Here is a 144,179-nt window from a genome sequence, read left to right as displayed (position 1 = left end):
CTTAGCTGATTCAGCAATAAGGTTAGCATCTCTTTGTCAATTTACTTGCAAAATCCCTCTTTTTATAGAAATTTTAGTTACATGTTGCAGGAAGGTTACCATTACAATATTCATCGGTAAATAATTAATGGAATATTAAAGTAGCCTAGATTTGACTAGATGCCCACTGAATATATACAGGAGGCCAGAAAATTAGCCAGAGTATGGTTTGATTTTAATAATATAATGGGAACTACCATTTAATTTGAGCTATGTCTTTTTTTGCAAACATTTTTCATATTTTACAGGGTAGGTAATTTAATTGCTATGCTGAGGCAGCTATAACACAAAAACACCATAAAATGTCCTTCGTGTGTTAGTATAAATTATACTTAAACTAGGGGTTTCTTTTAAGCTATGAATTACCTGGTTTGTATTGAGCTCTTGGGTAATTACTGCATGCCCTTACTTAGCAGTGATTTGAGTCTTATTGAACACACATATAAATCAGGCTAGATGCTAGATGCTAAACATAACTCTGGCAGCCAGTATCCTAAGAGGGAACAGTAGGGGAAGAAACCTCTGGGTTTAAACATCAAGAACTGGGGAATGTAATCTTAGATTGTAAGCTCTTTGAGCAGGGACTGTCTTTCTTCTATGTTTGTGCAGCGCTGCGTACGCCTTGTAGCGCTATAGAAATGCTAAATAGTAGTAGTAGTAAGTTTTCTTTACCTCACTGTTCATCAAGCAAAAAAACATTCCTGGAAGAATTCTCATTATTACAGTATGCAGTGCACTCAGTGGTCTGGCCTGTGAATCTAAAGTTTCCCCATTCTTGTGATACATTCTTTCAAGGTAGTGCTGGTAAGAAAGGATGAAAGAATGTGATGTGCTTGAGAACAAGGAATTTCTTATTATCCAGGGAATAGAATCTGAGGTAATCCTTTGATTTTATCCCCTATTGAAAGACTATGTACAGGTTCCTACAGCCTATTTATTTCTATATTTTATGTCCTTTCTTATGTTTTAGTAAAAAACAAAAGCTCTGATAACACTGTATTATTTCACAAAAAGAGCACTGAATCTATTTTTTTAACTTTATTTTTATTCAATTTCCAAAATATAATCCAAGTAAAACAATTACTCATACAGAAAATCAGCCATCACTAAGATAATAAACCAAGATATCAGGACAATAATATAAATAAGGAAATACAATCAAACTGTGATAGTCAAGGCCAGTTCACTAATAAGGGTGGGAGGCAAGAGATAACAGGGAAAAAATTAGATATCTTGATCACAAAAAAATATTCCTTAGAAGAAAGATTCCATATTACTTGAGGTTCCTCTATCCTGGCCAGCGGAGCTTGAGCAGTAGTCACAATTGTATTACTTAAGAATTAAGGGGCCCTTTTACAAAGGCATGTTGAAAAATGGCCTGTGGTAGTGTAGATGCGTGTTTTGGGCATGTGTACACGCTTACGCGGCTTAGTAATAGGGCTGCCTTGTCAACTGAAATGGGTCAAAAAGGTATAAGTCCAAGAATGATATTTTACAATATATTTACAATATATTTTACAATATATTTACAGCGCACTTGTAAAAAATGCCTTTTTGAAAGGTTTGCCAAAAATAGACGTGTGGCAAATGAAAATTGCTATGCATCCATTTTTGATCTGAGACCTTACCGCCAGCCATTGACCTAGCGGTAAAGTCTCATGCGGTAACCGGGCGGTATTGACCTACACTCATTAAATGCCACTTGGCGCACGTCCAATACGCACATCTGAAAATAATTCTTTTTCAGACATGCGAATCGGATGCGTGCCAAAAATGAAATTACCACAAGAGCCATGTGGTAGCTGGGCGGTAACTCCATCTGTTGGATGTGTGTAGATGCTTACGCGGCTTAGTAATAGGGCTGCCTTGTCAATTGAGATGGGTCAAAAAAAAAGGTATAAGTGCAAGACTGATATCTTACAATATATTTGCAAGAAAACATCAAGAAAAACAGCCCTCCCAGGACCAAAACCCTGGGATGCATCAAAAGAAACTGCCACCTTTGTTTCTGTGTAGCAGCTTTAGCAACATCAGGAAAAAAATGGAGTTTCAAAGTAAAAAAAAAAAAAGTTGACAAATGATACTTGAAATATAATCTAAGTAACCAGTCTCTTATCATAGTCTAAAGTCAATGTTACCAAAAGGGTAGAAGGTATGGCTACCCCTTCTTTAGAAGATTCATGGAAAGCTGTTACATCCAAGCTATCTTGAGATATTGGGGAGAGAACCTCTATCCCCTCCCCAGTTTCTTTTTTTCTTAAAAGCAGGCAAATAGAAGATCCTAGAAATTGGTGGCAATGATTGTGAAGGTACTTTAAAAACTTCTAACATATACCGCTTAAACATCTCCTCAGTCAATATACCAGGGATTTTTGGAAAAATGCAAAAGGGGGCTTGCACTGGCATCAGCGTTTGTTTTTGACGCACACCAAGGTCCCCTTTTACTGCAATAGCAAAAGGTAGGCCTTGCTTTACTGCAGCAGTCTGGCGGTATTTCCCACAATAAAGAAACCCTATCTTCCTTGATGAGTGCACACTTTTAAATGTTTTCTGCTTTAGCAAGTCACTTTTTGTGTCAGCTAGCTGTTATTTCAAATTAAACAAATAATTGTAGAACTCTAGGCTTCCCAGCCCACTACTTTAGCCCTTTACAACTTTCACCCACAGTCACACCATGCCTCACATATCACTGTTGCACCCTTTAAAGTTTTTCTGGTCAAAGCTCAACACAGTTCTTTGCAACTATGTCCATTAAAACCTTTGCTAACTTCAACTCCATCAGCCAATTAACCCCAACATCATAAAATTAACAGTTTCCCTCACAAAACATTACTCATATATCCACACACATCTTCTCACCATTCAAGAGAGCCAGAGGGAAAATTAAGAGAACAGCTAGGTGACTTAAAATTGAGACAGAAAGTTATTCCCTAGTTTTGGAGATTTAAAATAATCAGATCCTATTTACTCTGCCCCATATACCTTCAGATCTTTGGAGTTTATTTTGTAGGGCTGAGACCTCTAGTACCTTGAATCAGGGATCTGGTGCTTATGGCTCAAAAAGTTTAAGGGGCTGAAAAATGGCCTGCAGTAGTATAGACACGTGTTTTGGGTGCTCAAAGAATTGTTTTTCAGTGCACCTGTAAAAAATGCCTTTTTAAATTTTTGTTGAAATTGGATGCACGGCAAAATAAAAATTGCCATGCGACCATTTTGAATTTGAGACCTTACCACCAGCCATTGACCTAGCGGTAGGGTCTCATGCGGTAACCGGGCAGTAATGGTCTATGCGTGTAAAATGCCGATTACTGCCCATGCGCCAGAAAATAAAAATATTTTCCAGTGTACATATTAGTCGTACGTAAAAAATGAAATTACTGCATGGGCCACGAGGTAGCTGGGCGGTAACTCAGAATTGTCACATGTTGGGCACGCGTAGGCGCTTACATGGCTTAGTAAAAGGGCCCCTGAATGACTGATTTCAAAATAATAGACAATTGCTTTCTAAGATCTGTGATAGATTCCCTTTGCAGCCCCGAATTTACCAAAAACAGAGTTCAACCTCAAACATTTTTAGTGATATATACATGTTACCTGCACTATACACTGTAGCAAATATTTGGTATTTACAAGAACATAAATAATCAGGTTGATCATTAAACAGGCGTTCACATAAAACATAAAGCATTCAAATTAGATTGCAACATAAAGGACTGTTAAAGAAATGCAGAGCAATCTAAGCCAAATTATTCAATAAAAAGGGAACTGGCAGCCAAAAAGGTGAATAAAATACAAAAATAAAACCTCTGCATGGTGTCTACACAGATCAGTTGGTGGCCACTGTGAAATATTAGTGTCCTAGGCAGGTTCATGAGCATTCTAAAGGTGAACTTAATCTATACTTGAGGTGACAAACTTCTCAACCACCTAGTCAAGGAATACTCTGACCTGAAAAAATCCTCTCAGCTCTGTTCAATGATAGTCCCTTCCTCAACTGAATGACCCCAAATGCAGTTCCCTTCTCCCAAACACTGAGGGGCCCTTTCACAAAGGCATTAAGAGCCTATACACATGCAGTGCACATCAAGTCAGCATTATCACCCGGTTAGCATGTTTACCTGGTGGTAATTCCGAGTTTGGCATTTTCAAAAAAGATGGATGTCTATCTTTTGTGTTCGAAAATACTATGGACGTCCTGTGATTTGGACGTCTTTGTGATTTGGACGTCCTTTGTTTTGATCCATTTTCAAACAAAAGATGTCCAAATGAAAGGAGGAGTGGCTTAATGGTTAGTGCAGCAGACTTCAATCCTGGGGAAGTGGGTTCAATTCCCAGTTCAACTATTACAGCTTTGTTTTGTTCCATTATTGCTGAAAGACGTCCATGTCTTAGGAACACTCAAGTCCTGCCTAGAACACACCCCTGGCACACCCCCTTGAGATTTTGACATCCTTCTGATGGACTTCAGAGAAAGATGTCCAAAAATAGGTTTTGATAATATTGATTTGGACGTTTCTGTGAGCTAAACGTCCAAATGCTGACTTATGTCACTTTTTGGATGTCTATCTCTTTTGAAAATAAGCCTGTAACAGGCTTATTTTCGAAAGGGATCGCCGGCGATCTTCCGACACAAATCGGGAGATCGCCGTCGATCTCCTGATCTCGGCCAAATCGGTATTATGGAAAGTCGATTTTGGCCGGCTTCAACTGCTGTTTCGTCGCTGCGCCGGCCAACCTTCAAGGGGGGCATGTTGGTAGGGTAGTGAAGGCAGGACGAGGGGCAGGGTGGGGGCGTGGGTACGAGATGGCTGGCTTCGCCTTATAATGGAAAAAAAGAGGCCGGCTCAAACAAGCATTTCGCTGATCGGACTTGGTCCATTTATTTTTAGGACCAAGTTTGGAAAAAGTGCCCCAACTGACCAGATGACCGCCAGAGGGAAGTGGGGATCACCTCCCCTTACTCCCCCAGTGGTCACCAACCCCCTCCCACCCACCCCACCCCCCCAAACTTTTTTTGCCATCCTGTATGCCAGCCTGAAATGTCATACCCAGCTCCATCACAGCAGTATGCAGGTCCCTGGAGCAGTTGTTAGTGGGTGCAGTGGACTTCAGGCAGGTGGACCCAGGCCCCCTTATCTGTTCCACTTGTGGTGGTTAATGTAGAGCCCTCCAACCCCCCCCCCCGAAACCCACTGTACCCACATGTAGGTGCCCGCCTTCACCCCTTAGGGCTATGGTAATGGTGTAGAGTTGTGGCAAGTGGGTTTTGGGGGGGGGGATTTGGGGGGCTCAGCACACAAGGTAAGAGTACTATGCATCTGGAAGCTATTTTTTTGAAGTTTTTTAAGTGCCCCCTAAAGTGCCCGGTTGGTGTCCTGGCAAGTGAGGGGGCCAGTGCACTACAAATGCTGGTGCCTCCCATGCCCAAATGCCTTGCATTTCACCGGGTTTCAGATGGCCGGGCCCGGTTTCCATTATGGCTGAAAACCGAAGCCGGCCATCTCATATAAACCCGGCGATCCACCGGCGATCCTGTTGTAAACCCGGTGAGCGATTTGGCCAGCGCCAAGTGTATTTTGAAAATACGCTTGGCTCCACCCGCTTATGGCGCCAGCCCCAAAGATGGCTGGCCATCAATTTGTCCGGCGCCGTTCGATTATGCCCCTCTAAGTGTCCCAGAAAGCAGGTATAAATCCTGATGTCAATCCATTTGGATATAAATATGCATTCTCTTTCTGAAACAGGAAATGCACATTTATCATGTGTGCCCTATTCTCACCCAACTCACACTCCCTTTGCAGATGTTTTTTATTTTTTTATTTTTTATTTTTAGCTGGTATATCCTGGCTTTCTAAAATCAGGATTTAGAAGTGTATGCCAGCTTATGCATGTCCAAAACACATATTATTGGTTTAAATGTCTGTTATTTCCTTAGCAAATATTAGTAAACAGCACAAAATATAAGTTCAACATTTATTTTCAGTACAACCATCAAAAGCATGTAACATTATTATGGTTTCAAACATTATGTAATTCTACTGCTACAAACAGTTGGAGAGGTGGATAGTTTGGGCACATAAATTCAAATGAGCAGTAAATATTTAACGTACTCTTTTGTATTCAATTGAATTAAAAATTAAATGGCGCATTGCCTGGGAAGGTTTCATCTGAATCACAGCCATTAATAGAACATTCACTGTTGTTTGTGCAGAGTATAATTCATTTTGACTTTCCCTTCCATTTGACTAGAGGACAAGCAAGTTTAAAATTGTTCGGTATACTACACCATGTAGAAAGGGTAATCTGTCTAATTAAGGCCAGAGAGGATGTTCAAAGTAAAATATTGAAGAGCTTCCATACCCTCTCTTTCACCCTCCCTATGTACAACAGCTTCTGAGATCTGAGATACCCCAGCCATTAGCTCAAGTGTTTACACTCTAAGATCAAATTCTACTTTATTAGAATGATTCAATTCACATTTCATGGCTCCTTTCTCCTCATTTACAGGCAGAAAGTTATTTATCAATTTTTGTATAATATGTTTTTCAGCTTGTTCTGATATTGGATGATATAAAACGTGCTCACAAGTTCAAAATGTGAAAGCATACAGGGGCTTTGTCAAGGGAGCAAATAAGATTTATATTGACATTTTACTTATTTATTTTGCACATGTTCCCTTCAGAAAGCTTTGATTAATTATTAATTATAACCAACAATAAAATACTATTTTGCTATGATGCACACCAAGAATAAAGATGCAGTAGAGAAGTGTAACTGACAGCTCAAAGCAAGGATGACCAAGGCCCGTACTTCAATTTCCCATCAAGTATTTGATAACATGCACCTGCTCATCACATGAATCAGACTGACTTTTTTTGCAACTATGGGAAGTCAAGATTATACACACAGTTGCTCTGTGTCAGAGGTTTTCAACCCAGTCCTTGGGACACACCCAACCAGGAATGGATCACCAGAGTTGGGCTCCTGGGCCAACTAACACATAGGGCCCCCTCCCATTTCCAGCCACAACTGCCAAGTACATAGTTTTACTATCCATCACACAAGGACTGCAATATATATGCAACTGTGCAAGTGTCTTAAATTTATACAAGTCGTATAGCATCAAGTTACTCTTAGTGTTATAGAGTATCGACACGAGCACTAATAAATGGTAAACATCAGGGTTTCAGCAGAGTTTATAAACAGATTTATCACATTCCTGTAAAACACAAACACTGGACTGTACAAGTAGGCGGCTGGTCCAAGAAAACAGCAGGGTAATCGATCTGCAAACTCCAAGATGGACACCAAACGAAGCAGATACGTATGTGGAAAACAATATTTAATTGATATGGATCAATAAAAAATTAACAAGACCGACACAGGCCGTGTTTCGCCCCACTGGGCTGCATCAGGGGCTACAAAACAAACAATCATGTAACAATTAGAACAAATATAAAAGCCCGCCTTGATAATGAGAAGGAACCCCCAGACCTTGGGGTGTCTGGGCCTGAGCCCAGTAAGCGTGTGTGGAGATCCATCCCTGCACCCAGCCAGTCAAGTTTTCATGATACTCACAATGAATATGCATTACATAGATTTGCATACAACGGAAGCAGTGCATACAAATTTATCTCATGCATATTCTTTGTGGATATCTTGAAAACTAGACTGACTTGGTGTGCGTACAGAGGACTGCATTGAGAACTCCTGTTCTAAGAGAATTTCTTTACAGATGCGGCTAACAGTACTCCATTTTTGCTATTATTCTCTATTTTCATGGCTGGACATTGAAGATGAAAATGTAAGACAAAATACCACAGAAAGGAGTCCTTTTACCAAGCTGTGGTAAGCACTAGTGTGTGCTTACTGCAGCTTAAAAAGGCTTATCAAGGGGCACGATCAGGCATCCTGTGGTAAGCTCTAGGTTAGCGCATGCACACCACACTCTAAAAATGTATTTTTATTTTTACCATGGAAGGGGGTGCCTGTGACAAAGAGTGGGCATTTCTGCCGTAATCAGCGCAGCCACACTGCCGCACACTAAGGGGATCTTTCACAGAGTGGCAGTAAGCCCAATGCAGACTTACTGCTCGCTTTTCTGGGACTACCTCTGGCCCAATGCGGCTGCCGGTGGTAGTCCCTCCCTGAGCGCGTGCCATTTTCAGGGGAAAAGAAAACCCCTGGAAATGGCTTGGGTGGCAATAACCCGCGGTAATCTGACATTGCTGTGCGATGCCCAGTTACCGCTAGGTTAGCGTGGGAGCCCTTACTGCCACCTCAATGGATGGCGGTAAGGGCTCCCTGCTGCATGGCCATGCGGTAAGAGTTATCTCTCCGCATGGCCTTCTTTGGAGGAATTTACCGGCTGCAGAAAAAAGGCCCTGGCACATGGAAAAAAATGTCCCCTGCCGCTACCGCGTGGCCCTTTTTCCCACAGCTTAATAAAAGGACCCCTAACTGATTAGCACATGACCCCTTACTGCCTATAAATAGGTGGTGGTAAAGACCCACACCTGAATCTTTTTTAACGTCCATGCGCTAATATGAGGCCACAGGTGGAACAACCAGGCAGATTCAGGAGTCAAAGAAACCAATGTTTTATTCATAACCTGACACAGGATCAGTCAGAATTAAAACATCAATCTGGAAAATCCTTATCAACGACAACAATACTGAACACACAAAGAATTTTCTACACAACTTGTGAAAAAGCAGTGGTGGTTTGCCAGCATCGCAAATCAAAGACCTTGGTGTATGGCCATAAACACAAATATTTGAAAATCAGTCATTTTAATGCTGTGCTAAAAATGGCCTTACTGTGCGAGAAAGACCTGTGTAAGGGTGTGAACACTTTTTAGCACTACTTTGCAAAAGGGCCCCAAAGTAAGTAGTCAAAAACAAACTGACATCAACATAGTACATTTAGAAGAATAGTTATTCAATAGGCCCTTTAACTAAGCTTAAAATGGCCTATTGCAGGATGTGTTCAGGTGTCCTGCAGTAACTTCCAAATCTGTGTGCATTAACCGTTCACTAAAAAACAATTTTTAAGGAGGGACCATGTCAGGGGGCAGAGAGTAGATATTCCTTTGCTAATCAGTGCAGCTACATTACTGTGTGATAACTGGTTAGCACAGGGATATAGTGTAAGCCCTTACTGCTTACAAAATGGGTGGCGGTAAGTGCTCAAGTAGTTCATTGTTTAATGGCTGCACACTGAGGACAACATTAATGCATGGCCATTAATACAAAAACATACAAAAAGGTCATTCTTACAGCTATGGTAAAAATGGTCTTAGTGCGTGGGAAAAACCAGTGTAAGGGCACACTAGGGCAACTATGGAGGAGTGGCCTAGTGGTTAGGGTGGTGGACTTTGGTCCTGAGGAACTGAGTTCGATTCACACTTCAGGCGCAGGCAGCTCCTTGTGACTCTGGGCAAGTCACTTAACCCTCCATTGCCCCAGGTACAAATAAGTAACTGTATACAATATGTAAGCTGCATTGAGCCTGCCATGAGTAGGAAAGTGTGGGGTACAAATGTAAAAAAAAAAAATCCAGCTTATTTTCAAAAGAGAAAGACGCCCATATTTCCACCCAAATCAGGAGATGGGTGTCTATTTCCCGTGGGCGAACAAATCGGCATAATCAAAACCTGATTTTTGGCGTCCTCAACTGCAGTCCATCACAGAGACGAACAAACATCACAGGGGCGTGTCGGAGGCGTGGTGAAGGCATGACTGGGGCATGGTTATCGCCTGAGGAGAGATGGGCGTGTTTAGCTGATAATCGAAACAAGAAGGGCGTTTTTGACGAGAATTTGGTCCGCTTTATTTGGACCCTTTTTTTTTCAGGTCCAAGTCCCAAAAAAGTGCCCCACCTGACCAGATGACCACCGGAGGGAATCAGCGATCACCTCCCCTGACTCCCCCAGTGGTCACTAACCCCCTCCCACAAAAAAAAACTAACTTTACAAACTTTTTTCCCCAGCCTGTATGCCAGCCTCAAATGTCGTACCCACCTTAATGACAGGAGAATGTGTTCTATCCTCTGACAGCCTTTCCCTGGTTCTGATGTGGGTCTCGGGTGAGTGTGACACCTTTTCTGTTAAGGGCACTGCAGAGTCACATCAGCAATGCATTGTGGTGGGTGTAGGGTATTGGGCTCCATGATTCCACTAGCTTGTGTTAAATGCTCACAATGTTGGTAGTTGGTAGGCTCTACTCCCATGGTGCTTTCCCTCTGCTTACTGGGTCAGAGTGTGCCCTGTTTGGTTTCCGGTAGTTCATGAGGTAGTGGCCATTTTTGTAAGCCAGTTTTAGATCCCGTTCATGTGTTAGCCACGTTACAGCACTTAGTTTTTACCTTGAATGGTGCTGAAAGAGGGCATTGTACACCATTCTGCCAGCTCGGACCTACTGCTAATCTCAGTATCAGGGAGACTCGTTGCCAGTGGGGCACAACCTCTGTTCTGCAGTTAACTGTGAGTAAACGTGCTCTTTCAAATAAAGGACATTTGCAGCGAGATTAGTCTTCAGGTGTGAACTGCTGTGCCAAGGTTATACAGCAGCAACAAGTCCTGTCCCTGGAGCACTTTTAGTGGGTACTGCAGTGCACTACAGGCAGGCAAACCCAGGCCTATCCCCCCCTACCTGTACCGCTTGTGGTGGTAAATGGGAGGCCTCTAAAACCCACTGTACCCACATGTAGTTGCCCCCTTCACCCCTAAGACCTATGGTAGTGTTGTACATTTGTCCCTCCCATGACCAAATGGCGTTTCTGAGCTGGGCATTTTTAGTTTCCATTATCGCTAAAAAAAAACCCCGCCCATCTCGGAAAGGACCAAATCCATGGCATTTGGTCCGTCCAAACAGTATTTTCGAAACGAAAGATGGACGCCCATCTTTTTCGATAATACGGTCTGTCCTGCCTCTTCACATACCCATTTTCGGACATAGACGCCCATGGAGATGGGCGTTCACGTTCGATTATGCCCCTCCAAGTATCACAGCTTAGTAAAAGGACCCCTTAGTGCGTTAAAGAAATAATTCACATTAGCATGGCCAAATAATACACATTAGCATGGCAAAATCATATATTATATGCCCTTAATGCATGCTATTTTTACCACAAAGCAAGCAATATGAGAAATGCATGCTAATCACCTCATTATTATGCAAATCAAATAACTCAGCTTGATTTTAAGTTTGAAAGCTGTGTTATTCGTGGAAAAATAATGCCAGCTTTGAGCTGTTAATATCTTTCTTCCATGGGAGCATCAGGCTGCTAATACATAACCTGATGTGCCCTGAAAATCTCTTAAAGGGGCCATGACAAATAAAATAATGCCACCCTCAACACCCATCAAGTAAAGCCCTGACACCCCCCACCCCAAGCAGTGCTGGGGTTGTGGCTATTGGGGACTTCCTGCTCTGCAGTGTCAAGGGAGAATAAAGATAAGGAAGTATATGCAGTGTCAGGGAGATGGGGTATCAGGGCATCGGTGGTGTGGGGGATGTTGAGAAGGTGGGAAAAGGTGAAAATTGGTGTTAGGGCTTTTATTTCAATCTTTTCAATTTAAGGCCCCGATGCTCAAACAGCGCCAGAAAATGCCAGATCAAAGTGGCAAAGAAACTCCTAGTGCTCAACGCTAATGAGATGCAAATTTAGGCACGCTCATAGCATTGAGCATTAGGGACCTCTGCAGGAGAATTATGTCTGGGCATTAAGCACAGTTCTTGAGTGCATGCCCAGAATGCCAGAGGGGGAGGAGGGAAGGAGGAGGAGGAAGAAGTGCATCCTGGTAAGGAGAAGTGCATCATGTTAAGGAAGAGGATGGGAGGAGGAAAGGGAGAAGATAGAAGGGAAGTCAGCGGCTGGCGAAGAAAACACAGTCCCCCCCCCCCCCCCCCCCGAAAAAAACCTCTTGTGCCTTTTCTCTGGTCTGGCTGAAAATGCAGGTATGGTGCACTCTCCTGGCCTACTGTTCTCCCTGTTCAAGTCCAGGAAGTTTGTCATCCTCCAACTAAGGCCCGGTTCCTACCCTTCCCAGTCTTCCTATTCCTCCCCGTGGCTCAGCACTACCCTAACGCCAGCTCTGAGCCGGAGTAGGGTTGGCTGAGGGAGGAGTGTCCTTGTTTGGCGCGTTGCCTCCTGAGCATTGGGGAAGAATATGGAATGACTTCCTTAGCATACATTTGAATGCTCGCTGCACTCAGCCAGCTCATTGTTTCATGCGCTTGTCGGCTCTGAGCCCTCGGCGTCAGCAAATGTGGGTGCTAGTTCAGCGCTAATGGCCTCTGGCACCCGCATTTGCTTCTGAGCATCAGGGACTAAGTCTTTAAGGCCTCAATATTCAAAACTCCAGCACTATTCCGAATAGTGCTGTAAAAATACTGCCAGAACAATGCAGAACAACACCCTAATGCTCAATGCTAAATGAGACGCAAATATAGGTGCACTCATGGTGTTGAGCATTAGGAAGTTTGGCGGGAGGATTGTGCTTTGGTGCAGGAGGATTGTGCTTGGCGCATGAGAAGAATTCCATGGTAAGCCCGGCTCCTGTGTGCATGCGCCTGTAAAACCCGAATGTGAAGCACACATTGGCGTCTGTTTTTCTGTGACCTAAATATAAGCATTTAATTTTTTTTTTAGCTTGGATGCTTATATATAGATACAGGAAACAGACGCCAATGTGTGCTTTCGCTTGGGTCTGCTGTTTCTCACGACCAGCGCTTAAGGGCTTGCACGGGCTTCCTTTTGCTTCTAAAAGCAGATTTTGCAGAAAGATTCATGAGAGAAGCATGAGAATCATAAGAAATCTTCTCTTCCAACAACCCACCGCCTGCTCCAACCTAGCATCTTTTGTAGTGGTAAGGCAGTTTTGTTTTGGGCACTTTTTTTTCTGAACATTGGGGATGAATACAAAATGACCTCATTAATATGAGCTTGACTACTTGTGTTGTTCATCTGAGCGCTCATTTGTTCTCACAGTCAGGGCCTCTGAACATTCTGCACAAGTAAATGTGGGAGCTAGTATGATGGTAATGGCCTCTAGTGTCCATATTTACTTTTCAGTATCGACAGAGCTTACAATCTAATTAGGACAGACAAACAGGACAAACAAGAGAAAAGGGAATATTAAAGTGAGGATGATAAAATAAGGGTTCTGAACAAGTGAATAAGGGTTAGGAGTTAAAAGCATTTTATTTTTATACATTTTTGTTTCAGGACAATTTTGTTAATTAAGAGATGCTACAGCTGTTGCCCAAACAAAAAAAGAAAAACCCACTCATGGCAAAGCACCCCAATTCTACTGATCACAACCTGAATTTCCAATGACAATCTGAACACCCAAAGAGCATCATTCGACCCACCCATGACACCCTACAATCCCCCTAACACCAGCATTAGGCAATATATAACCCCCCAACACACACACACACAGACACACCAAAGAGGCAATCAGCTCTCCCTTAGAGTACTGGAAGCAGGAAGTTTTGAAACACAGCTTAAAGCCACGGATTTAAGAATATTTGGAGCATGTGAGAGCACCCCAAACCTGAGGTTTCATGGCAGTTTTCAAAGTTTTTCAAACTGCACAAAGTGGGCTGTTCTCATCCAGCGTGGAAGTAATGCAACAAAATATTTTTCTACACATTGAAATTTATGTTGCAGGTCTTCCAGTGTATCATGTGAGGATTGTCCTAAAATCTCCTTTTTTTTTTTTTAACTGGATAACTTGGCAACTCTGCTGTTCTGAGCATTCAAATTTAACTGAGCTCTTCTATCAGCTTTTTTTTTTTTTTTTTTTAATTTAGGCAACTGAATCAGTCTGTCGGTACCTTTCCTTTGGTTAGTTCATTCTATCACAGCCTTAAACACTAGACTAGAACAAGACACGGACTAGAATTGTTCAAGGTATTTATTAATGTCACTGTACCTGTAAGAAGTGCATACAACACAAAAAGGCAAACAAGGATTACTGAAAGCTTGACAAGATTTTCGTGGGAAATAAGACAAAAATCAGAAACCACATGGAGGTCTGGGGAAGAACAATAGAGAGTAGAGGATGACACAAATGACGATCAGCCGTGGGGATGAAGCCAGCAAATCTGTATTAGAAGCACCAGTAAAAACAGACTCAACATAGCTATTTAAACATGGTGACTGCTTACAGGGGGCTGCTTGTCAAATATTTCGTGACAGTGCCTCCGACGCATTCATTTCAGTAGCCTGCGTACTGACATAAGAAACACTCTATTTTTCTAGTTTGTTTTATGGGCTTTACTTAGCCTTTTTATAGTCTTTTATATATAGTTCATATACATTTTATTTGATCAGAATTGGTGTGCTTTAGTAGGTGGCTAGCAATTCATTGCTTTGGCATGTTTTTTTTTTTGTTACATTTGTATCCCGCGCTTTCCCACTCATGGCAGGCTCAATGCGGCGGGCAATGGAGGGTTAAGTGACTTGCCCAGAGTCACAAGGAGCTGCCTGTGCCGGGAGTCGAACTCAGTTCCTCAGTTCCCCAGGACCAAAGTCCAAGCCATAACTGTTTTTATACTTTTAACCAGCCATATTTTATTGGTTTTATACCTTTGTCTAACTGGTTTTATATATTTATCTGTTTTACTTCACCAGTTTTACACTTTCTTACTGTGATTATTCTTTTAACTGTTGATGGTTACGTTCAATACAATACAAAAAACATTTTTGTACACATTTGTCCATGTGCTGGGATGCTATTCTGTACATAAAATTGTAACAATGCTGATATTTTTGCACAGAATAGCAGATGCTTGGTGATACAATTTTTCTCTTCTCTGATCTGTGCACAGATATAGCTGCTGTCCCATTCTTTCTTTTTTTAATGCATGGTCTTCCTAGAGGCCTTTAAAAAAGTTGGCAGATCTCATATGCTTGCAGGAAAAAGAACAGGTATAACATCCTCACAGAAGAATGTGTTAGCCCTCCCACACCACCTCAGACTTGGTGTTAAAGTTACAGCGTACTTCTCTGCATTGGGACAGAATAGCTAATAGCCTCATTACCATTCATTTTAATATGCTTTGCACTGGTGTCTATCACAGGTCTTTGTGCAGGCTTAGCTTCTGTGCAAAACCCTTCTCTGCATCATACACCCACAACATTGTGTGCAGATGTTGTAGTAACCCCATGCTAACATTTGCACAAGCTTTCTGCATTGGTCCTATAGAGTGTAATAAGTTACACCTCAGGGAATGTGATTAGTTGTTTCTGTGTTATCTGCCACATTAGCATTTAATGCATAGTAACAGCTCCTATGTTCACTAAAAATTATAGAATAAGTTGGAATTTTTGAGCCGGAGTGGCCTAGTGGTTAGGGTGGTGGACTTTGGTCCTGGGGAACTGAGGAACTGAGTTCAATTCCCAGCACAGGCAGCTCCTTGTGACTCTGGGCAAATCACTTAACCCTCCATTGCCTGCTGCATTGAGCCTGCCAGGAGTGGGAAAGCATGGGGTACAAATGTAACAAAAATAAATAAATAATGCAGCAGAAATTCTGATGAAGAGATGGAGACAGGGCAGGGAGTGGTTGCAGACAGCATCTTGTATTTAACATGGGGGGGGGGGGGGCATTGCCTGCATTACAGAATGGCTGATAGTGTGGAAGGCAGCTAGCTGTACTTCTGGAGGTGTAGTAACTGTACAGTGTTATCTGCTACTTTAGCAATTACTGTGCAACCTCAAGCTGCATTCTTTGGCAACTTCCCACTTCCTGATCATAATGTGCTGTTTAGATTTCTAAGCCATCAGTTAGCACAAGGTAAAAATTAATTAGATATACTGAACCCCTAATGCAGCTTTGTAAATAGGCCCCTTAGTAGCATTTCTTATTTATGTATGTAGGATTTAGGCCATACTAGAGAATTACACAGGGATGGAGGCATGTGGTAAAATGTGGTAAATCCACAGTAACAAAATTTTTGAAGAATTGCTATGGATGCGGAAACAACACTTTATACCACCCTCTTGAATGGTAAAAAGCCTTATTCCTGAGGTAAAACAAAACACACAGTTACCAATGATTACCCCTCCTGCAGGTCCGGCACCTCACTCTCTTCCCTTTACTCCCACCCCAGTCCTGCAGGCCTGGCTTCTCTGCATCTTCCTCCCCCCTCTCCCACTGTGGTGCCTCTACCCCTACATTATTGAGCCGCTCAACAGCGACCCACAGGCCTGCTCTGGGTCTTTCCTCTGCCAGATCCCACCTTCTAATGCAACTTCCTGTTTTACAAATGTAGGATCTGGCAGAGGGAAGGCCCAGCCCGGAGCAGGCCTGTGGAAATCACTGTTTATGAAGGAGGAGGGGGAGGAGCGACACGGGAGGGGGAGAGGTTGCTGATCCTTGTTCTGTATTATTGTTTTTGATTTATAAACAACAGTTGTACAGAATAGTGTTCCTTTTTATACTTTAATAAAAAGATTTAAATATAAAATCATAACTGTTTGAGGCTTGTTCAGAAGGGGTCAGATTGAGCTTGCAGGGATGGGGACAGAGCTTGTTGGGGCGGGGCAGGAACAGGGACAAACTATGTCCCTGTGTCATTCTCTAGCTCATACCTTTTAATGATAGTTCTAGGTGAGTGACATTCAGGTTCAGCAATTATTTCCCCTGTCTATGGAGGGCTACAGTTTAAGGAGCCCTTTTAGTAAGCTGTGTTAAGCAGCTAACATGACTTTTACCATGCTGTAGACAGTAGTATGGCCTACACTATTGTCTATCACATTAAAATCAGCAGTGCACGGTAAAAATGCTGTGTTAGCTGCCTAATATGGGAGTGGATGGAGTTGGGCATAACATGGGCAGGCAGTCAAGTGGCTGTCTGTGACAGCTAGCACACTGGCCCTTATCATTCACTAGCTGTCATGACTGCCAATGGCACGGCTGCACTTATTGTTACCTCCACATTACCGAGCCCCTCCGATCTCTCCCCACATTTCAAAGACCCTCTGATCCCCTGTCCAAAGTCAACTCCACAAAGAGTCTCTACCACATAAGATTAAAGCCTTGCCTCTAAGCCTGAACATCTCTCCACCCCAATCCCTTCCCTGAAATTTACTTAGGGAGGCTCCATGGTGGACTCATGTTGCTCAGGTAGCAGCGCCAGGTTCCAAAATGGCTGCTAAGATCCCTAGCAGTTACCTTTATGTACTACTGTAGCACTCCAAGTTGACCACTAAGGGTCTTGGTGGCCAGATAAGTGACAGCTTGATGCACAACCTTGGATAATCAATGCCAATGTCCAGATATGGCCCAGCTTTGAATATCTGGGCATAAGGCCAGCAGTGGCCATTTTACATAGGTAGTTGGGTTAAAAATTGAGATATCCAGGTCAGGGTGTACTCAATTCCCTCAGCATCTACCAAATGTGGCACCTTTGTAAAATGTGTAGAAGGACATCAGCAAATGCATGCATATTCTCTGGCATGTAATGTCCAGCAACAGCAGTTTTACCAAGCTGCATGTAGAAGAAAATGGTGGCATCATTCAACAGCATCCATGTATATATACCAGCATTTTTTTCTACTTCTATATATAAATGCTGGCAGTTACAGTACAGTTGGCCAAATTCACAAACTTATATATAGATATGGTAGCAATTAACAAGCAAGGGTGCTAAAGGTTATTTCTCTTTTTACAGAAATAAAAAATGAGGAATTAAAGACAATTCTCTTCTTAATCTCTCGATTAAAGCCCTGGCAGGTGCTAAAGCTAACAAAAATTGTTGTATACATATTTCATTGTCAATTGGGAAATACAGGTATACCTTTTTGGTAGGCTTTAACCAACCTCCACACCATGGAAATGTATGCATCCTAGGGATCTATAGGTGTAAATAGCTGCTTTCTGAAAATACTATTTGCATGGATTGGCTATTTACAATGGTGATGCAACTAAAATGGCCTCCATGGTTTTACCAACTCTGTTTACATAAACTTATATGCATATATAACCATTATACTAATTGGCATGATCCATTTTCATTTACACTAAAAGCTTGCATTTTGACTTGAGCAAATATTGTGATCATACACTATATTTCGTCTGCCTTGCATTAGCATTTTGGGCACATTAGTACTAATGAATATTTCATCAGAAATATCAAACTTTTTACATTCAAGGTCATTACAGAATTACAATACATAATTGTTAGCAAAAAAATTCAAGAACAATATATTCTTTTTCAACTATACTGCAAAATAATCAGCTAGCAAAGAGTCAAAATAAACTGGGTCAGCAAAACAACCACATTTATTATTAGGTTTCTCTTAAATTCTTCATATAAAAATGCCAATGTTAGAAGAAAATACATACCTTTACTTTAAAATGTGAAATTTAATTTACAAGAGGGGAATGGGTTATTTTTAACAAAACATTTACCTGGGTAAATATCTATGACTTGAATCAATTGACTATCTAGAAATTGTTCTCCTTAGATTGGCTAAAAATTTGCATCAGCTTCCATAGCCTATTTTTAGTCAGCTTACAAAAGAGGCATACCTAGTGATCTTTTTAAAAACTTTACTGGGTCAGTATTGAAAAGCACTTTATGCAATTGGTGTGAGCACTGACTGTGCCCTACCATAATGCCCTACTGCCCTGTAATAAAATGGCCCCTAAGTTTGGTTTCTTAAGGGCCCTTTTACTAAAGAGTAGTAGGGCTACTGCCGCATTAGCGCATGGCATATTGGGCCTACCACTTGGCTACCGCAAGAGCCCGCATTAGTCCCAGCCTCTGCCACTCACCAACTCCGGAGGTAGAAAATGCATTTTTTATTTTCTAGCATTGGGGGCTTACCTTGCTGTAATTGGGCAGCCATGAGTGCTGCCTGGTTTCTACTGGGTGAGCACGGAAGCCCTTACTGCTTCCTAAATGGGTGGTGGCAAGAGCTGCCCCAGGAAATTACCACACGGCAAGTAGCTCCCTTACTGCATGGCCATTTCGCTTTAAATAAAAGCCTTTTTACCTGATGTGGTAAAAGCGGGCCTCAGTGTATTGCAAATCCATGCATCTGTTTACAGACCAGCATAGGAGCCTAACCTGCTTATAATTGAAAGAGAAAAACGCCTATATTGCGACCCAAATCGGGAGATGGACGTCTTTCTCCCGTGGGTGCCCAAATCGGTATAATCAAAAGCTGATTTTGGGCGTTTCCAACTGCAATTCATCACGGAAACGGGTAAAGTTGACGGGGGCATGTTGGAGGTGTGGTGAAGGCAGAACTGGGGCGTGGTTATCGGCCAAGGAGAGATGGGCTTCTTTATCTGATAATCAAAAAAAGGCGTTTTTACAGCGATTTTGGGTTACTCTTTTTTGACCCTTTTTTTTCATGAACAGGTCCCAAAAAAGTGCCCCAACTCACCAGATGACCACTGGAGGGAATCGGGGATGACCTCCCCGGACTCCCCCAGTGGTCACTAACCCCCTTCCATCAAAAAGACCTCACTTTAAAAACTTTTTTTCCAGCCTGTATGCCAGCCTCAAATGCCATACCCACCTCCATGACAGCAGAATGTGTTCTATCCTGTGACAGCCTTTCCCTGGTTCTAATGTGGCTCTCGGGTGAGTGTGACACCTTTTCTGTTATGCGCACTGCAGAGTCACATCAGCAATGCATTGTGGTGGGTGCAGGGTATTGGGCTCCGTGATTCCACTAGCTTGTGGCAAATGCTCACGATGTTGGTAGTTGGTAGGCTCTACTCCCATGGTGCTTTTCCCCCTGCTTACTGGGTCAGAGTGTGCCCTGTTTTGTTTCCGGTAGTCCATGAGGTAGTGGCCATTTTGTAAGCCAGTTTTAGATCCCTTTCACGTGTTAGCCACGTTACAGAACTTAGTTCCTACCTTGAATGTGGCTGAAAGAGGGCATTGTACAGCATCCTGCCAGCTCTGACCTACTGCTCATCTCAGTACCAGGGAGACTCGTTGCCAGTGGGGCACAACCTCTGATCTGCAGTTAACTGTGAGTAAGCGTGCTTATTCCAATAAAGGACGTTTTCGGAGAGATTAGTCTTCAGGTGTCAACTGGTGTGCCAATGTTATATAGCAGCAACAAGTCCTAGAGGCCTGCATGTATGCAGGTCCCTGGAGCACTTTTAGTGGGTACCGCAGTGCACTTCAGCCAGGTGGACCCAGGCCCATCCCCCCTACCTGTAACACTTGTGCTGGTAAATGGGAGGCCTTCAAAACCCACTGTACCCACATGTAGGTGCCCCCTTCACCCCTAAGAGCTATGGTAGTGTTGTACATTTGTGGGTTGTGGGTTTTGGGGGAGGGGGTTGGGTACTCAGCACCCGTGGTAAGGGAGCTATGCATGTGGGAGCATTGTCTGAAGTCCACCACACTGACCTCTAGGTTTCCCAGTTGGTGTCCTGGCATGTCAGGGGGGCGAGTGTACTACGAATCATGGCCCCTCCCATGACCAAATGGCTCAGATTATGACATTTTTGAGCTGGGTGTTTTTAGTTTCCATTATTGCTAAAAAAAACAAATGCCCAGCTGAAAAATGTCCATTTTTTTGAAAATACGGTCTGTCCCGCCTCTTCACGTACCCGTTTTCAGACATAGACGCCCATGGAGATAGGCGTTCACGTTCGATTATGCCCCTCCACGTATTCTGATGAAAATTCAACCAAATTTAGGAGCATTGAAATAATGCAGGTGATTCTATAAACTGGTGCCTAAACATACAAGCCACATATGTTCCTCAAAGGTGCCAGTAATTGGTAGTTACACATAAATCAGCGACATAGTGCTGAAAATCATTGCAAAGCTCATAACTTTTTTTAATCTCTTACCTTAAATCCATCCCACTGCCATCAACTTTTTAGGCTCTTAAATTTAGGAGTTAAGCAAAATTTTGAGCATAAATGTAGGCACTCTGATAAGCCTCTTTAGGAACCTAAGGGATCCTTTTACTAAGGTGCAGGAAGGCTAACGCACAGGTAGCACATGCCAAATTGGCATTACTGCTGGGTTAGTGCTTGTACCCAGCAATAATTCTGAGTTTAGCACATGCCAAATCCCGTGGTAGAAAATAATTTTCTATTTTCTACCATGTGGGGCATCCCGGCAGTAATCAGCAGTTGGCACGTGTTGCATGGTTACCGCGTGAGTAGCGTGTGAGCCCCCACCTCTAGGTTAGTGGATCTGTGTGGCTATTTTATAATGCCTTAAGTTTTAATTTTATAATTTTTTTCATTCTTTAATTTATTTATTTTCTTCAGGACCTTATTGGTGATTCTTGGTGGTTTTCGAATCTCATACCACTGTGATTTGCTCACCTACTTCACCATTGGTCCTTTATTATTTTCTTAGAAATTCTTAATTAATTTATAACTAAATATTGTAATACTCATCTGCAATATGTGCAACTTTACTCAATTGTCGGCTCGATGGGTCATTCTTCTGATATGACTCACATTTCGCTATATGCTGTCTCAAGGGGAAAAAATGCTAAAACAAATATGATATTAAAATGCTATTCTTAAATTTGTCTCATTTTCACTTACTTTGATGAAAAAATATATAACAAAATATAATTTTTTACTGTTTATTTAACCCAACCCATCTTGCTGTCTCCATAACTTTTCGCAGTCAAGAAGGTGGTAGCATTATTTCTTTATCTACTTATAGTAACATAGTAAATGATGGCAGATAAAGACCAGACTGGTACATCCAGCTTGCCCAATAGTCACACTCATTATTAAGTCATGATTAAACGAACAATGAATATGATATATAATAGCTGATCATTGTCTCTCCTTGGCATTTCTGGGTTATAGACCATTGAAGTCTGCCTGGCCTTGTCCTATAAAGTCACCTGATTGCGAGTCCACCAATTACAGATCCCCAATTCAAGCTAATTTCATCCATTCTATTTCTTCATTCAGACCAGTAGGAATTGCTGAGTTCAATATTGATCTTTGTAATTTAAGATCTTTTCATAGTATCCACCCTCCCATCCTTCAAAGACTTGATCTATCACCTTCCATTTTAAGTACTAGATAGTGTGTTAATTCTCCAACCAATGTTGCAGTAAAGGTACCTGTGTATTTCCTGTATCAATCCTTGATTTGTGCTTGTTCAGTCTTAACCTCACTGGCCTACTACTTCGAGCTACATAAATTAATTTACAAGGACAGTTTATAAGATATACTACATTTGAACTATTACATGTTGTGACCATTTTTTCTCTAATCGCTTGTTTAGTCTGATTATCAGTCCAAATCAATCCTGTTATGGCGTAAGAACACCATTTACACTGTTCACATTGATTGTGTGATCCTAGAATATCCTCCCTAACACCCTCCTCATACCTTTGCCTTGATAATAATTCCCCTGACAATTTCCCCCACTTATATGCTATCACTGGAAATACATCAAAAATTGGATATAGTTGCAACATTTTGTTATAAACTGCTTATTCCTGCCAATTAGTTAAGATGGTGTAGCCACTAGAGGTCACAACTGTCATTTTGAGACCAGAGCCATGACGAGCAAGAGCAAGTGAGTATCATTCTTGCTCTTACAACTCCCTAGACCACTAGAAAATGTAGGCCTGTGGGGCCTAAAGGGATGTGGGAGGGTGGGGGCCTGGTCGATGGCTTGTTATCTTCAGAGGGAAGAGGGATTGGGATCGGGGAAAGAAGGGCAGACCCAGGGGACCAATATTCAAGCGAGGGCCACATAATTGTCTTAGGTGAGCCCTGGCTGAATATTGACCGAGACCCGCATAAATTGTACTTGCTGTACACTGCCTTGGGTGAATCTCTTCATAAGGGCAGTTGATAAATCCCAATAAATAAATACATAAGCTCTGGCAGCTAACATATGCTGACATAGACCTAGATATTCAGTGCTGGTTCCCAAACATGGCCCAACATTGAATATCTGGGCCTAATTCTTTAATTCTGCCCTCAGCTGTCGGCATTGAAAAAAGAAAAAGCTGACCATCTAGAGCTGAATATTGACAAGATATTTTCTATTGAAAAAAAAAACCAAAAACAAAACACAACCTGTTGCAAAGTATGCAAGTAAAAATACCAGTGAGGAATGCAGCCTCAGCAGCAGTCAAGATAGCAGCATGAGTACTGGGGGTGGGGGTGGGGTACCTGCTAAACTAATTCTTATTTTCTTCTACTTGTTTAATTTGAATATGCCCTCCAAACAAAAGGGAAAGGTTATGGTCTTTCCTTCCAAGACTTTGATGGGACTTAGTGCTTAGCAGGAGATTAACTCCTTTGTTGTCCACCTACCCAGTTGTAAGATTGAAGGGGTGAATTCCATTTCAAACCATTGTACACGTCTGGTACATTCTCCAGATGCCAAACCCCTTGAGATTTATTTAGATGTGGTATCAGGCTTGTCATCATCATCAGAGGAAGAGGACAGCACCCCTCATGTCTTGCAGCTAATAGAATCAGCTAGCAGCAATGTGTTCAGTGGGACAGGATTGTTGGAGATTGTTAGAGAAGAAGCACTACCTGAATTCTGGTCCACTGGGGATGTTCCTACCTACTTTTGACCTGTGGAAAGCAAACTTTATTTGTGAAAAATCTGTGGTGGTGACTATGAATGCCCTTTGGGTAATCTTGGTTAAGTAAGATGCAGTTGTTTCTAAGTCTTCATTTGATATTGCTAGTTTGGTTTCCAAAATAGACAGCATGACATGAAATCAGGATACCTTCTCCAGAGACTTTGTTGAGAGAGGTTAAAGAAACTCAGAAAGTTAATACTCTACATCATTCAGAATAAAACTATGCTTCATATGATTGAGCAGGTAGAGAATCAGTATAGGCATTAAATCTGAGCTTTCTGAATTTCCCTAGACCCCCCCCCCCCCCCGCCATGGGTTTCTCTTAGAGATACCCTTAAGTGTTGTTTTGTGATATACTTGGTATAAAAAGCCAGAAGTTGTGCCACCAGTTAAAAAGATGTATTACTTACTTGAAGCAAAGCCTGTGAATGCAGAAGCAGCCCAAGGGGAGAATATGACTAATTTTCCCATTGTATTGAATTTGACAGCTTATTTGGAGAACACTGGACATGAAGAACCTGCAAGAGCTACCTTGTTGATCTCTCTTGCCTTTAAGCAGGACTTGAATCATGTCATGCATCTATATTGTTGTAAATCTCAAGAATTGTTTATGGGGTAGAGAATCTGGATTTTTCCAGATGTTTTTGGAGTAATCCAAGAAAGTAGGATCTATGCATCAGGGGGCACCTGATTTCAGTCCTTCCTTTATGTTTCGTTATCCTTGTAAATGTTTGATACATTTTAACGGTATTAGATATTTGTCACCCCTGAGCAATTGAGATATTTTACTGATGCTAGGAAGATTACTGGCTCTGAAGAGGTATCTGTTCAGTGAATACGGTATATGTGTTTTGCCAGGTAGTTATGCTAATTGCATTTTTTTTGTCATTTCTTTTATATCTCCTCAGTATAGTTCACCATTCGTTTGGTTTTGTGGTCTAATTAAATTGCAGTCAGAAGATAGTTTGTTTCCTTGCTGTTATTCTTTATATGTTGCTGAACTGCAATTTTAGGTTTCTGTTAGTACAATTATTTCTTGTGGTATAAAATTTAAAGATGTATAAATAAAAAATGGAAAAATGCTTGTGGCTTTTTCTGCCTGCGTGGGCTACTTAAAATGGCCACCGTGAGGAAGAGTAACGCTTAGATTTTCCAGACTGGAAAAATGTTTTCAGGCACTGTTGCACTAGTTTTCAAATAGAAAGTATACCTGTACATAGGCATCTGTTCTGTATATTGGTGTGGGCAGTATATTAATGTAAAGTTAAAAATATAATCTATGCATGTCATTTTGAGCTCATGATTAAAATCATGCCCTGGAAATTCTGTGCCTAAGGGGTGCAGCTATCAATTTGGGGTTAACATTGAGATGTGTTATTTTACCACTAATTCATGCTGTTTTAAAACAGACCTCTTTTTTTGCAATGAGACCTAGTTGCTAATACCTGGGGTTCACAAAAAATTATATGTGACTAACAATATGCATGATACAGAACAGTGAACATTCTTCTAGCCATCTTGAGTGAGTATCATTGGCAGAATAAGGGGTCCTTTTACTAAGGTGCGCTGAAAAATGGGCTGTGCTAGTGTAGACGCCTGTTTTGGGAGCACACAGTACCCTTCTCCACCACCGCCAACTCCAGGCTCCGCCCTTTCTGCCTCGCCTCACCCTATGCTTGGAATAAACTCCCTGAGCCCATACGCCAAGCCCCCCCCCTGCCCATCTTCAAATCCTTACTCAAAGCCCACCTCTTCAATGTCGCCTTCGGCACCTAACCATTATACCCCCATTCAGGAAATCTAGACTGCCCCAACTTGACATTTCATCCTTTAGATTGTAAGCTTCTTTGAGCAGGGACGGTCCTTCTTTGTTAAATTGTACAGCGCTGCGTAACCCTAGTAGCACTTTAGAAATGTTAAGTAGTAGTAGTATTTCAGAGACAACTCCCCTCCCTTCTCTCCAGCAAGCAGAGAGCTAATCATGCATGTCCTGTTAGGGGAGATGTGGGGATTACAGACATACACACTCTTTTTTCAGCCCATAAAATAAACGTTAAAAAGGGGACATGCTGGAAATAAAATTCACAGTGTGGTGGGAGACCCAGAGAGGAGGGGGGCAGGGATGCAAGGGGAGATGTTGGACAGGAAAGTTGAAGAAAACAGGAGATGGGTTAACTTGTTCCTATCTAGTCCATTATACGGACTTTAGTTCACCCAAAACAATAGCAAATGCTAAAGCAATAGGAAAAAATTATTTACAAGAAATGTGTGGTCCATCTGTAAAAAGTCTAAAGTTGTTCCAATTGGATAGGCATTAGGAGATGGCATGGGAATTTTGAGGGATGCTCATCTTGGCATTGGTGGGAATGAGTGCAAGTATGTTGATGGGTTAGGGGAATGAGTGAGGGTGTGACATGGATAAGAGAAAAGGGGCAAAAAAAGGGGATGAGGTTTGGGGGAAGTTTGAGATATAATGTGAATGACCTGGAAGACAGAAGAGAAAAGTGGAGAGTGCCGGAGACAGAGTAGCAACAGCAGGCAGGAAAGAGTGGGATTCTTTCCTGCCCCCACAGCCACAGAGGCCACTACACCACCAGGGTGGGCGGCAAGGTAGTAGTTTGCAGGAGAGGGTGGCGGCATTGCTGTGGCGGTGGGGGTGAGGATAAGCATGGCAATCTTTGGTGCCCCCCGAATGTTGGCATCCCCCTGTCCTGCATACCCAGCTTACTGCGTTCCGTCAGCCCTGAATAGACCTGCTACATGCCTAACTTAGGCGTGGGTATTTACACCAAGTTTTACTTGGCATAAATGGACACACCTAAAGTTAAGCACAGGCATGGCAGCTAGGCATATTCTATAAACCGTACCTAAATCTAGGCACAGTTTACAGAATATGCCTAGGTGGAAATATTTTCGGTTCCAATTTTTCAGACACCACATATAGAATCTAGTCCTATATGTGGTACAATAATGGTAAGAACCATTTCTATGCAGCCCTTCCAAAAATTCTGTGAATGTCCCCACACTTAACAAAAAGGATTTAAGTTTCAAGTTTATTTCAAAATTTACTATCCCGCCCATCAAAAAGCATGTATAGGCGGCTAAATGTGCCAAGATATATCAGATAATTCCCAAATTGCTCAAAACATTAGTTTTTATTATGAACATGCAACACTAAACTATGTTTAGTGGCAAGAGTCATTTGCTAAAGATGAAAAGAAATCTTCAACTCATTTATAAAGCAAGCTTAACGCTCATAAAAAAAAAGAGTACTAATGGAATTTGACAAACCGATCATACCTTTAATAGCATCAAGCATGCCAAATTATTTTTCTCTCTTAGGCTCCAAGGAATCACCAACCTATGATCTAAACAAAAACCTCTGACCCCCCTCACTCTCAAATGTATATCAACTGAGGATTGTTAAGTCCAATGTGTATGCTTCCGAATCTACTGCTGTTTATTTAGAAAATAATTCTTGTTTTCCAGGTGAACTACTTCATGATATTGATTTCCAATCTTAAAGTTTCCTCTTTAATCTCATCAGCAGCTGTGCTTTTTTTTCTATTAGAAATATAAAGGTTTGTCTGAAATACAATCTACTGCCTGTACTGACATTTTTTCTTCTTTTTATTCATAACATTGAAGTTTCATAACAAAGCCAAGTCACAACAATTGCTACTTTTTTTTACATTGATCATTGGGGCTGAAAAAAAGTAGTTGATCTCCTATAAAAGAAGTATGTATTTTCCATACACTTTTTGTATACAGAATAAGTCATTATCCTCTGGAGTCTATATATTCCGACTTGAGTTGTGTAGGCAAATCTGATTATATTCTGGATTTGCGCACACAGTTTAACAAGCTAATCAGCACTGATAACTGAACTTAAGAAGCAATTATTGACACTAATTGGCATTAATTAGAATTTATATGCACAAATGTCTAAGGGGCCCTTTTACTAAGCCACGTGATAGGCGCCTGTGTGTGCCCAATGTGCGCCAGTTTTGACTTACCGCCCAGCTACCACGTGGTCTTTGCAGTTATTTCATTTTTGATGTACATCCGCTATGTGCACTGGAAAATATTTTATTTTCTGGCACACAGGCGGTAATCGAGCGGTAATTGGCATTTTATGTTACTGCCCAGTTACCACATGAGATCTTACTGCTAGGTCGATGGTTGGCGGTAAGGTTTCAGACTCAAAATAGACACGCGGCAATTTTCATTTTGCTGCACGTCCATTTTCAGCAAAAATTTATAAAGGCATTTTTTTACAGGTGCACTGAATTCTACGCACACCCAAAACATGTGTCTACACTACCGCAGGCCATTTTTCAGCATGCCTTTGTAAAAGGCCCCTAAGTGTATTATATAAAGTGATGAGCATAAATTCAAAGACGTGGATCTGAAAAGGGGGCATAGCCATGGGCGGGTCATGGGCATTGCTAGAATTTACGCACACTGTTATAGAATATCCCCGATTTGCACATAATTTAGGCACCAATATTTACACCAAGTTTTCATTGGTATAGATGGCCACAACTAAATGTAGGTGTTGGGTGTATTCTATAAATTATGCCTAAATTTAGGTACAATTTATAGAATACACCTAGGCATATTTTTTGGCACCAATTTTTTAGGCATGATATATAGAATCTAGCCATATAGGGATCATTTTCAAAATAACAAAAATGTCCAAAAAACATAAGATGGTAGATGGACATTTTTCTCTCAAAAATGTCCAAGTTGTGATTTTTGACACTGATTTTAGACATTTTTCTCTACACTTTGTACAAATTTCAATGGACTGTGTTGGGGTTTGTTTTGTGTGGGACATGGGTGGCACCAAACGTTTTTCTGTAATAATGAAACAAAACAAAAATGCCTAGGGACAAAATTAAGATGTTTATAGTAGACCTGTTTCAATCATGAATAAGTGACCAAAAGGTGCCTTAACTGACCAAATGACCACTGGAGGGATTAAGGCATAACACCCCTTATGCCCCCAGTGGTCACAAAACTCCTTCCACTCCTAAGATATGAAAGTGACAGTACATACCAGGATCTTTGACAGCTTCAGATATGTTGGCCGTTCTTGGTAGAGCAGCAATCGGGTCCCAGGACTAACCTAGTGGCCAGTGCAGTGGACTGTGGAGAAGGGGACCAAGACCCATATCCCACTCTAGCTGGTACACGTGTGGTGGGTGTGGCCCCTCCAAAACCCATTAAATGCCTACTGTACCTACATATAGGTAACACGTGCAAGCTTGAGAGCTATTGTAGATGTATATAATGAGGTACAATAGGTTTGTCTCTGTTTCTGGAGTGCTCACCATACAATATAAGGGGGTTATAGTGAGATATGTACCTGGGACCTTTTATGTGAAGTTCACTGCAGTGCCCCCTAGACTGCCCCACTGCTCTGCTGGAATGTCTTTGTGGCCAGTCTACTAGTAATAATGGCCCCCAGACACTGGTTTTGGGGCATTTTTCTGTTGGATGTTTTTTTTTCCCCAAAATAAAAATGCATTGAGCACAAAACATCTAGAAAAAGACAATTTTTGAACCAAAAAGATAGTTTTCCAGGTTTGAAAATGGCTATGTTGGCACTTGAATTTTGGACATTTTTTTGGCAAAACATCCAAAATCAGACATATATTTTATTGAAAATGCCCCTTTGCATTTCGGGGGTCTTTTATTAAAAATTAGCTCAAGTTATCTGCAGCAGGACTCAGGAATACAATGGGCCCTGCTGCAGATAACTCGAGCTAATCTTTAGTAAAAGACTCTCTTATTTCATTCAGTTTCCTGAAAATGGTATTATGAATATTTACTGTTTTGGAAATAGAGTGCCTTTTATTTTGTTACTGCGACTGGATATGAGATATTGCCAGAAAGTGAAATTTCTCAGTTTCACAATGAGTTTCTGAATAGATCTCAGATTTGACAAATATTCACCTGAAAGTGTCAAAGTGTTGGCAGCCATGACTGTCCAACTCCTATGCATTCTCCTTCCCAAGTTAACATATATGAAAATTCTGGGGACATGCTTCACCCACATTATCATGATTAGCTTTAATTATAGAAATGCAAATTCTCTAAGTAAATCAGACTCTCTGGGGCAGCTATTGAACTACTGGAAGAGGTTGCCACACCCAAAAATCACTACAAGTAAACTGCATAGTGTATTTCAGATATATAAAGATATAATCATAAAGAATGTTTCCATGAAAGTAATGGTCAGTCTAGAATCAGACCAATCTCCTGGTCACTGCACACAGCACAGCATACTATGACCTATGGCAACAAAGCTCAAAAGCCCAAACCCCCAGAACATAAAAAAAGAAGTCAAGGCTTCTGGATAATATTGGATACTGGTGATGCCTGCCTTAAAGGTATCTCAGGAAAATTTTTAAATGAAAATATTAGAAATTACTAAGATCTCCCTGAGATCCTCTGTGATACTAACTTGCACTAACCAGCTTATAATCGAAAGACAAAAACGCCTATATTGCGACCTAAATCGGGAGATAGGCGTTTATCTCACAAAAACGAATAACGCGGTATAATCGAAAGCCGAACTTGGACGTTTTCAACTGCACTCCATCGCGGAAGCGTACAAAGTTGATGGGGCGTGTCGGAGGCGTGGTGAAGGCGGGACTGGGGCGTGGTTATCACCCGAACAGAGATGGGCGCCTTTCGCCGATAATGGAAAAAAAGTATGCGTTTGTAGCTAGAATTTAGGACACTTTTCCTGGACCCTGTTTTTTCACGAATAAGGCCCCCAAAAGTGCCCTAAATGACCAGATTACCCCCAGAGGGAATCGGGGATGACCTCCCCTGACTCCCCCAGTGGTCACTAACCCCCTCCCACCACAAAAAAATGATGTTTCACAACTTTTTATTTTCACCCTCAAATGTCATACCCACCTCCCTGGCAGCAGTATGCAGGTCCCTGGAGCAGTTGTTAGGGGGTGCAGTGGACTTCAGGCAGGTGGACCAGGCCCATCCCCCCTACCTGTTACAATTGTGCTGCTTAATGCTTAGTCGTCCAACCCCCCCAAACCCACTGTACCCACATGTAGGTGCCCCCCTTCACCCCTTAGGGCTATAGTAATGGTGTAGACTTGTGGGCAGTGGGTTTTGAGGGGATTTGGGGGGCTCAACACACAAGGGAAGGGTGCTATGCACCTGGGAGCTCTTTTACCTTTTTTTTTTTTTTTTTGTAAAAGTGCCCCCTAGAGTGCCCGGTTGGTGTCCTGGCATGTGAGGGGGACCAGTGCACTACGACTCCTGGCCCCTCCCATTAACAAATGCCTTGGATTTATTCGTTTTTGAGCTGGGCGCTTTCATTTTCCATTATCACTGAAAAACAAAAACGCCCAGCTCACAAATTGTCGAATAAAACATGGACGTCTATTTTTTTTCGAAAATACGGTTCGGTCCGCCCCTTCACGGACCCGTTCTCGGAGATAAACGCCCATGGAGATAGACATTTTCGTTCAATTATGCCCCTCCACGCCTCCCAATCTCAGAAACTTTAAAAATCCTTGGAGTCACTATTGATCGCCATCTAACACTCGAAACCCATGCAAACAACACAACCAAAAAGATGTTCTACTGCATGTGGAAACTGAAAAGAATAAGGGCATTCTTCCCAAGATCCGTCTTTCGCAACCTAGTGCAATCTCTCGTACTCAGCCATCTGGATTACTGCAATTCACTATATGCAGGTTGTAAAGAGCAAATACTGAGGAAACTTCAGACAGCCCAGAACACAGCAGCCAGACTTATCTTCGGAAAACCAAAATACGAAAGTGCAAGACCCTTACGAGAGAAGCTACACTGGCTCCCACTTAGGAAACGCATTACTTTTAAAGTATGTACATTAGTACACAAAATTATTCACGGTGAAGCTCCAGCCTACATGTCTGACTTAATAGACCTACCACCCAGAAACGCTAAAAGATCATCTCGAACTTTCCTTAACCTCCACTTCCCTAATTGCAAAGGCATAAAATACAAGGCACTGCACGCATCAACCTTTTCTTACATAAGCACGCAATTCTGGAATATACTACCACGCAACTTGAAAACGATCCACGAATTAACCAACTTCCACAAACTACTGAAGACTCATCTCTTTGACAAAATTTATTGTAAGGATCAATACACATGAAGTCCACACTCACTGTTTCAGAAATACACCAATACATTCTCTTCTGAACTCCCATCCCCCGTAATTCTACCACATTTATACCTTTACTCACAGAAAATGTAATACCGAATGCTCTTTTGCTAATGTTCTATTACCCTATCAATTTCCCGTTGTCTCTTTCCACTGTTCCATTGTTCTTTTCCTTGTCCTATTCCCTAACGATACTTAGACTTTGTCTTCGCTTAACTTCTCACAATGTAATCCATAACCGACTTGTAACAAATTGTATTTTCATCATTTACAATGTATTGTAAGCCACACTGAGCCCGCAAATAGGTGGGAAAATGTGGGATACAAATGCAATAAAATAAAAAAATAAAAATAAAATGATGAATGCTTCCAACCTACATGAGAAAATCCAACCTATAGGTGTTCATTAGAATTTTGCTCATGCCTTTTTCAGTTGTACTTCAAGGTGAGTTACATTAGGGTACAGTGGGTATTTTCCTATCTCTGAGGGACTCACAATCTAATTTTGGACCTGAAGCAATGGATGCTGTGGTGGGATTTGAACCTGGCTTCTGTGGTTCTTTGCCTGTTGCTCTATTAGGTTATGCTTCTGCTTTAACTGTACCTCCCTGTGATTACTTAGAAGTCAAAATTATTGTCTCATTTGATTAGATGGGCTGAATTAGGCTGAAGTGTTGGACAAATTCACTAGCTTGAAGTGGAACAATCTACAACCCATCTCAGTTAAATTTATCTGAGTCTCAAATCTGCCCTGCCAAGCTGTTGTTATTTTACTTTATTTTATTTCGGGTAATGGGGGAGATTGACATGCCTAGGAGCAACCAAATATGTGCCTGGGATGTTGCAGGCATCAAACAAGCAAATATAATCTACTGTAATCTACTGTTTTTTTGACTCGGTCAATTTAGCAGTGACCCAGTGGATATATGGACTAAATATCTTAAATAAATGGCACAATATGACACTACATGTTGGCATACATTTTCTAAAATAATATTGATTTTGAAGCGTAACAGGAAGAACAATATCACATGTGGTCAAGAGACAGATGGATAATTTAACACAATTCTTAATCAGTGGTACTGCACTATCAAAAGAGACATATTTGTCCAAATACTATTTAGGAGGCACAAAGTTATTGAGAGAATTACCTACAGAGTAACACAGGTTCTGTATAAACCCAAATTGCCTTGGTCAGTTTTGGACACAACTTCTAAGGTAGAGATAATAACAACAGGGATGAAAGGGTCCTGAAAAGACTTGCCATGCAATCCAAACTGTTTCCTTGCTATATGATTTGTTCATTATCTGACTGACAAAGAAGCAGACCAAAAATGTTTTGATCACAACCCTTATCGCCCCATGATACGGGAAGTGAAAGGGATTTTTAAAACCTGTGAGTAGCACTTAACAAAATACATTGATTCACATTACATTTAAGCTAGGATACAGAAGAATATGTTGTCTCCTAGAGAAAGATGGAGACTTGATGACTGTTTGGGAGATCTTATGGTTGGGTCATTAGTTGCAGACACAGAACAGACACACTGAAAACTTCAGCCCTGCAGGGAACACATGGTCCTGTGTACTGCCATTTAACATTTTGAAGGGATGTTATCTGTGCTAGCATCATAGATATGTTAGGCATACAGAATAGTAACATAACATAACATAGTAAATGATGGCAGTTAAAGACCTGTACGGCCAATCCAGTCTGCCCAACAAGATAAACTCCTTTTACATGGTATGCGATACTTTATATGTATACCCAAGTTTGATTTGTCCTTGTCGTTCTCAGGGCACAGACCGTATAAGTCTGCCCAGCACTGTTCTTGTACTAAAAGTTCTGAAGCTAATGTTGAAGCCCCTATGGCTGTCTGAATGCCCTCAATTGAGCTTTTGTTAATCAGGTGCTTCATAATATCTTGTGTGTCCAAAGCAGGGCTAATGTTAGGCATGATGGGGCTAAGGGTAGGTTCTAGGGAAGTGGCCCCAAAGCGTGCTTTTGCAAGCTGTAGATCTTTCAACTTCCTGAAGGTTTCAGGCTTCTTGTTACATGGAGGACCAGGGCAGTTGCTCTGGTTGCCCACCCCTAACACCTGCCCTGTTCCAAATGCATGTTTATTTATTTTTTTTTTTAAATTTAAGTGCATTTGATATACTGCCTTTCAATCATTATATTGAAGCGATTTACAGACAGGATGTTATCCTGGAAATAAAAGCAGATATAACCGAAAATGAAAATAATCACAACACAGATTAATAACACATTAGGGAGGGAATGGTGTAGAACAACAATAATAATATAATCAATTTACTATGATAATGGTACACAGTAGGTATTAAAGCCATTTTAGGATTAACGGGGCAATAGCTCCAGAAACAATACTGAAAGAGTAATAGTCTAACCTAAATTCAATGCTTTTTTTAAACAACCAGGTTTTAAGAACCTCCTTAAATTTTAAGTAAGAATGATCCTGTCGGATATCTACAGAGGGAGATTTTCAAAGCAATGGAGCAAGTAAACTCAGGGCCCTGTTTACTAAGCCGTGCTGTAGGTGCACTAGCATTTTTAGCACACGCTAACACTAGAGACACCCATATATTCCTAATTTTTAGCACACACTAAAAGCGCTAGCACACCTCAGTAAACAGGGCCCTCAGTGTTGTGAGAAGCATCTCTCTAAAGCTGCTTCTTTGAGGGGATCCTCAGTAGATTAGCTTCAGAAGAACACAAAGATTGTATAGATTGATAAAAAAAGAAGGGAAAGGGAAATGTGACTTGATTTACTGCCTTTCTGAGGTTTTTGCAACTACATTCAAAGCAGTTTACATATATTCAGGTACTTATTTTGTACCAGGGGCAATGGAGGGTTAAGTGACTTGCCCAGAGTCACAAGGAGCTGTAGTGGGAATTGAACTTAGTTCCCCAGGATCAAAGTCCACTGCATTAACCACTAGGCTACTCCTCCATGAAGTGGAGAATATGAAGAGGAACACCGGTATAGTAAGCTGCTTTGTTTTGTGCTCTGTTCTTTGAGCATTGGGAGGGAATAGGAAATGACCTCATTAACATCCATTTGACTATACTAGCATGTTATTTGCGCTAATGTTTGGCGCACTCATTGTCACCCATGCTAGAGCCTCTTAGCATTATGCTCTTACTAATTTTGGCGCTAGTCCGGTGCTAATTACCTCTAGCGCCCGCATTGGTTCTGAGCATCGGTCCATAAGGGCTTAAGGCCCTTTACTAAAAGAACCCCTTAAATAACTACTTTCTTGTAAAGCTTCTTAGCAACATACATTTGTAACATCATTACTAAGTTGTCAGTGACACATAACACTTCACCATTTTTCTTTTCTTGTTTCAGGAGAGACAACGCTCAAGAGCAATGACCTTCTAATATAGCAAATTGAGATCCAGCAACTAATTGCTAATTGTTACTGCAAATCTTGACCTGCTGTGTAGTGCAGGAAATCAAATCTCAGTCTCTTGAGAGTAACAAGATATAACTGGATGTAACAGGCAGTTCCTGACTCTGTGAAGAGACACTTATTCTCAGCTGAGAGCCTTTTAACGTGTTCAGAACAAATAGTGTCCGCTCCGATCGATTGCTTTATTTCACATTTAATATGTCATCATATTAAAGAGTTTGTGGTATAACCAGTTTAATTAATGAATCTTTTTGTATGCTTTATGTTTAAAGCTGTTAACAGTAAAAATGTCGTAAGCATGAAGGGCCCAATATTCAGACCACAGGAGTCTGTCAGCCAGGCTAAGTCCCGCGGTCAGTGTTGACCCCGGATATTCAATGTTGGGCTGTTTCCAGTGACCGGCATTGAATATCCATTTTATTTTTGGCCAGTGCATGCAGCGTGCGCCAAAATAATACTACCACCAGGCCAGCGCACCCTCCTGGCGGTAATTTCAGATTTGGTGTGTGCCCTTAATGCCTGAATGAATTATTTATTTATTTCCTCCTACACATGCTGGTTCTGGAGGTAATCAGCACTTGGAGCATGCCAACTGGTCACCACGCATGTAGCGCATGAGCCCTTACCGTTAGATCAATAGGTGGCATTAAGGGCTCAGGCCGGTTTAAGGCGCATGCTGGTTTCATTTTTACCATTTGTCCTGTCCCAATAAAAAAACATTTTTTGTAGATGTGGTAAAAACTGACCTGGCATGCGCCCAGTACATGCGCCTACACTACCGCAGACCATTTTTACCCCGACTTACTAAAAGGACCCCTTAACAAGTAAAGCCAATATTCAGTGCTGGCCGGTTAAGTTTGAACCAGCCTAAGATAGGCCCGGTATTCTCGCAGCCAAATATGACCACCAAACTTGTGCTGAAAATCGGTGGATAGCCAATTATATTGTGCAATATAACAGGCTATCCACTACCTGCAAATTTGCAGTGGGTCATGGTCAGCCATGTGCCGGTGAAAATCTAGGGATAGACTGTTATTTATTTATTTGTTTGTTTGTTTGTAACATTTGTATCCCACATTTTCCCAACCATTAGCAGGCTCAATGTGGCTTACATTATACCGTAAAGGTGATTGCCAAGTCCATTGCTTTATTTCACATTTAATATGCCATCATATTAAAGAGTTTGTGGTATAACCAGTTTAGTTAATGAATCTTTTTGTATGCTTTATGTTTAAAGTTGTTAAAAGTAAAAATGTCTTAAGCATGAAGGGCCCAATATTCAGTTGTGGTGCACTTAACTGTCTGACCCTTGCAGGTTGAATGCTTTTGAATATCGGTGGGGGGGGGGGGGGGGGGGGGGGGGGAGAAAATTGAATTAATCATTAAAGTGTATGTTTTTTTTTATCATGCAGACTTGCACGTAAAAAAATCCCATTTAACATAATAATCACTAAGGCCCTTTTACTAGAATTCTGGGGTTTAGCACATCTTAATGTGGGAGTTTCCAACAATGTAACCCCAAATTCAACACAGCATAATTTAAGGTATTTAAAAATGTATGTATTTCCGGTCACGCGCTGATGTTCGCATTAGGACATAGTACCGGTAAAAAGGTAATGTGGGAGACCTTACTACCTCCTATTTAGGAGGCAGTAAGTGTTCCTGCTTTAACTCCACATTAACCAGTTAACACATGGTAAAATGCAAATACATTAGCTGATTAACACTTCCATTCTCCAACTATGGCATGTCCCCTCCAAAAATATTTTGAGAAAATAGGTAATGCATAAGTTAGTGCATGCTAACAGGTAAAATACCACAAACACATTAAAGCATTTTATTTATTTATTTATTAGGATTTATTTACCACCTTTTTGAAGGAGCTCACTCAAGGCAGTGTACAGCATGAATAAGTCATACATAAGCAATAGACAATTAAAGCAGTAAAAATATTCAAATAACAATAGAAAGTATGGCATAGTATGCTACATTATACTGTCAACACAATATGCAATAAAATATTTTAATAGACAGTATAGGGTGTAAGCAAAGATGGACAGATAAGATACAGGAGTAAGAAAATAAGAGGTACTAATTTCAAGATAGCTGCATATGAGGTCAGAATGGTAGAGCGGATAAAACACGTTGTGCAAGTTAGTTACTTCTTCCATTAAAGGCCTGGTTGAACAGCCAAGCTTTCATGTGTTTCCTGAAGTAGAGATTTACCATATAAACTACGATGTGAGATCATTTTGTGGTAGGTCATTTTCTGTGTACTACCTGCACATTGAGGCTTAATATCCTTTAGTGAAAGGTCCCCTAATATAATGATCCCCCCCTGATTACTAAGCCGTTCTATCAGTTGCTGTTAGGCAAAGCTGACATAGCCCATTCAAAGTGAATGAGCTGTGTCGGCATTAGCGCATAGCAGCCGCTAGCATGGCTTACCAAACCGTGGGGGGGGGGGGGGGGGATATGAAGGATTTTGATTGCCAAAATAGTTCTAACATTTGGGGGCCCTTTTATTAAACTGTACTAGAAGGGGCCATGCGCTATGATTAGCATGTGGGTTTCCCTGTGCGCTGAGGCACCTTTAAGCACAGTTGTAAAATTACTGCATTTCCATTTGTTTTTTATTAATGGCCAGACACTAATTTCCAAATTTGCATGTACCACTAGCACGTGAGCCCTTATTGACACCTATTTAGTAGGTGGACAAAATGCCATTCAAGGTAACTGACTCAAGGGGTGGGAACGATGATGTTGCTGAATTTAAAGAGCCCACGTGCAACGTAATGATGTATACAATAAAACAAGTAAATAATAATAATAATAATAATAATAATAAATGGAAAAGTCATATTCAAAAAAATCATCTCCAAAAAATATATATAAAGTGAGCAAAAGATCACACATCACCAGTCTGATTTAGACCCTTAGGTGTTAGAGTGTCCAAAAAATGTATCCAACGTTTCATGCACATAATCACATCTATAATAATAATAATAATAAATGGAAAAGTCATATTCAAAAAAATCATCTCCAAAAAATATATATAAAGTGAGCAAAAGATCACACATCACCAGTCTGATTTAGACCCTTAGGTGTTAGAGTGTCCAAAAAATGTATCCAACGTTTCATGCACATAATCACATCTATATTGTCTCCTCGTGGTGACAGAAGGACTTGCTCTAAAGCTGCAAACCGTAAGTCTGCAAATGTATGTCCAATTAAGAGACAATGATCAATTAAAGGTGCAGCAAAATCTCTCCACTTCAGGCGGCTTTTATGTGTGACAGCTTCATAGCCGCGCTGAGCCTGCTAATGCAGTATAAGTAGTCGCTATTTTCTTTCTCTGTTTCATATTTCTTTCACTGATTGATTTTTGCTCACAGTGGTTGTGGGCTTAAATGCAGTTGTCATGAAGTTTTATGTTTACAGCCTTATATGAAACATTGGTTATATATGAAGTAGTTCATATATAAACTATTTTTGTTTTTGTAGAATTTTTAAACATATTTATATGTCAAATGCATTTTGGATATAAGTTTAAAATAAAGATTAAATATTATTGCAGAGGTTTTGGCCACTGGAGGCAAATGATTGATTTCTGCAGTAGGCTCAAGGGTTTGAAATAGTTTTGTGCTATAGGAGACCTAATAGCCTTACCACTGATGGATATCTGATGTCCCAGGGACTTTTTCCTTTCTTTTTTTAGGTTTGTGTCACAGAGTTTCCTGTTCCCTTGGGTATATAATAACTTTTGATTTTTGCTTTCCCCTTGTTCTACTTACTGTTACTACATCCTCCGGCAAAATGTTCCAGAGCTTAACTACTCGTTGAGTGAAAAAATATTTCCTCCTGTTTATTTTTAAGGTATTTCCATGTAATTTCCTAGAGTGTCCCCTAATCTTTGTACTTTAGGAATGAGTAAAAACTCGATTTACTTCTACTCATGCTACACCACTCAGGATTTTGTAGACCTCAATCATATCTCCCCTTATCCGTCTCTTTTCCAAGCTGAAGAGTCCTAACCTTTTTTTAGCCTTTTTTGGCTCAGTACATCTTACAGGTTCACTGAGATTTCTTTCAGTTCATCCACATCATCACCCTTGAAAACCAATTCTGGTACTGCCATATCTGTTACATCTTCCTCCGTAAAGACTGAAGTAAATAATTCATTCAGTTTCTCCTCTATGGCCTTGTCTTCTCTGAGTGACCCTTTTGCTCCTTCATGATCTAATGGTCCCACGGATTCCCTCACAGGCTTTCTGCTTCTGATGTACCTGAAAAGTTGTTGCTGTGAGTTTTAGCTTGTGCGGCAAGTTTCTCTTCATATTCTTTTTTAGCCTTCTTTATTAATTCTTTGCATCTGACTTGCAAGTGCTTATGTTGCTTCTTATTTCCTTCATTTGGGTTCTTTTTAAATTCTTTGAAGGACAATCTTTTGACTTTAATAGCCTCTTTCACTTCAACTTTTAACCATGCTGGCTGTCGTTTTCCCTTCTTTCCATCTTTGCAAATATGTGGAATGCATCTGGTCTGGGCTTCCAAGATGGTATTTTTGAATAACATCCATGCCTGGTTTAATGTCCTAACCTTTGCAGCCGAACCTTTTAGCTTCTTTTTAACCATTTCCTCATTTTATTATAGTCACCCTTTCAAAAATTAAATGCAGCTACAGTAGATTTCCTTTGTGGGTTCATCCCAGATAGTAACTCAAACTTGATCATGTTATGATCACTGTTTCCCAGGGGACCCAGCTATCAAAATAAACAACAAAAAATTCTGTGAGCTAGTTAACTTATGTTATCCACCCATACATTTACAACACAATGAAAAAACACCTCCTCAGCTGACATCTTGGCCAAATACTTTGAAAACAGATCACCAGCCTAAGAAAGGAACTTCAGAATGGAGTCTGCAACCTGGACACATTTGTTGATGAACTGCTCACATGACAACATAATTGCTGACAGAACTTGGTCATCCTTCAACCCACCAACCACTGAAACCGTAAACCAGCTAGTGCAAACATTTTCCAAATCATCCTGCCTGTTAGTCAGCTGCCCTAACTACCTAATACAAGCAGCCCACTTCATAGAACAATTAAGATCTTACCTGTCTCTTACACTATCCAAAGGCTTGTTTCCAATAGAAAAAGGCAATATTATTCTAACACCGATTATTTAAAAAAAATGAGAAAAAAAGGCAGAAATTAAACCTCAGATTACAGACCTGTGGCTTTCATACTCCCTCATGGCAAAAAATATGGATGACTAGTTGCCACTCAGATAATGGAATACTTAAACAAATATATCAAATTGCATGAATCCCAATCAGGATTCTGCCCTCTGTTTAGCACTGAAACAGTGCTAATCACCCTTCTATCAAAATTCTGGAACAAAATCAGCAAAGAAAATCCTTCTCTTACAGTAGGACATGTCAAGCGCAGGCCAGAGGGAAAACTTTGGAGTAGGTCACAGATAGCATATGTACAATGCTGCCACTGCTGGGAATCAACACAATACTACCTTTAAGGTAGAAAGGCGAGGGAGGGGGGAGGGTTGAGAAAGGAGGCAGATGACGAAGTGAGCTAAAAACCTGTGAGCAGAACTGAAGGAACCACTGATGGAAGCTGTGGCCAAAGTGGTGGGCTCTATCAGCCATGAGAGAAGTTTAGTGCTACTCACCACCAAGCTTGTGTCATCACTCAGGTGGGTGGAGGAGAGGGAGAGATGCTGGACAATGGGAAGGAGAGAGAGAGAGAATAAAGGGCCCAGGAAAGAAAGAGAGATAATAAACCTGGGGAAAGAGGAGAGGGAGGAGAGGGAGGGAAGGAAGGAAGAGAAAAGGCGAGAAGTTGGATCTGGGGGTGGAAGGGAGGGAGGGAGATTATCAGTCTTTTAGGGAAGGGAAGGGGGGTGGAGTTTGATATACTACCTTTCTGTGGTTACAATCAAATCAGTTTACATATTATATACAGGTACTTAGTTTGTACCTAGGGCAGTGAAGGGTTAAGTGACTTGCCCAGAGTCACAAGGAGCTGCAGTGGGAAATAAATAAATAAATAAAATACTTTTAATTGTGTGACTAATCATGATATAAAATGTTTTAATTGTACGATTAATCATGATTACAAATTTTAATCAAAATTCAGCCCTAGAGATGAGCTTTCATACACACCTGTCCTCATCAGCCGCAATCTTCTATAAATTTCCTTCCCCTTAACAGCAACCATCACCTAGTGAGTAAATTTCTAAACACTGTTGATGAGTCACTGGACTGAATTTCATTCTCTGACTGATGCTGCTCTTCAACATATGGGACATTAACATAGTCATTGCTTCCAAGAGCGCCAAGGCTTCTCTTCCTTATTTTTAATACTTCTATCTGTGCATTGCAGATATTCACTCAGACTACTTGAAAATTTGCTAATCTCCCAAGGGTTATGGATATTTACTTCATTTCTTCTTTGGCAATTAGTCTACACAGCACAGATGTTAATGCCACCTCCAGTTCTTTTTCATTAATTTGTGTTATTGCTGCTGATTGGGTGGCCCTGACTCTAAAAATGAAGGGAAGGCAAGGTTCATACAGTATATACCTACCCATGGTTGTGCTTATGAGGAATATAACATATATTTGTCCTTTACTGGAGCACCATCCCTTGAGAGCACTAGTATAATTGGCACAGGTTTATTAAATTATCTAATATAATAAAACGCACCGTGAACGTTCTGAAGACAACGTTCTGAAGTCACTCAAACACTCCCTGTAGGGTTCATGGATTCATGGTGTGAAGCCAGCCAGCCGTCTCTGCCCCGCCCTCGCGTCAAACGTCATGACGTCGAGGGCGGAAAAAAAAACAAACAAACGGATCGCACCCACGCAAGGTGCGTTTTATTATATTAGATTTACCTCCGTGGTGGCGGTTCCGGCAGCGCAGTGTCAGGGAAGGAGGTGGCGCTCCCGACGTCTCTAGCCTTCCCTTCGCTGTGTTCCGCCTTCTTCTGACATCAAGGATGAGGTCAGAAGAAGGCGGAACACAGCGAAGGGAAGGCTAGACGTCGGGAGCGCCGCCTCCTTCCCTGACGCTGCGCTGCCGGAACCGCCACGGAGGTAAATTAAAAAAAAAAAAAGGGGATGTTGGGGGGAGAGAAGAAGGTGGGCAGTAAAGTTGAACAATGGGAGCGGGAGGGCAGGGGAGAAACGACAGCATGGATGCGAAGGGGGAGCATGGATGCAAAGGGTGGGGGGAGAAGAGGGCGGGCCAGGCTGGGACATGGGAGAGAGAGGAGCATGGATGCGAGGGGGGGTCATGGAATGGAGAGAGGGGAATTGCTGGAAAAGGATGAATGGAGGGGCCAGGGGACAGAGGAGCATGGATGGGCATGGATTGGGAGGGCAGGGCTCAGGGAGAGAGGGGAATTGCTGGAAAGGGATTAATGGAGGGGGCAGGGGATAGAGGAGCATGGATGGGCATGGATTGGGAGGGCAGGGCTCAGGGAGAGAGGGGAATTGCTGGAAAGGGATTAATGGAGGGGGCAGGGGATAGAGGAGCATGGATGGGCATGGATTGGGAGGGCAGGGCTCAGGGAGAGAGGGGAATTGCTGGATAGGGATGAATGGAGGGGACAGATGGGCATGGATGGATATGGATTGCAGGGCAGGGCTCAGGGAGAGAGGGGAATTGCTGGATAGGGATGAATGGAGGGGGCAGGTGACAGAGGAGCATGGATGGGCATGGATTGGGAGGGCAGGGCTCAGGGAGAGAGGGGAATTGCTGGATAGGGATGAATGGAGGGGGCAGGTGACAGAGGAGCATGGATGGGCATGGATTGGGAGGGCAGGGCTCAGGGAGAGAGGGGAATTGCTGGAAAAGGATGAATGGAGGGGGCAGGGGACAGATGGGCATGGATTGGGAGGGCAGGGCTCACACTCTCTCTCTCATATACAATGTCTTTCTGACTCTCACTCTCACACACTCTGTCTCACACTGTATCACATTCACTCTCTATGTGCCACACAGTCACTCACACACTCGCTTGGTCTCATACACTCACTCTCACAGAGAATCTGTGTCTCACACACACTCTCTCTCTCGCACACACACACATACTCTCTCTCACACTGTGTCTCACATGCACACTTGCACACACTCTCATTCTCACACACACACACTCTCTCACAAACACACTCACACCCAGACTCACTCTCTCTCTCACACACACACACTCACACTTTCACTCTGACTCTCACACAGTCACTCTCACATACACTCTCCCAAACATACACACTCCGAGGAAAACCTTGCTAGCGCCTGTTTCATTTGTGTCAGAAATGGGCCTTTTTTACTAGTTTGTTATAAATTCAGTGTGTTTAATGCATACTCAAATTGACCAGATGCTACAGAGGCACCATTCCAAATGATCTAACCTTCCCACTCTACCTTGTTCCCTTTCTCCCTCCCCCCCCCCCCCAAGTCCAGAGACTAGGCAAGGACAATACATTCAAGATATTATTCTTTATATATGGATGATGGCTCATGGTTGTAGCATAATACACAATCCAGCAGATTTTCAAAGGGATTTAAGGAAGTAGGAGCCTCTCCTGCCTGCTTAAATCACTTCTGGCCACCTAAGTGGGGACATTCAGTAGCTTTTAACTGGAGAGTGCCACTGAATATCCCCACAGATTGCCCGACCAAAAAGTGGGCAGGTCAGGGGCAGTGCTGGGGGAGGCACTGGGGAGGAGCCAGAGGTTATGTGGGTGTCGGCAATATTCTGTGTCAACACCCACATAGCTAAGTGGCCTAATTTAGAACATATCAGGCTGGCACCCACATAACAAGTTTTACTTTTAAAACCCTCATGATCCCCCTCCCAGCCTAACAAATAGCCCCCTCCCTCCTACCCCCTTCCCTCCTTCCCATGTCATGATGCTCCAAACTCCTCCCCTCACCCTGAATGAGCCCCCCCCAACCTCCTGAGCCCACCTGTCTCCCTGGTGGTCCAATGGGGAGTCATTGGGGGCAGAAGCGCAGCCAATACTAAACTAAAAAAGACATACACACAGATCTACTCAATGTACTGTTAACCACAAAAAAGATCTGTAAACCAATAAACTGGAAAATTGATATGCAAGAAATGGAGGGAAAAAGACCTCAGAAAGCTTTTGAATTAGACAGACCACTGTCTGTTCTCTGTTGGTTCAAGTTTCAATCACTGGTCTAAAAAAATAGTCTGGAAAAAATTACACTATTTTACGCGAATGCTTAAGCTCATGTTCATGTGATAATTTCAAATGCTGCTCAAACCCAAATTCTGGTGAACCTTTTTGCAGAAAAAAACACTCATGTGCTGCATAAAGAAACTAAACATTCAGAAACATGCTTTAAAGGCACTTAGCTTCAATGTCCCACATTTGCTTATCAGCTTGAAAGGTGCTTAGCTTCAATGTCACTAAAGCATTTCCTTATCAACTTGAAAAACACTTAGCTTCAATGTCCCAATGAGGCCCATTTCACCAATGATTATGGCTTCCATAGGGGTTTACTAATTGCATGCCAAATCAGCTTCATTGAATTGTGCTCAGAATCTGCGTTCAACTACTGGTTTACAGATTTTTTTTGGCAGGAGAGCAGCCCCCTCACTCCTGCCCCTTGTAGCTCCACTTTAAAATGGCTGTCACAACCTCTCACACTTTGTATAGTATTGCGAAAAGTTGTGATGGCCATTTTGAAGTGAAGCTGCAAGGGGCAGGAATGAGGAGGCTACACTCCTGCCTTCAACAACCCCCCACTGGGCCACCAGAGAGACAGATAGGCCCGTTGCAGGTAGTGGGAGGATTCATTCATGGGGGAAGGGGAAGGGCTTGGAGCATGACAGCCTGGGGGGGAGGAGTAGGAGCTAGGGGGTTATTTGAGAGGCTGGGAGGGGGATTGGGAGGGTTTTAAAAAGTAGAAATAGTTATGCAGGTGCCAGCCTGATATTCAATCAGGTCATGCATAACTTTCTTATGCAGCCCTGCCTGAATATCATTCTTGACCTAGATAATTAGTGCCAGTACTCGTACATGGCCCAGCACTGAATATCCAGGGCTAGTCTAGCTTATGACAAAAAAAAAAAAAAACACTGACTGTAGCCGGCTGAATATATGGGAAAATTAATTTTTAATAAACACATTGAACTCAACAAAAATAAAAATAACTACTGTACTTTGATACACCTTACTTTCTAATTCTTACTACTTTCTTACTCATCTATAGGTTACAACTTTGCCTTACCCTTCACTACCAATTATAATGTTCTAGTACATATTGTGTTGTCATTGCAAGTAGTAAACCATCAGGTGAATTTTTGAAAGAGAAGGATGCCCATCTTCCCCCCAAAATGGCCGCTCAGCAAGTGCTTCACTTGCCACACAGCCCTTTCTTTAAAAAACGAAGGACCTGCCTTTTACCTACTGTGGTAAAAGAGGGTTTCAGCATGTATCAAGCACACGCACTGACGCCAGCGCAAGCCCTCTTTTGTCGCAGCCTCATAAAAGGACACCTTAATTTCTCTTACAATTTTCACTTAAGTGAGCCACTTGCCATTTTTTTGAGCTACAGTACAAACTTAGATTGTGAGCCCACTAGGGACAGAAAGAAAGTACCTGCATATAGTATATATAAACTGCTTTAGTTGTAACCACAGAAAGGAAGTATATAAAATCCATGACCCTTTACCCTTACGAGCTATGAGCCAGAAGTGTGCATCAACCATGTGAAAATCTATATGTTGCCCAGTTTGAAGAGAGATTTCTCAGAATACACCCATATAAAAAAGAGATCAGAATGTACAAACGTTATATAGATGACATCTTCTTGCTATGGAAAGGCAACACAGATAGCTTATCCTCTTTCATGACTTGGTTGAATACCAGGGATCCCAACTTACGTTTTCAAATGCACCATCACCATAGTGAGATTCCTTTTTTGGACATTTTGATACAAAAAACTACATATGGGTTCAAAACTACTATATACAGGAAACCTACAGATAAGAATAATTATTTACATTTCACTAGTTTTCACAATAGATCATTAAAAGAAAACTTACCATATTCACAGTTCTTGAGGTTGCGTAGGCTTTGTACAGATTTTGACGATTTTCAAGCTAAATCTGTAGACATGTCTAACAGGTTTAGCTCCAGAGGATATCCCCGTGCATGTGTAAATAATAGTCTAAAGAGGGCCATTGACAAGAATAGGAATGATCTCCTGATTGCCAAGCCAGATAAACTTAGCCCAGATTTGGTCTGCACATTAAAATATTCACATTTATCTGGAGGCATTAGAAACATCTTTAAAAAGCATTGGCATATTTTAGAGACACATACCTGCTTTACAAATCAAGTTCCAGTTATTGCACACTCTCGCAATCGTAACATTAGAGAGTTCTTGGTTCCCTCTACCCTTCCAGAGCCTAGGTCCACAAGAGGAGATTCCTTCGGCCATATACCATGTGGGAGATGTTCAGTGTGCAAACACTCACTTACTATTACTTCATTTCATAGTAAGCATAATAATAAAAATTACACTCTCAGACAATTTTCAGATTGCAATACTACTGGAGTTATTTATATCATAATATGTCCCTGTGACTTACTCTATGTAGGAAAAACTAAGAGAGCCATAAAAACAAGAATTATAGAACATAGGAGTTGCCTTACAAGGCAGATACATAGCGCCCCTCTGGTGACACATTGGGTTGAAAAAAATCATACAATTGAACATTTAAAAGTTTTTGTATTCAAAAAAATATTTATGTCTTGGAGAGGTGGCAATATAGATGAGAAACTGCTAAGGGAAGAACAGAGGACTATATATACATTAGGCACAGCTACACCGCATGGACTCAATATGGACATGGATTTCAGTCCTCTTTTATGATCATCCTTGTTATTTTGATTTTATTTTGATTTTTATTTCATTTATTGTTCCCAGACTCCTGTGGTTTCCTTTTTCATTTTTTATTTTTTGTTTTTCATATTCATTTTTATTTTCCATTTTTCATTATTATTATTATTTTTTCATTTTTTCATTTTTTTGTGTAGTGTCATCATTCAGTATTACTACCATTTTATTTATATTTTTTATAGCATATACATTATATACGAGGACCTATATATGTGTTCATACACTTTTTTTCCAATATAATTTGTTCATGTTGATTATCAGAATTACTATTCTTTATTTTTTATTTTTTATTTTGTATGTAGTTGGAACTACATATGGGATCACATATAGTTTTTTCATATAGTCTAATCCCGTGTTTTATCGTTGTCAGATTCCACCTACAGTTTATTGTGTGCCCTATTATTTTTACTAATCCTCTGAGCAGTGGGGTCTCTCATATCGATCATACTATTAAGTATCGACCCCATTACCTGCATGCGCTATATTCCCTTAGCAACGCTTTTTTTCATTCACTGGGGAAGTGATGTCATCTTCACTTCCGGTATAAATCTTTCCCTCGAGGGTGTTTTCATGTTTTGCCATACATCGCGTATCACAAAGCAGCATAGCGCTTTCTTGTGTACGGTAAGTATTTTCATCGGTTTCTCCTCAGTCTTGCTAGCTTTCATTATGTCTTCACTTAAACTAGTGCTGATTTTGTGCAGATATAGAGTGTAGCATTGTGCCTTACACAAACTAGCGTGTTTTCCAGTACTCAGCATTTATTTTGGCGCTTCCATGGCTCGATCACGTTGCAAAGCCGATAGCTATGCTGTCTGTTGCAGTAGCTTATAGCATGCCCCATACCCACTATTTTACTCATTTCTATTGGTATATATATTGTTTATCTGCAATCTGCCTTCTTTTAGATTTACACCGAGGGGAGTTACGTCATCATTCCTTTGGGTACAGCGCTATATTTTTAGATGTCAACATATATTTTTTGACTCTTATTTCACATCTTTTGTGTTGATAGTATCGTTTAATATGTCCTTCATGTGTTCTCATATGCACTAGCTCCTCTGCCAGTATGTTATGTGGGTCATTTTTCGACCGTACTTTTGCAAGGGTATATGCATCTGCCACATAGGCGGTTTCCCCTATGTCATGTTTTGGTTTTCTCCGTAGTTTAAGGTGTTCCTTTTTATATATGCTATAGATTTTTCCATTGTCATCTTGCTTTTTCATTTTTATTATGATTATGTTTGTCCTCCTCATATTTTATTATTACTTCAAGTGCTATTTTTTACAGTAATATCAGGTATTTTTTCTGAAGTTTCTTCTTTGTTTTATCATTTTCGGTTTTATTATTCATGATTTTTTCTTGAGATATTCACATATTCTTTGGGCATTGGCTGATCCATTTGGCAGCCGTGCCTTATTCTTCTTTTTTCCAAGTGTTTTCCGTTTTCATTTTTATTCTCGTACCCATGTGGTCTTCTTCATTATTCTCCATTACCCTATACATTTTTTTGGGATCCCTGTTCATATTTCTGTGTTCTACTTTTCTTTTAGTTCAATTTCATTCTGTTATATACGAATATATGGAGAGTATGTATTGATTTATTCTATCGTTTTACATATTTATTATAGATATCGTTGTTAGCAGCTTTAGTGCTATTTTTTTCATCTGATCTACAAGGTATTTTTTCTACAGATAATATTAGGTATGTTCTCTATATTTATACTATATTTTGTTGTGTATTTTATTACATTCCCTGTCCTCATTATCTCTATGTGGTATAATTTTATATCTTTATATAATTTAAATTCTTTATTGATTTAAAGTTATATATTTTTATTATGTATTTTTATCATATATATTTCGCATCTTTCATTCTGATGTTTTAATGGTTTAAATCTGTATAAGAAAGTTTATATGGATGTTCATGTTTTTATTTCTATTTATGTTTTTAATTATATTTGTATTTTGATGCATGTTTTTGTATATTATATTATTTTATAGACCCCTGACGCAGGCCTCACGGCCGAAACACGTCACGTGTCGGGTCAATTCTGCTACTGTTAATAAAGACCTTGTTCAGGAAGACACTCATTGTGAGAGGACTTTTTTGGATCCACTGTGTGTTTTGCCTTTCATCAATCATGTGAACCAGAACTGTGTTTCTACCATGTGAGCTAGAATTGTTTATCAACCAATGTGAGCCAGAACCTTGCATCAACTAATACGAGCTGGAGGTATGAAACTTGCAATCATGTAAGGTATTTATACAAGTGAGCTAAAAACACAAAACTTCTGGGAGATGTGGAGGGGCATAATCGAACGCAAACGCCTATCTCCATGGGCGTTTATCTCCGAGAATGGGTCCGTGAAGGGGTGGGCTGAACCGTATTTTCGAAAAAATGGACGTTTTTGAGCTGGGCGTTTGTATTTTTTAGCGATAATGGAAACTAAAAACGCCCAGCTCAAAAACATCCTAATCCGAGCCATTTGGTCGTGGGAGGGGCCACAATCCGTAGTACACTCGCCCCCCTGATATGCCAGGACACCAACTGGGCACCCTAGGTCAGTGCGGTGGACTTCAGAAAAAGCTCCCACATACATAGCTCCCCTACCACGGGTGCTGAGCTCCCAACCCCCTCCCCCAAAACCCACTACCCACAAATGTACAACACTACCATAGCTCTTAGGGGTGAAGGGGGCACCTACATGTGGGTACAGTGGGTTTTGGAGGCCTCCCTTTTACCAGCACAAGTGTTACAGGTGGGGGGGATGGGCCTGGGTCCACCTGGCAGAAGTGCACTGCGGTACCCACTAAAAGTGCCCCAGGGACCTGCATACATGCAGGCTTCTAGGACTTGTTACTGCTGTATAACATTGGCACACCAGTTGACACCTGAAGACTAATGTCTCCGAAAACGTTCTTTATTGGAATAACCGCGTTTACTCACAGTAACTGCACATCACAGGTTGTGCCCCACTGGCAACAAGTTTCCCTGGTACTGAGATTAGCAGTAGGTCAGAGCTGGCAGAATGCTGTACAATGCCCTCTTTCAGCCACATTCAAGGTAAGAACTAAGTTCTCTAACGTGGCTAACACAGGAAAGGGAACTAAAACTGGCTTACAAAAATGGCCACTATTGCATGGACTACAACAGGAAACACAACAGGGCACACTCTGACCCAGTAGGCAGGAGGAAAAGCACCATGGGAGAAGAGCCTACCAACTACCAACATCGTGAGACTGTAACACAAGCTAATGAAATCACGGAGCCCAATACCCTACACCCACCATAATGCAATGCTGATGTGACCCTGTAGTGCACCCGAGAGCCACATCTGACCCAGGGAAAGGCTGTGACAGGATCAAACACATTCTGCTGTCATGGAGGTGGGTACGGCATTTGAGGCTGGCATACAGGCTGGAAAAAAAGCTTTTAAAGTGGGGGAGGGGGGTTGGTGGGAGGGGGTTAGTGACCACTGGGGGAGTCCAGGGAGGTCATCCGCGATTCCCTCCAGTGGTCATCTGGGCAGTTGGGGCACTTTTTTGGGACTTGTTTGTGAAAAAAAAGGGTCCAAAAAAAGTGACCCAAAATCGCGGTCAAAACGCCTTTTTTTTTCGATTATCAGCTAAAGACGCCCGTCTCTCCTCAGCTGATAACCACGCCCCAGTCCCGCCTCCACCACGCCCCCATCAACTTTATTCGTTTCCGCGACGGAGTGCTGTTGGAAACGCTGAAAATCGGCTTTTGATTATACCGATTTGGGCGCCTTTGCGAGAAAAACGCCCATCTCCCAATTTGGGTCGAAATATAGGCGTTTTTCTTTTTCGATTATAAGCTGGATACTCACAACTTCATTGTATCCGAATTTTGGTTATAACGGTGTCATGATGAGGGAGTGGTGTACTTGCTCCTTACTTTGTCACCATTTATTACAAAATAGGTTTTTCAACAGGCTTATAAAGGCTATTTTTTTTTTTGTCATTCCCACCCAAGGTGACTCAAAATATCAGTTGCTTTGTGCCCTTGATATGGCCAAAACTATCTCACAATGGTGCAACTAAGGCTGATCCCTTCAATCACCCATTCCCTTGGCCCAAAGGGGAGTCAGTGGCCTCCCTAGTACTTATTGGCATGGTAGGGAAAAAGTCAATAAGAATGGAGGTGCAAGGTATCTGCTGTAAGCAAAGTGGATGCTTTGTCTGGCCCTCACCTCTCCCCCTGGACCCAGTTTCTCAGACATGAACAGGGCAGGGAAATTCTTGCCATTCGATTGGGAACCAATTTAGGCCTCTACCTAGCAGCAGCTACCACTCAACCTCTTCCTCACTCCAACTTGGCAAACTAATGTAGATGTGTCTCCGGATAATTGGCTGACTCAGTATGGAGAGTTTTCAACATGCCTTTTCTTCTCATGTAAGAATTCGGCATCTCCTTTATTGTTAGGTAGGAGTTTACTGAAGGGACATGCATATTTTCAATTCAGCTGGCCATTTTTTTTCTCAATATCTTGGCATTCTTTCAGTTTGTTTTACACATTCATTTTAATTAAAACAGGCCAATTTACATTTATCAACGTATGTTAATTTGTAGGGTAGCATGCTTTAAATTGATTTAACACCCACTAATTTTTTAAGGCATACTAACATACTGAAAGCTCACTAATGAATACACATCTCTATTATGGAGTAAGTAGAGGCAGAAGCAACTGCAGCTGATAGAGTGCTTTATAATTTGACCTTGAAACTGTGGGCTTAAACAAACATTAAACACAGTAAAATGGTGTGGAGCAAAATTCAATTGTGCTCTGTAGTGTGTCAGCACAATGTAATGCAATGAAAGGTCATTCTGTAAATGGCACAGTAAAAATCCACTGAATAACTGTTGAGGGAAGGGAAAAAATCTCATGCACAAAGAAGTTCAGTTTCTCAGTTTAAGAAAACATCAAATCAGAGCTTTATTTTCAAATAACTCCTTCCTTCTGCGGTAACTTTGAAAACAGAACCCAAATTCCAACTTTTTTTTTCTTTCAGAAGTGAATTTATACAGTAGAAAAAGTGTTGATGCTCTCCTGTATAGGCTCAATTTTCCCAAAACTTTAATCCTAGTTGCAGAATATTTAGAGATATTTTCACTGTTGCATTCTTATTATAACAAAAATAAAATCACATTATTTGGGTCTGTTCAGAGGATATTTAGTTCTGGCACATGGGGTTAAATCTTTATAAGAACTTAAGAACATAAGAGTTGTCTTACTTGGTCAGACCCAGGGCCGTGCCTAGGGTCTCTGGCGCCCCCCTGCAGACTATCAGTTGGCGCCCCCCCCCCCGTGAAAATGATCACGCCCCCCCCCCCCCCGGTGAAAATGATCGCTCACCACTTGCCACACTGACAGGAACTGTCAGCAATATTCTTAGAAACAAATTGCTATACATTGCAAAATAAGATAGCAGATGTAAATTCTCAAAGTGGACATATTCCAAACGCTAAAATGAAAATAAAATGATTTTTTTTTTACCTTTGTTGTCTAGTGACTTTCTTTTTCCGATCATGCTGGCCCAGTATCTGAGTCTGCTGCTATCTGTCCTCTTAACTCCATTTCCAGGGCTTCCTTTCCATTTATTTCTTTACTTTCCTCCTTTCTTCTTCATTTCTTGCTCTATATCCATTTCCAGCAATTTCTTCTCTCTCCCTGGGTCCTGCCCTCCCATCCATGTCCATTCTTGTCCCTCTCTGCCCTTCCCTCCTCCATCCATAGCCAGCAATCCTCCTCTCTCCCCTCCCCTCCATTTCCAGCAATTTGTCCTCTCCCTGGGCCCCCATGTCCATCCTTGTCCCTCTCTGCGCTTCCCTCCTCCTCCATCCATAGCCAGCAATCCGTCCTCTCCCTGGGCCCCCATGTCCATCCTTGTCCCTCTCTGCCCTTCCCTCCTCCATCCATAGCCAGCAATCCTCCTCTCTCCCCTCCCCTCCATTTCCAGCAATTTGTCCTCTCCCTGGGCCCCCATGTCCATCCTTGTCCCTCTCTGCGCTTCCCTCCTCCTCCATCCATAGCCAGCAATCCGTCCTCTCCCTGGGCCCCCATGTCCATCCTTGTCCCTCTCTGCCCTTCCCTCCTCCATCCATAGCCAGCAATCCTCCTCTCTCCCCTCCATTTCCAGCAAATTGTCCTCTCCCTGGGCCCCCATGTCCATCCTTGTCCCTCTCTGCGCTTCCCTCCTCCTCCATCCATAGGCAGCAATCCTCCTCCCCTCCATTTCCAGCAATTTGTCCTCTCCCTGGGCCCCCATGTCCATCCTTGTCCCTCTCTGCCCTTCCCTCCTCCATCCATAGCCAGCAATCCTCCTCTCTCCCCTCCCCTCCATTTCCAGCAATTTGTCCTCTCCCTGGGCCCCCATGTCCATCCTTGTCCCTCTCTGCCCTTCCCTGCTGCATCCATAGCTAGCAATCCTCCTCTCTCCCCTCCCCTTCCAGCAATTTGTCCTCTCCCTGGGCCCTGCTGCTGCCCTCCCATCCATGCCTCTCTGCCCTCCCATCCATGCCCTCCCATCCATGCCTGTCAGCAATTCTCTCCCCTGCTCTGCCCTCTCCCCTCCTGTCCAGTGATTTCTTCTCTCTCCCTGCCCTGCATCCATACATGGCCAACAATTCTCCTCTCCCCTGCCCTCCCCCCTACATGTGGCAGGCTGCAGCGTTTTTGCGAGGCAGCTCTGGCTCTCCCTCCTTCCTTCCTTGGTTCCCGCTCTGGCTCCCCGATCAGCAGCCCCCCCTCCCCCGCGTGTTTTAAACTTTACGCGATGTCAATCAATGAAGAACGCACACCAGACTCGTTTCCAGCTTCTCTCTTCACACAGTGTCCCGCCCTCGCGGGAACAGGAAATGCATCATCGCTGACGCTGAAGGCGGGACACTGTGTGAAGAGAGAAGCTGGAAACGAATCTGGTGTGCGTTCTTCATTGATTGACATCGCATAAAGGTTAAAACACGCGGGGGGGGGGGGGGCTGCTGATCGGGGAGCCAAAGCGGGAACTAAGGAAGGAAGGAGGGAGAGCCCGAGCTGCCTCGCAAAAGCGCTACGCTTGTGAGGGCAGCAGGGACATCCGAAGTCGACGATTGGGCTGGGGCGCCGGGGCGAGGGTAAGCACCGCGGCGGAGCCCTCCAGAGGTGGGCGCCCCCCCTGCGGCGCTTACCTCGCTTACCGCATCGGCACGGCCCTGGTCAGACCAAGGGTCCATCTAACCAAGTACCCTGTTTCCATCTGTGTTCAGTTCAGGTCACAAGTATCTGGCAGAGTCCCAATAAGTAGCAACATTCCAGGCTACTTAACCTAAGGGACAAGCAGAGGTTTTCTCCAGGTTTAACTTCATAACAGTTTATGGACATTTCCTCCAGGAATTTGTCCAAACTTTTTTTATTTTTAAAATCCAACTTCATTAATGCTTATTCAGCTACTTGCTCCAGAACTCATCCTAAAACTTTTCATATAACTGCTGTGTTAACTCCCATGCCCTCTTTATCTAGAAAGTACTAACACCTGTTTTCACTTTTGGTAACTTTACCAATTGTACCCACCCATTTCTCCACTCTTGCCATCTCCTGCAGTTGTGTGCCAGTTTTCCCTCACTACAGATTCATCTCTTTTACTTGTCTTTCTCTTTTATTTCTTCTTACAATTATCTTTCCATGCTTTGATGGGCAAATTAAACTTATCATACTCGTCCCCCTTCTGCAGTTCACTCATACAGTAGCCCTTTAAAGTAATGTTAGAGGGGGTTAAAGGAAAAGTAAAGGACATTTTTTATACTTACCTGGGGCTTCAGAGGTCCAGGAGTGGCTGCTGGAAGAGGGTGGCAGGCGGTGACAGGAAAATCTTGAAATTGCCCCATGTAAGCCACATTGAGCCTGCCATGAGTGGGAAAGTGCGGGGTACAAATGTAACAAAAAAATTAGTTTCCATTCCTCTCTTGCTTCAGAAGCAAGAGACGAGGTTAGTGATTGTTGTCTGCTCCTCATTCCTGGGAACTGGTTTCTGAAGAGTCGTCACGACTACTACCATCAGGCTCACCAGGGTCCAGTTTATTTACAACATCCCAGGCGTGAGGGCCGACTAACAGTATCACTCCCTTCATATTTTTACAAATTCTTTATAACCTACCAGAAGTTGAAAATAATTCTACAACAGAGGTTAATGTCTGTTTGTTCATTTGGGAACAAAATGTAAAGAAATGGAAGGAAACTTGGGGAAAATGGCTAAAAATACATACCAAGTTTAAAAAAGAAACGGGCCAGATCAGATTGGAGGTCCAAGGGAAATAAGCTTCTCTCCCCCCCAGGGCCGCCGAGAGACTCGGCCGAGGCAAGGCCGCCCCGCCTCCGCCCCCCCCTGCCGCTGCTGCCCCCCGTCGCTCCCCCCACCGCGGCAGTCCACGGTCTCACCTGCCTGCCTCCACGGCTCTGGGCCCCCGCATTCAAGGCAGCAGTCGCAGATTGCCTCTTTTCTGGCCTTCCCTCCCTGTGTCATGCCCTTGTGTGATGTAACTTCCGGTTTCTGCGAGGGCGGGACACAGAGAGGGAAGGCCGGAAGGGAGGCGATCTGTGACTGCCGCTTTGAATGCAGGGGGCCTGGAGCTGAGGAGGCAGGCAGGTGAGACCGGGAACTGCAGCGCCAGTGGCCTGACCCCAGCGCCAGGCCCCCCTTGGAGGCCTGGGCCCGGGGAATTTTGTCCCCCTTGGCCCCCCTCTCGGCGGCCCTGCTCCCCCCCCCCCAAAAAGAAATCACCTCAAAGTAAGTCAAGCGAGTATTTGCAGAATAATGCTTTGTAAAGATGTTGGCAGTTACTCACGCATATGCACAAATACATGCATTGATTCCATTATTCTAAACATTTAGACATGTAATCGACATATAAATGTTGATTACTGCATATCCGTGTACAGTTTTATGGTGAAATCTTTGTTGTTACAATTTTGACTGCATTCTCAATAAAAATCAAGATATCCATAACATCAATCTTTTGTCAATAAGGAACATATCAATAATAATATCCTTTAACTTCCCTGTCCCCCCTACTCCAAACCCTTCCCTTCCCTTCTCCAGAACAAGTTACTTGGTGTATCAGTTCAGAATTCTGTTATGAGCTGCTGGCTGGAGTGTTGCCCAAAACTGCTCCCAAACCCTCTGAAAATGCCCCCCCCCCCCACACCTGCATAGAGGCAATGTCTGTAATTCCTAATCTTCCCATTGAAAGTAAATAAATTATTTGTGATCTCCACAATTCCAGGGTCAGCAGAGTAAGTGATGTCTAGTGTATCAATATCATCCGCTGTCCCATCACCACCAACCGGCCCAGAAATCCCTGTAACCCCCATGGGATCGGCTTAAACAGTCCCTAATTTGCAAATAGCCACAGATGATGCATATATAGCTCTCTGCCCCACTGCGCTGCTGTCTGTCTTAAAATTTGTCTCCAAAAATAATGCACCATTGAACAGCTCCAAAACATGTGTCCAAGGGTGGCCATGAGTAGGCTGCATCAGAGGTAGGCCCCCTTTGTCATACTGTCCCAATGTCTTGCTCTTGCAGGTGAAATATGTAAGCGTAATGCAAATTTATATTGTAATGCCCATAAAATAGTACTACTGAAGTGACGCTGTGAATGAGTTAAAGAGGCGCACAGCTGGGATCCAGTTAACTCAATAGATAAGTCTGCTGACCATGCACTTGCCATTAATTCAAAGTCTAAATCTTCCATCGTATACCCCTTGCAGGATCATTGTATAGATCACGAAAATGAGCAAAAGAAACTTGTGTTATATCCCTCATCTTAGTGTGCATGAACCCTCTCGAGTCTCGGATAACAGGAATAAATTTAGATCCCTGTCAAGTCTTTGTCACCTGAGTTAATAAGTGGCCCAATATGTATTTATGATATGTTGTCATGCGGGAAGTATGCTCATGCAGGAAAGCATTTAGCGCAGCTCTGGTGGCTGCTAAAATTTCAAAAGCTGCTGGATTCACTATACATTTGTGCTTTTCAGTTCTCAATTGCACTCTAACACTAAAATTCCTTGTGCTATTCATTTATTCCTGGCACTTACATATGTGACTACAGCTCCTCGCATAACCACTTTGGCTGAAGGCCAAAACAGCGCAGGAGTGTCCATATGCTGCTTGTTGTGGTCTGTTGTTGTGGTCTGCAAATTCATCCCATTGTTTATGCAAGTATGCAGCAAAAACCGGATGACAAATAAAGATAGGCCAGGAAACACCATTGTGCCCACTGCTGGAAATAAGGGTCTAACTCCAAATCCAGCCAGACTATAGCATGGTTCGAAATCTCCTCTGGGCCAATGACCACAGAGGAGACGTGGAGGGGCATAATCGAACGCAAACGCCTATCTCCATGGGCGTTTATCTCCGAGAACGGGTCCGTGAAGGGGCGGGCCGAACCGTATTTTCGAAAAAATGGCCGTTTTTGAGTTGGGCGTTTGTTTTTTTTAGCGATAATGGAAACTAAAAATGCCCAGCTCAAAAACGTCCTAATCCGAGCCATTTGATCGTGGGAGGGGCCAGGATTTGTAGTACACTGACCCCCTGATATGCCAGGACACCAACTGGGCACCCTAGGTCAGTGCGGTGGACTTCAGAAAAAGCTCCAACATGCATAGCTCCCTTACCACGGGTGCTGAGCTCCCAACCCCCTCCCCCAAAACCCACTATCCACAAATGTACAACACTACTATAGCTCTTAGGGGTGAAGGGGGCACCTACATGTGGGTACAGTGGGTTTTGGAGGCCTCCCATTTACCAGCACAAGTGTTACAGGTGGGGAGGATGGGCCTGGGTCCACCTGGCTGAAGTGCACTGCGGTACCCACTAAAAGTGCTCCAGGGACCTGCATACATGCAGGCCTCTAGGACTTGTTACTGCTGTATAACATCGGCACACCAGTTGACACCTGAAGACTAATGTCTCCGAACACGTCCTTTATTGGAATAACCGCCTTTACTCACAGTTAACTGCAGATCAGAGGTTGTGCCCCACCACTGGCAACGAGTCTCCCTGGTAGTGAGATTAGCAGGTTAGAGCTGGCAGAATGATGTGCAATGCCCTCTTTCAGCCATATTCCAGGTAAGAACTAAGTTCTCTAACGTGGCTAACACATGGAAGGGATCTAAAACTGGCTTACAAAAATGGCCACTATCGCATGGACTACAACAGGAAACACAACAGGGCACACTCTGACCCAGTAGGCAGGAGGAAAAGCACCATGGGAGAAGAGCCTACCAACTACCAACATCGTGAGACTGTAACACAAGCTAATGAAATCACGGAGCCCAATACCCTACACCCACCACAATGCAATGCTGATGTGACCCTGTACTGCACCCGAGAGCCACATCTGACCCAGGGAAAGGCTGTGACAGGATCGAACATATTCTGCTGTCATGGAGGTGGGTACGGCATTTGAGGCTGGCATAGAGGCTGGAAAAAAAGATTTTTAAGTGTATTTTGTTTTGGTGGGAGGGGGTTAGTGACCACTGGGGGAGTCCGGGGAGGTCATCCTCGATTCCCTCCAGTGGTCATCTGGGCAGTTCGGGCACTTTTTTGGGACTTGTTCGTGAAAAAAAACAGTCCAAAAAAAGTGATTTTTCGATTATCAGCTAAAGACGCCCATCTCTCCTCGGCTGATAACCACGCCCCAGTTCCGCCTCCACCATGCCTCCGACAGGCCCTGTCAACTTTATTTGTTTCCATGACGGAGTGCAGTTGGAAACGTCCAAAATCGGCTTTTGATTATACCGATTTGGGCGCCTTTGCAAGAAAAACGCCCATCTCCCGATTTGGGTCGAAATATAGGCGTTTTTCTCTTTCGAAAATAAGCTGGATAATGAAAAAAAGAGCTGCTCACAAAAATGTAATCTAATCTTGAGCGAGAATTATGAGCCCGGGAGGTATGCAAATAGTGTCTTTTATCCGGGTGTAAAACCCGCCAAGTATCCACTACAGCCAATGATTGACTACATTTTGCCAACATCTCAGGAGAGTTTCCTGCCCCTGTCCTAGATGCTTCGGATCTATCTATTGAGGTGTTCATCACAGTATTCATATCTCCCATTATTATGAAGGGATGTCCAAAAGCTTGGAGCAAAGTCAGAGCAAGCATCAAAAAAAGTTTGTTTTGCTGGGTGACTGGCTTTATACTCCCACCAGCACCAGTTCTTTGCCTTGTATATTTAGATGGACCCCTACATAGCGACCCTCATTGTCATGAAAAAAGTAATTTACTGGTACATGAGAAGGATCTGCGTATCAATATGGCTACCCCTCCACGCTTCCCAACTGAAGAGGACTCATACACCTCTCCAACCCACTGCCTAACTAACTTTTGATGTTCAGCGGAGGAAAGTTGCATCTCCTGGAGACAAATCACATCAGTCCTGTGGCGTTGCAATGTCGCGAGAATTTTAGAGTGCTTCAAGGGTGATGTTATGCCCCCCACATTCTAGGAAAGGAAACAAACCATCCCCTGAGGAGGATTACTCATTAAGTCTCAATTGTGTCATCATCTCAGAAGCTTTGTGATTTACTGAATGTTCCCACCTCGACACCCAACCTCACCGGAGGGAGAGTAGAAATCTCTTGAGCATTACAAACCCAACAATAGTAGAATTCCTCCCAATCTAACAACCATTGCAAACCAGTGATACACCACCTATCTCCTCTCTTCCCTACCCAACATGTAAGTTTTATAAGTGCTTGTTTCTACATATAAAGGGGTGAACTCTATATATGGTGCTGAAAAAAATCAGCTCAGAAAAAGCACTATTCTGTAAACCACACTTAAAGTTAGGCATGGTTTATAGAATAGTGCTTACACCTGGGAATCGTGCCTAACTTGCAAATGTGCGCGCTTAAATTAGGCATGCATTCCTGCTCATTCTATAACAACGCAAGTAGTAAATGTTAGGAACGTGCCTGTGCTACTCATGACCCTCCCTTTTCCATGCCTCCTTTTAGAACTCATGTGAAAATTTATGCACATAAATTCTAATTAAATCAAATTAGTGCTAATTGGTTGTTACCAAACCAATTATTGGTGCTAATTAGCTCATTATTCAATTAAATTGCACGCACAAATAAATTTGTGCACACAACTTTTAGTGGCTTTTGTAGAATTAGGAAGGAAACCTGCTTGATATGTGGAGCACATATAAAATTGCCCTTGTAGGCAGCTGATGGGTAAGCCAATTGATTTAAAAGAAGAAAGAATAGTATAGATAGATTAACTGGGTTTGAGCTTAGTAAGTTAGAGAAATGAGTTAGGATGTGAAGCAGAGTGATTCAGAAAAATCATCCATTTAAGGGAATAAAGATTTTGCATGCTTTTTTAACGTATCAATGCTGGAATAGTTCAAAATAACTACTTGTGCTGGATGAAAAATAGAAAAGAAGTTGAATTGTTCTTCAGATCGCACTATTACAGAACAGAGTGCCTTTTGAGCAGAAGGATAAAATGCATTCTCCTCTAGATCTCAATACAAACTATTTACAAAACAAAACAAAACAAAAATTCAAGGACTTCTGTAAGTGGTTCAATTATGTAGTTGCTATCAGGTGACCTTCTGATATGACTAGCATATTGGTCTTCATTCTGGTGGAGCTTTCAACTATTATATTTGTTTTATTCTAAAGTTACTCATAAGAGCTTTCAAACCCTAGTTACAGCAAACGTTCCATAACATTTTAATGTGGTTTCAGAAGACCCCTGAATTAAGCAGAGACCTTTCAATCTTGGCAGAGCCACATCAAACATAAAAGGGTAGAAATGTGTGTATATGTGTGTGTTTGTTGGGGGGGGGGGGGGGTTAGGGAGTTAGAGATGATAGAGTAATGGGGGAAATTAATTGATAGAGTGGTGTGAAAGGTTAAGGGTGAGTTTTGGGTGATATAGATTTAATTTGGGCAACAGGAATAAGGTATCCAGGTAGAAAGTGCCATGAGAAGGTTTGGGGGATGCTGAAAGGCTGGGAGTGTGAAGGGTGAGTACAGCTTGCAAGTGGGAGGTTTCAGAGGACTTGGGATGTTTGTTGGGTGATGGGGAAGAGTGTGTGAGGTGATGTGAGGAATAACAGGATTAAAATAGATGGTTTAGTAGTTTTAGCATTAGCAATATTATTGAAAGCTCAAATTATTGAAAGCTCATGCCGATATTTGGCAACTAAGATTTAATGCTAAAAAATGCAGGGTCATGCACTTGGGTCACAAGAATCCGAGGGAGGGTAAAGTGCTTCTGTGTACAAAAGAAGAGCGGGACTTAGGGGTGATTGTGTCTGATGACCTTAAAGCTTCCAAACAGGTAGGAAAAGTGACGGTCAAAGCCAGAAGGATGCTTGGGTGCATAAAGAGAGGGATGACCAGCAGGAAAAAAGAGGTGATAGTGCCCTTGTATAAGTCTCTGGTGAGGCCCCATTTAGAGAACTGTGTGCAGTTCTGGAGACCGCACCTACGGAAAGATATAAACAGGATGGAGTTGGTCCAGAGGGCAACTACAAAATTGGTAAATGGTCTTGAACACAAAAAATATAGGGACAGGCTTATGAACCTCAACATGTATACGCTGGAAGAGAGGAGAGAGAGAGGAGATATGATAGAGACGTCTAAATATCTCAAGGGCATAAATGTACAGGAAGTGAGCGTTTTTCACCTGAAGGAAAACTCTGGAATGAGGGGGCATACGATGAAGTTAAAAGGGAATAGGCTTAGGAGGAATCTAAGAAAACATTATTTCATGGAAAGGGTGGTGGAAGCATGGAATGGCCTCCTGGTGATGGTCATGGAGTCAAGGACTGTGTCAGAATTAAAGAAGGTGTGGGATAAGCACATGGGATCCCTTAGGAAAAAGGAAGAATTAGGGGATTACAGAGGATGGACAGACTGGATGGGCCATTTGGCCTTTATCTGTCATCATGTTTCTATGTTATTTAATTGCACGGTGGCAGCAGGAGATGGTATTACCTGCCCTGTGCAGTAAGGTCTGGAATTCAGAGAGCTGGTTGAGCGTCTAGTGTGGTATTAGTCATTGGTGGATTGCTGCAGGAGTCAGTCTTTCAGCAGGGCATATGTTGGACTCTTGTGGGGAGAGGGAGCTTAATTGTGCCGCCCTGTGTTGGGCCTCAGGGCTTCTCATCCACCCTTGAAATCAGAGTTAAAGGACCTTCATGGCTGTCTGAGGCATTGACGGCATAGTTTCTTTCAATAAAGAGAAAACGAGATAGAGAAGATTAAGGGTTGTCAGAGATGGCACTGCAGAAAAGTCAGCAGGCTCTAGTGCAAAAATCTGTGGCTCAGGGTCAGCAGCACAGTCACAATAAGCAGAAAGTGGTGAGAGGTACTGTGCAAAGTGGGGGGGGGGGGGGGGGGGGAGGAGAGTGTCGAGCTCCTAGGTGCCAGAATAGAAGAGGGCTGGGGATGCAGAGGGTGAAAATCAACCAAACCCAATCTCAAAGGGTCAAATGTAGTGAATACACACTAATAAATGACAAATGGGAAATACTCTCAGAAACCAAGGTCACTGCCAAGGTCTGACCATCAAGACACTGATATCTATATAAGATTTGTGTGCCTGTGATCTTATCTCTTTCATGGGGTATATTTTCCCATATCTTGTCAATAGAATTGATTCACAATGAAACCAATATTTCAAAACATAACTGAGCACAAAAAAACTCCAAGCAGCAGCATTACTTAAATAAACAAACTTAGCTGTCTCATTGCTGGCTGAATGCCCCACACTTCAAACTGGTGATTTTCAACAGGGCCCAGATCGTTTCGCCCACCTCAGGGCTTCGTCAGGAACCATTCAACTTTAGCATAATTGTTGGGGTATGAATTTCTAGCTATCCAAACTTCATTGGAGACCAGCTCTGAATTCCACCTACACTCTCAATACTTCACTTGTAAAGACATTGAAAAAACAACCATCCTACGTCAGAAGGGGCGGGCCCAGGTCAGGGAAGGAGAGACATCCTCCTGAAGACTCGCAGCGATCAGATGATCTTCTTGCCTGTGCAGCGCCTTCACACAGAGGTGAGAGGCGCTGCGCGGGCCCGGTAAGATGGAGGGGGGGTCTGGTGGAGGGGGGGGAGCGGCGGCGATGACCTCAGGGGGGCGGAGAACGGGGGCAGAGGATGGCAGGAGGCGGAGCTGTGGGAGAAGGAGAAAGAGAGAGACAGGAAGGGAGGGGGGGCCGAGGCTTCTAAACTTTTGATTTTTGTTTTGACTTTTTATTTAATACAGGGGGAAGCGGGGAGCAGCGGCAACCTCAGGGGGGAGCAAGGCCCTCCATACAGGATGCTCCTGACGAGCGCCTTTGTCCCCTCCCGATTGTTTTTTTTATTTTTGGTTTGATTTTATATTTTAAGCAGGGGGAAGCGGGGAGCCACATGTTTGTGTTGGTTATTTATATTTTCAAACGTGCCAGCTTGGATTTTTATGCTGCAGGGAGAAGCGGGGGACCTGTGTCTGTATGACAGCTCAAGCCTTAATGACAGGACTGACTTCACGTTAAATATATTGCGGTAACTGATTCGGTGCAATCGTCGGTATGGTTAGTGCATTCCGAATTCTCCACATTACAACTGGAAGTGACTCATTTGCATTCCGTTTTCGTTAGCTGCTAGCGTCGTCGGAAAATGGCCTTTAATGCATGCTACGGTTGAAAATTTCTTCGTTAAAGGGTCATTAAAGGGTTGTTAAAGGGTCGTTAAAGTTTAGTGCATCTGGGCCTTAGTGTGTTGTCCATTGTTGGTGTAGCTGTTGAGGTTGGTGGTACTGTGTTTGTGTGTTTTGGGGATCAAACTGCTACTACTATTACTACTTGACATTTCTAAAGCGCTGCTAGGGTTACGCAGCGCTGTACAATTTAACATAGAAAGACAATCCCTGCTCAGAGAGCTTACAATCTAAAGGACAAATGAACAGTCAGTCCGATAGGGGCCGTCAAATTGGGCAGTCTGGATTTCCTGAAAGGTAAGAGTTAGGTGCCGAAAGCAGCACTGAAGAGGTGGGCTTTCAGCAAAGACTTGATTCTATTGCATTCTCCTCTCGAAGTATTATCATTTGGAGGTGGTTGAAATGAGATTATCTCTTTGTGGATGGTCGGGAGGTCTTTTTTCCCAACATAGAGCATAACTGTGCTGGATGATATGTAGCATCTAATTTCCAGAGAATATGAGCGGCCACCTCTGTTGAAATAGGATCAGTTTGCCTCCTAGCGGTAAGTTTGGCTCGAACAACTGGACGGAGGCAATGCTCTCTAGGATGAAATTAAAACCTAGGTTGTTGTTTAGATCAACAAGGAGTCTGTGACTTCTGTCCCTATAGCTACCGTGGATGTGAGCACTGGGCTGTAGTCCTGTGAGGTGGAAGAGGAGTAGGAGTATAATGACACTTAGATATATAATGACACCTTATAATAATTAGAGCACCAAAATCCTTCCACAAATCTTCTAGAAGACGAAGAGGCAGCTGAAGGCAATGGCCTGGATAAAGTTTTATTAGTATCTGCATGCTTTTAAATTAGGTCGGCCATTTCCTCAACCTTGTCACTAAATAAGTTGTCTCCACAACAATGGAGATTTGCCAAACGCTCCTGGACAGCAGATTCAAGGTCGGAAACTCGGAGCTAGGAAGACGTCGTATTCCTACTCCCAAGGCAGAAATGTGAGAAGAGAAGTCAAAGCAGTGGAGTAGCCAAGGGTGGGCTTGGGTGGGCCCAGGCCCACCCACTTTGGGTTTCAGGCCCACCCAGTAGCAGCATATGTGGTAATGTGATCAAGGGCGTGGCTTGGATTGGGCACAAACTCAGTCAGACATACAGGGTTTGCAAGAAAAAGGGTAATATTTTATTATTTGACATGACATGTACCCTCTGTTACTTCACAGGCTTTCATCCAGCACAAGTCCAGTCTCTAATCAGGGCTATTACTACTACTACTACTACTACTTATTATTTCTGTAGCGCTACTAGACGTTCGCAGCAACAAGTATTTTCTGAATGTAACTCAAGGTAGCTCCTACCTTGCCAATGATCCCACTCAACTCTGATACTATTGAAGCCTGAGCCACACCATTTCCCAGGTTGTCTCCTCAGGTACTGCAGCTCAGCTTGCATTTGAGTCCTCACCTCGCTGGACCTCCCTCCTGGAAACATCTGTATTGGGGCTTCCCTTCAGCCTTAGGGCTTGTAGCTTCAGCCTAATCTGAGCCCCGCCCATCTGACTCAGTATCAACCTTAGCAGACTAGTGTCGCCTGCTTCAAGGTGGCTGAACTGTATCATCAGTGAGGGAGTGTTCTTCCCTATACCATCCACTCCGTCAGAGCCCATCACACCCAGATACTCAGCACTGGATATTGCCACTGAATAACTGTGTATAATTTAATCACGATGACTGGTGTTTAAACCAAACACTGACTGCCATGGCTGAATATCAAGGTGCTGGTTTTTATGTTGTTGTTTTTTTTACATTGTTTACTTATATCATTAGTCTTCTCACATTGGTATTTTTTTTTTGTTACATTTGTACCCCGCGCTTTCCCACTCATGGCAGGCTCAATGCAGATTACATGGGGCAATGGAGGGTTAAGTGACTTGCCCAGAGTCACAAGGAGCTGCCTGTGCCTGAAGTGGGAATCAAACTCAGTTCCTCAGTTCCCCAGGACCAAAGTCCACCACCCTAACCACTAGGCCACTCCTCCACTATTCACAGTAAATCCTATTTTTGGCTAGAAGCAATGATGTTTTTCTTATGTGTATATGTTATCTGGAGAAGTCAAAAGCAAATGTCTCTCTCTGCTGGCGAAAAACACACATAAACACAATCAATAAACAGGAGCGAACAACATACACAATGAGAGGAAAAATAGACCCCACAATATTCTGGCAACAGATCTACCAGAACGAATGGTCAACAAACGCCGACACCATCCAATTCCTCCAAGAATGGGACGATCTATGTACAACATCATTAGACAAAATCGCCCCAATCCAAACCAGAACATCACACAGGAAAAAAACAAATCCATGGTTCACCGAAGAGCTGAAAAAACTCAAAACACAAGTCAGGAAACTAGAACGAGAATGGAACAAAAAGAGAGACGAACAAACACTAAACGCATGGAAACTACTTTGGAGAAAATACAAATGCACCATAAAACAGACCAAAAGACTATATTACAAAACAATAATAGGACCAAACTACAAAGACACACATAAACTCTTCAACCTTGTGAACAAACTGTTAGACGCCACACCAGTTACAAACAATGGCAAAGATGTACCAGATGTGGACAACCTTGCGAAATACTTCAAGGAGAAAATTATACAACTACGACTCAAAATACCTGCTAGCCCTATTGAGTACGCCACACTTTTAGATTGTCTAGATCCAGAAGAAGGAACATACCCTGCAGACAGAACATGGACCGAATTCGAAATACTATCAGAAGACCTAATCTCTGAAACTCTCAAAAGATATGCCAAATCCCACTGCAAACTAGACACGTGCCCAAATAACATCATGAAATCTGCTCAACAATTCATAATAGACCTAATGAACCATGTGAACTTCATGCTACAAAACGAACTTTTCCCAAAAGAAAAAGGAAAAATCTTACTCACCCCAATTCCTAAAGATACAATGAAAAGCATGAGTGAAATAACCAACTACAGGCCAGTAGCATCCATACCACTAATAACCAAAATAACCAAAGGAATGGTAACCAAACTCACAAACTATTTAAACAAACACTCAATACTGCATGATGCCCAATCAGGATTCCGATCAAATCATAGCACATAAACAGTATTAGTCACCCTTATGACTAGATTTAAACAAATAATTGTGACTGGCAACAATATACTCCTCCAACAATTTGACATGTCACGTGCCTTTCGATATGGTTGACCACGGAATCCTATTACACATACTCGAATACTTTGGCATTGGAAGAAATGTCCTGAATTGGTTCGAAGGGTTCCTAACCCAACGTTCGTATCAAGTCACATCAAATTCGACCACGTCTAAGGCATGGACACCTGAATGTGGAGTACCACAAGGATCACCTCTCCCACCAACCATTTTCAACCTAATGATGATCCCTCTGGCAAAACTCCTATCAAACCATAACCTCAACCCATATATATACGCTGATGATGTGACAATATACATCCCCTTCAAACAAGACATTAACGAAATCTTCAACGAAATCAATCAAAGCCTACACATCATGAACACATGGGCAGATGCATTTCGTCTGAAATTAAATGCAGAAAAAAACTCAATGCCTGATACTCACCTCCCAATACAACACAAAGGAATTCACCACTATAAACACACCAAACCTAAACCTTCAAATCTCAGAAACGCTAAAATCCTTGGAATCACTATCGACCGCCACCTGGCGCTTGAAACTCACGCTAACAACACAACTAAAAAGATGTTTTACAGCATGTGGAAACTGAAAAGGATAAGACCATACTTCCCAAGATCCGTCTTTCGCAGCCTAGTGCAATCCCTCGTACTCAGCCATCTGGATTACTGCAACTCACTATACGCAGGTTGCAAAGAGCAAACACTGAGGAAACTTCAAACAGCCCAGAATACGGCAGCCAGACTCATCTTTGGAAAGCCAAAATATGAAAGTGCAAAACCATTACGAGATAAACTGCACTGGCTTCCACACAAGGAACACGTCACTTTTAAAGTATGCACATTAGTCCACAAAATCATTCACGGCGAAGCCCCAGCCTACATGTCTGAGTTAATAGACTTACCACCTAGAAACGCCAAAAGATCATCCCGAACCTTCCTTAACCTTTTGCAAGGGCTTGAAATACAAGGCGCTACACGCGCCAACCTTTTCTCATATGAGCACGCAGTTTTGGAATACACTGCCGCGCAACTTAAGAATGATCCACGAGCAAGCTTCCTTCCGCAGATTATTGAAGACCCATCTTTTTGAAAAAATTTACGGAAAGAACCAAAACACATAAAGTCCATACTTACTGTTCATTAATGTATCTTACATCCACTTCTGAACTCTCATTCCCGTAATATCACATCACTCATACTTTTACTCACAGAAAGATATATACCATATGTCTTCATGCCTTATTATAGCCCTCTAAGCTCCCATTGTCTCCTTCCAACGTTTCAATGTTTGTGTTCCATTGTTACATTCCTTAACAACACCTCGATTGTCTCGCATAACTCTGCACAATGTAATCCATAACCAATCTGTAATAAATTGTATTTCCATCATTTAACTCATATTGTAAGCCACACTGAACCCGCAAAAAGGTGAGAAATGTGGGATACAAATGCAATAAATAAATAAATAAATAAATAAATAAATAAATAAATAAATAAAACTGTATAAACAACCGGATATCATTAAGCAGATTGAAGTTCAACCCCTGAATGTATAGTCCTAACTTTAATTACATAAATTATCCACTTAAAGTTAAGGCTGCTGTTTATATGGGACACTTAAAAGGTATCTGTATATGATATGTAAACAGCGTTGGTTGTACTACAGAAGGATAATATATCAAGAAACTGATAAACATAAAAATATATGCACACACAAACTAATTAGTTAATGAGCCATTAACAATCAATAATTGGTGTTAATTTGCTCTAATCTATAAAATGTGCACCTAAATTGTATAGTGAGCAACTCAAAAGGTAGCGTGACCATGGGAGGGACATGTGTGGGTCAAGGGTGTTCCCAGAAATTAGGAGTGATGCTATAGAATAGGGTAATTTAAGTACCCAACTGCCATTAGTTGTATGCCAGCATTTACACCCAAGTTTTTATTGGTGTATGTGTGGCACCAAAAGATCCATGCCAATTTAGTATCTGTAAAAGACGCTCCACTCAGAGCACCCTTTGAGAGCACAGAGGTTCCTAGCACCAAACGTAGGGCGTCATTTATAGCATTTCCCCCATAGTCATCCTGATTGTGTATGAAACATTGCTGCTATCTGTATAACTTTGGCCCCACCTGTGAAACACTTCTGACCCCTCCTCAACTTAAAAGAATACATTTTGGCTATATATTCTTTTATGGGAGTCGATATTCAAAGTGGTTTAACTGGTCATAAATGGCTCCTGGCTGGTTACATTGTTTGTTCCAGGCTAACCAGTCATTTTCAGCAGTCATAGTACTGCTGAAAATGCCCGGTTAGTGCCAAACATAAAACCAACTATTTTGGGGTGAACCAGGGGCAGAGTCAGCACTTGGCTAGTTAACTGCCAATATTCCGTACGCAACCAACCAAGGTCACTGCATAAATAGGATCACATAAAACTCAGTCCTATAGCCAGTTAAATGCTGAATTTCTCATGCATCCAGCTATGCTTTAGACAACTCTGCAAATCTAGAAATTCAATGCCAAATCTCGGACATGAGCCGGCATTGAATTTCCAGGCATATTGTCAGCAGCAGTCAGCAAAATACTGAGAGCCACCAGCTGAATATCAATTCCTATATGAACAAAATGTATCCATTCATTACTGGAAAATCTTAAAAACAAAACACTTACGTGGTCAGTATCCAATGCAAACTACATAAATGCTTTTGAATATTGACCAGAGAGTATGGTGTGCAATCTTATAAGCGTGCAGGTGTTTTACCTTTCTCTGTTGAACTGTTAACTTCTTGGGTGAATACCAAGAACCCTTGATAAAAATCCAAGTAGGATGAAGAAAGAGTCTGGTATCGGAAAATGTTTTCCTTACTATTTATTATACCTACTGTGACAGAATCTTGAATGACAGGTACATCAGCTGGAGGGTACAGGAAAACCTTTTCCCTGAAGCAGAACAAAACAAGGAGCTAGCAATTAAGAGAAGTAATATAGCCCTAGGGAAGGACAATTAACTAACAGACTGAGTGCTCTGAAAGCATGTGGTGTTCTAAAGTGTTCCCTAGGGGGGCATTCTAGGCAGAGGGTAAGGCAGGATTCCACACCACCCAAATTCAGATGGTTTCAATTATTGAAGTTGCTATAAAAGAAGGGACTAAAGATAAAACTAGCACTCATTCTTTATTTCTGAGGCAGAGATCGGATCTATGGCATGGAGCTGTACCAAGACCAGCTATTTGCAGTCTTGGAAAGCTTGAGAAAATGCAAACTCAATTGCAATTCTGTTATTTCACTTTTTGATGGTGATAATAATTAAAATGATGATGATGATGATTGATTGCTCATCATGCAGTTCTAAGAGGTTTACACTGTTATATACTTAATATAGAACATATTTTAGAAGCACTGTTCATGTTTTACAAAACCAGGGTATGAATTTCTAAAACTGAAGAATATGAATCTGGCAAGGGGGCATGGTCTGGGTGTTTTTGGGTGGGACTTGGGTGGGCTATAAAAATGGTCTTTCATTCCCCATTACAGTAAAAGAAAGAAAGTCTATGTCCATAAAGGTCAACATTGAGAGTTAGACCAGCTACTTAGGATGTCCAGGGGCTGGAAGGATAAGTAACTGTTTCAACTTACCCTGTGTTACCTGCACATCATAAAACAGAGTAAATGCAAAGCCTTTGTGGCAAATATAGGAATAGTGCCCAACATGTGCCCTGCATGTATAGCACAGGGCAGGTGGAGCTCCCAAAACCCTACACATTATGGTGATGCACCCCCAAACCCATATCCCTCCCAGCAGGTCCAAAGTCCTGTCACACCCCCTTCCCCAACACAAATACTTGAATCCCCTCCCTACCCCCAACAACAGTTCTGACCCCCTCCCTATCACCCATGTGTTCCAATCCCCATTCTGACCCCCCTCACATGTGTTCTGATCCATTTCCTGACCCCATTCAAGTTCTTATCCCCCTCCCAATCTCCCTCCATTTCTGATTCCCCTTCCTTTCTCACCTCTCTCAATTGCAATCTGCTCCTCCTTGACACTGAACAAAAGAGGTGTAGCACTTCCAAACCCTACCATCATTCAACTCCCCCCCCTCCCCCATTCACCACTCACCACCCATGACCTACTCTGGATGTAGATAGTCAGTTACAGTGGTTCTGGGTCTCTGTCTGCTGCTTCCCTGGACAGTGCCAGGATCAAAGATGGCACCTCTGCCTTTCAGCATCTCTAGAAGGCAGAGGCACCATGATCCAAGATGTCACCTAAGCTATTTTACAACATGCTGTGAAATGGATATCTATGTGCCTGCTTTGTGGCCATCCATATTTTGGATTTTTGTTTTCTAAAATGGACAGTTCTACTCATGTAGCTGGCCATAGACATCCATTTCACTATGCATTTTGGAACAGGCTCTAGTCAACAGATCCTGTTCTAAAATACTAGTGGAACTTCAGATTCCTGAATCTGGATGTCTGATTTCCAATTTAAACATTCTTTCTAAAATGACACTCATAATCACTCAACTGACAAAAATACAATTTAGTCACTATTACAAAACAAATTGAAAGTTTCCCAAATAAAAATTTCAAAAGTTTACAGAGCTACAGTGACTCTTGGCAAAGGAGAAGAAGTAGCAAATTCCACATTTGTGAGGCTACATAAGAAAAACATATTGTTGGTGGCAGCATTAAAAGAAATTGCTGGACAGAATGTAATTCTTGACCTTGAATAGAATATTGTAACTGAACAACCATAAGAGTATGTAAAATTTTAAAAGCTATAACATGACACTTTAAAATGTAACCAAAGCAAGCCCTTCAAGACAGGGGTAAAATGATCTCTCCTAATTACCCCAGGGACAGAGGAGTAGTCTAATAGTTAGTAAAGGCGGCTGAGAACTTGAGAAACTGGGTTTAATTCCCTCTGTGGCTCCTTATGATCTTAGGCAAGTCACTTAGGGCCCCTATTATGAAGCTGCAACAAAAGGGGCCCTGCACTGGCATCAGGATGTGTTTTTGGCATGCACCAAGGTCCCCTTATACCGCAGCGGGTAAAAGGCAGGTCTTTGGTTTTTTTCAGGAAATGTCCATGCAGCAAGTGCAGCACTTGCCATGTAGCCATTTCGGGGGAGATCACTTATCGCCCTAAGGGCTCCTGTGCTAACCCAGCAGTTACTGAGCAGCGTGTGGAAGTGCCCAATTGCCGCCAGGTACTCACCAATGCTACAAAAATAAAAATAATTTTGTAGAACCAGATATGAAGCATGCTGAGGAAGCCCAGCAGTTCTTCCCTTTTAGCAAGCAGTAAGCCCACGTTGGGCCTACTGTCACTTTGTAAAAGGATCCCTTAACCTTGAATTGCCCCAGGTACAAGAAACATATTGTGAGTCCACTAGGGACAAAGAAAGTACATGCATATATAGACCTGGCCTTAGCAAATGCAGGGCCCTGTGCAGACAAATGTGGTGGGCCCTCCTGACTTAAGATTTCAAATGAGCAATCAGCCTCACAATAGTCCAGCATCTGCACCTCTCTCTGAATTCCTCCTCTCCACAAATGCTCTAGCATCTCCTCCTCTCTCTGACATCCTCTCCACGTTGTACCTTAAACTGTGTCTCTCCTTCAGTCTACTGTTCACCAGTGGCAGCAGCAATTCACCTGTTGCAGACCAGGGTCACTGAGATGGGGGTGGGGGGCAAAATTCCCTGGGCCTGGTGTCAGCAAGCTTCTTCCTGCCTTCTTCCGGGTCTGTCCTCTCATGCTCCTACCTGCCACCCAGGACCCAGATGATTGTATTAACACAATATTGCGTTAATAGAATTATCCACATCCTGACTCTCAACATGGACAGGAGCAACACAGGAGAGAACAGATCGAGGGATCACACAGAAAGGTGCGGGGGTGGCAGGGGGCAGTGTGGCAGTGGCCCAGGTAGGGAGGGCACAGGGTGTGTGCACATGCAGTGGCCCAGTCCTGCCCTGGACCTGGCTGTGTCTCTCAGTGGCCCCATCGCACAGACTTCCTTCTGTGGTGTCTTGCCCCTGCAGAAACAGGAAGTTATATCAGAGGAAGTGGGATGCCACGGAGAAGATTCTAGGACAAGTCCCTGGCTATTCAGGCAAATTACTGCTGCCACTAGTGAGCTATGGATTCAGGAAGAGACACCATTTAAGGTACAATGTATGTGTGTGTGTGTATGGGGGGGGGGGGGTGGAGAATCAGAGAAAAAGGGAGATGCCAGATCATTGTGGGGGGGGGGGGGAATTCAGAGAGAGGGCAGATGCTGGACTACAGATAGGAGTGTTTGAGAGAGGGATAAGATGCCAGACCTGGTGGTGGTGGTGAAGGGGAGGGAAACAGAGGTGCTGACTTGGTGGATCGCAGGGCCCTGTGCGGCCAACCCTGTGCATATAATAAATGTAAACTGCTTTGGTTGTACCGCAGAAAGGCAGTATATGAATAACATTGTTCAACTGTTGACAAACCATATGTTGAATCAATCTACTAAAAATTGACCAGGTTAATATTCAGCTAGCAGCAGTGATTGTTTTTTTTTAAACCACTGATCATCACTGTCTATGACTTGGATAACCAGTACCAGGTCATGTCCAGATACTGGCACTAGACATTCAAGTCTGTGGTGATACCCAGAAGTTGTTATATATGTACGGCTGATATTTAGTGCTATACCCACATAGCTAGAAAGGGAATGTTAGGTCCTGCTTGCCTTATTAGCTATGCAGACACCAGCTATGAATATTGTTGGTGCCTGGATAATTTCCAGGACTGCCCTGACTCTGCCCTTGGGAAGCCAAAACAGTCATAGTGGGTATTCAGTGGCACTACTCGGTTAAGTGCCGCTGAATATCTCCTCTTGAGGCACTCAACAGGATTAAACCAAGTAGAAGCCCCTTTCTTGCCTGGTTAAGGGGGTAGTTATTAAAGTATGATAAAACTCAGGCTTATACCATACCTCAATTTACCACAGGAGTGACAAACTTGCTATAGCTCAATGCTGTAGATTAGTCACTCCCACAATACAAAAATAATGCTACTTGGGATCAACTTCACTAGCAGTGTTATATCTCCATCCCAGAAGCATTGGACCAGAAAGCCATGATCTAATGCTCCTGGGCTGCTTCTTAAAGGGCTGGTGGTACATAAGTACATAAGTACATAAGTACATAAGTAGTGCCATACTGGGAAAGACCAAAGGTCCATCTAGCCCAGCATCCTGTCACCGACAGTGGCCAATCCAGGTCAAGGGCACCTGGCACGCTCCCCAAACGTAAAAACATTCCAGACAAGTTATACCTAAAAATGCGGAATTTTTCCAAGTCCATTTAATAGCGGTCTATGGACTTGTCCTTTAGGAATCTATCTAACCCCTTTTTAAACTCCGTCAAGCTAACCGCCCGTACCACGTTCTCCGGCAATGAATTCCAGAGTCTAATTACACGTTGGGTGAAGAAAAATTTTCTCCGATTCGTTTTAAATTTACCACACTGTAGCTTCAACTCATGCCCTCTAGTCCTAGTATTTTTGGATAGCGTGAACAGTCGCTTCACATCCACCCGATCCATTCCACTCATTATTTTATACACTTCTATCATATCTCCCCTCAGCCATCTCTTCTCCAAGCTGAAAAGCCCTAGCCTTCTCAGCCTCTCTTCATAGGAAAGAAGTAGTAATTCTTCCACCTAAGGTTCATCCCCAACTCTGAGGCCCCCCTTGCTGGCCTCCCTAAATCTGAGTCCATCCCCATTGGTCTCCATAAACTCCAAATTCTCCATTGACCCCCAACTTTGAGGCCCTTGATGGGTCCCCTTCATCCAATTTTCACCCACCCCATATCCCCCCCCCCCCCAGTCCATCTGGCTAGCATCAGGGGGTCTAGTGGAGTCAAGGCAGGAATGATCTCTGCTTACTCCTGCCAGTTCCTGTGCCAGATTCAGAATTGTGCTAATGATTGCTATGTAAGATATATGCATATTTACAACATAATTTTGGCATTTAAATGTGTATGTGCACACATAGATTATGTGCTTATATGCTTTAAATGCTAATCAAGGCATAAAGTTTAGTGTATACTTTATAGAAATATGCCCTACATGTGTGGGGGGTTCTGCTGTATTGAGAAGCCACTCTAAATTGGGAGGGAGAAGGATTGAAATTACCTGTGATAACCATTCCATTTTACTCCAGGTTAGATAGCACAGAGAATATAATGGCAATGTTCATCTAAAAAAATGACAACTTCCCGGAAAAAATCAAAATAAAATAAAATACATACACAATATTGCCTTGCACCCACTAAAGTTTAGTTTGCATATTGAATTCTCTTATTTACATCATCTGACCCCTGTTTTTGCATGTACACTAAAGTCATAGGAGTAGATTTTCAAAAGATTTATTTATCTAACTATTCTCCTGTTTACAAAACCATGCTAGTGGCTGCCGATGCGATAATGCAGCACGGCTTTGTAAACAGGGAGGTATGAAAGCAGGATAAGTCTAAGCAGTTAAAAATGATCCACTTTGACCAACTAAATTTCTCTATATAAAATCACAAAGCATACACAATTAGGGGCCCATTTTCTAAGCCATGGCAAAATCTGGGTTTAGCATATGTTAACGTGGGACTTTCTGCGCATTAAGCCCAGATTAACTACACATGGGACTTGGAAAACAAAACAAAACATGGGAGCACTTACTACCTTGTGTTTAATTGGTGCTAAATGCTCTCATGTAAAGTCCATGTTATCCAGTTAGCGAGCGCTAATGTGAATGTACTAGCTAGATAACACTTCCATTCCCCATCCATGACATGTCCCCTCCTGAAAAATGTTTAATAAAACAAACACATGATTTGCATGACAGGCAAATTACTGCGAAACACTAACACACTTTACGGTAAGTCTTTTTCTCACGTTAAGTATGGATTAGCACTTAACACAGTTTAGAAAAAGGGCTCCTTTAGTTAATTAGAAATGGGCAATTGGAAGCTTTCTTGAGGTAGGTTTTTAAGTTCGCTGTTAAGCATGAATTTTGGCAACATTTAACTAGACAACTCTAGCAGTCTGAAGATTTGGGGCCAGATTCGGTAAATGGCACTCAAAGTTAGGAACCGGGAAAAATTCATGCTATATACTATTCAACAAAGGGCACTCTGAGCTAATTTAATATAGGAGATATTGAGTTCTATGATGTTTTTGTGAAAGTGTAGTTCATGACTATTAATGTAATGTTATAATCTTATTTTGATTTTAATCATCAAAATCTCGAGCGTATGGCCTGGGATCTTGAAAGTTAATTGAAGGGGCAAAAAATTGAAGATTCATTAGGGGCACCTAATGCTCTTGTACTGGCCCTGCACTCTGCTTCCTCATCTGCTGTAAACCTTTTCTCCTGGGCACTATTCCCTCTAAGCTGAGCATGAGTTTTCCATCTACAGTCCTGCCAGTGGGGGGTGCTGTTTCACTATCACATTTTCAATAACAAGAGACAGGCAATTTCTGCAGGACCCCAGGGAAACTGCCTGCCCTAGAGATTGAAAACACAATATTGAAACACCTCCCCCTACTGGTAGAAATATAGTTGGAGGACTCCCGCTCAGCTTAGAGGGAACAGTCAGTGCTCCTGGGTCCTGCACTGTCCCATTTCCTCACAGCACTGGAAAGGAATGTAGAGCTCAAGCTGTACTTTTATAGCAGTCAGAAGGTGGGGGCAAAGGAAAAGATTGAGTATGCTCACCGGACAAACTCATTATAAAGTCGTTTCAGTTTCTGTTGTTCTTAACATGCAATAAGAACATATATTATTTTAATCTGTGTTATTATGTTGTGTAATGATAAGGCTTGATTCTTACCATGCCTTTCGTTCCCTTAATGCCAGCACTAATGTTTTCCCATTAACATATGCTAAAAATTGTCATTAATGTGTGTTAACGGCGAAACAGAGCACCATAGCAAGTTGGCCTACATACTGTGTAGCAACTAGCTAAGCACATGAAGGAGTGTATCGGGATTTCAGCTCAGCCTGGCTCCCTCTTTCCAAAGCTCCTTCAAGCATCTGGATAACCGGGCACAAGAAAACTATCCAGAAATGAAAATACTTCACATTATTTCTAAATTATGGTGTCACTAGTTGTAGATGCACCCGAGAACATGATATCCTCTGCCTCACTTCTGGCAGTTCACATACAAATGGATACTCAGTACGTGACCTGAAAATGTCTCACTTAAGCATTTATTTTCAGACACATTATATCCAGTTACATTGGGTCACATCAGGGTACACACTGTCAAGTTAAAGGTCACAGCAATATAACAGAAAGGAGGAATGCATTAGGAACTTGGACTACAATTGCCACTATAATCTAAGAAAGAAGCTGCTAATATATGTGTTCAAACACATTCGAGTCCATTGACTGGTTATTAATATAAAAGTTTGTTGGAAGAGCTAACTGCACTTTTAACATAATATATGGATTGAACTTTAACACATTTGTGCTGTATTTAAAACCTGTTCTGTCCTTGGATAAATGGCAATTGAATTGCTTTCTGTCACCATTTAGTATTTTATGGTTCAGTCACTAGATGTAGGGCAGAGGTGTGGTCGTATGAAAAAAAGGCCGACAGAAAAGTTGAGAAGCTACATAGAAATTGCAGAAGAGTACGAAACAATGTTCCAGGGAAGGTTATTAGTGCTTTCAGATTACATCACACTATATGGTAGTTAATAGTATTAGGTAAAAACTAACCAATTAACAAACAAAAAAAAAAAGAGAGAAAAAAAGTTACTTAGGGTCCCCATGTACTAACCCAGTGGTTCCCAAACCTGGTCCTGGAGGCACCCCAGGCAGTCAGGTTTTCAGGATATCCAAAATAAATATTCATGTGAGAGATTTGCATGCACTGCTTTCACTGTATGCAAATCTGTCTCCTGAATATTTATTGTGGATATCCTGAAAACCTGGCAGGCTCCTCTGCTACCATTAGGTTGGCACCATAATCCAAATGGTACAATGACCCCTAGTGGCAGTCTCATGGAACTGCTGCTAGGGGTTTTCCTATACAATGGAGAAAGAGGTGGCTCAATGTGCAGCTGTTCACTTCCTCCTCCTCTTGCCTTGAGCTCTTTGTGGAGGAGTAGAAGAAAGATGCCAAAGAGGAGTAGAACAGCTGATGTCAGTGCCTATGCAGAATTCTACATAGGGTAATTCTGCAGAAGCTCTGCATTGTACAGTTATGCAAAATTCCTCCAGGAGTATACTTTCACATATTTCTCCATGGAATGCACAGATTTCAAGGAGGTGTTTTCTGGGAGTGCTCAGCATCAATAGACTCACTATTGTTCAATAAGTGCTTAGAGAAACAGTAGGCACCAGTTGAGCAATGCTGTGCAATATTAAAGGTACAGAAAAAAAAATCAAATTTAGGGTTTTCTTTTGTAACATTTTGGATTGTACATGATTTGGCATGAAAAATGTTGACATTTATCATGATGTTTCAAAAAATGTACTTCTCTAATGTTTAGTGTAGCTTTGCACATACTGTACAAAACTTCCCATGTTCTGCAAATTGTGAATGTCCTGACTTGGATGCTCTTTTTGCAAACTAGATGACCTATACAAAACTCTTAGCCTTACACCTCTGGTCTGGAAGAGTTGCCTCCATTCTGGCAGCTTTATTCCCTCTATCCCTATGCTCAATTGTATTGACTTTGCAAATTTCCTAAGTGATGTAGGCTTTCTGTCAAACAAGAATTTCAAAACCGTGTGTGCTGTGATCAAAGTCACAGGGCAATCATCACCTCTATATATGATTAGACAGATGAAAAATACATATTCTAGTTCTATATGCCAACTTCTGAAATATTTAGTTAATAAAGATTTGCAAAACAGATATATGAGCACATTTGAAATTCAACCTTCATAAAGACAATTTTATTATATAAAAGAGTTGTAGAATTTATTTCAGCTAAATAGGTTAAAGGGATCAAGATATATTTCAAGAAGATTAAGAGGATTCCATTACATTTTTTTCAGTTGGTTTAGAAAGTTATACAATAGAGATTGGAGTGAAATATAGTCTAACAGGAGCTTTATGATGGATTTGTTTAGGAGTGATGGATTTGTAATTGTGTTTTACTGTATTGATTTTCTGTTGCTAACGTATTGGGTAGATTTTGTATTTGGTAAGTTAGTATATAAATAATAAATGAAATAAAATCAGATATATTATGGACTTGATGTACAAAGGCACGTCTCCTATTCTGTGTCTATGGGGAAAAGCCTTAGTCAAGCAGAGCATTTTTTTTTTAGGCAAGTGAAGATGGTTACGGGTTTTTTTCTTTTTTTGAATTGGTATTTTATAAATCAAATGATCTTGTTAATGGGTAGCCTTTAATTATTTTAAGAGAGTAAATTTAAGAGAATGTAGAGATTGAAAAATGAACTGTAATTTTTATATTATCATCCAATATTCAGTGAATATTTTTTTTGGAAAAAAATGTTGCTCTAAGCAATAGAAAACCCTTTTCACATTTCCAATGAAAAGATAAAAATAATAAAATGCATTTTAAAAGATGTAGGTACCATATTGTTGGATAGTTAACTGTCACAAAAAATAAAAAAATATCATCATTGTTTGTCTTAACTACAAATATGGCTCAGCAATGGCGTGCTAATTATGTAATCATGTGGTCAGGGAAGGTTCTTAAAGTGTGGTTAACAGCTTGTGTAATGACTGAATAAAACCATGCAAAAATAAATGTGACCAATTCTCTCTATGGAAGCACTTTTTTATTATTATTATTTTATTTTTTAGGAGAAGTCTGCAATAATGGCAGACAGCTCCAGAAGTGGTGATTCCAAAAGCAGTCTGATTTTTCTTTACAGAAGAGAAAGTATGTACAATCTTTTCCACAGGCAAAGTTGAATGTAGACAGTCCTGCTGTGGGACCACCCTGTGAGAACCAAATCACCCAGTGGTAGCTCATTGTGGCCCCACACAGATTGGACTGGGGATGCCCCCTGCCAGCCACCAAGCCCCCATGCCTGCAGTGCACCTGGATTCCTTTGCCCGACCATGACTAAGCTGAACCCCCGATCCGCCTCATCCCCAGCAGCCCCCCCCCCCCAACCCCTACTGAGCTGGAATGTGGTGTTATTAGTAAGTAAGGCAAATGTGGTCTAAGTAGCCTGTGTAGGAATGGACTGGTGTTCTTTTTTTTTTTTTTTAATGAAGAAGATGAGCCTTCACTCTTGAAAATCCCCCCAGCAAGTAACAAACCCAATCCCCCTTCCCTCAAAAAACCCCAAACTCCCAGAAGAACCACAAGCAGACACTACTCTATTCAACCCACAAAACCCACCACAGTGCCAAGCCCAATGCCACTTATGGGGAAAAAACACTGACTGCGCACACCGTGACATCAAGACCAAGTTGTCTGTATGACCACCAACACCCCAATATTAGATGCAAAACCAGACCTGAAAAGGAAGCACCCCAGCAGCACAGCACATACACTGCAGGCTGTGAAAAAGCACCCTCCACCTGAACACAACAGTGACTGCCTCAATAGTGGCAGACTGAGTTCCCAGCTGACAGTGAAGGGCACCTGAGGCCCGAACCTGAAGGAAAAAACCCACCGAACGAGGTATGAAAAAACAAACAGCCAAACACCAGCTTCTCCCCTCACCAGCAATTCTTTTGCCTTGACCACACAAATCCCAACAACCCACTGCCCGCCAACTAGCCTCTTCCTCTGATTTGCTGACCACACTAACTCCTCTCCCATTCTTTTATCCTATCCTAATCCCACACCTCACCCATCATCATCCCTTGTCCCTCCTGTTGCTACCCTGCTCATTTGTCCTGTCAGCTCCCTACAGTGTATTTTTTTCTAGCGAAAAAGATGCTGGTACTCAAATGCCAGGCCACCCTTCAGTGGTGGGGTGATTACTGAGGGACCCACCCCACAATAGTTAGGCCCCCCACCCCACAATAGCCAGGCTCCCTGCAACCAGTCAGAGAATCTATGACAAGGCAGAATTGGTGTGTAGAGCCTGAGCTCTTTCATTAAAACTTGGGGACCGATCATCCAAGATGGCCGCAAGCTGATAGGTCGTAGTGACTCAAGCTCCTAAACATGCCGAAACGGAGAGGACGAATAGCGGGCAGGGCTTCCCCGCTAACACCCTTCTTACCTGGTCCGTTGGACCGATACTTGAGATCGCAAGGAGCCCATCGTGTAGGAGGTTTGATACCAGATGTACGCGCCGGCGAAACAGAGAATTTGGCGCTCTCTGGACTTGAAGTGACTCTAAGCCCCGTTGAACGCACTCCTCCTCCCCAGCCGATTGGCGCCAGTTCCTTCCTCCTGGATTCGACAGGGTCTACTCCCATAGAGGTTAGGGGCCCAGAAGAACGCCGAATCGAAGCCTCCCTTACTACGGAGGTAGGATTGGAGATCAGTTTGCCTGTGGGAACGCTGCAAACCGAGGGGAGAGAAGCCGAGGGACAAAGCGAAGACATAAACCAGCCTGTAAGGTTTGAATTACCTAAAGAATTTATGATTAAACCTAAAGATGTGACACTTGAAGCTTTGTGGGATTTGGTTTCCAATCTGGGACAAGTTTTCCTTAAGCAGATTAATGATCTTCACCCTAAAGTAAAATCTTTGGAAAGTAACTTAGGGATACAAGAGCAACAGATTAAAGATTTAAATGGGAAAATTACCAACTTGGATCAGAGACTTGTGAAACTTGAAACTTTACAACCTATTATGGTGAAAGACTTGACAAGCCTTAGAGACAAAATGGAAACTTTTGATAATTATACCAAAAATCATAATCTCAGATTTATTAATTTTCCTCGACTTCAAATGTAACTCCTATAGATATGCTGAAACGCTATATGCGTGAAAATTTATCAATTCCTGAACAGAATCTGCCACCAATGTCTATGGTGTATTATATTCCTGGGAAAGGAACCTCTTTACCCGAAGCTCCGATTGATGTCTCTCTTTTACTTGAGACTTCTGATACCGAATTGGCAACTGCGGCTACATTAGTGGCCACGGTGGCATTATTACCAGATAAGAACTGGATCTTTCGTTTGTTTTTCCGTAATAAAGATAAACCCTTTTTGGGTTTAAAAGTTTTACTTTTTCCTGATGTCTCTAAGGAGACTCGACGACGAAGGAAACAATTCTTGCTCCTTAGGCCTGAGATTTTGCACTTGGGGGGTACCTTCTTTTTAAGATACTCCTGCAAGTGCATAGTAAGGCTTAGGGAGAAAAAATATGTATTTACAGAGCCGTCTCATATGTCCTCGCTTATAACCTCAGTGAAAATGGAAAAGCGTTAAATATAATTGTGCTCTACTTAACAGCTTTTGTATAATTTCTATTGATAATTTCCTATTTGTCTCCGTTATTTTCCTGAAATCTTGGATCATAATTATGGACTTGAGTATAATTTTTCCTTGGTGAAGCTTAACCTTCACGTTTTTTTTTTATTCCCTGTTTTATTATTATTTTACAATTTTGTAAATTACTAGATACTTTACCTGAACAAGAAGATTGTCTTGTAATATAATGGAAAATCTTAATAAATATAAAAAAAAAAAAACTTGGGGACCATGGGTCAATTTTAGCAAACAATGGAAAAGGTGCCAGTACTCAGTATCCCCAACTACCCCTCAAAATAGCCCTGGCTCCCTACCATGCCACCCTCACCCGATCCTAACTATCCTGTCCTCCCCATATCCCCCACCCTAAAACCCTCCCCCATCATTCCTACCTACCCCGACCCTAAGACCCTCCCCCACCCCCATGAAAGTGTGTTGCCTAAGCCAATGTTATCATCCCGCAGTCTGAATGCAGAGGGCTCCCTAAGTAGTTTAAAGTAAGTATATTAAAGGTGTCTACATATTTCATAGTTGCTATTGAGTGCAGGCAGTTCAGGAGCGTAAATCCTTCACATTGTTTTCAAAATATGCTCCCCTTCAGCACAACAAATCTCTTGGCATGCCTCCTCACAATCTGGCTGAAAATCTGTTTGCTAGTCAAATGTGCATGTACTTTTAGATGGGCCAAAAGAGGCAAATTTTCTGTTGGGGCAATCAAGTATGGTAACCTGTTTTAAGGAGACTAAGATTGGTTTGAAAATTGTCCTTTGATCAAGTCAATGTTAACAGTATCAGCCATGAAATAGTGTTTATCAAGATGAAAAACAAAAATATATGCTATGGATTCTAATCCACATTTTAATTATGATCAAGCCACAGTTCAGAATGCTTTCGAAATATCATGCAGTTTAGTGCCGAAAAATCCCTTAAGGAAGTTATAAATGTTTCCAGCAAACAAAATGAAGAGAAACATTAGTCAGTTTCAAGCCTCATTTATTCAATGATGGGAGGTAACAATATCATAAATCACTAGTTACCTTTTAAAGTATTTTAAGTCATGTGAGCTTTTGTGCCACAGGCATTTCAATAATCTTTGTAATTTGCTAACATGGGAACATTTGATAAATAAATATTTAGCATATTAAAAAGTATTTCTTAATACATAACCTGTCTCGGTAAACAACATTGCAAATGATCTCAGTTCATTAGAGGCATTCAAAACAAGATTTTGAATATGAAGAATAAGACAATCTTTCATTCAAACTTGATATGAAGGATGAGATGTCTATTTAATAACTGCATGAAATGCTGAGTGTAATGACCTAAGGTAAAATAAATATTTGCTTGTCTGTTAAATAATGTGCCTTTATTATATGAGTATTTAGGATCAGTAAGATATCTATTAATACAAGGAGTTTGAGAACAAAACTTTTATGAATGCTTAAGCCTACATACATATGTTTAAAGCCTATGTTTACTAAGGTGTGCTATAGGCGCATTAGCATGGTTAATGCGCATTAATGGTTAACACATGTTAAATGCCAATGCGCCCATAGAAATGTATAGGCACATTAGCGTTTAACGCACCTTAACTTTAAAGGTGCGTTAAAAATGTTAATGTACCTTAGTAAACATTCCCCTAAATGTCTAGTATATCAGAAGTCTTTAAACATAATGAACTATATAATTAAAATAGATATTTTTGATGGATTAGGTATATGATTATGAGGCAATAATTTGATTTTAAAATTTTCTGTTCCCACTGTTTCTTGTAGCTTAATAACATTGTTAAAAATTGAATCTAATATTGGCATTTTTAACCTGCTTAACCAAGGTAGTTCAAGGCTAGAAACATAGTTATAGCACACATCATGCAAAATTATACATAAATAATAAATCATCCCAATAAATAATTCCCAACATCCATCAGTTATTTTTATTACTATCATTACTTTAAAACATAATTGGTAATTTATAATACAGTATATCACTAACAGGCTCGCAGAACAATCAAATGTGTTCACTTTATGACAGTTTTGAACATCTTATGGATACTTGAGCCCTAGTGCAAGTTTTTACTTTGGACGCTGTCCTCCCCCCCCCCCCCCCCTTTGCTTCCCTACCTAGTGGTCATACCTCATCTCCACCTTCCACTGTTTTTACCTCACCACAGATTTGGATACCAGAAGTGGGAAGATACTTTGCTGGGCACAAGACTCCATATCTAATAACTGATTTGGATCATTTTGCTCCAAAGAACTAATTAGCTACAGGAGCTAGGACAGAGGCAGCAACTCAGTTGGTTATCCTCTCTGCCTCTTATTGCCAGCTAGCAAGTACCAAGAGACCCTGTACATTTGTTAGGAGGCATTCCTTTATTTTGGGTGTCTTAAGAACTAAGCACACAAAATTGGATTAATGTCACGCTCAGCAACAACAAGAATGTGAGCCCCTGTGCCAAACAGCGTTCGGTGGCCGAACAATCCTGGTCTTACCTGAGAAAGCAGGGCAGAGAACTCATGCGGAGGTCCATTCTGAACTCAGGATAGGAAGCATGCTCACCAGCGATCCGATCGAGGCCAGATCTCTGGGACAGGCAGCGGGCAAAAGATACAGTCCAATTCCAGGCAAGGTTCAGAGGCAGGCAGCCAGCAAGAAACACAGTCCAGTACCAGGCAAAGGTTCAAGGCAAGGGGCAAGCAGAAGACGCAGTCCAGTTCCAGGTAAAGGTTCAAGGCAGGCATCAAGCAGTAGACACAGTCCAGTTCCAGGCAAAGGTTCAAGGCAGGCAGCAAGCAAAAGACACAGTCCAGTTCCAGGCAAAGGTTCAAGGCAGGCAGCAAGCAAAAGACACAGTCCAGTTCCAGGCAAATGTTCAAGGCAGGCAGCAAGCAAAATACATAGTCCAGTTCCAGCCAAGGTCAGATTAGATCAGGCAACAAGCAGAAGAAGATACAAACACAACAAAGCACCAGCCACTCCACCTAAGTAGAAGCCAAAGCAAAGCAAGTGGGAAGGCTTGCTCTTAATATAGCCCCCTCCCTTAGATAGACAAGCTACAGCTGGTAAGGGCAGGGAGACAGAAGTCAGCTGGCCAGGGAGAGCCCAATAGGTAGATCAGCAGGAGGAGGCGGAGTCCAAAAATGGGAAGCCAATCCGGGTGTAGGAGGCAGGGCCCGAATTCCCGGGCTCCACACCCGGAAGAGAATTGCTGCTCCAGGAGCGCCGGTGCTGCCAAGATGGCCGGCGCTCCAACTGCAGGGATGACCAAATCGGGGTGAGGAGCCTTGTGCCGGTGCTGTCCTGGTACAAATGCCCATGCCTAACTTTAGGCATGGGACGGGTTATTCTATAACACTACGTGTAAATTTTAAGAACACCCACAACCCACCCATGCTCCTCCCATGGCCACACCCACTTTTGAAATCCACGTGATAGAAGTTAGATGGACTACCTTAGAGAATATGCTTAGTGAGTACCTCCCATAAATTCTAATTATCGTTGATAATTGCTTGTTAACATCCATTTATCAGGCTCATTGACACAGACCACCACTCAAGCTGTGGTTCAGTACTTATTGGTCATTCTGGTCCCTCCATTTCCTTTTTGACTTAGAGGCTTGAATATCTACTGAAACAAAGAAAAACTGACAAAATGTTGCCTGTGAATTTAAATGACCTACTACTAGTATAAATCCATTCTTAGGGTGCGTGGGTAATGTGATACTAATAGAAGCCAATTCCTGAGCTACTTGTATAAAGAAGCTCTACCTTAGTGTAACCCTAGTCTCACCACACTCACAGACTGGGCACCAGCTAGCTCATCATAGGAAAGCATCCCAAGACCAGGGCCACAAAAACACAAGGGAGGGGGGGAACTTTCTCCTTAGTCACCTTACACTCACTGAACTGGTTACAGGCCAGGGCTGGATAAGTAATCAGAGGGCCATAGGGTGTTAGGCCAAGTCTTTTACTCTCTATTATATTTTCTTTGTTAGTCCAGGAGCAACTAGGTTTTACTCTCATGGCAAGAAAAGACTCCAGTCCAGGTTTTATATGAAAACAAACAAGAATTTTACTATAAATTCTGCAACAGGCAGTTCAAATCCTTTCAGAGTAGAATACGTTAATATGTAATGCAACTAGTTGACTTTGTACAAATAAGATACAACACAAAAGTCGCTTTCTAAAGCTAGACTTACATTTTTGTGGACCATCAGAAAGCGGATGTGTACCAAGTGAGTTTAGGAAAGAAGAGGAGTGGCCTAGTAGTTAGAGCACCAGTCTTGTAATCCAGAAGTGGCTGGTTCAAATCCAGAAGTGGCTGGTTCAAATCCCTCTGCTGCTCCTTGTGGTCCTGTGCAAATCACTTAACCCCCCATTGCCTCAGGTACAAACTTAGATTATGAGCCCTCCTGGCACAGAGAAATGTCAAATGTACCTGAATGTAACTCACCTTGAGCTACTACTGAAAAAGGTATGAGCAAAATATATATATAAATAAACACTCCCACACCAACACTTGATTTTCTCACCAGTCCCTTTTTTTTTTTTAAATATGATTTAAGGTGGTCTTTTCTAAGCTGTAGTAGTGTTTTTAGCTCACGGTAGAAATCAGCTGATGGTAAACACTGAGATGCCCATTGTATTCCCATGGGCATCTCAGTGTTTACCACCAGCTGATTTCTATAGCGAGCTAAAAATGCTACAATGGCTTAGTAAAAGACCCCTTAAATTTGTGAAGGAAATCCATCTACAAGTCTCTCTTAACGTGTCACTTACACTAAATCTCTTCCAAAAATAATAAATCCACACTTATCTTCATGCGGGTTAGCTGTCCATTAGTGCCTCCCAATAAGTAGCTTGTAATTCACCGAACTCAGGCACTAATGGACAGTTAACCCGCATGAAGATAAACGTGAATTTATTATTTTTAGAAGAGATTTAATATATGTGAAACGTTAAGAGAGAATTGTAGGGGAATTTCCTTCACAGATTTAAAGCATATTAAAAAAAAAAAAAAAAACAAAGTGCACAGGTGAAGAATTCAAGTGTTGGCATGGGAGTGTTCTTTTCTACACTTGCTTTCTTTCCAGGGTTTCCCTTGAAGTATTTGTAAGACCACATTTAGTTATCAGCTATTTGTATGAATAAGTCACAAGCCCACTTAGGGATATGGTGTAAACCCTCCAGTCCAAACTGTATAAAATCCTACAGAATGTGCATATTTACAGTTCCTCCTGTCCATTACCCATCCGTTACTACTACTACTTATCATTTCTATAGCGCTACAAGGCATACGCAGCGCTGTACACCATACACAAAAAAGACAGTCCCTGCTCAAAGAGCTTACAATCCTTTCTGGGTGAAACAATGTAAGGCTGTGCCTGCAGCACTGTTGCAGCAAGCGATCTCCACCGTGGATCAGACATCCCATGTAATGCTCAGTCAAATCAAGAAATTCCCAGGCAAGCATGTGGTAGGGGTGTGTAGCCCAAAAATGTTTGTTAGTTTCCTATTGTTTATGGAAATTTTGTCTTGCTCAGGTTTTAAATAATTTTGTGAGCAATATCCCTATTAGTGTGCATTATTGCCCAGTAGTGTTGTGCATGCAACCACTCTTTATGACAGAAAAATCTCTAAATTGTGTGTATTACTTTCATTTTATGAATATTGTTGACATTTTCCATTCGATTTCAAATGAATGCACATCCCTTTCATGTGGTCCACGTAAGTCCTCTTGGGTTAGGGAAAATACCTATTGTACCTGAATATAACTTGCATTGACCTACTACTGAAAAAGGAGCAAATTAAATCTAAGAGTGCATCCATTTGCTACATTTTAAAGGTCTTAACTGGTGTTATGGGGGAGGGAGGAGTGCTCTGCTCTGCTTAAATTAATAACTCTTCTGTTTCTCTACTTCGATCCTCCTTTGATTCTTGCTATTTGGTTTTATGCTGTTTTTTTTTCCCAAAATAAATTTACTGCTGCAGCTGTTTAATATGTTTTCTCAATAAACCACAAGCCAGAATATTACACTATTAGTATCACAATATATTTTAAGCAATAACGTAATTCTGAAGATGAGTACAGCAATAAGATTATTTCTTTGTTCACTATTAATTCATCACACTTTTCACAGCAGGGTCTCAATTGAGATGACACTGTTTTGACCTTTAAATCCTGGCTAGGCAACATTTGATCCTGAATCCCACAGGTATAGCTTCATTGAATGCAATCCATCTCATTGCCCTTTTTCCATAATTTGACTTTGATTTATCTTTTAGCCATCTGAAGTCAACATTAACACACACTGAGCTATGGATGTGAAAAGCAAGTGCCAAAGAACATTATCAATCTTGTAATCATATCTGTCTATTCAATACTGCTCTATTAACTGTGAGGCAAAAATACAATCTGATTTTATTGATTTAACAACAGAGAAAATTTGCGCACTTAGTTATCTCCTGGTACTATTTCTCTCTTCTTTTCCCTAAGGATTTCTCTACTGAGGCATGTTTAAACACATACAATTTGTTGACCTAGTCCTACAGTATCTGAGAACACAATGAGACATTTACAGTACAGCAATAAGCTTATAAAAATTCTTAAAATTAACATGCTTATGCAAATTATTGTGTGTCTTTCAAGCTGGCAACATAGTTTGAACAAAATAAATGCAGGCAGTAGTTTCATCATTGAGTCAATAGACCCCATGCCGGTAATGGTGCTTAAATAAACCAGGCATATTCAGTACTGCTATCTGAATAGGTATTGGGGCTGAATATATATGAACAGTGCTTGCTATGGTCACAAACCCCCTTATTCCACAGTGTCAGCTCCACGGTAGCAGACTAAAGGAAAGAAAATTATTAGGTAAGACATAACTTCTCCTTCTATAACAGTGGCTGTTCAAAGTAAGTGCCATTTGCATACAAAAATACTAGCACTTATGTAGGTAACTTTACACTTAAGCACATATGAGCAATGTGTGCACTCAGTGCTAGTCTATAACTTAGGCCCACAATTTGCTTACTCCCTAACTCTTTATAGCACGCCATAAGTTAGGCAGTAAGTGCCTACTTTTTGATGCATAAATAGACATTAAGCACCAAAATGGGAGTGAAATGGTAGCTAGGTACCTAAGTGCTCTTAGGGGCTATTCTATAACTTGGAACCTATGTTTTCTAGCATGTTACCTCAATGGGGTGTTCACATTGGAGGGGCATGGGCAGGGCTTAGGTGTACTGACTATTCAAGTGTGTGCTTATTGAATACTGTTAGTTAGATACCTAACTGCTGCATTTAGGTGCACCAGTTTACACCTGCCATAGATCAAGTGTAAGTGGTATATGTTAGTATTCTGTAACAGATTAGGCCAGTGATTCCCAAATTGTCTCAGGTCACATTGCCCTTAGGCTACATATTTTATCTCAAGTCTCCCCTCCCAGCCCCTCCCCAAGCCAGTATCACTCGTGGCTTTCTCTCTGCTTCCTCCCCCTCCCTTCTGCAGATTTCCCTGATCAGCAGCAGGCCAGAACTGTCAGCTAATGTAAAGACTGCGGGAACAGTTCTGTGTGTGTCATGGTTTATATAATAGTGTATAGGTTGGAGGAATGCATCTACATTTAGGCACAGCCATTTACGCTACTGAATACCTGGAGTAAATACCCGTGCCTAAATATACACACCTTCCCCAAATTCTATAACAACACACATAAATTTGATTGATACCCCCAACATGGCTACACTCCTTCCATGGCTGCACCCCCTTTTCAGCTACATGCTTTGGAATTTACATGTGTCTCTTTTTAGAATACACCAAAAAATAAGTGTGCATAAATTCCAATTATTGACAGTGATGATAATTGATTGTTATTTGCCAATTATCATCACTGATTGGCTCGTTACTAAATTGAGTAGTGCACATAAATTGGCCATGCCTACAATTTTAAGTGTACTACTCCCCATGCTTTATATAGAATCTGTCCCATTGCCACTGAAAATTAATAGATAGGAAACTTATCTGTATAGTGGCAGGTGTTATATAGATAAGTCCTTTTAAACACTGACCTGACTGTTTTCTTGTTAGTTAATTAAAAAAGTGAATTAAATTGTTCTCACTTATCTACTTAGTGACAAGATAAGAATTACTTTGCAGAATGCTTTAATGAGGGCTTCTGAAATTAATACCTGCAATAAAATAAGAACATAAGAACAGCCATACTGGGTCAGACCAATGGCCCATCTAGCCCAGTATCCTGCTTCCAACAGTGGCCAATCCAGGTCAGAAGTACCTGACAGAAACCCAAATCATGGCAACACTCCATGCTATCAATCCCAGAGCAAGCAGTTGCTTCCCCATGTCTGTCTCAATAGCAGACTATGGACTTTTCCTCCGGGAACTTGTCCAATGCTTAATTTAATTATTAGTAATTAATATTGTTTTATTTAAACCAACGAGTCTTTGTGACTTCACTATAGACAATGTAGCTGGCAATCTTTTGTTTAATTGCATTCTTGGACTATGACTCAACGAATAGTAAACAAGAAATGCTGCCTCGTAGCAAAGAATGTAAAGTTTCATCTGTTCCATTCACTGCATTTTACAATGAAGCTGCCAGAGATGCTATTCTTTGAAAGACATACAGGATATTGAATCATTGTCAACTGATTCATTTAAATTAGGGTTTACAAACAGTTTTTGATGAATCCTAGTTACCAGACTCAGCCAATGAAAATCGCTCAAGCCTATGTAAACAAACAAGAATAAAAAGAGGTTCTGAGTTTTTTTTTTGTTTGTTTTTTTTTTACTTCTCCACCTCCTCTTTCTTCCCCCCTTTTCTTAATGTGTTTCTAGTTGTGGATAGTTGTTTTTTGAATGTGAGCTCCAGTTTTGCCATGTTTGTAACTGTTGTTTGTTGAACTGTGGTGCGCTCTTGCTTGTATTGTAATATGATAAAATCCAATAAAAGATATTAAATATAAATATATAGAACAACACTCACTGAAAAATCTGAACCCACAATTTAACAGCAACAGTCCAGAATGTCTAGGCACTAACTGAAAATATATTTTACAACGTGCCCTACATACGGATGCTCAAAACTCCTTAAAATTACTTATTTATTTATATTACATTTGTACCCCGCGCTTTCCCACTTATGGAAGGCTCAATGCGGCTTACATATTATATACAGGTACTTATTTGTACCTGGGGCAATGGAGGGTTAAGTGACTTGCCCAGAGTCATATATGATTTTTTGTGCATGGGCCTCCTTTGTAAACACATTTGTAAATGTTGCCTTTCACAAATAGTAAAATTTCATGCTGTCAACATTCTGAATTTATAAGCAGCTAAGATGTGTCATCATGCAAATCAGCTCCTTCATTCACAATTCATCATAACCCAAGCATTTGCATACATCACCTTATCTTATTAAATAACTAACCTGCCAGACTTTCTTAGTAGCAAAGCTGGTCACAGCTTTATTATTTACACATTTTGATATGAATATTAATTCAGCACTGAACGTTAATTTATAACTTGCAATTTTTCATTTGTTAGATGGTATCAAACTAACAATATTTCACTGACCAATCATAACACCTTAATGAAAGGATCTGTAGTGACACAACACCCTTCCTTTCACTTTCCCCTCCCCCAATGTCCATGAGGGTGAAACACGTGAACCGATTCCCATTACCAGACCCACAATTGTCTGTTGTTGATATCAGACCTCTTCACCCACTTCCACTTAACCCCACTTTCCCCCACTGTGACAAAATAACTCAAGCCCACCCTCATCAACCCAAACATCTAAATCCCAGGGTGGGCAGACGGGTGAAAACCTGCACTGTCCAGCTTTCAATCTTTCAATAGCTTCCCACAAAAAAAAAAAAAAAAAACTCTCCTTTTCACCATAAAATCCCCAATTCTCATTGGATGCTAACCCCTTTTCACCTGCTCCAATCAGCTTTTCCACCTTAACCCTCAAGCCTAACCTCTCACACTTAACTCCTTCCTACCCACTACCTTTCTTCCCATCCTTTTCCTCCTCCATCCCTCCCAATAAACTTCACAAAATATACCAGGGTGATAGCTCATCCCTGGTTATGGTGCCACTTGTGGAAAGTATCAGGCTGGCACAGATCCTTCTTTTCACTTTTCCCTCCCCCAAGGTCCATGATGGTGATGCACATGAACCCATCACCAGGCCCTCAACTGTCTGTTGTCCATATCAGACCTGTTCACCCACTTCCACTTAACCCCAATTTCCCCCGCCACTAGCGGTGACAGCTCTGCTTGTCACCACACCCCCCCCACCCCACTTCTTCTACAGACCGGTGAGGCTGGACACAGTGTTCCATGATATCTTGAATGCCTGACAAAAATATATCTAACCCTATCTCTGATAAATGAATCCCATCACCCTGAAACAAACCAGGACAATCCCCAGTAAGTAAATCATGGATTAATACTACCCCCCCCCCCCCCAACATATTAACAAAGTGGGTGACTTCGGAATTCAGTTTTTCAATGGCCTTAACCTTCCTTGCATCCTTCCAGACCAAACGTAGAACAATCTGAGACCATATTAACCATACTGCTGGAAAGAAACAATGTGTCATAAGAAATGCCCTTTTCATTTGATGACTAAGATCTATAACTTTAGCAAAACAAAATAATACTACTAAAATAATAGCTGGTGTTGAAAAACGTCTCACCTGCAGCAAAAGCGGCAACAGTTGCTCCCACAGCATGCCTCTGATTCCCGTCTAACAAATGTGAAGTTCCAGGTGATTCAAACACAAGTCAAGACCACAACGGGATAGAAATATAGAAACATGATGGCAGATAAATGCCAAATGACCCTTCCAGTCTGCCCATCCTCCATAATCACTAACTCTTCCTTTTCCTAAGGGATTACACACGCTTGTCCCATGCTTTCTTAAATTCTGTCCCAATCCTCATCTCCACAACCTCCACTGGGAGGCCATTCCACGTTTCCACCACCATTTCCGTGAAAAAAATACTTTCTTAGATTCCTCCTTAACCTATTTCCTCTTAATTTCATTGTATGCCCCCTCATTACAGAGTTTTCCTTAATTTGAAAAAGGCTCACTTCCTGTACATTAATGCCCCTGGGATATCTAAACATCTCTATCATATCTCCTCTCTCCCTCCTGTCTTCTAGTGTATACATGTTGAGGTTCATAAGCCTGTTCCTATAGGATTTATGGCCAAGACCGCTTACCAATTTTGTAGCTGCCCTCTGGGCTGACTCCATCCTGTTTATATCTTTCTGTAGGTTGCGGTCTCCAGAATTGCACACAGTACTCTAAATAGGGCCTCACCAGAAACTTATACAAGGGCATTACAACCTCTTTGTTCCTGCTGGTCATCCCTCTCCTTATGCACCCAAGCATCCTTCTGTCTCTGACCATCGCTTTTTCTACCTGTTTGGAAACTTTAAGATTATCAGACATAATCACTCTCAAGTCCCGCTCTTCCTTTGTATACAGAAGCACTTCACCCCCTATATTGTACCATTCCCTCAGATTATTGTGACTCAATTGCATGACCCTGCATTTTTTAGCATTAAATCTTAGTTGCCAAATATTGGTCCATTCCTCAAGCTTTGCTAGGTCTTTCCTCATGTCATCCTCACCTTCCAGGGTGTCCACCCTGTTGCAGAGTTTGGTATCATCTGCAAAGAGACAAACCTTACCAGACAGCCCTTCTGCAATATCACTCACAAAGATGTTAAAAAGAGCCGGCCCCAGGACCAATCCCTGTGGTACTCCACTGATAACATCCCTATCTTCAGAGTAAGCTCCATTTACCACTACCCTCTGTCTCCTTTCGTTCAACCAATTTTAACCCAGTCAGTTACTTTAGGTCCCATACCCAGTTTATGAGTCACCTGTGTGGAACCGGGATAAACAAGCTCTCTTCTCTGCCCAAAATATAAACAAGTGCCCAGTAATCCAGACACAAATCTCTGAATTAGGCAGACCTAGAAAAGGAAACACTGACAAAAGATAGTAAACCTTACACTCTGCATCTACCCAAATATAATCATATCTGTTGGAATACCATCACCCCAGCCTCTTGATTAAAGAAATCAGCGCTCCCCACAATGCCACTGAGGAAGCAGCACCTATTCTAAAAAAAATGCACTCAATAAACAGCTGTATCCCAAAGGTCAAAGGTGATCCACCACAGTGAACCAACCAAATTAAAGCTCCCTGAGGTCGATGTAACCAAAAGGCCCAAGCACAATTCCAAGGACATGTAGGCAAAGTAGAAACCTTTTGCAACACCAGTGGTACCCCATTCTCCCACCACAACATCACAGCACAACAAACCATTCTGCCCAACATTTCCCTTATAAGCTGCCACTAATTCGCTTACCCTTAGAGCTCCATAAAACGCAAAAGAAAAAGCAGCTCAAAGTAAACAAGCTTCATAATCAGAATTAAAAACAACATTAATAACTTCAAAGCGCTGCATTAACCCATTTTGTAAAACTCGAAGCTGTGAGCGCTCTTTATGCTCACCAGCTACCACAAAGAGAACCCATAACCTTACAAAACTACCTCACCAACCCACCCAGCTATTAAAATCCATTTACTATCATATTTTGCTTATAACCTTCTTCTCTCTTCCCTTACTTAATCTCTGTATATGACTAATTGTATCTGATATCCTGGAAAGACTATGTCATAACAAAACTATGTAAGCCACATTGAGCCTGCAAATAGGTGGGAAAATGTGGGATACAAATGCAATATATAAATAAATAAATAAAATAGATGTGTGGTGCCACATACAGAACAATGATGTCACAAGCAACAATTCTGACGATCACAACCGCCTGCATTATAATGAAAACATGCATTCCCCTGTAACACCAATCTATTAGGAACTCCCCCAAAAGGAAGAGACCTAGTACCAGAAACAATACCCACCGGTCTACCTCTTGCTGCTCCCACAGTGCTACTAACTTGACTCCCTTGAGACACCTGCTGAGTATACTCTGACAAGTGGTTTGACACTTTAGGAACACAACGCCTAGCAGGTCCACATCTCTATAACCTCATGTATCAGCTTTATCCTTTGCCAACACTTTTCTGAATTGCTTATCGTAGTTGAGCAACACAAAGCCTCCAAACGTTTTATACGTCTGTAAAATGAAATCAAAATATCTAAGTCACCCCCAGGTACAATCTAGGCTTAGCTTCTCCTAGAATACTAGCATAAATGTGAAATGACAAAATCCAAATAAAAATAAATTAATTCACTTTAACCTTCTTTTTACTACTATCCTTTTTAGTCTCACCAAATTTCTTATCAGACACATCACCATTCATTGCTAACAATGGAAACAAAACCACATACTTGCCCAAAAGAATCTTCTGATGCATTTTCTGAGAAACTTGACAGTCCAAGGGGTCAATCACACAAAGTGTATGTCCCTGCCTAGACACCTGAGCAATACCCTGAGTCCCACTACAGCCCGCAGCCTTACTAGAAACTCCAACAACAGAACCCACTACTGAGCTAATTCCAACCATGCCTTCATCATCAGAATCCAATGAAGAGGAAGATTCAGAATAATCTGAATCCCACACTTGCAAAGGATTAATACCCGTTTGCCTCCGCAATCTCTAATCCTGGTTCAATCTTTTAATCACTCACTTCCAATTTTAAATAAACTTCTTATTCCTCAATTTTTTCCTCAAAACACTGGCAGTTCCTTTTCCTTTACTCCGCAAATTACCAAAGATGAAACAAAAAAAAAAAAAAAGTGGAGTCAGTCAGTCAAATGTAGGAACCAGGTGATTTGCTAATTGCCAATATCCAAGATATTCAAAGAACCAGACACAGCTGTGTTTTGGAATAAACATATGTTTTAATCAGGGGCCAAAATACAATCTTGTCTACAGATGACAGTGGAAAGAATCAATAACTGGTTCTCAGTTCTAATACTCTTCAGGAAAGTGATTTAAATATAACTCAATGTGCCATTCTAATGGAATGCCTCACTCACTTTAACGCTAGTCTGGCATTAATGGCCTCTAGAGCCCATGTTTGCTTTTGATCATCCAGGCCCAAGAAAAACTATTAGAGTATTGGAGTGAGGTTTGGAATACACTGAAAGAAGGTATTGGATTCCCACAATGAGACTTGTAATACACCAAGAAGATATAGGAGCACTGACTGCTGCTTAGAAATCAAGGCTTTGCCACTCTGCCGGTACAATATACACTTTTGCTCTAAGCAATCTTATCAAAAATGTCATTGCCAAAAGATTAATCTGAAATGGTTTGAGCCATTGTGTAATGCACCTGTTCTAAAAATATTTTTTTTGTGTGCTGAAAGTACCTGCGGGTTTGGGCGAGGATCTCTCTAACACAAACCCCAAAGCTAAACCTCCAACAGAAGCTCTACCAATTGGCCCAAACCTCCAGTACCGTCCCCTCAATTTAGATCCCTCCCAACAGGCAACCCCCCCTAAAGTTCAAACCCCCAAATAGGTACCCTCTGACACCATAGCCCAACTCTCAACTTATCCCTGAGTTTCCCAAAGATTCTCCTTGGAGCTTCCCTGGTAATGTAGTGGGCCAGGGCTAGAGCAGTCCCCCCCCCCCCCCCCCCCCCCCTATTCTCATCATAGCACTGATCCAAGTTCAAAGTAGTGCCTATGACCCCTATTGGCCTCCCCTGCATTTACTACTCAGGCTTAGCACGTATGACACCTTACGTTTTCCACTTAAAGTAAGGTAAGTAGAAAAACTCACTGCACTTACGGGCTCTTCTATTAAGCTTTAAGCAGCTAAAGCAAGGTTTTTCATGTGGTAGACTGTAGTATAAACCCACACTGCTGTCTTCTGTTTTAAAAAGGCAGCTGCACAACATGGAAGAGGGCAGGATCTGGGAGGAGAAGTGACTGGCTGAGTCAGGAATGCTGATAACACAGCAGAACTATCTGCCACCTCAAGAAGAGGCAGTAAGTGCAGCTGCAGTATGAGCAGATTGGTAGCACTGCTACACTTAACAAAGCAGTGCTCCCAACCCCCCTCACTCAGTACCCTTCTCCCAATCCCCTTATGGTCAGTCCCCCTACCCTGACCCCAAGGCCCAACACAATAAGCACCCTCACTGAAACTAGAATCTCGACCCTCCAACTATTTCCTGGCTGTCCTTCATACTCAAGCTCCCCGACCCCCCTTAGAAATCTGAGGCTATCTGAGCCCCCATCAACAGTCCCTCAACCCACCCCATATCCAATTCTACTCTTACCACTAAAATATCTCAGGCCATGCCACAGAAATGTGGCCCCCTCCTTTCTTACCCTCTCCATCCTCACCCCCCTACTGCACTACTAGAGGGGTCCACAGAGTTATTAGATCCTCTAGACTGGCAGCAGTCCCTCTCCATTGCTGCCCAGGTCAGTGCCTCCTCCAAAATGGTTCATGAGCCCCTAGCAGTTGTCATCTGGTACTACCAAAGCAGGGTACCTATTGGGGGTGGGGGATAAACCTTGAGTTGTCTGCTTAACACCCCTTTGTAAATTAAGTCCTCACTCGTCATACACCTGTTTTACCTGTCTTCAGAACTATAGCAGAGTTGAGATCTTTGGAGACTGTTCTTTTCAAGACCAGTTTCTAATGAGCAATTTGCTCGTTATATATGGGCAACTAATTCTGTATCTCTGGGCAGCAAATTATTTTGAGCAGAATGACAAGATATATTTTTTTTTTCAAACTGGCTCCCAAAATATTTCTATATTAGAATAAATGTTTAGCTATGGGAAAATATATTGCCAAATGTGAGAACGTTGTTATTCTTTTCTTCATTTTTTCTATTTGAAAGGTGTGTTTATCCAATGTAGACAATTCTCTTCATGCATTTTAAGAAACATCTAATAGCACATCAGTATTCAGGTTACACGATATTTCCTATTTCATTGCATAGTTCATACCATTCTTTCTTTTCCACATGAATTCCTGTGAATGAATTTCTGTTCATATGAACTAGATAATAAAAGTTTTATTTTCTCATTCTAAATTTTATACCAGTAGTTAAAGCATGACGCTCTAACATGGTTCTTATCAATAAGGTGCATACCCACCAAATTTACCCACTAGCGACTTCCGGTGTGGTAATGCTGACACAGCTCATTCACTTTGAATGGCTGTGTCAGCACTGTCGCGCAGGGGGGGGGGGGGGGGCTTCGTAATTCAAAAGAAACATGCAGTTGGAGAATATAGAGGTCATTATTAAGTGCTGTGATTGTTGTTTAACGTATACTACCAGAACAAAAAATTTGTAAAAAAATAAAAATTGGGTCAAGCTTAAAAATTAAAAAAACAAGAAACAAATGACCCAAGCAATATAATATTGTAACAAGTCACTACACGTGTCAAGGCTACTTCCTACTTTGTAATGTGTCACAATTAAGGGGTCCTTTTACTAAGGTACGCTGAAAAATGGCCGCGGTGTAGGCGCAGGTTTTGGGCGTGCACCAATCCCATTTTCCAGCGCCTGTAAAAAGCCTTTTTTAAAATTTGTGCGAAAAATGGATGTGCGGCAAAATTAAAATTACCACACGTCCATTTTGGGTCTGAAACCTTACTGCCAGTCACTGACCTAGCGGTAAAGTCTCACACAGTAACCGGGCAGTAATGACCTATGCTCGCCAAATGCCACTTGGCGCGTGTAGCTGATTGCACCAGAAAATAAAATATATTTTTCAGGCGTGCATAGTGGATGTGTCCCAAAATGAAATTACTGCAAGGGCAATGCAATAGCCATGCGGTAACTCCATTTTGGAAAAATTGGGCACACGTAGATGCTTCCACAGCTTAGTAAAAAAGCCCCAAAGGGTGGAACTACCTCAGAAGTACCCTGTCACATGCAGTCAGTGTTCAGTGCTTAAACCCTTTACTTATTATTTTATCAAGGCAATTTGTAACATGCAACCACCTTTGTGAGAGCAGACCTTGTCACAATAAAACAATTTGTTTATTGAGGAAAAATGTTAGCAATAAAAATCTAGTTCAAATATTAAACAATTCTGTAACTTTTCCATTATTTTCCAAGCAATCCATTACTACTTAAACTTTTAGAATTTTAAACTATGCTTCTAACAAATCAAGAAAAGATAATTTCATAGTCTGAAACCTAATTTCTATAAGGTTCAAGAATAAAGAAATCAGATAAGCATTAAATGGATCTAGGTATGTAACCTGAGTCTCACCTGTGCGCTAGCTCCAGTCCTGAGCCACAAAAGAAATAATTTTCACAAACTTCATAGACTTTGCTCACTCTCAGGCCACTCTTAAAACACACACCTCATTTCCAGTCCACTTACAGTCAAGATAGGGTGGGTCAATGGTCCGGTGACACTTTTTCCAGTTCAGGGTTCCACTCAACCACACTACACTCCTCCAAAGGATTTGCTAACAAGCTCACCTTCATAGTAACTCCCCCAACAGGCAGATTATTACTTCAGTTATTCCTACCACAGTCAATTTTTTAATAAACTCAGGCCTCTGTCATTCCATAGGGAACACCTTTACCACTGTACTTCTCAGGGCTTTTTACATATATACAGTCTCTCCCATTGATGTCTATTCTGCCTGCCAGATGTTACCCCAGGGTTGTTTCCTCCTCCATCAAATCACTCAGCTACCACCAGACACAGTCCCTTATGGCTGTCCTCCTTCTGTGGGTGTACCTCACAAAGCAGCACCCCGGCCTTGAGCAGACTTCTTTCTGCCCTAAATCCTGCTCATGGGCTGGACTCCGCAATCCACCCAAAGCTCTGACTCTTTCACCAGTTGTTGTGGGTGAAACAACTGCTCCCCAATTCTAGTCCAACTTAAGGTGACACTCCAGAATCCCTCTTCTCCTTCTTTGGGTCCCTTGATGGGGCTTGCAACTTGTAACTCCACCTCCCTTGTCACTCTTCAGTCTCATGGCACTTCATTTCAAAACCACTCCCATTGATTTAGCGGTAATGGCTCATGTTACCCACGTGGTAACTGTCCAGTGCACGCCAACTGCCAATTACTGCTGGGAACACCCCTACGGAAAGAAAATAGAAAATTATTTTCTACTGCTGGTTTTTGGCACATGCCAAACTCGGAATTACCACCAGGTGCATGCGCTAGCTGGGTGGTAATACTGATTTGACACACTCTGAAAACGTGTAGGCCTTTACACACCTTTGCAAAAGGGCCCCTCAGTTTCGTATTTAGTTACTCATACTCTCCAAATCCATAGACTGTCTGTTCTCCTCACACATCAGCTTCCTCAATTAATAATCAGTTTACTGAAATCTCTGCAGGTATGCAGTAATTCCTCTTCTAAGCAGAATAACTATGGTTAGCTGTGGTCCTGTTAATTCTTCAACATCATCAACATCAGAGTTTTCAAGCAGCAGCAATGTACATGAGCCTCCTCATCCCACAGCTCATAAGTGGGGCCAGCAATCTTTCTGTAAGGTTCCTTCACTGTTTGAACTATTTTAGCTAGTCTGTTCCTTTTAAAATACATATTTTTTTACAAATACTGTGAGGTTGGGGTTCTCTCAATTTATCCCCTGTCATTGTTCAGCCTCATTAAGGACCTTCTGTGACAGAAATCCTTCAGAGGGTTTCTTGGCAAATAACTTTAAAACAAATGTTTCTTTTGCATGTGGATCTTATCAGAGCTTTGTTCTCTTACACACACTAGCTTGAGAGGTCATTAAGTCATTGTGGGGCTCTCCATTGTCACACACAGCTCTGACTGTTTTTCTCTAGCACTTACCAGACAGGAACTGCTAAACTGAACTTCACTCACTCTCACACTAGTTCCTTGGTACCTCCTGTCAACTTCTGGTACAATTACAATTAAATTATAGGGGTTCTTTTACTAAGGTGTGCTGAAAAATGGCCTGTGCTTGTGTAGACATGAGTATTGGATGTGCACAGGTCCATTTTCCAGTGCACCTGCAAAAAACACCTTTTTTATTTGCCCGGAAATGGATGTGCGACAAAATTAAAACTGGTGCACGTCCATTTTGGACCTGAGACCTTACCGCCACCCATTGACTTAGCAGTAAGGTCTTACATCTTAACCGGGTGGTAATCATCAGTGCACTTACACTGCCGATTACCGCCCAGTTAGTGCCACATGCTGGAAATTTTCCGGCGTGTGTACTGGATGTGCGTAAAAAATTAAATTACTGCCCAGACCACGTGGTAGCCAGGCAGTAGTTCCGAATTGACGCACATTGGGTGCGCGTAGGCGCCTACACGGCTTAGTAAAAGGGCCCCATAATTCTTTAGGCTTGACAGGAGACCTCAAGGTGTACACATCTACTCAGTTACTTTCCTCCCAACTGCCAGCTTCAGCTTCAACAGCTGTTTAGAACATTGTCCCATGTCAGCAAAAAGGTTTAAATCTAGAAAAACATTTAGCTCTTCATTATACTATCAGGCTGCTTTGCTATGGAATTCTTTGTCAGTGTCAATTCAAACTGTTATTGACTATTCAATGTTTTGTAAGCCCTTAAAAACCTGGCTATTTAGCAAGAGCTTGTTATCTAATAAGTGAATGTATGAGTTATATGAATTGTAATTTCTGGATGTCTGTTGACCTGCTTCTTGATTAGTGTAATCCATATAGAACTTTATAGGTGATTGTGGCATAGAAAGCAACGTGTAACATAACATGGAAACTAAATTGAGGAAACTTGCCTCTCAAGCCCTTGCTCTCTCTACACAACAACTGCCAGCACAGTCCACTTTTAAATAAATGAATTTCTCTTTCCCAATCCCCACATTGTCACAATATAAGAAATCCCATATCTATTATTTCTATGTTCTTGTATGAAAAATATTTACCATAATATCAAAATGCAAAAGAAAAAGATGATTGTAGCCACATGATTCAGGGTAGCTGAGATTTGAGCAGACAGTGTTTCTCCTCTTTTTCTTTTCTATTTTAATACTACGGTAAATATTTTTTCATACAATAATATAGTAAAAATAGGTATTGTATTTGTTATAGTGTATTGTTTAGGTCTTTTGATTCTTTTGCTGTTTTACTTTAAAAAATAGAGACCCATTTACTAAAGTGTGGTAACACAGAAAAATGTTATTTGTAAGGTGTATTTCCCATCCATTCCCTGCATCCTTCCGTGCAAATGTGGAAATAAGGGGCCCTGTTTACCAAGGTGTGCTAGCATTTTTAGCTTGCGATAAAAATTATTGCACACTAAATGCTAGAGAGGCCAGTATATTCCTATGGGTGTCTCTAGCATTTAGCACACGCTAAAAATGCTAGCGCACCTCTAGTTCGGCTTAGTAAACAGGGACCAAGGTGTTGAATCAACTTAGCAGAGCACATGTATTAACTGTTAGCATGCAAAAACTGCTGTTTTAGCAGCTAATATCCTACTACTAATCATTTCTATACTGCTACCAGATGTATACAGTGCTGTACACATTATATTCAGGTACTTTTTCTGTCCCTAGAGGGCTCACTATCTAAGTTTTTGTATCTGGGGCAATGGGGGGGGGGGGGGGGGTTAAGTAACTTACCCAAGGTCACAAGGAGCTGCAGTGGGAATTAAACCCAGTTTACCAGGATCAAACCCTGCAGCACTAACCATTAGGCTACTCCTCTAATGTAGCTTAGTAACTATGAGGTTGATGTAAACTCTGAAGATGCTTAGATATACTCTCAAATTTGGTTATTCAAAAAATTAGGTGAACTGATGTTCTGAAGGAGCTGTAATTTCCTCATCAAAACGGTATTTTGATCAATATATATATATAAAGAGTTACAATAGTCCAAATGCAGTAATATCAGCATTTTGTAGAAGTGAAAAATGAGATTCATGAAAGTAACTACGTATTACCAAGGTTGTTTCATTCAATAAAAAGTTTTTTTTTCCCATAGATGACCAACCTGAAATTCAAATGGAAGAGATGAATCAAGTATGATTCCCAAAACGTTAGAGCAGTCTTCCACTGGTAAAATAAGTCCTGATTAAAGAGGAATTGTAGAAGGAACCTGAGTTTTCAGTCTTCTAATCCACAAAATTTTAGTCTTTAATTTTTAATAAATTGTTAATAGCCCGATTCTGAAGTTTGTCAGTGTAAAAAGAGATTTTCTCGAAAGTAGCATGAACAGTGGATCCAGCTGTATTGGCCATAAAGATATCATCAGCATATGAAAAGAAAAAAAAATCATCCTGAAATAAACTAATGGAACCAAGAGAATTTATAAAAAGATTGAGAAGCATTGGGGAGAGGGAGGAACCCTGAGGCACTCCACATGTTGACCTCCAATTTTTAGAACAGATCCCAATAAAAATGGTTTGATAGAAAATCTTTAAACCAATTCAGTACTGAACCTGTTAAACCAATCTGACTGAGCCTAATTGTCAACAATGTATAGTTAACTGAATCAAAAGCTGTAGAGATGTCAAACTCAACCGAACCATATAACCACCAGTATAATATTTAGATGGATATGCTTTATTACAAAGATTACTGACCATTTTAGTAGCAACTCTATGGACTGGACCTATCTAGTTAATTCAGCTTTGAAGGTATGGTCTCATGAATTACAGTAGATACTGGATAATTGGGGCACCGTTTAATTGGGGCAGCTGTGTATTAAGAAAAAAAAGCACATTTATAAGGGGGAAAAGTTTTACATCCACGGAAAACCATTGATGCGTCTCTTTCCAATTGAGTATAATTAGGCAGCTGTGTTTGCATACACATGCTACTGTGGGGTGTGTCGCATTCCACCTGTGGTGAGTGCATTTAAAATGCCTAGGAAAGATCTAACACTCGCAGACAAAACTGGCTTGCTTGAACAAATGGAAAAACAACTGCCAAACACCAGTCAGCAACAACAGGCAGAGATTACTGGAGTCCAAAATCTACAATATTTCACGATCTACAACAACAAGAGAAACTGAGAAATTAATGGACATTACATGAGAAACAACAGAGAGTTTCCCAAAAATGGATGGGTGAAGGTAAGGATTCTGATGTTGAAGAGGCCCTAAAACAATGGTTCTCAGTTGTAACAGGATGTCACAACTGTCAGGAATAGTGAGCCCTTGGACCAAAGCTGTAGCTTTGGCAGACAAATCACCTGGGCTGGCACAGGCAGGAATCAGAACAGACTGGACTAGGATAAACTAACAGACTCAACAAGGCAGGACAGAGGTAACTAAACACAATGGACAACACAAGAACCGGATCCAGATGAGGCAAGGAAAAGAAGGCAAAAGGCCAGAACTGGAACCCAGACAGGACAAGGCAAGACTTGGAACTGGATTAAAACTGGGACCCAGAAATGCAAGATAAGGCAAAACACGGAAGTAGATTAAAACTGGGTCCAGAAAAGGGCAAGACAAGGACAAGGCAAGGACTGGATCCGGACAGGACTAGACTGAAAGAGACAAGACAAAGCACAACTAGACAGGCAATACAGGGCAGGAGCTAGGCAACAGAAAAACAGAAGCAAGACAATACACAAGGCAGGAACAGGATTCAAGATTCTCGAACAGGATTCTCAAACAGGCTTAGCTGGAACCGGATTCTGGAATGGGCTTGGCTTGGCTGGAACCAGATTCTGGAATGGGCTTGGCGTGGCTGGACTGGAACCGGATTCTGGAACGGGCTTGGCTTGACTGGAACCGGATACTGAAAGGGACTTGGCTTGGCTGGAACAGGAGTCTGAAAGGGACTTGGCTTGATAGGGAATAGGATACTGAAAGGGACATGGCTTGATCGAGAGCAGGGACAGAACTAGCTCAAACGCATAACAGGAACAGAACTTGGCAGAAACAGAGCTCAAGAGCCAGGAAGCAAACATAGCAGGCAAAGGATTAAGCAAACTAAGGGAAGACAAACAAACAAACAAAAGAAGCAAGGTGCTTACCAGCACCCACAGCTAGAAAGGAAGAGGTCAGGCAGATTGAGAGGCAGCAGACCCAGCTGCTTAGCAGTGAGGTTGAGGTAATTAGGGACAATGCTTTCTTCTACAGACTCTCAGAATTAACAGACAAGAAATACACAGGAGAAACAGGAGCAGAGCTTGGCTAAACATAGAGCTTAACTATAGAAAGAGTCAAATGCAGGGCTAGACTAAAAGCAGGAGTCAACAGTAGAGTTAAACAGATACAGACACCAAGGGCAGGGTGTGGCTCTAGAGCCAGGCTTTCAGGATCAAGGTACAAAAGCAAACACACAGAAACAAAGCAAAGCATTGAAACATAGGACTCAGAGAAACACAGAACAGACCTTCAGGAGCAAGCCTCTCAGGAACAAAGCCAACCAGAGATATGACCTATACAGGTAACACAGAGGCAAATTAAGAGACCTCTTGCAAAGGCAAGTAGGAAAGCTCTCTGGGTCCTTATAAAGGAGTAGGCTGATGATGTCACAAGTAGGAAATGAAGCAGAAGCAGGGAGACCAAAGCGAGGCTTGGCTTACAGGAAGAACAATAGGAAATGAAGCAGACTGGAGAGGTCACAGAGCTAGAAACAGAGAAACAGTAGGTCTGAACATAAGGGCATGGCCACAACCGTGGCACAGGACTAGGTGTTCGTGTGAGTGGACCAATGTTAAAAAGCAAGTCAGAGGAGTTAGCAAGAAAACTTGGTCACAATGATTTTAAAACAACAGATGGCTGTAGGTGCTGAACAATGGAAAGCCACAAAACGTCCACATTTGCTTTGTAAATTTTGTGCAGATGACATCTACAATGCCGATGAAACAGGATTATTCTACCATGCCACACCAGATGGTTCCCTGACCTATAAACACACAACACTGTTAGGCTCAAACAAAGTGATGGATCGTGTGACAGTGCTATGCTATTCCAACATGTCGAGAACTGATAAATGTAAGCTACCGGTTATTGGAAAAAGTGCAAAGCCTCGGTGTTTTAAAGGGATCAGTATGGAAATGAACCCATATCATGCTAACAAAAATGCATGGATGACATCTTAAATTTTTAGGAACTGGTTAATGAGCTGGAACATTGAATTACAAAGGAAGTCTAGGAGGATTGTGCTAGTCCTTGACAATTGTGCAGCACACTGACACATTGACTCTGAAAAAATATCCAGGTGGAGTTTCTGTCTCCCAGCACCACATTTCTGGTGCAACCAATGAACATGGGAATCATAAAACATGTGAAGACCTTATGTCATGCTAAACTGGTAACTTACATCCTTGAAGCTATTGAAGAAAATCTGCTCACATCATCCTCAACAACAAAGGAGGTCAGTGCAAAGATTGATCTCTAACAAGTAGTACAGTTTATTGCTGATAGCTGGCGAAATGTTAACATCATAACCATTCAGCATTATTTTGCTCACTATAGGTTTAAACAGCCTGAATCAGACACAGAGGATAAGGCTGAAAATGTTAGGAAAATGAAAATGATGTTATTGAAGCACACCACATTGAAACCTATGAAGAGTTTTCATCCACTGACAAAATTGTTGAGCAAATTTCAGCCAGACATCTGAAGACATCGGAAAATCAGAAAACTGAAGGGAATGAAACAACTGAGCATGAACAAGTGACAAATCAAGATGTCAAGAGATTTATTTCTGGATTAAAACTTTATCACATGCAGGAAGGGAAGGGGAAAGGGAGATGGGAATTGGTATACTGCCTTTGTGTGGTTTTTGCAACTACTTTAAAAGCGGTTTATATAATATGTACAGGTACTTATTTGTACCTGGGGCAATGTTAAGGTTTAGAGGTCCTTTCACAAAGGCACGATGAAAAATGGCTTGTGGTAGAGTAGGCATGGGTTTGGGGTGTGCACCGATCCATTTTTTAGCACGCCTGTAAAAAGGCCTTTTTTCTACTTTTGCAGAAAATGTACGTGCGTAAAATGAAAATTGCCATGCGTCCATTTTGGGTCTCAGACTTTACCGCCAGCCATTGACCTAGCGGTAAAGACTCACGCAATAACTGGGCAGTAATGGCCTATGCACGCCAAATGCCACTTTGCGCGCGTCCATTACACGCTCTCAAAAATAACAAATAGTTTTCAGACGAGAATATCGGATGCTCAACAAAAATGAAATCATTGCAAGAGCCACGCGGTAGTCAGGCGGTAAGTCTATTTTGGTGTGTGTTGGGCATGCGTAGGTGCCTACACGGCTTAGTAAAAGGGTCCCTAAGTGACTTGTCCAGAGTCACAAGGAGCTGCAGTGGGAATTGAACCCAGTTCCTTAGGATCAAAGTCTGCTGCACTAGCCACTAGTCAGTCCTGTAACAGCTCTAGGGACCTGTACTGATTTTGTTCAGCAGCAGTCAATTAAGAGAGCTCATTAAGGTACACGCAATCGATACCTCCAATGTTAATACTATACTGTTTTCAATGTTCAACTTTTGTGTTTCAGAATAGATGAAAAATTTTTACTTTTATGTGGCACTTGTACTGTACTCTTTTTTTTCATTGTACCGGACAACTTTGTTTATTTGGGGAAGATGCTTAATTGGGACAAAGTACTGGAGTCACAATTCTGCTTATTTTCGAAGGAGAAGGGCGCCCATCTTCCGACACAAATCGGGAGATGGGCACCCTTCTAATGGCGGCCAAATCGGTATAATGGAAAGCCAATTTTGGCCGCCCTCAACTGTAGTCTGTCGCAGGAGTAGCGAAAGTTGAAGGGGGCATGTCGGAGGCATAGTGAAGGCGGAACGGGGGCGTAGTTAGCACATGGGCGCCCTCGGCCGATAATGGAAAAAAGAAGGGCGACCCTGACGAGCATTTGGCCGACTTTACTTGGTCCATTTATTTTCAGGATCAAGCCTCAAAAAGGTACCCAAACTGACCAGATGACCACCGGAGGGAATCGGGGATGACCTCCCCATACTCCCTCAGTGGTCACCAACCCTCTCCCACACACCCCCCAAAAAAAATTAAAAACATTTTTTTGCCAGTCTCTATGCCAGCCTCAAATGTCATACCCAGCTCCAAGACAACAGTATGCAGGTCCCTGGAGTAGTTTTAGTGGGTGCAGTGCACTTCAGGTAGACGGACCCAGGCCCATTCCCCCCCCCCCCACCTGTTGCACTTGTGGTGGTAAATGGGAGTGCTCCAAAACCCACCCGAAATGCACTGTACCCACATGTAGGTGCCCTCTTTCACCCATAAGGGCTATGGTAGTGGTGCACAGTTGTGGAGAGTGGGGTTTGGAGGGATTTGGGGGGGCTCAGCACCCAAGGGAAGGGAGCTATGTACTTGGGAGCAATTAATGAAGTCCACTGAAGTGCCCCCTAGGGTGCCCGGTTGGTGTCCTGGCATGTGAGGGGGACCAGTGCATTACAAATGCTGGCTCCTCCCATAACCAAATGGCTTGGATTTGGCCGGGTTTGAGATGGCCGGCCTCGGTTTCCATTATCGACGAAAACCGAGGCCACCCATCTCTAAGTCCAGCGATCTCAACATTTAGGTCGACCATCTTTAAGGTTGACCTAAATGTTGAGATTTGGCCGGCCCCGACCGTATTATCGAAACGAAAGATGGACACCCATCTTGTTCGATAAAACAGTTGGCCCCGCTCTTTCCCAAGGCCGGCCCCGGAGATGGGCACCCCCATTCGATTATGCCCCTCAATGTGTCCCACTTAACCAGAATTTACTGTACATACAGTACACCAAATGAAATCTATTACTGCTAGTAATCATTTCTGTAGCACTACTAGATGTATGCAGCACTGTACACAAAACATGTATGAGACAGCCACTGCTTGCCAGAGCTTACAACCTCCTCAAGACAAACAGAACAAATAATGGATTATTTATTTAGTGGGATTTATTAACCACCTTTATGAAGATATTCACCCAAGGTGGTCCTTGAGGGCTACAACCTAGATGGGTTTTCAGGATTTCTGCAATGAATATGCATAAGATTGATTGTAAGTACTGTTTCCATTGTATGCAAATTGATCTCATACATATTCCTTATGGAAATCTTGAAAACCCAACTGGGGTTTGGGCCCGAGGACTGTAGTTGCCCACCCCTGGATAAGGGAGCTCTTTGTTGTGGGATCACAAATTAGAAATAAAAAATATTTAGACAAAAATTGAAAGGGAACCCCAAGAAGTTAAACATAGCATTACTGCAATACTGGAAACGTAAAACAGAAATGCATTTTCTTTTCTACAGAACACAATACAAAGGCATTTGCTATGTACTTTTCCAAAAGCTAACATATTCCATTTAAAACATTCAAAATAAAATGCTTTGTTTCTACCTTTGTTGTCTGGACATTTTATTTTTCCATCTTGCTGGTTCCAATTTCTCTTTTCTGCTTTCCTCTCTGTCGTCTGCTAATTCTTCTTCAAGCAGCTGCAGTCCATTTGTCTTTTCTCCTCTCTCCTGTCTGTTCCCTCACTATTCCTGCCTCTGACATATTGATCATTCCTTTTTAGCTCCTTTCTGCCTCTCTCTCACCCTTCTTCGCCTCCTTTTTACTTTTCAACTACCTTTCAAATTTCCATCTTCTTCTTTCACCCACTAGCTCTCCCATTCCCCATCTTACTCCTCCCCATCCCTACTTTCTCTTTCATCTTTAATCTACTCCCCATTACCATATTTCTACTCTCTGTAATCACTATCTCTCATTCATTTCCTTGCCACCCCCTCCTCCCCCTCTTGGCCTCTCCCACAGGGTTCCACCATTCCCATCATCTTTCTCCCTCCACCCTTCTAACCAGCATCTGATCCCCTCCCCACCCCACCCTGGTAGCCTTATATTTTCCTGCCCCTTCTCTCTTCATTCTTGTCCTCTCCCCATGGCCCAGTATTTTCCCTCTTTTTCCCCTCACCACCTACTGTGTACCTCTCCCTCCCTCTCATCTACCACCTTGTCCATCTCCCCCTCTCATTCCCACTGACCACCATCTCTCTCTCACTCTCCTTTGTGTTCTGGGTCCAACATCTCACTCCCCTTCCCAACAAGCATTGACGATGGAGGGCAAGTGGGACTGCGGCACCGGGCCTCCAGCCCGGGGAATTTTGTCCCCCCGCCCCCCCCCTCTTGGCGGCTATATGTCACTGAGATTTATTTTAGTGCCTCCATATCAACACTTTTAAATACCATTTCTGGCATGGATAGCTCCTCTACATCCTCCTCAGTAAAGATCAAAGCAAATAATTAATTTATATTTTTCGCTATGGTTTTGTCCTCCCTCAGTGCCCCCTTAACCTCTTGATGATCTAATGGTCCAATTGACTCTGTCACAGGCTTTCTGTACCTGAAAAGATTTTGAGTTTTGTCTCTATGACATGCCCTTTTTTTTCCCCCAAATTCTCTTTTTGCTTTCCTTATCAATGTTCTGCATCTAACTTGCCAGTGCTTCTTCCTGTTTTCTTCATTCAGATCCTTTTTTCCATTTTTTGAAAAATTCCCTTTTGGCTCTGGTGGTCTCTTTTATCTCACATTTTAACTATGTTGGCTTCAAAAGCATTTTACTTTCATCATAAGTAAAATCTGCTAGAGATTTCAAACCAAACTGAGCCCACTTGGTTTTGTCAATCTACAGTAGTTAAATACAACATTTTATTATAACAAGACATAGCACATAAAAATGGTCTTTTGGCAACATAAATCTAATGATGACATTAACATGAGGCATTTCAGCTGTGTTTGCATATTTTTACTACTACTTGTATATAAAAGCTGAAAATAAAACTTAGAGATTTGTGATTTACATGATAAACATCATATAAAAGTTATACAATAAAGATAAATAGTCTTTTCCAAGAGTTTTAAACACTGAAATCTTGAAATCTGGACAAACCTAGGAAGACAAAAATGAGTACAATTTCTCACTGAGGCACTCTTGCAGTTTAGAATGGAATGGAAGCTGAATACTCATGTTGTTAAAAGATTGTATGTAAGTGGAATGTTTAAAATGAGGGTAAGTTTATAACATTTACTTTACTACTAATCATTTCCATAGCACTACTAGATGTATGCAGCGTTGTACACAATGAGGGGAATAATCGAATGGCGCCGGCAAAATCGATGGCCGGCCATCTTCGTGGCTGGCGCCGTAAGCGGGCGGAGCATTTTGAAATACTCTTGGTGCCGGCCAAATCGCTCGCCGTGTTTAGAATAGGATCGCCGGCGGATCGCCGGGTTTAGATGAGATGGCCGGCTCCGATTTTCAGCCATAATGGAAACCGGACCCGGCCATCTCAAATCCAATGAAATGCAAGGGATTTGGCCATGGGAGGAGCCAGCATTTATAGTGCACTGGCCCCCCTGAATGCCAGGACACCAACCAGGCACCCTAGGGGGCACTTAAAAATCTTTTAAAGAAAAACAAAATTAGCTTCCAGGTGCATAGCACCCTTCCCTTCTGTGCTGAGCCCCCAAATCCCCCCCCCCCAAAAAAACCCACTGCACACAAGTCTACACTATTACCATAGCCCTAAGGGGTGAAGGGGGGCAACTACATGTGGGTACAGTGGGTTTGGGGGGGGGGGTTGGAGGGCTCACATTAAGCACCACAAGTGTAACAGGTGGGGGGGGGGGGGAGGATGGGCCTGGGTCCACCTGCCTGAAGTGCAGTGCACCCACTAAAAACTGCTCCAGGGACCTGCATACTGCTGTCAGGGAGCTGGGGATGACATTTGAGGCTGGCATATAGGCTGGCAAAAAATGTTTTAATTTTTTGTGTGTGTGTGTGTGGGAGGGGTTGGTGACCACTTGGGGAGTAAGGGGAGGTGATCCCCACTTCCCTCCAGTGATCATCTGGTCAGTTGGGGCTCTTTATTGGGACTTGGTCCTAAAAATACATGGACCAAGTCCATCCGGCGAAATACTCATTTGAGCCAGTGTTTGTTTTTCATAATAAGGTGAAGCAGGCCATCTTGTAACCCTGCCCCGCTCCACTTCCCCCCTTCCCGCCTTTGCTACCCTACCAACACGCCCCCTTGAAGGTTGGTCAGCGCCGCAACGAAAAAGCAATTGGCACTGGCCAAAATCGGCTTTCGATAATACCGATTTGGCCGGGATTGAGAGATCGCCGGCGATCTCCCGATTTGTGTCGGAAGATCGCCGGCGATCCCTTTCGAAAATAAGCCTGAATATGGACTATATTCTATATATCACACTTAAAAAATTGGCACCAAAATGAAATACACCTAGGTATATTCTATAAAGTATGCCTTAATGTCCACAGTCCATGCCCTGTTATAGCTTCTCACTAGATTTAGCAAACAATTCCAACATTGTTCGTTACTTAGCTTCAGTTGATCTCCAATCTGTTTTCATAGTTGACCAATGTTCCGGACCGAAACACTCCAAACAGCTGTTATGCTGTAACTTTTGATGTAAATGCACAGTCTGAAATTGTCGCACACTATGTTGTCCAAGCCTCCGCAGTCACTCATTTATGACTGTTGTGCTGGAATCTTTATTGTTCATCAGTTATATCTGCGCCTCCTTCAACACATGGCAGCTGTCTTTGGCTAAGACTAGGGCTCTGCAATACCATCAAGTCATGCTAATCAGCAAAAAATCCACAACCGTTCCTTTATGCGAGACCGCATTTCGGATTTCCTTCTTCAGGAGGAACTGTTTTTCATACCCTAAAAATGAAAAATAAAAGCTTAACTGTACCCAACCTGTTGCTAAATTCAATTTTAATTTAATCTTAATCATACCTCACTTATAATACTTGTTAAGGCTGCTTACCCTCAAGAGTATCATCCAAGTGTGGGCATCCTTAGGACCACATTTCACCGTCATTACCACATGACAGGAAGGCACAGTTTAAATACCTTATTAGATCTGGCTCCTCCACCAATCACAGCGCTATACCCATTCCACTTCCAAATTAAGGCCCATGGGGGACACTGTATCCCACCTGAAAATAAATCTTTGCTCAATTGTAAATAATTGGGCACTTACATCCCCCCCCCTCTACTCGGGGGTGGGGGGGGGGCGGCAACTTGAGTGAGTACCAAACATTTTAAATCTTCAATCATGTGCTTTTTGGCAAACCAATGGGCCACCAACAGTGCCTCCCTTTTTCCTGTTCTAAGATTACTAATATGTTCCGCCAAACGTTGTTTTAGCTGTCTTTTTGTATGGCCAATATAGTATAATTGGCAAGGACAGAAAATACAATAAACTACTCTTTCACTTTTACACGTGGTAATGGCATGCAAGTAGAATTGACGGGTGGAGCCTGGAATAGTTATTCAATCAGTGGAAACCAAATGCCTACAATAAACACATTTCTCACAAGGGGAATGATAACCATTGTTGTCTTTTTGAGGACTCGTCTTTTTTAACAACTCCCCTAAATTAGATCTGCGACGATACACTATCTTCGGGTGCTCAGTGAATACCGGATGAACAGACAACACATGCCAATACTTATGAATTAATCGGTCTATACTTGGAGCCTGATTGGAGAAAGGCAATATGCAAGCCAAAGGGTCTTGTATTCACTTTGTGTTTAGATGTAAATAACCATGATCTATTTGCATATAAAGCCCTTCTATATGTTCTCTTAAGGACTCTCATAGGGTACCCTCGTTGTATGAACCGCTCCATCATTTGCCTAGATTGAAATTTAAATTCCTGGGTAGTAGAGCACAGCCGGCATAATCTCAAAAATAAATGCTGATGCCTAAATTACATGTAGACCGGGTGTATTCTATAACAACATGCATAGGGGTCGTTTTACAACGGTGTTTTAGCATTTTTAGTGTGCACTAAAAATAAGGACACACTAAATGCTAGAGACACCCATAGGAATATATGGGTATCTCTATCATTTAGTGCACACTAAAACTCAACGTGCACTAAAAATGCTAGTGTGCCTTTGTAAAAGACCCCCATAGATTTTAAGAAACACCCATGACCCACCCATTCCACACCCTCTTTCAACTATGCAACTTAGAATTTGCGCACATCACGATACAGAATACACTTAGTTCTACAAGTAAATTCTAATAAATGCCAATTAGTGTCAATAATTGTTTATTAAGTGGCACTTATCAGCACTGATTGACTTGTTAAGTAATTAAGTTGCACACATACAAATCAAGAACATGACTGGATTTGTACGCAACTTAAATCACGCTATATAGAATCCGGGGGTATATGCAAGTACTTTCACTGTCCCTAGTGGGCTCATAATTTAAGTTTTTGCATCTGAGACAATAGAGGGTTAATTGACTTGCCTAAAGTCACAAGGAGCTGTACTGCGAATTGAACTCAGGATATCAGTCTACTGCACTAACCATTAGGCTACTCCTCCACTGTAATGCATGTTTTAAAAGTAGAAAAGGGTTCTTCTACAATTGCACATGGGCATTCCTAATAGTTTGATTGGGGTAGAGTTGGAGCAGGTTTCCAGTGTGCATGTTTGTGTCATAAAATATTCATGTATATGCCTAGCATGTGTGCACAAATTTAAACCTTCAGTGCAGTTTAAATATATGCAAGAACTTTTGTGCTTTACAAGTAAGCTCTGCAGAACTCCAGGGAACGTGCCTGTCCCTAGTGATTGAAAGCACAATATTGAAGCACACACACACACACACACACACCCCCCCCGCCACACACACACATACACACACTGGTAGCAATACTGTTGGAGGACTCCCGCTCAGCTTAGAGGGTACAGTGTTTAAAGTTTTGATTAACAAAATTTCATTAGTAGCATTGTCTGCATTGCATTTACATCAACCTTCACGGTCTTCATGATCAGTAGCTTCCAATTTGATGGATGTTCCATCTTTTCACATGGTATGTCTTGAGGAAAATAGAACTTCTATATTTTATGTTGCAAGACCATAGTTTCAATTGACTATGTAAATTTATGAGTTCAGATACCATCCTTACATACAGCATTATGAAACCATGATGTGAACTTACCTCTGATAATTTCATATCTTTATATATCAGGTAAAAATATTGGGCATTAAGGAATACAATATAGCTAGAACAGTAGCAATGACTGTTAACATTTTAACATTTCCAGAGTAGTTATCTTTGAAATAATGAAAAAAGTCAATATATTTTTGTTAACATATAATTAAATTATCCTAGTGTTTGTAGAACTGAGGGAGAAAGTTAATAATTAAATGCACATTGCATTAAATGGACCTATCAGGTCTTACAGTATTAGTTTCATGTTCTTTATCATGAAACATAGAGTAAATTCTGTGTTATCATCAAAGGACTATATTCTAGAGATTATTTCAATATCCAGAAGTTTCCAAGCAAGGTTAAATATGGTACAAGCAATAAGTCACAGCAGGCCAATATGTACTAACAATGAAAGGCCACCTAGTGTAAACTAAGTACTTGGATTGAACTTGAGGATCTTTCCATCCCTAGGTGGTCTATGTATTAGTGTAGACCTCCATGAATTGCCTTCGTGGTACTATAAATTAAGTCACTGTGAGTTTCTTCCCTTGTTGACTCTTATTTTATTTGGGCTCTCAATCAGAAATTGTATCTCTTGTTCTGCTATCTAAATACTGACATGCTGTTTACATAAGAAATAGCAAACATCAGGATCTCAGAAACTACTTACATTTTAAATCGCTTTAAATCTTTCCTTAAAACACTGAAACAATTACTAAGCAAAATAGTCCATTTAAAACTCTTTAGGGAACATGTTTAAGTGACAGCATGTGACTTATATTAAAGTGACATCACTGGCATATAGGTAGTTTCTCATAAAATGTTTACTCGGAATCTTTATTCATTTGAGCAAAAAAAATGTGTCTGTTGGATTTATTTTTGATCAAGATGTTAGTTTCCAAACTAGTCTTTCCGAAGTCCCTTTGTTAGTCTGTTGTTTGCTTTATAGACAAGTGAGGAAGCAGGCCAAGGCCTGGCTCAGACACAATCTCTGACAAGGAAGTCTGCTCAGACATTTGTTCGATTTGTTGAATTAAATCCAACCCAATAGCAAAACCTGAAATTTGCTATGTCTAGCTATAATTTTCTTGGCTCACAGCAACTTGACTTGTCATTAAAACTAGTTCAACATTCTTAAGCAAGCTGTTTTAGATATTCTGTGCCATTAAATTCATATAGACTGGACTGTGATGTTGAAGGCGAGTAGAGAGGGACAAATTTAGCTGCAATGAAAACTTTGAACGTTGTGTAAATATTTTGAAGGCTTGTCAACTAAAGGGTAAATATTTGGCTAGTCATGGTCAGTATTTTTTGGCCACCACCAGCATTATGCCCGGATATTTAATGCAGGCCATGTTTGGACTGGCATTGAATATCTGGGTTTGTACGACTATCCTTTATCCAGTTGAGTGCAATATTCAGCACTTAGGGGCCCTTTGACTAAGGAATGGGAGGGCTAACACACAAGTAGTATGTACCAAATTGGCACTACTGCCAGGAGAGCTTATGCGCCCAATGGTAATTCTGAGTTTGGCGCACGCTGAATTCCATGGTAGAAAATAATTTTCTATTTTCTACCACGGGGGTGTTACAGGCGGTAATCAGCAGTTGGCATGCACTATGTGGGTACTGTGCAGGTAGTGCCTGAGGTCAATGGATGGCAGCAAGGTGCATGCTCATTTCCCAGCCCATTAAACAACAAAGCAAAACAAAACCCTTTTTTCAGCCACAGTAAAAAATATGGCCCAGACCATGCGTCTTCACTACTGCAGTCCACTTTTTACCATGGCTTAGTAAAAGGACCCCAAGTGAAAATGGATAAAGATAGGATTGAGTCCTATTTCTCTGGTTTACCTGGGTGGTTAGGAGATGAATAACAGAATTTAAACACCAAAGTGCTCACTCTGCCCTCAGACCACCCATAAAACCACTAGCTGAATATCAGTGGATACCTCCACAAAAACAACTTAACCAGCCTGGAGAGGCTCCTGGCTGGTTAAATTATTTTGAATATCAACCCCTACATTTATTAAACCTGTTAGAAAAAAATCAAATTGAATCTGAAAATTCTGCATCAAATGTTTTGAAAAGACGTAGATTTTTTACAGATTGCTGATCTGCTAAACAATGTTTACAAAGTTGCTTTGATTTGTTTTTTCAATATCAATCCTTGGTTGAATCCACCACTAAATGCCATCTGAAATTTGCTTTACTCAAGTTTAATTTTGATTTATTTTCATATCTTTAAAGGGAAGACTCATATCATCCAAACAATAACTGTTCACTGTATTCTTTCATAATTAGATTTCCAATTATGGAATAAAATGAAAAACAAAATTGAGAATTCAGTAAACTCAGCTAATGCACACTGTATCTACCTATATCCTCATTGTTTTTATGACCTGGATGAACTCTAAACATATTGTTCACTTGTTTACATTTCTTTAAGTAATAAGGCAGTGAACACCATGACTCCCATTATATTTTGTATGAGCTTCTCGGCGTTTACCATCAGCTGATTTCTACCATGAGTTAAAAACACTACCGTGGCTTAGTAAAAGACCCCCTTTAATTTTATAACAAGGTGCCTGTGCCAAAATTGGAAAAGGCGTCCATGTAACCTATTTTATAAAGGCAACATAAAGGTAGCTATAGATTTTTGTAAAATAGGCACTCAGAACCAGTCCCAATAGTGCACAGCCTTTACATAGAACTTTATTCCTGGTTCAAAGGAGGTGTAAATAATGGTGCATAGTGTCTGGGTTTAAACACATGTTTTATAAAATGGGCATGTACTTTGCAACTCCTTCCAAACTCTATCCTCAGATCACATACACATAGTCTGCTTTTTATTTGTATGTACCCCACCACAGTTATATTAATAATTTATCAATGTAAAACATGTTTTGCATATAAAAAGCTTTATAAAATTACCTCCATAATGCTCATTCTTTTGGAATAAGATTCACACATTACAGAGTTTATCACTTCAAGTGTGATGATGTTTGGTTGCTTGTACAAGCATTAATTTACAATTTGCCACTGACCTTAGTACTGGAATTTAGTGTTATTGAGATTAAAATACTACAACAACTACTCTTTCAGTGGTATTTTCTCTATATTTAAGTTTAATGCTTCTAATCTCCTATCACATTCCTTTTTATCAGGGCAAGTTCTTGAAGGATTACTCTCTACTTGACAAACTATTCAAGAACTGTCAGTTTGTACTACTTTGATTTGAACAGCAATAGGAAAGATAAATCAAAATGAATCCAAGTGAAGCATAAATCTACACAACAATAATATTGAGATAAACAGAAGCACTATATTAGCTCTTTAACCCTTTAGTGTCCAATGTTCCCATAATAAACCACATGGGAACAGATTGATGGGAACATTGGACACTAAAGGGTTTTAACATGAATTTACTAAGCAGATTCAAGGTAATATAGCATTAGATAATAAGAATAATCCATTATTCATTGGTATAAATGGAAGGGTAGCAGACAAGACAATCCTACAACCATAATCAGAGCACCTCCTTGCCAAAAACAGAGGACAAAATCCTCACCAGAAGACAACCAAATCAGTTTGTGTAACACCTGAACTTCTGTAGTACATTCAAGGTGAATGCAGGAAAAGGAAATGGGACCATAGATGGAAAGGTTGAAATTCAGCTACTAAATTTATAAATCTATATATCTAAAGATATGGTGCTCATTTTCGAAGCAAATAGATGTCTCAAAATGGTCATAACAAGTCTATTTGCCAAAAACGTTCAAATCCCAAATTTTGAAAGGCAGAATGTGGGTGTTTTACACTGCAGTTTGTCCAAATAGCAAGGGGGCATGTTGGAGGTGTGTTTTGAGCGAGACTAGGGTGGGCCCAAAATTAGGACGTCTTTCAGTGATAATGGAACAGGAAGAAATGTCCAAGGCAAAAAAGGATTACTGAGAAATGTTTCAATCACATACAGGGTAAAAAAAAAAAAAAAGGTGCCCTGATTGAACAGCTGATCACTGGAGGGATGAGGGCATGTCCCCTCCTTAATCTCTTAGTGGTTATTGACTTCTTCTCACCCCCCCCCCCCCTAATAAGTGAAAGTGACAGTGGATACCAGGTTTTATGACAGCTTCAGGTATTAAGGTTGTTCCTAATAGAGAAAAGTGTGAGAAGTAGCCCAGTGGTCAGTGCAGTAGACTTTGAACAATGAGACCTAGGTGTAATTCCCACTTCAACCCTTTTATTTCTGAACAAATGTGAGCTCTCCTGGAACATAGAATTACCTACTGTACCTGAATTTATAAGATACCTGCAAGTGTGATGGCTATTGTAGAGGTGTACCTTTAGATACAGTAGGTTTTTATCTGTTCCTGAAGGACTCAAAATAACATATAATGGATTTAAGGTGGAAATTGTACCTTGGTCCCATTGGAAAACAGGATACTGGGCTAGATGGACCTTTGGTCTGACCCAGTAAGGCTACTCTTATGTTCTTATTGAGGAAAGGCTAAAGAGGTTAGGGCTCTTCAGCTTGGAAAAAAGATGGTTGCGGGGGGGATATGACTGAAGTCTACAAAATCCTGAGTGGTGTAGAATGAGTAGAAGTGAATCAATTTTTTACTGTTTCAAAAAGTACAAAGACTAGAGGACACTCAATGAAGTTGCATGGAAATACTTTTAAATCAAATAGAAAGAACTGTTTTTTCACTCAATGAATAGTTAAGCTCTGGAACTCATTGCCAGTGGATGTGGTAACAGCAGTTAACTTATCTGGGTTTTAAAAGGTTTAGACAAGTTCCTGCAATTGAGACAGACGTGGGAGAAGTCACTGCTTGCCCTGGGATTGGTAGCATGTAATCTTGTTACTATATGGGTTTCTCCCAGTTACTTGTGACCTGGATTGGCCACTGTTGGAAACAGGATACTGGGTTAGATGGACCAGTTGTCTGACCCAGTATGGTTATTCTTATATTCTTATTTATTTTTAATGTTTTTAATGTTGCAATAATATACAAATCCTCCCTCACTGCAGAACCTGTCACTAAACACACATCTTCAACAATCGAAATCCTGGCATGCAAAATCACCGAAAACAACACTAACTGACCAACTATGCATCACATTATTCTATTATCCTCCAGGAAGCTGGACAAATGCCTAAGATGATTTCACAGACTTCGTGTCAAATATCTGCACCAATCACCCAAATATCCTATTAATAGATGACATAAACCTGCACCTAGAAAAACAAAATGACACAAACACCAGAACACAAATGAACTTCATAAACCAATGGAACTTCACAACAGTACACGGAGTCTCATCACACACAAAAGGACACCAATTAGACATACTAGCCCACAGATTCTCAATGAGTAACAACTACATATTAACAAGCCACACATGAGAAGAGGTTTCATTGTCAGACTACAGCATGCTCACTTTCATACTACAATGGAAAGAAAGAGGTAAGAAAAGAGAGCCAAGAACCCAACACACATTCACAACCAGAGGAAAAGTAGACAACCACACATTCTGGACAAGAACAATAAATAAACTCAGTGACATACCACCCGAGGATAAACACTTCATGAGAAACTTGAACAAAACAAGTGAAAACACACTAAACAAACTAGCACCACTCAAAACAAAAACAAACATCATGAAACAACCATGTCCTGGTTTAATGACAAACTACTACACATGAAGAAACTCTGTAGGAAACTCAAAAGAGCACGGGCCAAAAATAAAACAGACACAAACAAAACTATATGGAGAAAAGACATAAGAACATACACAAACATAATAAAGAAAGCGAAAGCAGAACACTACAGTATCTCATCAAACACATCACACACATGTTTGAAAGAATCAATTTCCAATGGACAAAGGCAACACAACACTCACACCTATCCCCCAAAACATTACCAACAACATCAGTGATATCACAAATTATAGACCAATATTCTCAATACCACTATTGACCAAAACGATGGAATGTCTAGTAACACAGCAACTAATGGAATACTTGACAAAATTCTCAACTCCTCATAAATCCCAATTCAGAAGCATATTATGCCAAGGACAACATGTATTACTACTACAAGTTGACCTAATAGACCACACCACACTAATCACACTACTTAACAACATAGGAATCAGTGATGCAGTGGCAACATAGTTCAATGGCTTCCTAAAGACCAGATTCTACATTGTAAAGATCTCCAAACAAGCATCAGCACCATAGGTCTCTGAGTGCAGAGTACCATAGGGATCACCAATATCATCAATACTGTTCAATATAATGATGGCGCTACTCAGAAAAAAAAATGAATTAATGGGTTTCAACCCATTTATATATACAGATGACATCACTGTCTTCATACCTTTCCAAAATACTAGGAATCATTCTTGACAAACATCTAACACTGGACAATCAACTATCAACAGTAATATCAAAATGCTTCAGAACACTATCCAGCTTATTTTCGAAAGTGATAGCCGGCCATCTTCCAACACAAATCGGGAGATGGCCGGCCATCTCCTAAAACCGGCCAAATCGGTATAATCGAAAGCCGATTTTTGGACACACTGGCCGGCATTACGTCGCGGAGGCGGCTAAACTTCAAGGGGGCGTGTCAGCAGGGTAGTGAAGGCGGGATGTGGGCGTGCTTATGAGATGGCCGGCTTCAGCTTATAATGGAAAAAAGAAAACCGGCGATGACGAGCATTTGGCCGGTTTTACTTGGTCTATTTATTTTCACGACCAAGTCTCAAAAAGATGCTCAAACTGACCAGATGACCACCGGAAGGAATCGGGGATGACCTCCCCATACTCCTCCAGTGGTCACCAACCCTCTTCCACCCCCCAAAAAAACCTTTAAAACATTTCCTTCCTAGGACGGGAAGCCAGTCGGCCAGCTCATAAAAAAAAAGAAGGATCTTGCTGATCAGTTATGTTATGACTTACTTGTTCTGGAATGCTGTATTTTGTGATACTGTTTTGAGAAATGTTCAAGAAAGACTTCATACAAATTAAAAAAGTCCCTGCCATTCATTTTCCCTTGATGGGTGTCCATGCACTTCCCTTAATAGCCGTCTTTCTCTCCAAAAGTGCACTTCTCTTAATGGCCGGCTTTCTCCCCAAACAGGGAAACCAAAACAATTTTTGCTCACAGTTTTTTTTAGTAGTAACAGTGGGATTTGAACCAGCCACCTCTGCATTACACAAGCCATGATGTAACCACTTGGCCACAGCTCCACTTACTTTGGTGTCCCTCCCTTTTGATTATACCCCTTCAGGTCTCTCTCAGCCAATCACAGTGCGTTAAGCTGTCTGTGAGTGGCTGAGAGAGACCTGGAGGGGTATAATCAAAAGGGAGGGACACCCAAGTAAGTGGAGCTGTGGCCAAGTGGTTATATCACTGGTCTTGTAAAGCAGAGATGGCTGGTATAGATCCCACTATTACTACAAAAAAAGCAGTGTGCAAAAGCTTTTGATTTCCCTGTTCAGGGAGAAAGACAGCCATTAAGAGAAGTGCACTTTCGGAAAGAAAGACGGCTATTAAGGGAAGTGCACGTTAGGGACTTTTTTCATTTGTATGAAGTCTTTCTTGAACATTTCTCAAAACAGTATCACAAAATACAGCACTCCTGAACAAGTAAGTCATAACATAACTGATCAGCAAGATCTAAACATCCAGAAGTACCAGTGCACTACGAATGCTGGCCCCTCCCACAGCCAAATGCCTTGGATTTGGCCGGGTTTGAGATGGTCGGTTCCAGTTTCCATTATCGCTGAAAAACAAAGTCGGCCATCTCAAACATGGCGATCTGTGGCATTTGGCCGGCCCCAACCGTATTATCGAAACAAAAGTTGGCCGGCCATCTTTTTCGATAATACGGTTCCGGCCAGCTGTTGCGGCGCCACCAAAATAGATCGCCGGTGATCGATTTCACTGGCGCCGTTTGATTATGTCCCTCTATGGAAACTAAGAAGAATAAGAGACTATTTCCCTAGACAATCTTTCCGGATACTGGTCCAATCAATGATACTATCGAAACTAGACTACTGCAATGCAGCATACATAGGGTGCAAGGAAAACACACTAAAATTACTGAAAACAGTCCAAAACACAGCAGAAAGAATGATTTTCAAGAAATTGAAAAATGAAAGAGCAACCCCACTGCTTGAGACACAACATTGGCTACCAGTCAAGGCAAGAATATTTTTCAAAGTGAGTACCCTAATCTTCAAGATACTATTTGGAATGGCACCTGAATATATACTTCACATATTAAGTATCCTCAAGAAATGCCAGCCCAGTAAACAGAAATTATATACTCCTTCATCTTCCCAACTGCAAAAACACCATCTATAAAACTATTTACATAGCAATATTTAGCTACCAGGGTATCAAATGGTGGAATTCAATACCAAAAACCGGAAGAAGAATCACAAATCTCCTCCAATTCAGAAAAGAAATGAAAACCTACCTTAAAAATAATTCTACAGCTAATCACAAAGATATTGTTGCCTTCCTTTCATATCTACCTCTGCAAAAACTATATGAATAATCACACAAGCTATTGATGCCCTTTCCAATTTGCACAACATTATTGCATCTCCACCAAAATGTAAGTTGTAAGCCACTTTGAACTGAAATTTGTTTTTGGATGATAGTGGGATAGAAGAATAAATAAGTAAATAAATAAATAATGTTTTATTTGGTAATCCTGCAAAAAAACAGGAGAAAAAAATGGTGCAGTATCAAAGTAAGCAGCAACAAACAGCAGAGGTAGTTCAGAGAAGGAAAAATGGATTTGCCACATACAATTTTATTAAATATTGAGCTGACTCGGCCAAGTTTCGACACAACGCCTTCATCAGGGATCAGCAGGTTCCTGATTATAGAAAAAGCAAATAGCAAGTGTAAACACACTTCAACAAAGAATGCAATACAGGATCTACTACCAAACTATTTTTATTAGTTCAGTAACTGATGCTGTATTGCATTCTTTGTTGATGAAGGTGTTGTGTCAAAACTTGGCCGAGCTGGCTTAATATATAATAAAATTGCATGTAGCAAATCCATGATTGTCCTCTCCTTCTCTGGACTACCTCTGCTGTTTGTTGCTGCTGTTTATTTGGTAGCCACACATACACACACACACACACACACACACACACGCTGCAGTTTCTAATCTGGTCACTACAGGCGCAAAAAAAAGAATAATGGTCCATAGCCACCAGGACTGAAGCTGATGTATTAACACAGGTCTCTAATGATACTTCAACTCCAGTTCTAATGATAACAGTCCTTCCTTCCTTCCTTCTTCTTCCAGTGAGGTTTGGGTTCTCTACCAACAGACAGCATTCCTCTTTTGCCACAGGCCACCCTTCCTTCTTCTGCTGGCAGGGATTGGAGTCCCCACTAGAATGATAAACTTAGTGGGGCTGTGGAACCTGTGTTCTAGTAGGCCCTAACTTACCTATCATGACTCTTCCTGCCTGTTTTGGAAAGCAAAGGTTTATTTGTGCAAGTACAGATGGACAGACAGTCAGACAGATAGACCCTCCCCAACAGACACTATCACTTGAACAAAATAGACCTTAAAACATAATAGAACTAGAAAAGAAACAACGAAGGGCAATCACCAGGTTAGTGCAGGAGCCCTTATTGCCACCTCAATGGGTGGTGGTAAGGGCTCCCCTCCACATGGCCATGTGGTAAGAGTTCTCTTACTGCATGGCCATTTGTGTCTGGGGCTTTTTTTTTTATCCACTACGGTAATAAGGGCCCTGGCACAGGGGAAAAACAGCCCCATCACTAGTGCAGGGCCCTCTTTTCTCCGCAGCTTGGTAAATAACTTTTGAAAGTTTCCCTGCAGAATTTTAGACCTTACTTCGTGGAAAGTATACATGAATGTAGTACTCTATTGAAACCCAGAGTGAAAAAAAAACAACCTGATGTGCTTCTGGATGAATGACATTTACAGTTCCCCAGTCGATATAATAGAAGGAAAATTGAGCCTCTACCAAGGCAGCTTGAATTTTATTGCAGAACTTTTATTTTGTGATTATTTAACTTGACCCAATAAGGTCTTGTGCTGACTTTATAACCCTTCTCCTCTCAAAAATGTATCATAACTTGAGTGACCATTTATTGTATTTTTCACATCCTCATTCCCTATCCTGGCAGTAGCTTTGTATAATTGTTTTGATATTATCCTTATTCATACTTCCATGTACTTTATCCCTCTGTCTAATCTCCTATTGTTATTCATCACCAGCCTCTCTCTGTGACTTCTGTACTCAGAACTCCTTTACCACAATACAACAATATTTTCTTCATGGTTAGATCTTCTTCTGGGGGAGTGGAGGTCATATCACCTTTTCAAAGGTCTCAATCTAAGGAATTAAAGTCTGACAGTAGAAATGACAGACTGATGGGTCAACAATACCTACTTTCAATTCACCCTAGTTGAAATAATCTTTCAGGATTTTGTTGCAATTTCATACACTCCTGCTAGTATCAACTTCTTGCACACAATATAACTTTTAACTATATTTTACTCAAGCGATAACACCTATTGGGGATGCTCTGTCTGTTTTTCTTTTGTTTTTTTCAATTTCAAAATATACAATCACATTATTACAATGCAACTAAAGAAATCAGAAAAAGAATAAACCATTAATTATAAGAAAAATGACAAATAAATTAGTCCACAATTTTTGGAAATAGGACCAAGATATTAAGAAAAGTAGAATAAAGGAAAACAGTAAACTGAATATAAGCCAAAGCCAGCTATATGATATTCCCCTACACTGCAAGATTCATATCTGAACTTTCAATTTCTCTTTAAAAACCGCAAACTCCAAAAATTGCTTAGGATCAGTAAAGATATAGGAATCATTTTGGAAACTAAGGCAACAAACACAAGGAAACTGAAACAGAAAGTTCATACCCAGGGCTTGCACATGAGAATGAAGCGCCAAGAATTCCTGGCATCTCCTCTGGGTATTTCTTGATAAATCAGGAAAAACTCTAATCTTAGATCCTAAGAAATCACAGTTCATATAATGAAAATATAATTTAAGAACAGTATCTCTGTCTGGTTCTAAGGTAAAAGTCACTAATAGCGTGGTGCGTTGAGTTATATATTCGAAAGATGATAATTCCAAAAAGTCCTTCCGGTCCATTACCCATCTCTTTGGGCAGAATAATCCAAAGCTGTGTATGCAGCACTTTTTTAGCAAGCTGTCTCCATTTAGGATTAGACCTCCCTATCTGTCCTGTCTCTCCCAAAAGTGTACCTGTCAGGGCTATTGCCTTTGGCACTGAACAGTCTTGTTCCCTGTTCTTTCTCCCAGGCTGGGTTACCCCTGCTTCCCTCCTGGAACACTCCTCCACTCTACGGTAAATGTTTCTACAAGCAGAAACTTCCACTTAGTTCAGCCTTAGGTTATTGGGCCTATACAGGACACTCCCTCACGGGTCCTGGCAGGGATAGAGGCAACCATGTGCTGTACATAACAACTTTTATGAACTCTAAGCTCCACCCCTACTGTCATTCAATAGCCAGGAACATTTCCTTCAACACTTTCCCATAAACATTCTGCTTCTTTTACTAAGGTGTGCTATTAGATTTAGCACGTACTGAATGCTAAGAAGCCCACTTTATTCCTATGGACTTCTTAGCATTTAGCAAGCTCTAATTGTTAGCGCATGCTAAATCCTTTAGTGCACCTTAGTAAAAGAAGCATACAGTCTTTGTCTCCATGCATCCACCACCCTTTTCATGAAGAAGTATGTCCTTAGATTATTCCTGAGACTATCTCTTTTCACATTCATCCAGAGCTTCCGTTCAGTATAAACATTTGCCTCCTGTTCATTTATGGCATGGAGTTATTTAAATATCTCTATTATATCTCCCCTCTCCTGCCTTGAGGTAGAATTTGGATGTACACATGTATACAAATTTGCTGGGGTATTTGTGCAAGTCTAAGAGCAGGTGTAAAAGTATGTGGGAACTTTCTAGAGGGTTTATTTTATAAAGGTAAACATGTACGGAAGCCTCTGTAGAAAAAATATGTGTTATGTGTGTAGTTCCTGCCTATTTAAAATGTCCTTCTTGGTTTCTCTTCTCATTGTACCCAGTGTCAATGGTCTGGAGTTTCAGAATTAAGACTAGAACAACAAAAACAATTTGTGGTTAAAAACACAAAATACATTGAAATGCTTTAAAATAAAGTGTCATATACTGGTAATCATTTATCTCCATCATTTTATACTTGACTGAGGATTCTCTGGGGAAGGAATTTTGTGTACATTTGGAAATTTTCACTGACAGAATAAATGCTTTGAGGAAATACATCAATCAATTTATGGAGAGCTGCTCCCCTAAAAGCTTTCAGTGCTAATAGTATCGGAACCTAGATTAATTGGTCCTACTGAGAGACACTCTTAGTGAGAAGCCTCATCTATGGATGGGGGGAGCAGATAGCTAAAAATGTACACTGTCCTTTCAAGAGAAGACACTATAGCTGAAAATACTACCTCAGCATTACTGGTGACCTTCTTCAGAAATTACTTACGTTAAAGCACTTAAATGATAAAGCAACTAAAGAGCCTTTTGAAGCTGTTAAGAATTAAGATTGATCACAGAACAGTAAAGAAATGATTGTCTTTGATAGTATAGGTTGGTACAGCTAGTATCTATCCAGCTGGCAATGTAGAGGAGTAGCTTAATGGTTAGATCTGTACACCGAGAGCCAGGAAAGGCAAGCTTCAAATTCCACTGACATGCCTTGTGACTATGAGCAAGCCAACTATACCTCCGTTGATGGTTAAATAAGACATGGATATTCAGTGATGCCATCCAAAAAATAAGCAATACTGACTATCTGGGTAGAATTGGTTTTACTGGATAAAATTAAGTCACAAAACAACAAGGCAGTGGGTCTGCCAAATCCAATACGGAAAATAAAACAATGAGGCAGACCTTGTAAAAAAAACAATGTCTTTATTAGTAAATTAAAAGCTCCCAGGTATTCAACCAGTGCAATCATAGCATTTTTTTTGAGACAGTTTTTACAGCCACATCAGCCTGGTTTATTTTGAAGTTTAATATCAGCTGGTGACCCTTTGCCCCGGATGCAACCATTTTTATACTGGCGAAACATGGCCGTGTCAGGCATTTTATGTTGAATACCTGGAAGCTTTTAATCTACTAATAAAGACATAGTTTTTTTTACAAGGTCTGCCTCATTGTTTTATTTTCCATACTGGATAAAATTAAGACAGCTGATTTGTATAAGATAGTGTCAGAAATATCACCTAATTCAGGGATGGGCAACCTGAGTCCTTAAGGGCCGCAACCCAATCAGGTTTTCAGGGTTTCCCCAATTAATGTGCATGAGAGCTATTCACATATAATGAAGGCAGTGCATGCAAATAGATCTCATGCATATTAATTGGGAAAATCCTGAAAACCCAACTGGGTTGTGAATCTCGGGGACCATTGTTGCCCACCTTCCATCCCTGATCTAATCACATTGCTGCCTTTGGGACTTCTGTGTAGATCTCTATATACACATACACAAACATGCTAAACATGTTAAACAGAATTGTGTTCAGTGTCAAATTCCATGGAGTTTACAGAATCTGCTTAAATTTCCATAGATTTTACAGAATCCGCTTAAATTTCTGTGTTTTATTTTTACAGAATACGCTTAACTATTTTGTGTGCCATATATAGAATTCACTTATGTGCAGCCTGTATAAAATTGTACCAGATCAGCGCTTAATATTTTCAGCATCTAGACTAGAGGAGTAGTTAGGTGGGTCACCAGGGGAGCAGCCACTCCCCTGAACAGATTTCTGACAGTTCCGGTGCCTATTTTTAATACGATCTGTCGCATTTAAATTAAGCACCGGCGGCAGTCTGCTCTCGCTCCCCTCCCCCCATGCCCTCAACCTGGCTACACTTCTGGTCCAGACTTTTCTGACCAGGCCACCTGCATTCTGGCCAAGCTCATTTTCTGTAAAGAATAAAAATATTTTATACTCCCAGGCCACAAAAGATCATACCTGTGCTACAGGAGGATTTGGGAAAGGTTACCTGTAGCTTACAATTCCCAAGTCGCCCTCTTCAGAGATGTAACAATAAAAACTATGCATGCTACTGTACACAAGTGATGTTAATGACTGTATTGGTCAGCTGTTCCCCCCCTCCCCCAGCTGCTATTGCTGGGATTTGGCCTGGCCACCACAGAATGAGTAACCAAGCTTTCTAATCAATAGGCTACCTGCTTCCCTGCCAAACTTGGTCTCTTACAAAGTTCCCGGGGGCGTGTTAGAGGCGTGTTGGAGGCATATCGAAGGCGGGATTGGGGCGTGCTTAACAGATGGGCGTCCTCGGTCGATAATGGAAAAAAGAAGGGCACTTGGCCGACTTTACTTGGTCCATTTTTTCCACGACCAAGCCTCAAAAAGGTGCCCAAACTGACCAGATGACCACTGGAGGGAATCAGGGATGACCTCCCCTTACTCCCCCAGTGGTCACCAACCCCCTCCCACCCTAAAAAAATCTTTAAAAATATTTTTTGCCAGCCTCTATGCCAGCCTCCATAGAGGTCCATAGAGCAGTTTCAGTGGGTGCAGTGGGTGCAGTGCACTTCAGCCAGGTGGACCAGGCCCACCCCCCCCCCCCCCACCTGTTACACTTGTGGTGGTAAATATGAGCCCTTCAAAACCCACCCGAAACCCACTGTACCCACTTGTAGGTGCCCCCCTTCAGCCCTTAGGGCTATGGTAGTGTTGTACAGTTGTGGGGAGTGGGGTTTTTTTTTGGGGGGGGGGTTGGGGGGGCTCAGCACCCAAGGTAAGGGAGCTATGCACCTGAGAGCAATTTGTGAAGTCCACTGCAGTGGCCCCTAGGGTGCCCGGTTGGTATCCTGGCATGTCAGGGGGACCAGTGCACTACGAATGCTGGCTCCTCCCACGACCAAAAGGCTTGGATTTGGTGGTTTCTGAGATGGGCATCCTCGGTTTCCATTATCGCCGAAAACTGGGGACGACCATCTCTAAGGTTGACCATCTCAACATTTAGGTCGACCATCTCTAAGCTTGACCTAAATGTTGAGATTTGGGTGTCCCCGATCATATTATCAAAACGAAAGATGGACGCCCATCTTGTTTCGATAATACAGGTTTCCCTGCCCCTTCGCTGGGACATCCTTAGAGATGGGCGCCCTTATAGATGGTTGTCCCCGTTCGATTATGCCACTCCATGTGTTCCAACTTTGGAAATGCACTTGTACAGTTGAGGGGACTTCATTACTGGTTAGACCTTATAGATTGGGAGGCCTCATACCAATGTAACCTCTCTCCAAAAAAACGTTTGCAAGGTCTTATGTGTCAAGACCAGCACCTTAAAAATGGATCTATCCGTACACCAGGAGCCAATGTACTTACACAAGATTTCCCAAATGCTTTCCTTTTTTCTTCTACCTAGAAATAATCTGAGCCACTGCGTTTTTGAACCAGTTGCAATGGGTTTAAAGTTTAAACCAATATAGAGAAGGTTGCAGAAGTCAAGATGATGATCACCAAAGCATCCTCAAAGCTGGTTAATGTGGTTTAACTTATCCATTATGTGAAAAGAAAAATGGTTTGTACATTTTACATGTGTTAGATATATTTATATTTATATCTCTATCTATCTATATAACTGAATCTACAAATGTAAAAAAATTATATTATTCTATTTATGTAAGTGATTGAACATTAAACAGACAACATTATTCCTTGCCCTAAAGACTTCTACAAATAGAAACCTTTAGCCTTTCAATTAATTTTAATAATTCAATACATTAATAATATTTTAGAATATTTTGTAGAACGTAAGCATAGAGATGATTCAAATTAATATTTAATTCTTTTTCACCTTGCTAAAAGGCAGATCATAAATTAAGTTTGTCTAACATGAAAAGTTGAATGAAAATTATTCTTGAAACAGAAACAGGGAAAAACATCAGATTTTATAAAATAATCTTAATACTCTTTTTTTGATACAAATTAAAAGACTTTAAGATTCATTAAGAGATTCTTTTGCTAAGCATGCCCTTATGCGGATGCGTTTCCTGCTCGCTAAGGTCTTTTTTTACCGCAGCACTCAAATGGCTGATTTTCATTCTTTTTCCTTTGATGGCCATGCAATAATGCCACAATTAGCACATGGCCATTTAAAAAGATCACCAAGATAGCACTTACCAACACCTATTTTTTTTAGGTGATAAGTGCTCCTATGGTATTCTTGGGCTAGTTCACAAAAGAAACAAAATGAAAGGGGCCAATATTCAAATGATTTTTCTGGTTAACTTATGAAGTTAAGCAGACAATCATGACCTCTCAAATTCTGGGCCCAGAAACCAACTGAAATCAATGTCTTATCAAGAATGTCAGGGGCTTGGTTATAATTCAGCTTGTGCAAATACTTACACTATCCAGTTAAGGACAGTTGGTCATCTATTCAGTGCACTACTTGTCCTACATCTATGTAGTTAATGTAAAAAAAAAACCTTTTAGCACAGGGACTTAATGTGGGAAATGATACTTCCAGGTCAGGATATGCATATTTTCCCAGTATTTTATAAAAGGATCTGCCAACAAATACACATACAGTGGGGGAAATAAGTATTTGATCCCTTGCTGATTTTGTAAGTTTGCCCACTGACAAAGACATGAGCAGCCCATAATTGAAGGGTAGGTTATTGGTAACAGTGAGAGATAGCACATCACAAATTAAATCCGGAAAATCACATTGTGGAAAGTATATGAATTTATTTGCATTCTGCAGAGGGAAATAAGTATTTGATCCCTCTGGCAAACAAGACCTAATACTTGGTGGCAAAACCCTTGTTGGCAAGCACAGCGGTCAGACGTCTTCTGTAGTTGATGATGAGGTTTGCACACATGTCAGGAGGAATTTTGGTCCACTCCTCTTTGCAGATCATCTCTAAATCATTAAGAGTTCTGGGCTGTCGCTTGGCAACTCGCAGCTTCAGCTCCCTCCATAAGTTTTCAATGGGATTAAGGTCTGGTGACTGGCTAGGCCACTCCATGACCCTAATGTGCTTCTTCCTGAGCCACTCCTTTGTTGCCTTGGCTGTATGTTTTGGGTCATTGTCGTGCTGGAAGACCCAGCCACGACCCATTTTTAAGGCCCTGGCGGAGGGAAGGAGGTTGTCACTCAGAATTGTACGGTACATGGCCCCATCCATTCTCCCATTGATGCGGTGAAGTAGTCCTGTGCCCTTAGCAGAGAAACACCCCCAAAACATAACATTTCCACCTCCATGCTTGACAGTGGGGACGGTGTTCTTTGGGTCATAGGCAGCATTTCTCTTCCTCCAAACACGGCGAGTTGAGTTCATGCCAAAGAGCTCAATTTTTGTCTCATCTGACCACAGCACCTTCTCCCAATCACTCTCGGCATCATCCAGGTGTTCACTGGCAAACTTCAGACGGGCCGTCACATGTGCCTTCCGGAGCAGGGGGACCTTGCGGGCACTGCAGGATTGCAATCCGTTATGTCGTAATGTGTTACCAATGGTTTTCGTGGTGACAGTGGTCCCAGCTGCCTTGAGATCATTGACAAGTTCCCCCCTTGTAGTTGTAGGCTGATTTCTAACCTTCCTCATGATCAAGGATACCCCACGAGGTGAGATTTTGCGTGGAGCCCCAGATCTTTGTCGATTGACAGTCATTTTGTACTTCTTCCATTTTCTTACTATGGCACCAACAGTTGTCTCCTTCTCGCCCAGCGTCTTACTGATGGTTTTGTAGCCCATTCCAGCCTTGTGCAGGTGTATGAACTTGTCCCTGACATCCTTAGACAGCTCCTTGCTCTTGGCCATTTTGTAGAGGTTAGAGTCTGACTGATTCACTGAGTCTGTGGACAGGTGTCTTTCATACAGGTGACCATTGCCGACAGCTGTCTGTCATGCAGGTAACGAGTTGATTTGGAGCATCTACCTGGTCTGTAGGGGCCAGATCTCTTACTGGTTGGTGGGGGATCAAATACTTATTTCCCTCTGCAGAATGCAAATAAATTCATATACTTTCCACAATGTGATTTTCCGGATTTAATTTGTGATGTGCTATCTCTCACTGTTACCAATAACCTACCCTTCAATTATGGGCTGCTCATGTCTTTGTCAGTGGGCAAACTTACAAAATCTGCAAGGGATCAAATACTTATTTCCCCCACTGTATATTTGCTGTCATGTGAAGCAGGAGCATCAGTTTTGTACAATTCTACATAGAAAACAAGACCAGCATAAGTTTTGGCTTTTTTCATGTAGAAGTGCTAGCATTTATATTGAGAGTGGTGATCTTGTAATATAGAAAGCACCAGGCGAAATTTCAGAGAAAAGGAGTAATGATGCTAACAAAAAGCTGAAATGTGCTTACACATTCAATCCTCTTCAAATTACATAATATTGAATGAATACACTGTTTTTCTTTTTTCTTTTTCTTCTTTTTCTTATTTAAAGTGGAGAAACAACCTCAGTAGTCCCTGCGTGGCAGCAGCGTGAAAATGACACCTAATGCCAGCGTATATGTTGACTCCGTTATTATCACTGGTCTAGAAAACTCCACTTGTGTGTAGTAAGGGGCTGTATATGTAATTGAATGAATCCCCTAAGCGTAATATTAGGCAATCATTGAAATAAATAAATAAATAAATAATGTTACTTAGCTTTTGCAAATTTTGCCCAACGGTGCTTACCGTTTCACTCTGCAGTAAGCTTCCTCAGGAGGCCAAGTAACTAACAGCAAATCACCATGCCTTATACAATGACAGGGCTTGACCTGCCTCTCTTTCATGTAATTTATCTGTCACCATCCACCCACCTTTCACCATCAGATGTGTTCTGTACATGTTTCAAGCAGTTAGAATATAAATTATATTTGTATTTTAGATTTAATTAGTCACCTAGCCACATCTCAGCACAATATATATTAAGTAATTGCCTGCAACAGAGGATTTACAACATAAGTGATTCATATATTAATGTGCCTTAACCAGTTAATGAGTGGTAATGTACATTAACTTGTGTTAATGTGATTTTGCACAAGTTAAAATAAGTCACATTATCCTCAATGGAGCCTGTTTACTATCTATGCATTTGACTTGAATTAGCACATCTGTTAACAGGCATAGGTATTGGAATAAGAAAGGGGCACATAGGTCCTAGTTCCACTAAAACTCCTCTGGCTGCCAGCACCATGTGGGTGTTAAAATCAGAGAGCACATCACAGGAAGCAGTTACTCTCTGCTTTCATCTCCTGTACTGTGCTGATGGTCAGAGCTGGCAGAGTGAAGAGGTGAACTCTATACTCTGCAACAGATTTAGAAGTTCCAGGCAGGTAAGAGAAGGAGGCTGATGTTGGGAATGTGTAAAGAAGCTGGGAGTTAGGGCTGACCAAGAGGCAGGTAGTAGATGAGAGCTGGGGTTTGGAGGTAGATCTGATAGAGAAGCTGGGGTTAGGGCTGGAGAAGTGGTATAGCTATGGGTGGGCCCAGATGGGCAGGGGCCCATCAAATTTGGGCACAGGCCTAGCCAACAGTGGTATACTCTTGCTGCAGCTGGTGGGGACCCTAAACCCCACGAGCTGAAGACCTCCTTAAAAGCACCTGGAAATCTCTCCCGCACAGCATAGCAGCTGTTTACAACTTTCCTGTATTGCCTGACACCAGCACTTGGCATATGCTCAGTTTTTGTGCATGTGTAAAAACTGAATATGCACTGGGTACCAGCATTGGGCAGCAAAGTTGCCAGTAACTGCCAAACTCTGCTGGAAGGAGTTCTGGGTGCCTTCAAGGAGGTCTTCAGCTGGTGAACTAGAGGATCCCTTCTAGCTCAGGTATTTAATATTTTGAGTTGAGTTGGGGGCAGGTTATGGAGAGGACATTGTGCCCACCCAATTTGCTGGTAGGTCCATCCCAAATTTGAGGCCTGGATATCCCACTGGGCTAGAGGCTGATAGAAGGCTTGAGATACAAAAGGGGGCTGATGCTGACAGATGGTAGGGGGTCACAGAAATGGGCTGATGCTGGGGGCAGGAAGCAGAAGGAGTCAAAGGCCTAACATGGGGGTCTGAGAATAAGAGAAATAACAGGAGTTAAGGGATGGGGTGGGAGAAGGGATCTTACGATGAGCTTGGGAGAAGGGGGATAATTAATATAGGTTAGTAAAAGATGCCTTAAGTTACTTACCTGAGGTAATAGAGGGTGAAATGGATTGCCAGTCACAAGGAGCATTAATGGTGAAGTAGAACATGAGCCCTGATTTCCAGTACCCTGCTGTAAACACTAAGCTGCTTCTCTACTCTTAGGTAGTATAATGTTTGCATTGAAAATGAAAAGTCAGCATTTCAATGTATTTGCACATATGTGCTTTAACACAGATAACGACAAAGTGGTCAATTTAGAGACTGATAGACCAATTAAAAATACAGTAAAACTTAATATATGACATTCTTGACATTTACAGCGAGCATACATAGAAAAGTGTATGCTTCGTCCTTCCAGCGGCATATGTAAATTAATGACAGCTCTGAATGTGTTAGCATCACTCTAATCCATCACACTGAGAATTTGTAGCAGTTTTCTAAGTCTTGGTTAGAATCTATTTTTAAAATTTGCCAATACTCAGCATAAACCATGATGGAGGTTGTCCAAAGTCAAGATTTAATAATGAAAATGTGCTGAGAATATGTCTGTGAACTTCCAAAGTTAAATTTAAGAAGTAAGCACTCCTATGAAATGAAAATAGGACTAAATGTTACATAGACAGCACTTGTGTTCTGTGTTAGCCATACCTATGACTGGAGGCAGTGATGGGACAGCCAAGGAAAAGATCAGAGACAAATATTTGGTGTCAAAATGAAGAAGTGAAGATGTATTTACAATATTTTCCAAGTTCAATCAGAAGTCACTTAAGGGAACCTGGTCTTTTACACAATGCAATAATGAAAACCACCAACTTATTTCCAACAGGATTCTAATGAAACTACTGCTGAGCTTAATCTAATAGACTAGCAGTTCTTCCAATTTGCCAATGTGCATTGGACTCATATAAGACATTGTTCTAGAAAGAAGAGAAACATATAAATAGTACACTAGTACATTAATTTTCTTAACAGCATTCATTTATTTATATTATTTACTACCCCGTACAATCCTGAAAGTTCTTGGCGGCTTATGACATAAAATTAAACAAAATTAACCTTAGTTAAATATCAAGTAATAACTTTCCAAAATAAATAAATAGGGGTTACTAAACATTACATTACATTACAGTAGCACCTTATGGCTACATTTATTAAAGTATGATAATGCCATTAATATGTGTTAGTTTCCTGTAGGTCCCATTTTATACAATGTGACTTTTTTGTACTAATAGTGAACATTAACAGCATTAACTTGTGTTAAACCACAGTACTGCACTTTAGTAAATCTAGCCCTTAGCCATAGCAGTAAATTATAATACAATGTTTTCTGCAGAAAGCAGGCCCAGTTTTTTTGAGTTCTGCTTCTTTGAGGAAGATTTCTACTATCTGACAACCCATCCCAATCCTTAATTGATTGTGATAAAGTCACCTCCAGGATAGTTGGGTTAAGGCAGTTTCAGTCTGAACTACAAGTCCCAGAAGGCATTGCAGGCAAGGAGCCAGAGGGGGAGATGAAGAACCCGGACTGGACTCCTAGCTGCAATCAAGGAAGACATGGGTGTAGGCTGGCAGGTGGTGTATAGTGGCTGCCACTAGGCGGAAAGAGAGTTAGGAAACCCTGTGGGCAGGAGCTCATCATTGGTCTCATTAGTCTAATGCTTAACTCAGCTGGTTTGGGTGTGGGGAAGCTAATGAAAGGAGAATGATTGGTTGTGGTAGCTGAAGCCAGGGATTGATTAGGCAGGTGGGAAGGAGTCCCAGCAGTGGAGCTCAGTTCAGTTCAAGAGAGAGAGAGAGAGAGAGAGAGAGAGAGAGAGAGAGAAGCAGAAGGAGAGAAGGAGTTGCAGGCTGAAAACCCTTGGGCAGGGAGGTCCTTAAAGTATTTGCAGGCTGAAATTCCTTGGCTGAGAGGAAGTCCCAAAAGTATTGAATTCACTGTGAAGCTGATGCAGGGGAAAACCCTTCGGTAGAAGGAGTCCCTAAAATATTGAACTCTCCTGAAGGTAAAGAGGATAGAAGGTAGAAACTGCTGCTTGGTGACTGAACTGTGATGATGAACTGAAAGAGCTGTTTGTCTTGGGAATTGAATTACTGTTTATTGTGCACTGGATAAAGAGCCCAGACTGAAGCCTGTAAGCCTGTATTGAATCCAGGTATGTGCTCTGCTGCTGTTGGAACTGTGTACTAGAAACCTGCATGGAATAAAAGTCCTTAAGATTGAAGTTACTGGTGGACATCTATTTCTTCATTGTACCGGGAGCCTGTGGCTGGAGGAGATTGTTCTATCCTTGGCTGCACAAGAGAGGTACCTGGTTACATGATATTTACAAGTTTGTTCAGCTATTCCCAAGGCTTTGGCCTTGTTCACCATGGGGCCTTTTTATAAAGCATTGGTAAGCCCAACGCAGGCTTATTACATGCTATCCTGGAACTACTACCGACCCAATGTGGCCGCCGGTGATAGCTCTGGCTTACGCATGTGCCATGTCTGATGCAATGGCAAACATTTTTTTTTAAATTGACTAGCATGGTGCTAATCCAGTGGTAATTGGGCATCATCGCGTGCTGCCCGGTTACTGCAAGAGCCCTTACCGCCACCTCTAATGGTGATGGCAAGTGCTTCTCCCCCGCTTGGCCATGCAGTAAGAATAATCTTACTGCATGGCTATTTTTTTTAGAGGCTTTATACCTGCTGCAGTAAAAAGGGCCCTGGCATGGGAAAAAATGGCCCCTCCGCTACCTCAAGACCATTTTATCTGCAGCTTAGTAAAAAGGCCCCATATGACTAGCATTCATTCTGTACTCACATGTTTTAAGGACTCTGCTATAATATGACCTATACAATTACAAAAATATGAATATACTCATTATTTTCATGATACACATGAGTGCCCCAACTTGGCTAAAACCAAGGGGGCACCATAACATTGCCATGTCTAGCACCTTAAGGATTAGGATGAGACAGTGCATAGAAGTGTGGGGGGGGGGGGGGGGGGGAGGTTGAGGAGGCAGAACAGAGGAAATAGGTCAAGGAATACTGTTGGTTTAGTGGAAGTAGATGGATTTAGTTAGTAACACAGGTGAATGGGGGAAGAAGATGAGAAGCTGATTGGAGGCTAGGTTGAAACTTTAGCTCCAATCAGTTTAGAGGGAAAGGTTCTCAGGCTGAGTGAGTTTGGGTGGGAAGGAGTTTTTTTTCAGAGTGGGAGCCTGAATGGAAGGAAGGTGCCACTCGTCTATGCACCCACAGGGGAGTGGGTTGGTAGGCGGTAGTTATTTTGATTTGGGTGGGGTTTGGAGTATTGATCATGTGTGTAATGTTAACAAGTGAAGGGTTACTGCTGGGATGGAGACTGCAAAGAGTAAGGAAATGGTTTATGTGCAGCATCACCATGGCCTGAGGGGTGGTGGGAACAAGTCAAAGTCTTGGGTCACACAGATCCTGACAGGGAGTTTCAAATTATTAACCAAATATTAATTGTTAGTTTGATACCAATAACTAATGTCTAGCACACCTTTGTAAAAGACTCCCCACACTTAAATAAGAAAAATTATTACTTCACAAAAAAGGCAAGATCTGCATCATGTTCACTAAATAATTGGTTTCAACAAGAATAATCAGGACTAAAAATTAAATCAACAGTGTACTCAGCAATATTCATGGGAGTTTGTATCATCTTCTTGTAACCCATAGAATTAATAAAAATAGAAGCCTTCACAGAGGTAACATCATCTACATGACAGCTAAAATCCTCTAAAATCAATAGGTAACTGACCTCTACTATCACAGTGGATAAAAAAAAATCAAACAGTTCACTCAAAATTCTCTCCACATAAAGTGGAGGACAACATACTACACAAAGCCTAAAAGTATTTTTTTAAGGCCTGCAACATCACACACTTGCAGTCCTCCAGTTCTAAACTGACCCCTAAATATTACTGCTACTACTCTGCCTATTTCCCCCATTCTAATGAACTATCAAAAAACTCATACTGCAAAAATTGCATCTGGATCCTTGCCTAATTGTCTCTTTCAATCTGAGAATATCTGTCTTTATCATCTTATACCACATTGCTATTCACAGATCTTATATTTAAAATTCTCAAATGTTTACTATTGGAAATACCAATTTTAAATTTTCCGGTCATATCGTACCTTAGGAGTTGAAGTGGATAGTCAACTTACCATGATTAATCAAGTACATGGGGGGCCCTTTTACTAAGCCGCGTAAGCATCTACACATGCCCAATGAGTTCCCAACTACCGCATGGCTCTTGTGGTAATTTCATTTTTGGCGTGTGTCCGATACAAGAGGTGAATTAATGCTCTTCTACCACTGCAATGCACAGGGTGTTGTTTTTTCTTGGGAAGGACCTTGTGTGACCCCCTAGAAATTTGCTTGTAAACATATTAAATTGAATGGCCCGACTTGTTAAGAATACTTTTTAATTTGTATTTTAAAAAAGTAGTTTTAAGAGCTGCACTTTGTTACCTTTACTTGAGTTTTTTTTTAATAAGCCTTTATACTTTTACTTCACTACTTTTGAAGTCAGTACTTTTACTTGTTACTTATGTACTTTTAAAAAATAACAAACCCATCTCTGGCCATAGTTTACCTAAGTCTGCTATGCCACTGCCTGCTTTCTTCTCTCTGCACAGCCCAGCTTCCCTTGCATGAGCCTTTACTCCAGCTACATACCTGGGGAAACCAACTCTCTCTCTGGCTCCCACCTTTGTCATCAGGGTCTCTCAATCAATCAGAAAGCTGTCTCTGGGCTCTGTTTTGTGCAACTCAAACATCCGGAGAATTCTCTCCATGAGCATGTACCTATGCGCTGCTCATACATGCGCTGAGAACTCAAGCCCCACGTTAACGCGGTATCCATGGCACGGATAAGTGTCATGGCACAAACACCCCTAATGTGGCTTTCCTGTCACATTCCACAGCCTTCATCAGCCCTTGACCAACCTCATTCTCGTCCCTGCCAGTGCCACCTGATACTGGAGCCGACACCCATGTACCCCCCCGGGCCCCTCTCCTGCATTGCTCCAAAACACTTCTGGTTCACAGATGACCATGGCTCACAGATGACCCACCCCCATCCTCCCACCCTGTCAGACTGTCATAGTAATGCTTGAATGTTTTCACTTATATACACTGTCAGCTAGCACATTTGCTTATTTCCGATCTGACGAAGAAGGGCAACCTTCGAAAGCTAATCAAGAAATGTATTAAGTTATGTCCAATAAAAAAGATATCATCTTATTTTCTTTTCCATGTTTTATTTTGTTTGATTTCTATTGATAACCTTAAGAGTGGACTAACACGGCTACCACACTCCTCTACTTCAAGAAATAGAATGAGCTTTTGATTGTTTTAGAGATAAAAGAAGTAAAAGTTCATTTCTCTTCCCAACTGACCCCTGAGGAAGCATTAGCACATGGCAGCCGCTAGCATGGCTTAGTAAATAGGGGGGATAGTTTTTTGAAATGCCCACAACTCACCCATTCCATGCCATGGTCATGCCACCCTTTTTGACTTTGTGCATTAAAATTTATATGCACCACGTTATAGAATATGACTAGAAAGTTGTGTGTGTAAATTCTAATTAAAGCCAATTAGTGTTAAGAACAAATTATTGATGCTGGTTAGCTTCTTAATCAATTAGGTTATGTGTACAATTTGTTCATGTGGCCAAATTAGCACTCACAACTTAAGGCACCATATATAGAATTTGGGGGAATGTGCAGTTCATGCTCATTCTCCACTCATAATCTGCCCTGTTCCCACTCTCTAAAACAGCATGCAGTTAATGCACAAATTAACACACGCTAGCCCTTGAATTCTATAAAAGTCACTAAAAATTGCACGTGCAAATTTGGGTACACGCCCAATCTGAACTAACAATTTAATTGAATAATGAGCCAATTAGTAATGAGATTTTAACAGGCAATTATTGGTACTAATTGGTTTTAATTAAAATTTACATGTGTAAATTTTCAGCATGGGTCCAAATAGGGGGCGTGGGGCCATGGGAGGGTCATGGGCAGTTTGGGGCATTCTTTTAATTGATGTTCATTGTTATGATCATGCCTAAATATAGTCGTGGTTCCCGGCACTAAGCACTATGCTATAAATGGCACCTAAATGCCATTTATAGAATAATGCTAAGTGCTGTTTTTTTCGGCAATGATTTTTTAGGCACCATTTATTGAATTTAGTCCTGTCATGACAGCATGGTAACATTACCACACTCATGCAGCAATAATTAGTGCATTCTAATTTTCATGTAAACTTTGGCGCAAGGGCCTTTAGGAAATGCGATTAAGAATCTGACTCACAAAGGATTTCTTTTTTTCTCGGATATAAAACAGGAAAAACACCCTATTTAATCAGGCCATAGACAAGTACATACTTTTAACTAATGTGCAAATAATTTGATTAATTTTTATTCTCTTGATTTGTTTCTCTCCTCTGGGTGTCTTGGCTCTTCTGCATACTGTTTCAGAAGTTGGTGAGCTGTCTGTTTTTACAATGCAGCTGGCGGTTATTATTTTCAAATGATTAACTAAGCAATGAAACATGCAGATAGAATTTCATTGAAATCAAAAAGAGGTAAATAAGTTTGATCAAATTTAGAAGAGAAGAGCTCAAATTAATTACACAAGGGGCCTCAGAATTCATTAGGCATTTCTGCTTTCTGTTGTCAGGTGGTACTAGTTTTATAGGATTAAATCTTATCAAATGCTCTCTACCGAAACTCTTCGAGGTTAATATTCAATGGGATATATTAGGTTAAATTTAACTGTATGGTTAATTTTACTGTAGATATTTATTTAACCTATCTGGTTAAGTCAGATCACAGAATATGGGGGCCTAATGTTAACCAAATAAGTTATCCAACCTTCTAGTAATTCCTTCCTTTTCACAAATCCATTCACATCTTGCTTGTTCCTACTGCTTTAGTGTTGTCATTTCTTTCCTATGGAATTCCCTACCCCTTGATCTTCATTCTCTATTATCATTTATTAAATTTAAATCTTTACTTAAAACACCTCTTTGTAAAACAACATTCCCATCCATCCAGTCCAGTATTTGTCCCTGATTCATTCTGCTTATCTCACTGCAGCATCAACTATCTAGTCTTGTCTCCTTTGCACTCCATCCCCTCCTTCTGTATATTCTTATTCTTATTATTTTGCTTTAATTAATTGGTTTATTGTAATACGCGCATGGAATAAAAAGAAAGACGAACACACACTGAATGCCTGGAAATCACTCAGGAGGAAATACAAATATACCATCAAACAAGCTAAAAGACTACACTATAAAACAATGATTGGACCAAACTACAAAGACACACACAAACTCTTCTACCTTGTAAACAAACTGCTAGACACCACACCAGTAACAAACAATAGCAAAGATACACCAGGAGTCGATGACCTCGCAAAATACTTCAAGGAAAAAATCATACAACTACGTTTCAAAATACCCACCAGCTCTACTGAATATACAACACTCCTAAATTGTATAGACCCAGAAGACGGAATATACCCAGCAGACAGGATCTGGACCGAATTCGAACCACTATCAGAAGACCTCATCTCTAAAACGCTCAAAAGATTTGCCAAATCCCAATGCAAACTAGATGTCTGCCCAAACAACCTAATGAAATCAGCCCCTCAACAATTCATAATAGATCTCACTAACCATATGAACTTCATGCTACAAAATGGACTTTTCCCAAAAGAAAAAGGAAACATTTTACTCACCCCAATACCCAAAGATACAAAGAAAAACGCAAGCGAAATAACTAATTACAGACCAGTAGCATCAATACCATTAACAACCAAAATAACCGAAGGGGTGGTTACCAAACAACTTACAAACTACCTCAACAAGTTCTCTATACTACATGATTCCCAATCAGGATTCCGGTCAAATCATAGCACAGAAACAGTGTTAATTACCCTAATGACCAAATTTAAACAAATGATTGCAACCGGCACCAATATACTCATCTTACAATTTGACATGTCAAGTGCCTTTGATATGGTAGACCACGAAATCCTACTACACATCCTTGAATACTTTGGAATCGGAGGCAATGTTCTAAACTGGTTCAAGGGGTTCTTAACCTCACGCTCATATCAAGTCACATCAAACTCAAATACGTCTGCTGCATGGACACCTGACAGTGGAGTACCGCAAGGATCCCCCCTCTCACCAACCATTTTCAATCTACTGATGACCCCCCCTGGCAAAACTTCTATCAATTCATAACCTTAATCCATATATATATGCCGATGATGTAACGGTATATATTCCATTCAAAAAAGACATCAATGAAATCTCTAATGAAATCAACCAAAGTCTACACATCAT

The sequence above is a fragment of the Microcaecilia unicolor genome, chromosome 6 (assembly GCF_901765095.1).
Source record: "Microcaecilia unicolor chromosome 6, aMicUni1.1, whole genome shotgun sequence".
NCBI lineage: Eukaryota > Metazoa > Chordata > Amphibia > Gymnophiona > Siphonopidae > Microcaecilia > Microcaecilia unicolor.
The sequence above is the reverse complement of the archived record's forward strand: the minus strand, read 5'-3'. Positions refer to the sequence as shown.